Source organism: Lissotriton helveticus, chromosome 1_1, assembly GCF_964261635.1.
Source record: "Lissotriton helveticus chromosome 1_1, aLisHel1.1, whole genome shotgun sequence".
NCBI lineage: Eukaryota > Metazoa > Chordata > Amphibia > Caudata > Salamandridae > Lissotriton > Lissotriton helveticus.
In genome coordinates this window covers 63,870,893-64,015,071 of record NC_136057.1, presented here as the reverse complement: position 1 = coordinate 64,015,071, position 144,179 = coordinate 63,870,893, and the positions used below count along the sequence as shown (strand labels likewise).

Genomic DNA, 144,179 nt, shown 5'->3' with positions numbered 1-144,179 from the left:
TGGCAACAGCTCAGGTTGGAAGGAGGCCACGCACTGTAAATAAGCGCATGGTTCTGAAGTTAATTTCAGGGCAACTGTTATAGTCACAAAAAACATTTCATTAGCGATACTATTAGGCAAAAAGGCAAAACTAGATTAAGAAGGTAAACACCTAAGGGGAGCGTCCAACTAAGAAATTCTATTAGGCCACCTCGCTAGCTGGTCAAAATAACCAAGTCATAACACAAGGGAACCAAAACGCTTTTCCATTAGTGCTTGGGTAAATAATTAGTACTCAATGAAAAGTACCACAACTCCAGTACTCTGTCAAAGTCAGAGAACCACCGCATAGTGAAGCGCCAAGACTCACCTCTCCGTCGTTGCCTCGGATTGAAAACTGAGCAGAGGGGGAGGTGAAATCCTGAGTTGTAAGCGGTGTTTTATCAGTAGGTAGCGGACCTTAGATGGAACTCTCTATGTAAGCGTTCCTATTGGCTTACTATCTGCACATACCATGAGCCAATGGTGGCAGTCCAGGCCTCCGTGCTGAGCTATAGGAAGCGCTGAACTGTAGACCAATCATTCGTCAGAGAGCTACATTCCTGTGGTTGTCCGCAGTGTGTGACATTATAGCCAAATAGTCAGGAGCATCAATAATTCTATGCCAGATGTGTACAGACATATGAATATCAATAATGTCATATTGATTGATACAGCGTATTAGCTAAGTAATACTAAGTTGAAGATCACAGCTGCATCCACGGGATGTCGTCGTTCAAACCTTCTGTGACACTGCGTAATTTATAGACCCATCTTTGTTCTTTCCTGAGGAGAAACAGTGGAATGTCTGTGACGTGACTAGGTATATGCGGTTGCTCAAGGATTAACCACTTCAAATCATCAGGATTATGTTTTTTATCTAAAAAGTGCGAGGTGAGGCGGGTAGCCTGCTTATTGCGTCTAATTGTGCTCTTGTGCTCTTGTATGCGCAATTTGATTTTTCTCGTCGTCATCCCTATATACCTCAGACCACAAGGACAGGTGATTTGATAGATGACTTTGTCACTGTTGCAATTCGTGCGGACAACCACAGGAATGTAGCTCTCTGACGAATGAAAAGGCGGCATCATGCTATTTTCCCATCTATTTTCCCAATTGGTCCGCGTAATACCGCAGACGTTACCGTTGGTTCGCATGGTTTGGATTTTTAACCATATTTCTGGGTCTGTGCGCTGGCGACAGTCCCACATCTATAAGCGAACGTATGATATACACTCCTTAAACCAGTCTTTTACATAGTCCGCTACCTTCTTGGACAGAACTACGGGAGTTGAGCTCTTTCGTGATTGGTTTACATCTATCCAATCACGTCATCCGATTTGCATTCTGCTCTGACACCTCTCATGCAGTCAACAGCTATTGGCCTGGACAGCCAACCTATGAGAATACTCCGCTTAGGAGCTTCCAACAAGGTCCGCCACCCTAACGGACTTAACTTTGTCGTAATGTCCCTCCATTGGTCTACAGTTCAGCGCTTCCTATAGCTCAGCACGGAGGCCTGGACTGCCACCATTGGCTCATGGTATGTGCAGATAGTAAGCCAATAGGAACGCTTACATAGAGAGTTCCCTCTAAGGTCCGCTACCTACTGATAAAACACCAATCACGCAATCCGATTTGTATTCTGCTCTGACACTTCCCATGCAGTCAACAGCTATTGGCCTGGACAGCCAACCTATGAGAATACTCCGCTTATGAGCTTCCAACAAGGTCCGCCACCCTAACGGACTTAATTTTGTCGTAATGTCGCTCCATTGGTCGACAGTTCAACGCTTCCTATAGCTCAGCACGGAGGCCTGGACTGCCACCATTGGCTCATGTTATGTGCAGATAGTAAGCCAATAGGAACGCTTACATAGAGAGTTCCCTCTAAGGTCCGCTACCTACTGATAAAACACCGCTTACAACTCAGGATTTCACCTCCCCCTCGGCTCAGTTTTCAATCCGAGGCAACGACGGAGAGGTGAGTCTTGGCGCTTCACTATGCGGTGGTTCTCTGACTTTGACAGAGTACTGGAGTTGTGGTACTTTTCATTGAGTACTAATTATTTACCCAAGCACTAATGGAAAAGCGTTTTGGTTCCCTTGTGTTATGACTTGGTTATTTTGACCAGCTAGCGAGGTGGCCTAATTGAATTTCTTAGTTGGACGCTCCCCTTAGGTGTTTACCTTCTTAATCTAGTTTTGCCTTTTTGCCTAATATTATCGCTAATGAAATGTTTTTTGTGACTATAACAGTTGCCCTGAAATTAACTTCAGATCCATGCGCTTATTTACAGTGCGTGGCCTCCTTCCAACCTGAGCTGTTGCCAGGTGAGGTGAGGTTTTTTCTCCCTACAATTAGGGTGAGTAAGAACTACATCTTTCATGTATTCCACTTGTACAGAGTTGTGAGGTTTATGCTACAGATATGCATATTTCTAATACTGTTTTACTTTTGTCTCCCACATTTGTATACACAGGAGAAGATACACCATCTTCCTCTTAATCAATTGGAGAGTGGTTGTAAATCACGTCTTATATCACGATAAGTAAGTGTTGCAGTAGCAAATCATAGGTCCTGAAGAAATCCGCTCTAGGCTGAAACATGTCGACCAATCAACACACATGATAGATAGCAATTCCTTGCATGCTATCAGCGCACTGCTTTTAATAATACCACTTTGATGGTCAGACCCAATAAAGTTTTTATGTCATCAAAGTAGGTATTTTTAAATCACGAGGATTATTTTCCTTTTCTGTTCTTCTTTTGAGCACTGCAACTTTTCGCCCCTTCCGCTCACATACTGTCTTCTGTTGGTTGGATGCTTGATCCCAGGGTCCATCATTAGGCAACCTCAGACTCTCCCTGAGGAGGAGCCTACAGGACACCTCTTTCCAACATTGAACCACCCAGATGACGAGATTCCACTTTTGAGTGGGCTGATGGGTACTTTTTCTAGTCTTTCAGACTCTGTATCTTCTCTGTCTCACTTCTCTGACATGACACTGTCATTTGTTTATATTAACGGTGTGGTCTGAACATGAATACGGGACACAATTAGGTTCCAGTAGACTTCTCATTTCTAGACTCTTAGTACCTCTCGTGTTTTTTGCGTGTGTGTTTTTTGCTGTCAAGTTGGGGGACAAGGTACTTTTTCAGTCTATAAACAAATTCCCCTAGGACCCTCCACCACTCCGTTTGTCTTTTAGTTACTCATGGTACACCATAAACTGGCTCAAGTCAGTTCTATATGTCCTCAAGGGACCCCTCATATGCTTAGCCAGGGGCTGCCCAATACAAATCACCACTCAAGGCTTCAAATACCTTAGCATCTATATCACCGCCAACCCTGCGGAAAGATTCACGAGGAATCTGCTCCCACCTCTGCTGCGACTTAAAAGAGACTCTGAGCGCTGGCTACAACTCCCACTCTCACTGCTAGGTAGAGCAGCCCTGTTCAAAATGATTTCCCTTCCCCGATTCCTATATGTCCTACAAAACTCGCTAGATTTGGTTCCCACCAGCTATTTCAAGGAGATCGAATCCCTACAACGCCGTCTGCTATTGAATGGGAAACCGCGCATTGCGCTATCCAAACTCAATCTCACCTGATACGACGGAGGGATCACTCTCCCTGATCTCAAAAAGTATTATTGGGCTGCCCATCTGGCAGCTATCAACCATGGCACATATAGGCAAGTCGGCGACCCGGGCTATTCAATGGATCGCTGGATACTACCGGGAGGGAACTATAACCGGGCGCTTTATTCAAAGACCGGGGGCACCTTCTAACCTGGCCGACTAAACAATCAGTACAGGTGTGGAGGGAAGCCTCCAGGAGAATGGGATGGGACAATAAAGTAACCTTTGCAACGCCACTGTGGGACTCCGAAAGACTGGGGAACTTATGGTCCACTAAAGGTTTTGACAAATGAGACCTCATAGGCATATCGAAAGTAGGCGACCTATGTGTGAAAGGAGAGGTCAAGTCATTTTCCACGTTACAACGAGAGTACGAGCTTGCCTCCACAGAACATTTTAGGTACATGCAAGTCCGCCATGCCCTGTACTCCTGTCTTCAGAGGGGAGATGCCCCTCCTGACGCGACACCCCTCGAAGATAGGCTCCTTGATGGATACTTACTGACAAAGGCAATCTCGCTCACATACAAAAAGCTTGTGAATCACACAGAAGACCCCTTAGTGAAATTGAAAGAGAAATGGGAAGGGAACGGCATGATTCTAGATGATGAGGACTGGGTGGCGGCAGTGTCTTCGCCACGAGAGGTAGCCATCACAGCAAAGTTGAGGCTAGTACAACTTAAAATATTGCCCCGCATCTATATCACGGGACCTGGGCTGGTGCTCATGGGTAGGGCAGCTGATGGTAAATGCAGAAGGGGTTGTGGAGGCGAAGGTACGTTCCTTCATATACTATGGGGCTGCCTGTACGTCCAGAGGTACTGGAAGTCATTACAGGAGACTCTGAGAGAAGTGTTAGATCAGACAGTGGAGGCCAAGAGATGTCTCCTGAACGTGTGGGAACCGACAGACCTGAACAACAATCGTGTCACCTGGGTTAGATTGGGGCTTAGGATCGCTAAACGCATCATAGCCCAGAAGTGGGGGGCAGTGCGGACACCGGCTGTGGGTGATTGGAAAAAGGATATGGACTGGTGCATGTTTCCTGAGAAATATGTCTATGTGGCCAGGGGATGTCCCAGGAAGTAGTCCAGAATCTGGGAGGGCTGGAATGAATATAGGGGGAATCTCTGTACCCCGCCGCTGGTGCCAACTCAAGATGAACCGTTGTAGATATGACATGTATCACCAATAACTACATTGGGTATTTGTATACTGCCTTGTGATTGATTCCTATGGTTAATAAAAAGAATAAAAAATAAATTACGTCTACGTATGTTATGTACCTTGCTTATTTATTGGGGTGCGGGATAATAACTTGCAATAGTAATATAGGACCCTGTATGCTTTTATGATTTATAATCTAAATCGAAATAAAGCTCAATTTGATTGAGTGACCTTGGGGCCTTGAGTTTAGGCCCTGGTGGATGCTTGTATGTATTATCATTTTTATGCACTTGCGTTTTTATGGTCTAATGACCGCAATAAAGTATTTGAATGGAATTGAATATTAAGTTTCTACTAATTTGCCAAATGTTTCACTAACATTCTGTTTTTCTTGCCTGAAAATATATTGCTCATAATAAAAAATGTGGCATTGGATTGAATTTTATATTGAGCCCCTCTTTGATTTGATGGTAAGAAGCCTTGTTCGCTTGTAATATTTTCTTTATCAGTTTCTTCACTCCTTCACCTGCAAGGTTCTTGAGGTATTGGATTATCTTTTTGTTATCTACTTCTTCCAGTGCATTAATGAAATCATCAAACGTTCAATGCAGGCAGTCCACAATGCGCAATATTTTGTTTCTTGGCTGTATGAAATGGAAGCGGTGGTTTTAGGAATGCATTTGCTGTTCAGTGTAACCTGGGACTGCCGGATAAACTAATAATAAACATTGAGGTTGGAGGTAGACGGATATGGAACCAAGATGATGAAAATCACACAAGTACCAGTCAAAATGACAATGTATGGTCGTGGTTACTGTTGTACCTTGATTCATCCTCCCCTTAGCTGCTCAGCCAGAATGAATGTGATGTCTGCGTGGAATGTTGGAATGCTTGATCAACCATGCAGCTCCTGGTGGGACCTTCCATATGATCTTCTTAAGACCTACTAAGACTTCTATGGAACCTGTAACAAATTACCAATAAACCTCTTACATGGATATACCTCCTGGCTACCTGTGATTATCATTACAATTCATCTACAACATTTTGGCGACGTTCTGAGGAAAAGACCCTGTCTGCTGGCTTACTGAGGTACAATATTTGAATTTATTAAGAGACTCTTTATACTGGAAACTGAATTAAGAAAAGAAACAAGTAACAGTGAGATGAACGCCCGTTTAGTCCCACCAATGTCCTCCACCATCAGGACAGTCTGCTCCGGGCGCTTCACACTCCTTAATTTTATTTATTTCAAGTAAAAAGAAAAGTGAAGATGTGGTTGTGGAGCTTGAAGACAACCTGTCATCTGTTTGAAGCTTCCTGCTTTCCATCAAGCGTATGAGAAGATCGTTTGTGATGAGAAGATCATTTGTGTATATTCAGTGAATTAAGAAGAAATCATTTATCCATGTTTAAACAGTGGATTACAACGTGAGAAGTGTTGTACATATTGCCGCCTTTGCCTCGGGCTGTGGAATGTGGAATCTGGAATCATGCATTACATCCACTTGATTCCGGGTTCCGATCATTCCTATGAGGCGGTTGCTGAGGCAGGATGCTTTGAACTTACCTCTTCTTCAATAAATCATACTGCTTCTCACTTACCTTGACTCCCGGAGCTGATTTCACTTACAATATTTTGGCGAAGATCCTGCGAACCCGCTCTACCACCGCCAACCCTCTGCCACCGCGTCTCTTCAACAACCGACGCTGGACCCGACACTGACTCCTCGAGATCCTCCAGCGGTTCAGCAGTACTTTCCACAATTTTGATACTGCTGCCGCGATACTGCCGTGAGTGTGTTCCCCTTCCTGAATTTTCAAGGTAATTTACTTTGTTTGCTCATCTTGAGTTTTCAACCGTCATTTTGTGAGGCTTATACCGCGAGGCGCCACGAGACTCCTTCACGCGCAGACTGAACGCGAGCTGCAGCATTCAGCCTACGCGCGCACAGCCTCGCACGCCTCCATTACGTCATCACGCTCACAGCCAGCACGCACAGCGGCCATTTTCTTCGCTTTTCCTTTTTGCCAACCAGTTTTTGCCAATCACGACGCTATCCTTACACCAAAGCTTCATTTTCAACGAATTCGCTCTGGTATTCAGCCGCAACTGTACAAGCATTACTAGTTTATTACTTATCTTCATTACAAAGGCTGTGATTTACAAGAAATTGGTTTATTATAAAAAAAAAAAAAAAATTTAAGACTTGCTACAAAGACTGTGATTTACAAAGAATTGTTTTATTATTGAAATTTTTACAAAACTTTGCTGTGCCAACTTTTAAGTTTATCCTGCCTCAGCTTAATTCCGCATACGATATCCACAATTATTTATTACAATGGCTACAACAGCAAATTCGACCATTGCACCACCTCCCATATTTTTAGCTGAGGGAGATACACCTATCTTAGAGTGGGAAGAATGGATAGGTGTTTTTGAAAATTATTTGGAAGCCATTGATGGCCTTAGATTTCCTTTGACTCGCAAAAAGGCGATTTTATTGAACTCTCTAGGAAAAGGAGGTCAGCATGTTTTTAAGTTCCTACCTGAACTACGTGGTGCAGATGGTGAACTGGTTGATAATCCATATGTGGAAGCGAAAATGAGGCTTGAGAAGTACTTTGGGAAGAAGGTCAATATCGTCATGCAGAGACACAAGTTTTATACTATGCCTCAAAGAGACAAGGAATCTGTCGATCAAATGGTCACACGGCTAAGGGAACTTTTGTTGAAATGCGACTTTGGTCCCATGACCGATCAAATGATCAGAGATCAGCTAATTGTCCAATGCAAAAATATAAGGATGCAACAAAAACTTTGGGCTGCAAAAAATCCAAGCTTATTGGAAGCTATTGCTATTGCCAAAGTGGTGGAGGAATCCGACAAGCGTATCGAAGAAATGCACAGTCTAGAATTGAAGAAAGATGATTCTGTCAATATCGTGAACAAAGTGGATAAGAACTGTACTTCTACAGATGTCAAGCCGAAAAACTTTGTTTTTAGTGAAGTTAAACCCAAGTTTTCACATTTTAAACAGAGAAACAAAAATGTTGTTTCTTTTGGGAAAAGTAAATTTGAGGGTTGTTTCCGCTGCGGCAGCATGGCTCACGCAGCTGATTTTGCAGGGTGTTTTGCTAGAGACAAAACCTGTATGAAATGTGGTAAGAGAGGCCATATCAGCAAGGCCTGTAGGTCTCCTTTAATCAATAAGGTTGCTTTTGTTGATGATGACTATGTTCCTAATGAAATGTCTTTATGCATTGAGGGTTGTGATGATTTGCGAACATGCCTTTGCGTTGGTCTTCAAAGGTCAAAAGCTATTTTTGTTGTAAATGGAGTTGCCATAACGCTCCTAGTTGATCCGGGATCTATGTACTCTATCATTCCCTTGTGTTTATTTAAGAAACACTGGCCCAATGTAACACTTCAAGTAAGTGACATTATTCCGAAAGGATATACTGGGCAAATCATCAATATTATGGGCGTTATGGATGCTTCATTTGAATTCAAAGGCAGATGTTCTTCTGGTAAAGTATACATTTCAGATGAAGGTCCAGCTATTTTAGGCTGGATACAACAATACGATCTGCACATCATTTTAGACCCGCGGTCAGCAGAGAGTGTCCTTGTCGTTGATGATTTTCCCAATATCAATGTCATTCTAGATAGGTTTTCTGATGTTTTTCGAACAGATTTAGGCAAATTAGATGGTTACATGCATGAAATAAAACTTAAGAAGGATGCTTCTCCCGTGAGACATGCTCTTAGGAGAATTCCTATTGCCATTCGCAAAGAAGTGAAAGATATGTTAGATGACATGCAGAAACAGGATATTATAGAGCCTGTAGAAGTTTCAGAGTGGCTTTCGCCTGTTGTTATCACAAAGAAAAAGGATGGAAAACTGCGTTTTTGTGTGGACCTTAGGTCCCTCAACCAGAATATTATTGTGGATAAATTTCCACTCCCTAACATTTCTGAGATGGTGCTTCTAATGGACAAGGCCAGATTTTTTAGCAAGCTAGATCTCCGTTCAGCCTACCATCAGGTTGTTTTACACCCTAAGTCCAGAGAACTTACTGCTTTTGTCACTGTAGAGGGAGTGTTCCAATTTAAAAGATTACCATTTGGGCTGGCCTCTGCAGCCAGCGTGTTTCAGCGCATGATGCATTCTTTGTTAAGAGACTTAAAACAAGTTCATTATTTTCAAGACGATGTTTTGATCACAGGGATCAATGAATCAGAACACAATGATAATTTAGCCAAAGTTTTACATATATTTTCTGATGCTGGTCTCATTCTTAGAAAAGATAAGTGCCAATTCTTGTTAACAGAAGTAGACTATCTAGGATATACCATATCCCATTCTGGTGTTAAACCCAAAGAAGATCTATTAAAGGCCATTAGATGTGCTCCTCTTCCCTCAAATAAGGACCAATTGAAATCATTTTTGGGGCTAGAGGAGTATTACTCCAAGTTTGTTCCTAATTTTTCTCACAAGACTGAAGCATTAAGACAACTTCTTAAGAAAGGTGTGCAATTTGACTGGGGTCCACAACAACCTGATTCTTTTGAAAAAATTAAACTTGAGATCATCAATGCAGGTATTCTCTCCACATTTGAACCGGGTAGAGATACTTTTGTGACTGTTGATGCCAGTGCCCATGGCATTGGCGCTATCCTATCTCAAAGAAAGAATGACACAGAAAGAACGGTGGCTTTCGCTTCACGCACCCTTACTGCCTCTGAACGCAATTATGCGGTCATAGAGCGTGAGGCGTTAGCTGCTGTTTGGGGAGTGTCTCACTTTCGCACATATGTGTGGGGCACGCATTTTTCATTAGGAACAGACCATAAACCACTTGTTAAAATACTTTCACCTGGTGGTGCCAACAAAGGTTCTCCTCGCCTGATGAGATTTGCTGCAAAATTACAAGAATATGATTTTTCTTTACAGCATATCTCTGGGTGGAAGAATGTTCAAGCGGATTGCTTGTCTCGCCTTCCCATTGATCCTGAAGAGTACTTTGATTTTGATGATGAGACTGTGTGTTTAGTTGCTGGTTTTGATGACGCTTGTTCAAGTTGTTTTAACTCTATTTCTAGAGAGGAGTGGCATCAGGCTGTTGTGGCTGACTCAGACTTTGCGGAATTGATTAATGCTATTCGTCTGGGGTGGAAACGAGAAGGTGACGTTAAACCTTCTTTGCGTAGTTTTGTGAAGGTGCAAGAAGAACTCAGTGTGGGTAGTTCTGATGACTTTGTTTTGAGAGGTGAACGGTTTGTACCTCCACAGTGCTCAAAGAATCTTTTTCTAAAGTGATGTATTAGTTAAAATGTATTGCTTTACTTGATTAACTATAAGTACTTAAATCTTTATATGCTTCAACTCTAGAGTGTATTTCTGCATTTCCTGTTCATACTTGTATTAATTTATTCTGAGCTCTCATGATTACAGCATTCTCATCCAATGTTCTCAGTTGACAATGTTTTATTTGCTGTTATACTCATTTCACTGTTCTGTAGCTTTATATTCTGTTTTGTCCATTAAGAAAAGAAGATATGTTGTACATATTGCCGCCTTTGCCTCGGGCTGTGGAATGTGGAATCTGGAATCATGCATTACATCCACTTGATTCCGGGTTCCGATCATTTCTATGAGGCGGTTGCTGAGGCAGGATGCTTTGAACTTACCTCTTCTTCAATAAATCATACTGCTTCTCACTTACCTTGACTCCCGGAGCTGATTTCACTTACAATAAGAAGCAAGTGCCAATCTTCTCAATGAAACTTCCTGTCTTCTAACAAGCAATAGAAGAGTTTGTTTATCTATATTTGAATTGTGATTTACACTGTTTCACAATGTGAGTGACTAGTGCCATCTACTGAGGCTTCCCGGGTACCTCATCTGTTTTGTCATCCTTTAAAGCTCTTGTGAAGAAACATTTGTGACGCTCGTAAATTTGATTTATGGAGGCATAAACTGGGTCAGTTTAAGACTCTCTTAATGCCATCTGCGCATTTTTAATGTGGATAATTTAAACCTATTTAAAGCCATCACCGGAGGCTATTTAGACTATGTTTGTTCATTTGCGCAGAGTTTTCATCGTTTCTCTTTGGTGAGTCTTTGTCTTTTATTTTATGAACGTTTTTGATGCTGTTACTCTATGTGGCATGTCACGAGCACACTGATTTGAATGAGCGTCTCGAGCACAGATTGAATACAAGTGCATACACATCTCACCTGAGCCTCCAGTATTCGGTGATGTATGAGGTCTGAGGATGCGTCATAGTGATGGCCTGCCTGGCATAATTGAGGAGCACGTATGCTCTGTGAGCCATCCTACCCAGATTATTCTGACGTGCCGCCATCTTGTGTTTCCATTGCAGTTCTGCACTTCAGTGACGCTGTCCTCTGTTGTTCTTCCGAGGATGTGACATTGGTACAATAAAGTTTAACTTCAATGGTGCTCCTACGCAACATCAATGCAACATCAATGCATCATGCCGGTTTCCTGTCAACCTTCGTGGCTTTTCAGAGAAAGTTCTTTGTTTTGAGAAACACTGCAACTTACTCATCATCCCGACTTTAGACATAACTATGGTCACAGCAAGCGCGACGCAGATCCAGCAAGGCTCGGGGGTGCCCATCTTAACAATGCTGCGTCAAGACCTACGCCTGCTTCAAGCAGGCGCAGGCTTTTGACGCAGCATTGGCCTGAAAGTGACTGAGTGAAATCTCATAGATTTCACTCAGCCACTTTTGTGAGGTGCACCTGCCCCGGAACGACCCCCCTGCGCCGGAACGCCCACAAGCGGCACAGGGCTTTGCAACATGACGCATCTGCCTAGATGCGTCACGTTGTAAATTTTCGTAGAGATGCGCCACGTTTACGCCGCCTTGCGTGACGCAACAGCGGCGTAAACGTGGCGCAAGGGCCTCATAAATCTGCCCCTTAGTTTTATCTTTTAGGGTAGGAGTGTATAGGAGCAGATCTCCATACACGTGTTCTTCCCTTCAGTGTAGGTGTGAGCACACCTTTTCACTGTTCCTACCCTACATATTTTTGCTGTGCCTAACATTGCACCACCCTTTAAGCGAGTTTACTTAGCCTTATGCCTTTGGTGATGAGTTATGTATTCACACTTTTGAGCCTTTGTGCCATTATGCTATTATAAGTTGTGATAAGTGTATCCCGTTTCATTCTTGATATTTACACGGGTTAGGGTAACCCTGTAATTTACACATATGAGTGTATCCCGTTCCGTTTGTGTTGTTTTCATGGGTGAGGGTATTCCTGTAATTTACACAGATGAGTCTATTCTGTATTCTTCTTGTTGTTTACATGGGTGAGGACATTCCTGTAATTATCACGAGTCAGTGTATCCCATTACTTGTTATTTACACCGTTTCATTCCTGTTCTTGAGCTATGAGTTATAAGTTATGCATTCATACCTTTGAGCCTTTGTGCAATTATCAATTATATATTATGTTTTTGTGCCTGGTGCGATGGGCGATTTGCCTTACATTGGGTTGTCTATCCCATATAGTTGGGTGTTTTACCATCTCAGCTTTAATCTCTTCCTATTAAAAATAGCCCCTTAAAAAAGAAAGGCTCGATAATTAACCTCCTTTTTAGGAAAGTAAATAAGCTAAGCAGGCTGCAATTTACAAATTTCTCTCCAGCTAGGAAGGCCAAAATTTCCACCCTGAAGGAAAGACAGAAAAGGCTCTGCATGAAAGAAAATAGAAGAAGAATGGACAGATACTGGGTAGACCTGCAAGAAGCCATTTAACGTAACATAACATACGCCTCCCTCTCCGAGTAGGGGTGGTAGTGGAGGTGACTCGGGCATTTGAGGGCAGGTTCACGGCTCTGAGTCTGAGAGGGCTTTCTTCGGTCAGCCAGGTCCAAGCCAATTCCAGGGTGTCAAAGAAATATGTATTATCCTGAAAGACAATGCGTAGCCGAGCTGGGATGAGCCATCTATATTGAAGGTTAAGAGTGCACAACTTTTGCTTGACTTCCATGTACAAACGTCTTTGGGTCTGGACCTCCCTTATGTAGTCTGGGAATATCATAATAGTATGGTTTTGGTAGGATAGGGTTTTCTGAATGCGGGCCTGTCGTATGATTGAGTCACTGGCTCTGAAATTGAGGATCCTCACAATGATGGGCCAGTGCAGGGCACCTGGAGGGGTTTGATGCCAGAGAGCTGTGGGCCCGTTGTACTGCAAACTAAGATGATAAAGCGTCTTTGGGCATCCATGAGGTGATCCATTGCTGAACAAAGGACTCCACAGGGCCTTGCTCTTAGCCCTCTGGAAATCCCACCAGGTGCAGATTGTTGCATCCAGATCTGTTCTCAGCCCGTTTATGTAGTTCCTTGGCTTCGGTTTGTAGTTGGGTCATCTGTTCTTTCAGTCTCTGGGCGTAGTCTTCAACCGAGGAGATGTGGGATTCAGTTTCAGTAATGCGGGCTGTCTCATTGCGGTGATCCAGTCGTGCTGTCGGAGCAGGATTTTATCCACCTGGACCTCCCCGATCTTATTGCCAACCGAGGCCTGGGAGGCGCTAATGGCGTGCAGGATCGTATTAAGGTCGTATCCTACCGGAGCGGGCCTCTCGGCGGTCCCGGACAGGGGACTAGCATCGTTGCCAGTGTATTGGTCGATTTTGGTCTGCGTTGCAGAAGGTTTTGGACCGCAGTCTTTCCCCATGGTTCACGGAAAAGAAGGGCAGGCAATGGATATTGTTGAGGCTGCTTAGAGTCGGGCGGTCTTTACAGTGAGTCCCGTGGTTGGTTTTGTCCAGACATCTTGTGGGTTCATGTGAGTCCTTGCTGGTCTTTCGGGCGGAGGGGGGGATCCCGATATCGCCCAGGTGGGGCCGATTGGCGGTGCTGAGGTAGGTCCCAACGTCAGGCAGAGCGGGTCCCCACCGTCCAGAGCCACAATAAGGATGGGGGTAGGCAAGTCCTTGGGATATGGCCACTTCAGCCCGAAGTTTCACTAGATTCTCCGATACTTGAAGTGCAGGGCTGATTGGGTTGGCTGGGGAAAGACAAGGTCCTGGAAGAGCTCGTGCCAGGGGTTGCCGCCGTCGTCGTAGTGTGCGTTTCTCTTCCGGGCTGAGCCTCCAGTGGCCGGGCCCGATGGGCATCGCCTGGGGTGGTGGTGGGGGGGAATTGGACCAATTTCACTCAATGTCGGGCCTTCCCCACTCAGCCCCCCATGCCTCCCCCTCCGCCGGCAGTCAGAGCAGTCCAGATCAGTCTGGTGACAGCTGCACACCCGGCACAGGATGCTGTTGCTGGAAACCATGTGCTCCCAGGGCCAAGTCAGGGGTTCGCCCCCCAGTCTGCCCTGCTTGGTGACTGCTGCCTGTAGAATGCGGGAGTAAGGGTTAAGGTCCACAGCCTGTAGGGCGCAGAAGGGATGTACTCTGTTCCCCTCGGGCATCCAGAGTTGGGTTGGGGTTTTCCGGTTGGATTAATGGAGGGGATAGTGAGCATTAGCCAGGTGAGGACACCAGAATGAGGAATCTTGGGAGGTTGGGGGGGGTGCAGTCGGGAGGCCCGGGGCAGATCCGACTGCTGCACCTCGCGTTTCTTGGGTCTGCTCCATGCCAACATCCACTCCTGGCTGCGGTTAGATGGGTATCTCCGCTGGAAGGGGAGGACAGCAGCCGATGGTGGCGGATCCTCAGAGCGGATGACATAGGGGTCCGGAGCACTCTCAGAATGCGACTGCCATCTTGACGCTCCGAGCCACACACTTTGAGAAATTTTGATCAAGAATAAATATCTTCAAAAAAAAATAGTACAGTTTAATCTACTTACATTTATTTAGGGAGAGTTTTCTCCCAGTCTATTAGAACTGCCTTACATTGTCAATGAACTGAATTCAAAATAGTATCCATGCAAGTGCTATAAAAAAGTTGTATTCATCTACTGGGAGGCAACATTTTTCAGCCCTCTTGGAAATTTATCGAACAAAGATTATCCCTATTTTAATATATGGTTTAGAATATATTTCTATAAAATCTTTTGTTTTTTTTTAAATCTCAAGGATGGAAAACTCTTACGTATGCTTACTACTACAAGTCAAGCCACTCCTGTTCACGTACTCCGACTGGAATTAGGGGTAGTGAGTGCATATACAAGAGCCTTGGCAAACCTTGTCAGGTGGGCTTATAACATATTGCATGCACCTGAAGATACGTTGAAAGCAATTATATGTCAAGAAACTTTAAGGCTGGGCCAGGAATAAATATGTTTAAAGGACATTTAGAGATTGATTTGGAGCACTCCCAGTGCTCAAAGAATCTTTTTCTAAAGTTTTTTCTGAAAAAATCTACTTGGAGCTTGAGATATGAAATGGATAAACTTTATTGTCAACAGTTATCGCATTATAAGCGATCACTAGCCAAGGTGGAGTATAAAGAGATCCCAAAATATTTGAGTTTTACACTGGACCATAAGGTTAGGCGTTGCATCCTGATGGACATTACCACTAAAAGATATAACAAAAAAAGGGGCAGTAATTTAGATAAAACCAGCCAATGTGATTTGTGTCGAGGAGAAATCCAAGATTTGGTACATGTCCTATTTGTCTGTCCAAATAGCAGCTTGGCCGATGCCCGCAATCAATTCTTAAAACCGATTTGCACAAATTATAATATTTTTAGAACAATGGATCTGCCTGAGCTTATAAGACCCCCACCAGATGAATTTGTATGTCACAAAGTTTAATTATTTGAAAGTGTTTCTCCCGCTATTTTAGAGATGTTTAAATTAAGAAGAAGAATCTCTTTTGTATATAATGTATTTCGTGATATATCGTGGTACTATGGAATTGGAAATATGTATAAACTATTTTAACATATTCTGGATCTCGGAAGAGGTTTATACCAATTAAATTAAATTTCATTTCACTAACACTCCCTAAACTCTCCTGATATTGCCACACCTCTTATACGATCCCACTCCATTCCCCTTCATTATTAGCGCTGGCCGCTCTCATACCACTGCTGGCCTGGACAACCCCATGAGCCTCTGCAGTCTCTTTACACCTTTGACCCACTTGGGCTTTAAAACTTCATGTTTATGCTCTTAACTTCATTTCTCAGAGATGACGTAAAAACCTTAACGTCCCCCAGGTCAGCAGAGCAGTCTCCATTCACATGTCACATGCTTTCATCCATCTTGCGTTTCCTAAGAGAAAATCGTTTTTTCAGATGATGTGTTTCTGTGTCTTTATTGTCGTACAACATATGACTCTAATGTATTACAAATTGTGAGGTCGTCCCCCTGAGGTCTGGGTGAGCTCAGACTGTGGCTGGGTGTTTATGATGGGCACGATTGAGAATCCGGAGACTGAAGGCTCGACAGGTTTCTCACAGTGTCTGCCAATGGCGCATTCAGACTGAATGCAAAGTTTGTGAATGTATAGGGTGGGTGAGATCCATAACGGGATTGGTATTGTCTAATTTGTTTTGTTAGGTAGAAGTGTGTATGTTGACAATTTGGCTACTCGTAACTGCACTTGATCCACACACAAAGCCGCAGATTAGACTCCTTACATGAATGTTAGAGGGTTGAATGACCGTAAGAGAATACGGAAGGCAACAGAATATCTCAAACGCTACAGTGTAGATGGAGCAATATTACAGGAGACGCACCAGGCCCCCAATCGTGATGAATTGACGCAACGTAGATTGCCAGGTCAATCAATCAATCAAAGTACTTTACTCAGCTTTTGTATAAAAAACATAAAAGTCCAAGTTAGATTGTAGCCGACGGATCCCGTCCATGAATATCATTGAAATAGTTTTAATTCATTATAAAGTACATGAAAAAAAAGCATTTACAATGCAATGATTTCGCCTTTGGAAAAGTTAGAGCTATTGGCATTGTAAATGACAAAATTTGTATTTATGTGTTGGTTTCGAAAACAGATAAATAAATGGCATTGTCATTTACATTGCCATTAGCTTAATCTCTGCAGTCACTCTGCAGTCCGTAGCACTCCGGGAATGGGGCAAGGGAGAAAGCCTGGACAGAGAGAGGCAAAGAGATGGAAGGCACAGCGAGGGAGAGCTGCAGAGAGGCACGGAGAGAGGGAGAGGCACAGAGAGGCACGGCGAGGGAGAGAAACAGTGAAGAGGGCCGGGGGGGGGAAGAAACAGACGAGGGGGCAGAGGAAGAAAGGACAGCAAGGAGGGGCGAGAACGGGAAAGGCAGAGAAAGTAGGCATTTATGGGTCATTAAATTCAAAGGGGAGACTGGAGGAAACTCAGACAACACTGGATTTAAAGAAAGAGAGGGACGTGAGGTGGAGTGGAAAGAGAGAAATAGGCAGAGGGTGCACAGGGGACAGTTTGGAGAGGCAGAGAAAAGAGTCAGGGAGAGGCAGAGAACAGGGCAGGGGGAGACCGAGAAAGCGAGAGGCAGTAAACAGGCAGTGAGAGAGGAAAATAAGGGGTGTCTGCGGGGGGGCACAGAGAGTAGAGGGGGAGAGGGCAGTGAAGAGGGTAAGAGTGAGGCATGAGGAGGGAGAGGCACGTTATGGAGGGTGACAGGCAGGGAGACGGGGAGCAGAGAAACGAGCGCGAGGCACAGAAAAGAGAAGCGGGCAAAGCAGGGAGAGAGAGAAAGGGGCAAAGTGAGACAGCAACATCGGGAGGGCAATGGAATGGACGAGGGAAGGAAAGAACCGGCGAAAAAAACACACTGGTGAGAGAAATGTGTAGGGGGTCGAATGATGGAGGAAGAGAGAAGCAAAGAGAAGAATAAGAGAAACACACACCAGCAGTCTATTGAGACTGCGGACACACAGCCTGCTGCAGAGGGCCCCGGGGCCCCTCTCAGAATGCGCGGGAGGTGTCTGCAGTCTCAGCTGAGATGACACCATAAGGGACACACACACACCAGCAGTCTATTGATACTGGGGACACACCGCCTGCTGCAGAGGGCCTGCGAGGGTCCCGGGGCCCCTCTCAGAGTGACCGGGAGGTGCCTGCAGTATCAGCAGATTTTTGACAGCGTAACCCTATTCTGAGAAACTGTTTACAGGCCACTAAATGTTTGGACACACTTGCAGAGAAGGTTTGCCGACATCTGTCCTAATGTGCGTTAGGACCGCATGCAGTGCTTCATGCAGCGCCATTATCTATATTTCAGCCCCGAGTAGAATCCTTCCCGCCTACACAACTTTAATTTCGACAGAAATAGGAAACCAGAGGTGCCGAGCGCCCTCTTTCGCAGGCTGAAGCACGTGCTGTGATCTAATACCACGGAGTACCATATGTTCAAAAGAGCTTTGCGGCAAACAAGCTAATATACGAACGTAAAACCTGCCCCATCATGTGGAGACGGCGGCACTCTCACTCTGTATTTCACACCAAAACACTATCAGTTCCTTTAATCAAATCAGTCACAAACCATTCCATCCGCACAACTCCTGGTGCTTACGGGGTCTGCAGAAGGTTTCTATCCAATTTTATGCAGTTTCAATGACATTCACACATTCTTTTCTACGCAAAACAGGTTAAAATGTACCGGAATCGAAGCAGATATATTTTAAATTAAATACTGTTCCCTGGCACCACTGACGACTTCCGGTCTGCATTTCCCTGCCGATTGGTCAACTTAAAAGAACGACTTTTCCTCTTGCACGAGGCTGCTGCACCCCAAACACCATGTAGTGTAAAACGCTGACCAGTCTCCATAGGAGTGGGTTAAACACCACGTGGTGTAACGCGCTGACCTGTCCGTAGGAGTGGGTTAAACACCATGTGGTGTAATGTGCTGACTAGTTCATAGGAATGTGTTAAAGCAACGAGTAGTGGTGTTTGAAAAGGTGTTTATTTTAGACACCCCAACGGTAGTTCAGAATAAAAACACACACCCCGTTGGTTATGTGCATTAGTCTGGCACTTATTAAAGCATCCCCTGGAACTCTGACTTAGCCGCCCCGCCGACAAGACCGCCATATATGCCCAGCACCCCTTACAGGGGAAAACACAGCAGGCGCTCACCGTGCCATCAGCCCCTGTAGGAAGGTGGCTACCTGACTATGGTTACCCCAGATTTTTTGCCTGTGTTTAGCTGGTTTTTTGACTTAGTTGACCTGGTTCCCTGCTAATCAGGGCCCCAGGCCATCTGCTCTCTCTGTAAAATGGATTCCATGTACCCTAGGTACATACCACAATTGGAAATGGACTCCTTGTCAGCCCCTGTATAATGCACTATAGGTGCCCAGGGCATAGGGTCCACCAAGGCCTACCAGGGGCTGCAGCATATCGTTTGCCACCCCTGGCTGGTTCTTAAATTGACACAACTGGCTGATCACTCAGCTGGGGTAAGGTGGTGTAATCACCCCTTGCTTAGATGTAGTATACCTATATCTAAACCTATATCTGGACACATATTAGCCTGTGAGCCACTCCTATGGAAGGCCTCATCAATCCTGGAGGCAGAGTGCGTGGTTTCATGTGAGATGGAGCTCTAGCATGAGCTGAGCCTGTCTGCAGCTGTCGGGAACAACTCCCTAAGCTGTTTCAGGATAATGCCATACCATATACTCTTAAGTGCCTTATAATCCTCGCGGTTATATAGCAACTTTGGTTTGGCTTTATCAAAACATGTCGTGTAAGGTGTCATACGATTTGGAATACCATCCCCTCGCCAGTTCTGGCGACGGGGATGGCATTCAACCCCTCTAGAGGGGTAAGACATGTTCCTTTACTAAATGCGGTTAATTTCTCCAAAGACCTTAAGATCCACAAAATGGATGCCTCTGCCACAGACAAATGTCTGGACCCCTGCAGTTGACCGAAACTCAGCAGATGGGGCCTGGACAAAGGGTTTCCTGTCACAGGAGGGTGTCACCACCCTCCAGACAGGAGATAGTGGATTGTAGCAGGGAGGTTTGAAAGAAACCAGACACTGCCTGGGGCGCACAAGGCTGCCCCTTGCATAATCCGGCCAAACCGGTTCTGGGGCACTCCAGCCCTCGTGCCAGGGCGGCCTGGATCAAAGGAAAGGGGTGTATCCACCCCCTTCCTGGGTCTCACCCATAGGGAGGGACCTAGCAGGTAATCACGCCCCCCAGATTGGAATAAGAGTGGGAGCAGTGCCAATGCACATCAGATTTCCTGGAAGAAACATTAGAAACGAAACTCTGGACCCTTGGACCTCCATCTCAACGTGGAAGCCCGAAGAATCTCCCTTGTGGTCAAGGAGTGACCACCCTGCAGCAGCAGGCACCATCCAGCCCTCGACGTCTACTTAGTTGCAGTTCCCGCCGGAACTCGAGCGACTGAGATTGACGAGATCAAGCTTGCCTGCCTTCCAACAGCCCGATCCACAGTCCCTGCAGAGCTGAGACCCGTGGAGGCGACCGGAAGCGTGGGGCACGCCATCTTGAATTGACCACGAGACGCTGACCGTGCAGCCCACGAGTGACCCTCGAAGCTGTGCACCGGGGTTTGAGAAGCCCCCACCCTGAGCTGCTCCTGAGCCGAAGTTCAGCCCTCCACACTCGACGAGTGCTGCGTGGGGCCCTTTGGCTCTATTTGGCTCAACGCGTTGGCCCGGTCACTTGCCAGCTGGCTAGTGGTCCCTGTGCCGACGAAACTACAAAGAAGACTCGTGAATCTGGTTGCTCCAGATCCACACCAGCTCCCCTGAAGAGGAGCCCCGACTCTGACCTTCCTGGTCCGAGTGAGAAGCAATCTTCCGATCCCGCGTGGATTGCTCTTACCAAGGCTTGTTTGCTCCAAACTTGAAGCCGACTGCACCGACGGTGAGAGCCTGCGTGGGACAGATCGTGACCTGCTCCTGGACGTCGCAGATGCCCCAGAGCCCACGTGACAGCGGAGAGAAGCTCCTCGACGACCACCTGATTGCGCCCGACATTGCCTGGTTCCGTCCTGGTTCCACCCTGGTCACTGCTGAGTGACCCAGACTCTGTCCCCTCTGCTTTCAGGTACTCTACAACTTGAGTCCACCCTTGGACTCCACCGGACACTTCATCTTTAACCCGCCTGCAGCCCTTTCAGCTTCAAGCACCAAGAGCCTGCGTGTCAAAACCCGACGTCACTCGACCCTGTGCACCCACTTCCTGTGGGTGAGGTAACTTTGCTCCGCCGGTGTTCCCACACTGGTGCACACCTCTAGGGTCTGTGTGTTAAGTTTTGTTCCTCTAGGTTCAGCGGAAGTGTCCTTAAACTTTAACTCTATGACTTTTACGCACCATTGGTTAACATTGGTGCATGCGTGCGCTTTCCGCACATCTCCCGAATCCCGAGGGCCATTCCCGACTTCAGCATTGCTTGTCCTGACTGCTCCCAGCGATTCCCTAGGCCCTAGGCCTAACCACTGTTCGAGTGGCCTCTCTTATACCACTTGTTTAGTATATGGTTTGAGTGGTCACCCGCCCTCATCCATAATTGTGCAACTTGTATGTTTAAACAGTGCTTTTGATTTAACGCTTGTGCCCCTTTATTCATAAAGAATACTGGGGATTGTTTTTAGTAATAAACACATATATTTTTATAATATATACTTGTGTGGTGTCCTTTCATTTGGTATTACAGGATTGTATGTGGTAAAACAGCTCGCTTAACACGACCTCTTAAGTTAAGCCTTTAGGCTGCTTAGTCCATGCTACCCCTAGGATAGCTTGTCTAATAAGGTTGACTTACAACCAGACACCATAAGGGATTGTTTGGTCAGGTAGTAGGTGGTTCCAGAATTGGAAACATCCCCTACCAGGCCAACTTCTCACTGCCCCCCTCCTGGAGGAGTCCACCTTCGAGGGCCTGGCGTTCAAGTTCCTATCCGAGCTCCTTGCAAACACTTCTGCTGCTCCTGATCGCGGGCTCCATTCCTTCCAGGACATGCCCGCTGATCGCCTCATCTGCAGCCTGTAGCTCCGGCATCCATCGTATACCCTGCAGAGGAGAGAAAAAAAATTATTCTGCCCCTTGCCGGGGAGCCCGGGGGGAGCGGGGTGCGGCGGGGGGGTGGGTGTGCAGGACAGCAAGCACTCACCCGAGGACTTCTTCCGGCGGCAGTCGGGGGACATGGAAACCAAAAGCGCAGGCCACCAAAAAAAAAAAAGTAAACGCCCACCGCCGCATGACGCACGAAAATGGGCGGGATGAGTAAAAATCTCGGGAACGCCCACAAATCTGCTCCGGCTATGACGGACAGATCTGTCTTCCAATGGCTAGCCTCCATTTATGGAGCTAGCCAATGGAAGACAGAGGCGGGAGAAAGCTCCATACTTGTTTACAAAAGTTTTCGCCAGCGCGAATCGCTGCTTGCGCAGCTTTTCGCCAGGTCGAAACCTAAAAAGGACATAAAAATGTATCTACATCATATATAAAATCAAGAATGCTCCCACTTTCACGACTACATCATACATGAAATTTAATCGCAGCTAGATCTAAGCCTAACTGTAACCTTTAATAAGCTAAGAACGTGCCATAAAGTGGACCCCGAAAGCATGGCTAAAAAGGTAAAAGCAGGGCAACACTTGGGTAAAGTTTGCTAGTTTTAAAATGGGGATTACAAACATCTCCCTCTGCACCTCATAATAACTACAAAACATTAAAAAATGAGTCATATCCTGAGGGGATTTGCCATCGCAACCACATGGCAACAGAGTCTTGCCTTTTCTACTCCCCCGCGGGTGGGCGAAGAGAAGGTGAAATAAATCAAAACGTAATCTTGTTAACCCCTTTGCTGCTGGCATCGGCCAACGACCGTCGAGCGCACTATCTTCGTAGTGCTGCGCATGTCCGTTGGCCGACGTTGCACCACCCACTGTGCTACACCGCCGCACCACGGCTGAATTACAGCCGCGGTTAATAAAAAACGGTCATGCATTTTGAGAAGCCCTAGGAGGTACGGTTCTATTGTGGGTACGTCTTAAGAATAATATATTTACGTACACTGGACTTCATTAACTCACGCTCTTCCCTGTTCACCAGCCGCTGTCTAAAAAAAGTCTCCTTGGCCCAAAGAAGATCTTTTCTTTCTTTGAATTCGGATTACTATAGAGATCCACCCTACCAAGAGTCCTATATCCATCCTGGATGTATTTTAACCAAGGAATGTAGTGGCCATGGTCCAGAGCCATACAATCCCTTAGGATCTCTCTATTTAGGGTGATACCCTTGCTCAACCAGACTTTGAGCCAATGAGAAAGGGGGCGAAACGACAACATATCAATTTGTTGCATCAGTATTTACCTCACATCCTAGAGGGATCCTTATCTGGGATGACAAACAGGCAGGTGTGAGGATAAAAAATGTACACATTGACCCAATCGGTAGATTTGTGGTGGACCGTTGTTATAAGGAAGATGTAGTAGTCCTGTTGGTTGGACTCTACGGTCCTAACTATGATGACCTACCTACCTGCACCAGGACGATGGCTTGCCTCAGATTTGGAGGAGCGACTTTAATTGCTTCCTGGACTCTGCTAAGGATAGATCAATGGACCCGGCCCGCAGACAAGCAGCGGCTGCAAAAGCCTTCACAGATATAATGGACTGTTTGGGAATGGTGGATATATGGAGACATTGCTCAAATACGGGGGCGGGTATATGCACTATTCCACCGTACATGGCATACCCACTGGGATAGATTATTGGTTAATCTTTAAGAGCCTAGTGCCTAGGGTTACCCAACGTGAACCTCCCCCCGTACATATTCGGATCACTCGCCAGTGATATTGACCATGGAGCTCTGACAATGCCAGACCTCTGCCTTTACTTGGCGATTCCCACCGTACTCTCTCCTAGACTCCGCCTTTAAAGTGGAATTGAGCCAGCTAATAAGTGAGTTTTTCTCAGGCAATGTAGGCTCAGTGAATATATTTGCTACGGTCTGGGAAACATTCAAAGTCTATATCGGGGGAATGGTTATATCAAAGCACTCAGGGGTACTGAAATCCCTCCGGAGTAGGTGAACACTCCTAGAAAAAGAAATATCAGAGCTAGAAACGAAACATCAATGGTTGGGAGATAAACAAATGTTAAGGTACATCCAGGTCAGTCTAGAAGAGTACAATGAAATAGCAGCCCTGAAGTTTCAGCATATGGGACAGTATGCGGTAGCCAGAGCATACGGAGAAGGGGAACACCCAGGGACCGTGCTAGGAGCATTGGTGCACCCTAGGAGAGAGGTAGAGACTCTGTTGTAAGAGTTAGATGAAGGTGACAAACCTCTACCTGAGCAGCACCATATAGCCGAGAGATTTCGCAAATACTATGCTGAGTTATATAGGTCTTGAATAACCCCGGATGAAGCAGCCATAAATGACTATTTGGAGCACATTAAAATGATGTGAGAGCATCTGGACTCGGAGGAGATCCGTGCAGCACTGGAGGGTATGCAATCAGGGAAAGTGTCGGGGATGGATGGCATAACTGTGGCTTTTTATAAAGCATATCAAGATATACTGATACCACACTTAGTCACACTCTATGAATAAATGGTACAGACCGGAATAATGCCACCTTTGATGCGCGAGGCCCTCATATTTGGAATACCTAAACCTGGTAAATGTGTGCTTCTCCTGTGGGCCTTTATCATTATTAAATGGTGACGTGAAAATATACGCTACGGTACTTGCCAATAGGCTGGCATTGATATTTTACCAGGGGTGGTGGGGCCAGAGCAGTCAGGATTTGTCCCGGGTCGGAGTCTGCATACTAATCTTAGGACGCTGCTGGATGCACTACAGCTCCTGGATCCCAAAACAGAAGCGGCCGCAGTCTTTTTGGATGCTGAAAAGGCGTTTGACTCGAGTGGGTATTCATGAGAGCACATCTTTTTATTGGATTTCAATCTAATACATGTCATACAGGAGACACACCGTTTCATGAGAACAAACTTGAGACGAATTGGAGTGGGAGGAGTATTTCAACAATTGGTTAGGACCCTGCACAACAATCTGGTGGCACGTATTCGTATTGGTGCAATAACCACATCCCAAAGTTCGATTACAAGAGGCAATCGTTAGGGCCGCCCCCTATCGCCCCTGCTATACGCTCTCATAGTGGAGCTCCTGACGTACGCACTCCGAGAATATCATGGTCACAGAGGGCCGCGATCCCCGAGCTACAGACTAGTCATATCAGCATACGCTGACAACATGTTGCTGTATGTTCGGGAACCAGGGGAGAATCTTACGCTTATGTTAAGAGAAGTGGTACGATTTGGGGGTCTTTCAGGGCTAAAGGTTAACTGGGATAAGTCCATCATTTTTCCATTTACCCCATCCACAACGCCACCAGTATTGGAATTCCCCTTGCGATAGACGACAGAAGCAGTATGATATTTGGGAATACAGATTCATACAGATCCAGCAATAGTCATACTTGAGAACTACGGTAAGGCAATACAAATGTTAGGAGAAGATGTGAACCGCTGGGTCCAATGACCACTCTCTCTCATTGGGCGCATAGCTCTTATGGAAATGGTAGTCCTCCCTAGGTTTCTGTTTCTGAACATACCTATTCTCCTGCCTAAAGCAATTTTTGCCACATTATGCAGTTTTCTGACAAAATTAGCATGGGCGGGAAAGCAGCCAAAGGTTCGGTGGGAGGTCCTCACTCTACCTTATGACATGGGGGTCTTAATGCGCCAGACCTAGAATTGTACTATAAAGTGGTGCAAAGTGCCTTCACCTACTACTGGATTCACGGCCCACACGATCTGCCTAATCAGTGCTTGGAGAGAGACGATGCACACGCCCCCACACTCCCACAGTAACCTTTGTGGCTCCAACCCGCCAAATTGGAGTCTTTGATCTACTGAACACTACATCACATGCACGGTGGAGCTTGTGAGATAAACAAGGGGCACACGCTTGTATTCCCGCATGTTAAACTAGAGCGGTACACCTGGCTCTCGTTAGTACTGGTAACAAATATGAGACCTGCCCTGTAAACGCAAGGGGTAACAAAGATGGGAGATCTTTTTCACAAAGTAAAGGTTGGGAATTGGAGGAATATCCCTGAGCAAATCACCCGCCATCAGCTCTGACTCGATATCACTGCCATGAATTGAGAGAACTATTAGGACAAGACTTGCAAGAGCCACCAGATATGCCGGCACGTTCTGCCCTGAAACAGAAGAAGCCCCAGACAAGTTAGTAAGAGTGCTCTATGCTTACACACAGGCAGGCGCAGACCCAGTGCGATTGAAGCAAGATCGGACTAGCCGAGAGACTTGGGTCGGCCCATAGAAGATAAGGTATGGCAGTTCTGCTGTGCTAGAATGAAGGAGGGATCTGTAAATGGGGACACCAGTTGATACACTTTAAGTACATAAACCGTGTGTATTATACGCTGGAAAGATTGTACCGATATGGCCTACGGGAATCTGCAAACTGCCTGCGATGCAGTGAGCAGGAAGAAGGGTTTATACATGCTGCTTGGTACTCTCCGGCGATACTTCAATTCTGGTAGGGAGTTTTCCAGGCATTGACGGCTAGAACAGCCTCACTATACAGATGGAACCAATGCTTTATTGGGATACGATAAGGACCTAGAAAAATCGGTCAGAGAGCTAGTAGCTATTGGACTACTTTTAGCTAAGCACAGAGTAGCGATGCGCTGGGCAAGGGTCCCAGCTCCAAAATTGGGGGATCGGCACTCGGACATGGCATACTGTAATGAGTAGTTGGACACTTCTAATGAGCTTCAGTCTGTGCAGAACCACCCTAGGGACTACTGGGCCGTTTATAAGGCATACTTAGTGGACAAAGGCGAAAATGCCGAGGAGGAAGGGCACGCAGCGGGGCGATGCTGGACACAGGATACTAAAAGAGGATTGCAGGGTGCAGCATGGTGGGCTATGGAATGGGGCTGCGGCAACACCAGACCCCTGCAAAGGACGAACAAATGTATGCAGTTGAAGAATGTACGGACAACAGGTCCTCTGGGGCAGATGTGTGGGGAGAGGTCTATCGAATGACTGTCAGCAGCAGAAAGGTATACTGAAGAGCGCCACTTTCCACTGAATGCTTTGTACTACTTTCAGTATCATACAAGAACTATGTTGTGCAGTGGGACTACGAGGTGTTCAAATGTGCATGTGTGATCTTTAAAATGTTAATAAAAAAAGAATAAAAAAAAAAAACAGCAGAGAGGAGTTGGACAAGAAAAGAAAGGAATCCCCTGAGAGTGTGAAACATTTTTCTGGACTATACAGCTATTTCTGATATTTCAGGAATTGCCTTAAATAAATGGAAGATCCAAACTACTTGCTTGTGGAACGGTGGAGGATGAGTGGAGCCTGAAACCTGCAACCTGCAACCAATTCTCAATTGCATTTTGTATTTGTTGGACTGGTAATGGTGAGCCGCAGCACAGTGAACATGAAATGCAAAGTGCCACAGAAAGAAAGTGCTTGTGTTACTAAAGAAAAAGGTTTAGGCGATCCTCTAAACCAGTGGTTCCCAAACTTTTTGGACCTGTGGCTCCCTTGACCTAATTGGCAGATGGCTGTGGCACCCCACTGACTTTTTACTTGTGGGCAGGTTATTGGCCCTTATCTGACTTGCGGCCTGAATGCCAGGCATGAGTACATAAAAACGGTAAAAGACGTTTACTTGTCAATAGAGTTATTAGCCATACCTATTGTCAGTTGTAATATTGGCACACAGAAGCATCTGGGTTGACTTCTAGACATTGTCCCTTACACTTTCTGTAAGGAAACAGCCTCTGTTGATGGCATTTATTAGGTTGTTATGGACTGAATTTCAAGGAACGTAATTAAACGGACAGCATCCTCATACTGCACAGGACGTGAGGGAGCACAGCTGGTATCGAGAGGCACAAGGTTCAGGATTGAAGAAAAGATTACAAATTTGCTCATTTGAAATGACACTGAGACACGAATTTAGAAAGACTTTGTGCCAGTGATTGTGTGAAGGGACGCTTTACAAATCAGCATATGCGTTTTATTATCCTAGCAAAATACCATGAAGCATGATAAAATAGGCAACATGAATCAAGTGACCTCATCACATTCACCACAGCAAAGACGCACAGACAAATGACAATACTGAACCAAACACACACAAATGCTAACACCGGGCACTGTGCAAGATGCCCTCCATCTCTAAATTACATACTTGGGGCCGCAAGAGCAAAAAGTATGGATGTTTTTTGTCAAAACGAAGCATATTACAAATGAACATCAACTGCCCTTTTAACTTACCTTAAGTGGGAAGACTGCAAGCTGTAGAGAATGGCGGGCACAGAAGACGGCGGGCTGCAGAGGACGGCGGGCACAGAAGACGGCACAAGTAACTTCCCCTGCAAAGGCCAGAGCTATATATGGCAATCATATACTAGTAATGGAGACTACCTCCGACGCCTGTAAAAAGCACGTACGCATATAAGTACGCACATATGGTGGCAATGGCAGCAGTGCGTCCTTGGGACAAACCATGTCCCCGGTTTTTGCAGGTGCGACGTGTTTTGGCGGAGGCTGCTTCACTTTTCCCTATTGTGGTCGCGGCGCCCCTGGCTCCTCGTTACGGGGCACCGGGGCGCCACGGCGCACAGTTTGGGAACCGCGGCTCTAAACCAAAACGTTTGTTGATCCTCAGTTACAATAGACACACATACAGCATTGTTCCTGTGTCTTAGAAGCATGTAAGGTAGCGCAGATGGTTAAGGCATCCACTGCGGACATCTGCAGCATGCAGAGCACAGACTTGAAGCCTTTTAAGATGCAACACGTCCTCGACCCTTCTTTTATGAAGGCGTCCCCTCCCTATGATGCGGAATGCTATACAACCCCTGGAGTGGAGTATAATGGACATAAGTTGTGGATATTCTTAAAATGATTGATGCATGTGTGTGTCTGTTTATATTTCCAAAACGCTTGCAGGTATAATCCTATGTGCTGTTCATCCCACTAAAATCTAACTTTGCCGCTGCATTTAGGAAGCAAACTGTGTTGTTAAATGAAACATATGGGAACCTTATTTTAGGCAGAATGAAGCCCCGCATGAACCAAGCAGAGGTAGATGAAGGGTTCCTGCCGCTCAGGCGTCGGCACCGCAGTCACTCGTAGTAATGATCATTTTATCTGAGCATGGTCCTGTGAGATCGACTCTCCTTCCAAAGCGTACAGCCCTCCATCAGCGCTAGCAGTGATGCCCAGCTCGGGTCTATGCATGTTTGTGGAAAGTTCAGGATGCCATGAGCTCAGGTGCAAGCAAAGGAAATCACCAATTTGACTGTTGTTGGGCTGCTAATATGTGGTAATTTACAGGGTCAACGGGCCCCTCATAGCCCTGGGCCCCATGCCACTGCACCTGCTGCACCAATGGTAAAGTGCACAGAAGGATAAAGAGTCAGAGGCTGTTTACAACGCTAGTTTTTGTGCCCATTTGGATTCTTTGCTGCCTGCCTGCCCACTCTCACGCGGCCCCCGCTTCGCGGGAGCCGCTCGAGGTAATTACCTTCCGGACTCCCTGACCTTGGAGAGGAGCCGTCGAGGGACGCCAACACCTTCTCGGGACTGCGAGGACCAGCGGGCGCTGCGTTCTGAGACTCGCCGCAGCTGGTCCTCTTCCCGCCCCCTCCCGCCTGGATCATAAGAACAGAGGGCTGGCTCTGCCTTGTGCTGTTGACAACGCTAGTTTTTGTGCCCATTTGGATTCTTTGCTGCCTGCCTGCCCACTCCTCGCGGCCCCCGCTTCGCGGGAGGCTGCTCGAGGTAATTACCTTCCGGACTCCCTGACCTTGGAGAGGAGCCGTCGAGGGACGCCAACACCTTCTCGGGACTGCGAGGACCAGCGGGCGCTGCGTTCTGAGACTCGCCGCAGCTGGTCCTCTTCCCGCCCCCTCCCGCCTGGATCATAAGAACAGAGGGCTGGCTCTGCCTTGTGCTGTTGACAACGCTAGTTTTTGTGCCCATTTGGATTCTTTGCTGCCTGCCTGCCCACTCCTCGCGGCCCCCGCTTCGCGGGAGGCTGCTCGAGGTAATTACCTTCCGGACTCCCTGACCTTGGAGAGGAGCCGTCGAGGGACGCCAACACCTTCTCGGGACTGCGAGGACCAGCGGGCGCTGAGTTCTGAGATGCGCCGCAGCTGGTCCTCTTCCCGCCCCCTCCCGCCTGGATCATAAGAACAGAGGGCTGGCTCTGCCTTGTGCCTGAGGAGACTGGACTGGGCACTAGATGCTGCTGCCCTTGGGACTTGGGACATTTTATAGCCAGGTACATTCTATGAAAACTACTGGTATACATATTTAGGACAAGGATTTGGGTGCTGAGTGCTGTAGCTCTGTTGTTTTGTTTTGTTATTATTATTCATTGTAACTATTTGTAATATTTTTTCGGAATCTGTACGATTTTAAGCCAGTAAAATGTCTAAGGAGAAATTAGATAAAGGGCCTATGGATAATTACTTAATTCAGAAAATTACCCAGATTAACTCTAATAGACGTGCCTCTCTAGGCCAGGGGAATCTTTCTCTGACCCAGGAGGAGGCGCTCCTAATTGACATATCTTCGCCTAAAAAACCTCCTATTTCCTGTGAAAAAGTAGTCACTGCGTTAGCACAGGTCCATGCTGTTAAACTTGCCGATCACCTAGATATCGTGGAAAAACAAAAACATGCATCACCAGTAAGAATATTCAAAAAGGCAAAAACACGAAAGAGAAGGGGGAAGCAAACTCACAAAGTACAAATAGCTAAAAAAAAGCACACAAGCGCTTAATATGATATCTAAAAGTACTTGTGCGGGCTATATAGGGTCAGCCCCATCGGTACCTCATATACATAGCAGTGTGGAAGAAAATAGGTCATCCAACTTAGGAGACAGGGGGGATAAAGACAAAGTATCAGATTATTCTACCACTGAGATCTCCATCCAAACAACCCCTGCTAGTTTGAAACCACCCCACATGAGTCTATGTAGTACCTATGTTGATGAAGGGCTATCAAACTCACCCAGATTTTCTCCGGCATCACTTACAAATACAACCCAGATGTCACCGCTGAAAACTACTACTAATATTACTAAAAAAAGAGGGGGTTGTCCCATGAAGACTAGGGAAGCTAAACTACAGAAGAGGAGTTTGACTCCAGTAGTGACTGATGCAGCTACCTTACCATCCCTTCCAATTTTACCTCAAACGATAACTCACCCTTGTTCTTTGGGTGAGACTGGTTCACTAGTAAAATTAGAAAGTCTGTTAAAAGCGTTAATTCAGCCCCTGTTAGAAAAAATTAATTTGTGTAATACCAGATTAGATCAGCTAGATAAAAAAGTAGGGAAAAATATGTTACTACTAGCTGACCTGGTACAGGAGATGAATCTCATGAAATCTAGTGGTTCATCCATTCCAATGACGACTGCTCCCAAACCAGCCCCACCTTGCCCAGTCCCCCCTACAAAAATTGCTCAAGATGGGATAAAATTGACTGGGCCAATACCAAAAAACGTTCCGTCTATATCTTCGTTAAAAAAGAAGCCTGACATTAAATCTGTGAGTACAGTAGGCGGCCAAGGCGGGGAAAAAATGATGGTAGAAGAAAGGCCACAGATACTCCAACCTAAGGCCACTAAGGAGAATGGTATAGCAAATTCTCATAACAAAAAATGGCATCAACAGAGAACTGTTGACCTACCGCCTGAAGCTGCACCTTACACAATAGTCATGGCGGGTGTCCCCGAGTTACTCACGAACGCTAGGGAAGATCACCGTGCATTAAGAAACAAAGTGACACACTGGCTACATAATAATAGACCCTTGCCAGCGCATATTAATGGAGAAATCCTGACTGCGAGGCGATCAGTTTGGGTGGGTTCTAGACCCAAAGACAAGAAAGGGGATGTTATCATTGTAAATTTTAAAGACCACAGAGCGGTCCGGCATATAGGAGATTGGTATGAGTCAAGAAGCAGCGACTCTATCACTACCCACTATCTTAGTTACTTTTATCCTTATTGTCCAGGGCAAAACCCTGGAGATAGGGATAGAGTAAGGCATCCTGTAGATTGGTCTTCCTCAAATCAACGTGGATATGGTATGATTTAATTATCCCAAACTCGGAGACAGTTTGGTTTCAATCAGAGGCAATTTTTCCAACAACCCCATGATTAGATTATAGGAATAATAACCTTCTTTGGGAGAATAGAGATTTTTCCCTTCCAGCCTATAATCTACCAACCTATAATAGATTTGATGTCTTTTCGGACCTTGATTATGTCGATTGACAAAAAAAGATAGCCGATCGGACAAACACTCAGAGTTTAGGAGAAGCGGCTGTTCTTAAAAAGAACCGCATAAAGTTCACCTTAGGGGAGGGATGTCAAACAACCCTATCTTCAGAATCGACCCTAAATATAAATTACGGTGATGTTGAAGAGCCTCCTTCTAACATTGTCATTACTCAGAAGGTAGAGGTTGGGGATAACAGTGGAAGAGTTAGCCCTCAATGTAAGGAGATAGACTGTGATACCTCCACGGTAGAAGTGGAAGTAAGTAACAAAAAAGGGAATTCCTGTACATTCCTATCCTGGAATGTAGCAGGTTTAAAGAATAAGATAAATAACCCATCCTGGGAGATAATCCTAAATGAGCGGGATGTCGTGGTCCTTCAAGAAACTTGGACCACGGAACCGGTGTATTTAAGTGGGTATAGAACCTTCTTCACTTCAGCTGAGGGGGGGTCAACATGGACGTGCGAAGGGAGGCCTAATAACACTTCTTTCTAATAAGCTTAAATATGAGAAAGTACGTTTTAAGTCTAATTCTAGTTATTATCAACTAATAACCCTAAGCATAAAGGGAATTATTGTAATCCTGATAAATTTCTACAATAATATCCCGAAAGACGAGATACTGAATCCCTTAAGAATACTTAGGGAAAATATACAACATGAAATAGATAAATCAAATAAGGAAATGGTAATTTTATGGGGGGGAGATTTTAATTGTCCACTCTGTACAAAGGGAAAAAAAGGGGATTTGTGGCCTAATGTTAGAATAAGATATAAATCTAACACATTTTGATCATTCCTTGATCGGGGATCTACTTAATGAACTAGTATTTATGTATGATTTGGGTTTTGCAAATGAAATAGCTCAGAACCCTACTCCTTTTCAACCTACATTTATTGGCAGAGGAGCCATGTCCACTATTGATTTTATTCTTGTATCAAATAGTTATAGCTATAGGATCAATAGCTTAGAGATTTTGGAGTAACCCCACAAGTGATCATTTGCCCCTATCATTAGAGGTTGAGAACCCTTTTTATGGACATCTTGAACACACTCTTATTCCATATATCGCCTCTGATGTGAGTCTGGGAAGGCAAAATGGGTATACACTAAAATGGGGCAAGGTCATGCCAGAAATGTTTCTTGCAAAGCTGTTAAATACCTGTTCAGATAGCTTCTCTATTTGCCTAGGGGAGACGTCTCACTCTAATCAGATTTTAGAGCATTTTGATAGAATAGCTATCGAAATTAAGAAAAGTCTGTGGGTGGAGTTAAAAAATAATACTAGGCGTACTAAAAGCTGGTTTGATACCGCTTGTACCAGGGCACTAAGTGATCTGAAACATGCTATCCACAGGTCTCCCCGGGATCACTTCGCAATAAGAGGGTTAAGGAAAACCTATAACAAGGCCCTGAAAAATAGGAAAAATGCCATAAAAAAGGAGGCCCTTGAAGCACTCTGCGAGGCTGCACAGTCAAAGGATGCATCTGCTTTTTGGAGGGCAGTTAACACTCCCTTCCTCTTTGACAGTCATAAGGCTCGTATAGAGACAGCGATTACCGAAGAAGAATGGGTGGAACACTTTTCAACTTTATATAGCTCGCAGGATGCTCCTTACACTACAAATGTTTTTAAATCTGTGAACGGTGCAATGGGTGAGGAAAAGTTGGTGATATTCCTGGAGGAAGTTTTAATCGGGTTGAAGGCAATGAAGGGTGGCAAGGCTGCCGGCCCTGACGGGATTCCTGCAGATTTATATAAAGCAAATATAGAGATTTGGGGTCCCATGTTGGTACAGCTTTTTAATGCCGCTCTTGCTAATGGCTTGCATTCATCCTGGTTTACCTCGATAATTGTGCCGATTTATAAGAAGGGTGAGAGACAAAATTGTGCTTGTTATAGGCCAATCTCCCTTCTTGATTCATCTGTAAAAATTCTCGGTAGAATAATCTTGGCAAGACTCCAGAATTGGGCGGAGGAAAATGAAATAATGAGCGACCTACAGTACGGTTTCCAGAAAGGTATGGGTACCGTTGAACAATGTTTAAACTTAATGATTATCCAACAAAAATATATAAGGGTTAAAGGTGAACGGTTATATCTTATGTTCGTTGATTTGTCTTCGGCATTTGATTGTGTATCACACACTAAATTGTGGGATATTTTGAAAGGGCTAGGCGTCGATGACGCCATAATTCGCTTTCTGAGAGACTTATACTCAGGAGCCACAGCCTCAGTTCGATATGGCCGTGGGGGAGAATGTACTAGAAGATTTGGGGTGGGACGCGGAGTACGCCAGGGGTGTGTTCTGGCCCCCTTCCTATTTCTTCTTTACATTAATGGACTTGAACATCGTCTCCTACAGGAGTGCAGGGATGTGCCTAGGGTGGGGAAGAGGTTGATCCCTGCGCTCATGTACGCGGACGATGCCGTCCTAATGGCTCGTACCCCCTTGGCCTTACAGAAATTGTCATTATCCTTCGAAAAGTTCATGTTGAGCTTAGATCTGAAAATTAACTGTGGTAAAACATACTCCATGAACTGTGGTACAAAATCTGGAAAAAAGTTGAAAAGTATGTTTTTAAACAACGTTCCCTTGGAAAATATGTCTTTTTTCCCCTATTTGGGTATTTTATTTCATTTCATTTCAGGGATGATTAAGTGCTATAAAGGCTAGAACTCTTTTGTTCCAAAAAACTATAATGGCCCTTAAGACTTTTTTGAAAAAGTTGGGAAATAAACCAATAAAAGAAATCTTGACCATATACAACGCCACATGTACATCCGTAGCCCTCTATGGTGCGGGACTTTGGGGCTTTTCTAATATTGACCCATTACAAACTGTTGAAAACAAATTCCTGCGGGATGTTTTAGCTGTACCGCAGAGTGTTCCAACTTATATTTGTCATATGGAGCTGGGTCAACCCCACGTATCAGACTTAATTAGAATACAGCCCATTCTCTTGTGGCACAGAGTATGGACTACTAATGAATGTGTAGTTAATCGGGCTGTGATACAGGATATATTGAATATGGAAAATACGGGCACTGTCAAATGGCTAGCATATATTAAGCAATTTATGTTGGATATTGGACACTGCGAATATTATGAGGACCCATCCTCTATGGGAACTGTACCCAGAAGATTTTTGAAAAAACTGAGTTTGGATTACCTCGAGGATAAAAGAAGAAGAGCAGAAGCCAGTAAAAAGACAGTTGCCTCGCATAATTTAATATTGACTGGTGTAAAAGTACAGCCCTATTTGACCCTGTTGATGTCAAATTATGATTGATTTCTTTTAACCCGCTTCAGATTGAATCTTGTTTTTAGACTCCTGTCCTTCCCAAAAATGAACTTATGGTCGCGAAATTTACCAACCTGCCCCTGTGATGATTCCTCGTCCCAATCCGATATTCACATTTTATTCTTTTGTAAATTTTATACTATGCCTCGCCGAAAAGTCTTAATCCCCTTTCTTAAAGACATGAATTTAAACAGATGTCGTTTAGCTTTCCTAGAATGTCAGAGAATGGATACAGTTTTTACTGTTGTGGTACTTTTAAGCTATTTTAAATATGTTTTGAAATTACGGAAAACTATTACTGTAAATGATATATAATGATACTGTGTGTTTTAAGCTAGATTTGTATATAGTGTATTTTTCATGTTGTTACTTTCATGGTTAATGATTTTAACCGAATAAAGTACTTTCTGATTCTGATTCTGAGTCAGCAAGCACCAGCAGGAGTGTGTGATGAATGGACCAAGAACAGCAGTAGCATCTGCCGTCCGCTGGGAAAACACGAACATGGACTTCAAACAAAATATTATCTCCAAGCCTAAGGCTGAAAGAGATATCTTCAATCATGAGGGGCACAAATAAATGAATGCTTGTTGTGATTATTTAGGTTTTTTTATAACCTAAAGTGCCGGTGCTCATGCCACCACTGTTGCTGCACTCGTGCAAAGCTGGCGCGGCACCATTAGTTTAGTGCCCTATTGGCTAGTTCTCCTGCTGGGGGAGTAAATCATTAGGGGCCCCTTGTACAAAGCATTTTTGCAGTCGGAAACGTCGAACCGCAAAAATGCTTTCATAAATGTACCAAATACAAATTGTGATTCAGTAAAACGCTACCTACTTGCAATTAGTGTTTGCGATTTGGTATTTAAAAGGGGCGTATTTATGGCATTTCTTCCAATTACTGAATCTGAATGGGCTGTATGAAAGTTTTGCGACTGAATTAAGGTCAAGTTTTACTGACTCCCTGCAGGAGGTGGTAACCCATTTGCAAATAGGTACGGGACCTTTAAAGAATGGAAAACAAATATTTTTAAGAGCAGGCGGCTGTCCCTCGGACCCCACTGCCTACTCTTAAAAAATTAAACGAAAAAGCTTATTTTTTTTCTTTTTAAATGCATCCCATTATCCTTTAAGGAAAACGGACTGTATTTAAAAAAAAATAAACAGACTGCTTTATTTAAAACCAATCATAGACATTGTGGTCTGCTGACCTCAGCAGGCTGCCATCTCTGTGATGGCTGTGATTCCTAATGGGTCTCAAATTGCGACCTACCACACTAATATGCACAAGGTAGGTCTATTTGTCACTCGCTAGCAATCGCTAATGAAACTCAAAAGAGTTTCATACATTAGGATTTCCAATTTCTAAATTGCGACTCAGAGAGAATCACAATTAGGAAAAAGGGTATTCTGTGATGTCCTGATGCTAGTACATCCTGCCCTACGTCATGTTGTATTTTGCATTCTTTGAATGAGGAAAGCAAAAAAGGGCTGGGATGAAAAAAAGAAATTAAAAATCTGTCTGGACACAGTACTTACTCCTTACAAGAGGTAAATCAAGTTATAGCTGGCGGCACTCATAGCTACGGGGCTGCTTGGTGGGTTAGCTGCTTTGCAGTTGGTTGCGGCAGCACTCTTCACTACCGAAGCCTGAGTGCTGTAGAGCTTACAGAGCGACACAAAAATAAATGTGCGCCCTGTAGGAGGGGATCTTAAATGCAAAGAATGCTGACTCGAACCCATTGCAATGCAAGATACAGCAGGATTTATTTAGGAAATGATGTCTACATACATCTGCAATAAACACAGTTCAACTACTAACTCTTAAACATATGTGATAAAAGGTATGATGGGAAGGGAAAAGAGCCCACATTTTTTTCTGCAGCTCCAACGTTAATCACACACCACAAAGAGCGAGCAGCACCTGGGCTGAAGATGGAAGCAAGTCCGTTCCGAGAGGCGAGTACCTCTGCGCTGCAGAGGGGCATCGGGCTTCGATTTCTTAGGACTTTGGCATCTGCGAATAGGGGGCAGTGCTGAGAGCCCTCGCTGTGAGCTCAAAGTTGTGGTGACGTGTAAGTAGTAGTTTAGTGTGTGTTTTGTAAGGCGGTGTGAGAGCGTTGAGGCTGTGCCCTCATGTAATGCATGAGAGAGGTGGTAAATGAATCCTATATTCCGTTGGTACAATAGAATCAACTAGCAGTGAGAAACGCTCAGCACATTTATAAAGAAATTAGATTAGTTGTTGCGTTTGTAGATTTGCGTTTTGATTGAAGCTCTTCTCGCACACAGTGCAGCGAAAAGGTTTTTCTCCTGTGTGTGTTCTTTGATGCAGTACAAGGTGTGCCTTCTGAGAAAATGTTTTGGAACACTCTGTGCAGTGATAAGGTCTCTCTCCGGTGTGTATTAGTTCGTGCTGTAGTAGATGCCGCTTTTGATTGAAGCTCTTCTCGCACACAGTGCAGCGAAAAGGCTTTTCTCCTATGTGTGTTTCCTTATAAGCAAAGCGCTGGGAACACTCAGTGCAGTGCTAAAGCTTCTTTCCTGTGTGTACGATTTGATGCCGTACAAGGGATCCCTTATCAGCAAAGCGCTTGGAACACAGAGAGCATTATTAAGGCCTCTCTCCTGTGTGTACACTTTGATGCAGAACAAGGGTCGCCTTACGAGAAAAGCGCTTTGAACACACAGTGCAATGATGAAGTGTCTCTCGTGTGTGTACAATTTGATGCCGTACGAGGCCTACCTTTTGAGAAAAGCGCTTTGAACACACAGTGCAATGATAAGGTCTCTCTCCGGTGTGTATTAGTTGGTGCGTGTGTAGATTTGACTTTTGATTGAAGCTCTTCTCACACATGGTGCAGCGATAAGGTCTCTCTCCGGTGTGTACACTTTGATGCTGTACAAGGATTTTCTTATGAGCAAAGCGCTTTGAACACACAGTGCAGTGATAAGGTCTCTCTCCGGTGTGTATTAGTTGGTGCGTTCGTAGATTTGGCTTTTGATTGAAGCTCTTCTCACACATGGTGCAGTGAAAAGGCTTTTCTCCTGTGTGTATGCGTTGATGCTCATGGAGAATTTGCTTTTGAGTGAAGCTCTTTGCACATACAGTACAGTGATAAGGCCTCTCTCCTGTGTGTACGCTTTGATGAGGCCTCTCTCCTGTGTGTAAGCTTTGATGAGGCCTCTCTCCTGTGTGTACACTTTGATGAGGCCTCTCTCCTGTGTGTACGCTTTGATGAGGCCTCTCTTCTGTGTGTACGCTTTGATGAGGCCTCTCTCCAGTGTGTACGCTTTGATGAGGCCTCTCTCCTGTGTGTAAACTTTGATGAGGCCTCTTTCCTGTGTGTACGCTTTGATGAGGCCTCTCTCCTGTGTGTACGCTTTGATGAGGCCTCTCTCCTGTGTGTACGCTTTGATGAGTCCTCTCTCCTGTGTGTACGCTTTGATGCCGTACAAGGCCTTTCTTATTAGCAAAGCGCTTGGAACACTCTGTGCAGTGATAAGGCCTCTCTCCAGTGTGTGTTCTTTGATGCTGTAAAAAAGTTGCCTTTTGAGTGAAACACTTTTTACACGTTTCGCAGGGATATGCCCTGAGGCTGCTGTGTCCTTTTTTGTGCCTCACAAGAAGTGTCTCATTGATAAATCCTTTGTCACACACATTACAAGCAAAGCTTCTCTCCCTCATGTGCATTCTGCGCTGTTTTTTTAAGTAGATATTTTGAGTAAAATTCATCTTTCCTCCGGAACCTTTATGGCTTTCTTTCCCATTCATACTTTCTAGATGTGATTGTTGTGCTGCAAAATAGAAAAAACATTGAAAATTACATGAAGAAAATATTATTGAAAAAGCTGCATTGTTATAATATGGAGAAGTGAACAGTTACAATTCAGGGGAAAAAGTGTATGTTCTAGGAAAAAGAGTCACACTTCCCTTTGAGACACAAATGGTGGCTAGTCCTCCTCCACAAAGTGTGGTGACCTGGTTCTCCAACAGGAGCATGCTGGGAAATCAAGTGATTCACAAGAACCACTGTTGGACATGGAGTTTCTGGTTGGCCAGGGTAGGCACCTAAGCCAGGCAGTATCCACCACTCTAGTCAGGGTAAGCCAGATACACACCTGAGATAATCTGCGCTCACCATCTGGTAGCTTGGCGCAGAGCAGTCAGGCTAGTTTAAAGAGGCAATGTGCAGAGCATTTGTGCAACACACTCGCGCAGCAACACAGTGAGTAAACCACAAAAGGGAATCCACGCAGGATTATGTAAAAATAGATTCTATATTGTACATCAAACGAGACCAAAATGACTTAAATCACAGTTAGTGCAAATAATGCATGTTTGACAGAGAAAAACACAAATTACTATGAAAACAGGTCACAGCGAACCTGTGCTCCTATTACACTTCATACGGTAACTGTAGTGAACGTGGTTGAAGTGATTGCATTTAGAAACCAAACGTACGGCGCAGGAGCACCTACTAAACGCTGAACAGTAATTGAGCTTGAGTCTTACACCAGTTCTCCTCTTTGGACGGCCCTGCGCCATTCTTGAGGTCATCTCCAGGGCAGAGACAATGCTGAACAAGAAATGCCCCTCACGCTCTTGCGAATTTGGAATCTGCCGGGGCCGCTTGAACCGCGTCTCTTTGCCCAAGGGAAACTAAGCCACCCGTGAAGGAGAGCAGGGCGGCTTTACCCTTCTTCTGGACCCAACCCGCCTCACAGTACCTTTGTGGGTGCAGGGTCACTGTCCTCAGGGCACCTGTAACTTGCTAACAATGTTGTCATGTCTCAGGAGTGGGACAAGACGTTGGAAGCCTCATGTAGTATACGCTTAAAAACCAGAGGGCAAGGCTGGCTGGAATGAGCCTCAGAATGCTGGCCGCCGCATGTTACAGAACAACGCTGTTCACAAACCATTGGAGAGCACTTCGGGGCGCAAAAGGAGGTGGCAGACAGCACATACAGTTAGGTTGCAAATTGGTAGTCCCTCCTGCAGCCCAGCAGCAGTAGGTCAACACAAAAAGGCAGTTAGTTGAAATGATGGTTGCTCCTGGCAGCACAGCAGTCCTCATGGCAATGAGCAGTTTGTAAAGCCAACAGTGTCTGGTTACAAGTCCAAAGGCAAGCCCGTCTGCGCCCGTCCGCGCCTGGGCGTCGCCTCTCGCCAAACCCGCTGGGCCAAAGTCGGGCGACCTTTGTTGCTACGGGAGAGATACTCTTATATCTTTAAATCCAGGTACTGGGGAGTGCAGTAAGCTCACGTCACATATGGGGGGTACAGATCTGAAATGTTCTATCTGCAATTTTTGCACACCTACCCCTGAGTTTGCTAGTGTAGCAGGGAATAGAACCCACCTAGTTCAGCTCAAAATATATCAACTTAACGTGAGGTCGCTGGTCTAACATCACATGGAAATCCATGATTTTATCTCTGAGGAGCTCCCGGATATTCTTTTTATATGCGAAACCTGGCTTAAGGATGACATGATAGCCATGCCTAACCTTACCTCCCTGCGGGATATTCGATCACTACTATAAACCGGGACTCTAGGGGAGGTGGCATTGCGATAATATATAAATCGCAGTACCCCTGCTCTTTTATTAAGGAGAATATCAGAGATTGTGAATGCGCCCGTTTTAGGGTGGACATTAACGCGCATTTCACTTTCTCTGGATTGTATATTTACCGCCCACCAGGACCGGCTGCCAAGTTCATAGAGGCATTTTTGGATGTGACGTGTGAATTAGTAGGGGGTTCAGCCAACTTTACGATTCTGGGGGATCTTAACCTCCATTTTGATATGCCACAGGACAGTGCTATTGGTACTTTATTAGCGGATCTAGGGGCGCTGCAGATGGAGCAACGAGTGTCTGATGCCACACACATAGCTGGTCATACACTAGATCCAATATTCTCTAACATCTCAGCCTTGAACATAGCTGTCCCTAAACCCATGGGATGGACTGACCATTTCCTGATAAAATAGGGTTATCTATCCCAGACGCTTATAGACTGGACACTGATAACAGGGTCCTGAAACGCCCATGGCACAAACTAAGATTAGAAGAGTTTCATGCTTACCTTTTGCCTAATCCTCCAGGAGTTATGACTCATCCTGAGGTGGCGTATACAGAGTTTTGCGATTGGATACTAAAGGCCTTAGATTCCCTTATCCCTGCAAAATGGACCAAGGGGCGTATGTCCAAATCGAGCCCTTGGTACAATGAGTCTTTGAGAACCCTAAGGAAAGCTTGCAAGAAAGCGGAACGGGTTTGGAGAAGGGAATACCTAGATGGAGAGAAAATTATCTATTTGTCAAAAGTCAAGCTTTAACATAAAGCAATTTGTGCTGTACGTGCGGCTTTTTATGCGAAGGAGATCAAGTTGAGCCCCAATCCAACTAAATGTATATTTAAAATCTTTAATGAGCTAAGGAGCATTAGAGCGGCCCGTTTGAGTGTTACATCTACACAACACTGTGAGGAACTTGCAACTTTCTTTGTGGAGAAAGTGCAAAAGATCTACCAATCCTTTCCACAAGGAGTCCCAGATACCATCCGCACTTCTGTTAGGGAGGAGATCCGTCCTACGTTATCAGTTATACCAGAGATTTCGGAGATGGAACTCACCAGACTGGGGGGTAGAATTAAATCGGGCTCCCCGTCTGATCCAATCAGGCCGCCCCATTTTATAGAGTCATTGTCAATGCTTCGGCAGCCGCTATGTCAAATATTGAATCGGTTCTTTTCCATTGCTATAGTTCCAGCTGCTTGGAAAGAGGCCTATGTGTCCCCTATTATTAAGAAGCCTATGCTAGACGCTTCAAAACCTGAGAATTTCAGACCAATTTCTCTGCTTCCTTGGGCGTCCAAGATAGCTGAAGCCCACGTTAATAACACCTTGTCACAATTCTTGAGTACCCATAACATTCTTGACCGGTCACAGAACGGTTTTCGTCCGGGACATAGCACGGAATCGGCCCTGCTAGCCACCACGGAACACCTTCGGAATGTTTTGGATGCCGGTCAAAGTGCAGCGCTGATACTGTTAGACCTGAGCGCTGCCTTTGACACGGATTCACACCGCATCCTACTCCATCGTTTGGAGGCAGCAGGGGTCATCGGTACGGCCTTGGAATGGTTCAGGTCCTTCCTTATGGAGAGATCCTTCCGTGTGTCGGCCCCACCGTTCCTTTCTCAATCCCACTCTATCGGCCAGGGGGTACCACAGGGCTCAGCATTGAGCCCGTCACTGTTCAACCTTTATGTACAGCCTTAGGCTGCTGTTGCGGAAGGTTGGGACCTGACGATGGTGTCCTACGCGGATGACACCCAGCTTGTTATCACCTTAGCTGAGGGATCATCAGTAGCGGCTACCAGATTCAGAGAAGGGATGACAGCAGTGGCTCAATGGATGACAGAAAACTATTTACAACTGAACGCTAGCAAAACTGAAGTTCTGCTGGTGGGTAAGAAGGCTGCTCTATGAAATGAACACTGGTGGCCGGCGCCCCTTGGTCCTATGCCCAGGCCTAAGGCAGAGGTAAAGAACCTTGGAGTCTGGATGGATGCTACGCTTAGTTTTCAGACCCATACTAAGAGAGTTGCGGCCACCTGTATAGGACTACTAAGAGCTCTTAAACCCCTCTTGAAATTTTTTGACTCAGGAGTAAGTCAGCTCATCGTACAAGCTACCGTTCTGACTCGCTTAGGTTATGCCAGCTCTCTGCTTTTGGGGGCCAATAAAGCAGAGATACGGCGACTACAACGAGCTCAGAATTCGGCAGCCAGGATCTTGGTAGGTCTCCCTCGCCATTGCCCAGCTGGGGCTACAATTCAAGGGCTGCACTGGCTTCCGATTTATAAACGGATCCAGTTTAAAGCCCTCTGCCTATCTTTCAGGATCTTAAAGACGAGTAGCCCAGCGCTTCTGTGTGACTTTTTGATCCCGTATGTCCCTCACCGCCAGTTGCGCTCCTTGGGTCAGCAACTGGTGACTGTCCCGCGGTTCAAACGTAGCAGGGCTGGAGGGCGTTCATTTCGCCATCTGGCTGCCAAGCTATGGAATTCTCTACCGTTATCTATCCGCGGTATGGAGAACTTGCTGGCATTTCGAAAAGCTATTAAAACCTTCCTGTTTGCATCAGTATAGACTATAGGTTTGGGTTTGTCAGCGCTGTGCTGGGTGTTTTTTTTTTTCTTTCTCTTTGGTGTATGTAAATCTGATAGCGCCGGGGCGCCCCTTTGCTGGGGCAGCTGCACGCTTTAGTAAATGTCTAACATAACATAACATAACATAACATAACATAACATAACATCTAAAAACATGGGATCAGAACTCCAGTACATATACTCAAAAATGTCTTTGATGAACAGGTTACTTCAAATGAACCCTCAGAAGTGTTCAACAATCCCTTGCAGCCCATTCCTGGCTCCAGACGATCAGTAGGGGGTCAATCAGCCCTTTGAGGGATGGCAGGACACAACCTATTCAAATGAAAGTGTGAATCACCTCTCTCCCAACCAAAGAAGCCTATCAGCGTGCAGATGTATCCCCGGTCACACCCAGCCTCTTCCATTGGGAAAGCTTGGTTGTCATGACTCTTCCAAACATGATAGTTGCAGGGGTTTCCACTGTGGTGAGTGAGGGGGTCAAATGCTAACCTCAAAGAATAGTGTTCAAAACACCTTCGAGGTCGAGCTTCCCCAATGCAGAATGCTGAACAACTTTCTTTAGAGTACTCATGAGGCCTGGGGTCAAAGGGGAGTGCTTTTTTGATGCTTTTTATTGAGGTGTTTTAAAACATTTTTGAATTCTTGACTATTAAAAGGCGGGTCATTGTCAGATTTTAAGATTGCAGGTACAAGTCATGACACAAAGATGCCATCTAGTTTTTGAATAACCCTGCTCATGTGTAGTGGATGAAAGGTCTTCTACCAATGGAAAATGGGAGTATTGATCAACAATAACTAGAAGATAATGTCCATTATCCAGAGGGCCATAAAAAAAATCAATAGCAATTCTCTCCCAAGCATGATGTGGCAATTCTGACATAATCAAAGGTTGCTGACAAACTTGAGATGAAAGACAGTTGCATATGTGACAAGTCTTCAATTCTTTTTTGACCCTTTTGTCAAGATACAGAAACCAGACTCGATCACGGAGAGATCTCTTAGTGGCAACTATTCCTCGATCTCCTTCTTGGTCAAATTCGACTACTTGTTGTCAGAGACTTTGGTGAATAACAATCCATGTACCTTGCAGAATGAGGCCTTCCTGCGTTACTGAAAGTTTATCTCTTACATTTCTGAACTTCATATACTCGCTGTCATTAGTGCGAGGTCTAGAATACTGGTTCCACAACTTTCAATCTTGACATGCCACTACCTTGGCTTGTGGCAGTGACAATTTGCTCTAAAGACATGGCAGTTGGTGTCCTCGATTTCACAATAAATTTGATGTAATCCTCCACTGTCTTAGATGGGGTACCAGGGCATAATCAGCCAGTTTCTGATCTTTCCCTGGACGATGAAGAATCGTTTAGTTGTAATTCTTGTGACCTCAATCCCCAATGCTCAATTCGAGGAGGCATTTTTGCTGTGGGATTGCCAAATACCATCAACAATGCTTGGGGATCAGCCACTAATGTGACGGGCTTTCCATACACAAACACATGGAAATTATTCACAAGCCCAAACCAGTGCCACACTTTCTTTCTCAGGGTGCGAGTAAGCACATTCAGTTTGTGACTGGCTCTTACGGGCATGTACCATGATATGTCGCGGGGAATTTGGCGGTCCCTTGTGCTGTGCAAGGATTGCGTCTAACCTTGAAGGGCTATCATCAACTACAACCTCTGTATGGAGTTTGGGATCAAAGTCGGGCATTTCAATGGCACTCTCAAAGGCTTGCTTGATTTTTTGGACGCTCTGTTGGCCTTCCGCAAGCTCCTGAAAACCCCTCTCTTCAAGGCATCGCTCTAACATTGCTGTTCCTCTGCCGCTCGGTCCGTAAACACTAGGAGGCCTCAGGGTAGCTACGCGCCATATCAAATTAAATGCATTCATTCATTCTTCTCACACTCATGTGACCAATGAAAAGACATATACTTTTTGGTTAGTTCTGGTGCAATGACCATAGCAAAGTATTGTATAATAATAAAGAAGCTTGTAGAGCGCCTGGTAACGCCATCCCGGCGTGTCCCCGCGCTGTGGAGAGCATCGGCCTACCCATAGAATGAGGAAAGCCCCCGATTTCTGCTTGGCATTACATAGTAAACAGGTGTGTTTTTAGTCGGCTCCTAAATCTGAACTCCGAGGGCTCCAGCCTGAGAAAAAGCGGGAGATTGTTCCAGTATTGAGCCGCCAGGACCCTGAAGGAGCGTCCGTCCATCCTGGCTTTATGAAACCTGGGGACAGCCAGCTGTCCTGACCCCACCGATCTCAGGGCGCTACCTGGTACATATCTGGAAACCAAATCTCCTAAATAGGAGGGAGCCTTATAACAAATGATACGATGGCATATAAGAAGGGATTTAAATAGAATTCGCTTCTTAACAGGGAGCCAATGTAGAGCCGTCAGCGTGGGCTTAGAAGGCACTCTTCTAGGTAGTCTCAACACTAGCCTTGCTGCCGCGTTTTGTAAGACTTGCAGGTGGCCTAAGATCTTTTCCGACGCTCCCAAGTATAAAACGTTCCTGTAATCTAAACAGGACGTAATGAGCGCCTGAGTCATCGTCTGCCTAGCCTCTAGAGGGAGCAGGTCCAGTATTTTGTTTAATGTCTTTAACACACCAAAGCATTTCCCTACCAGCTGCCTTATCTGGCCCTCATAGGAAAGGGCAGAATCCACCCAGATCCCCAGGTTCTTTGCCTCCTTACAGGGGATAGGGGTGGGGCCCAGGCAAGGCGGCCACCAGGCATCCGTCCAGCTAAAAGTGTTGCTCCCCACCACCAGCACCTCGGTTTTGCCTCCATTTAACTTTAGGCAGTTCTTACTCATCCAGGAGGCCAGCTCCTGCATGCATGCCCTAAAGTTGGCGGCCTCAACCGAGGGAGACTGGGATAGGGATATCAGCAGCTGAGTGTCGTCAGCATAAGATACTAACTCCACTCCAAATGCCTGCACCACCTCAGCCAGAGGGGCCATGTACAGGTTGAACAGGGTGGGACTCAGGGCAGAGCCCTGAGGCACCCCCTGTTCTAGCGCGATCTCAATAGATTGAAAGGAGCCCCGCTGGACCTGGAAGCTCCGTCCTGTCAGGAAGGATTTCAGCCATCCCAGAGCGCCACCCGACACACCTCCCTTGTTCAGACACTGCAGCAAGGTTTGTATGTATGTATCTAGAACAGTAATTGACCGTTCCAATAAATAATCATAAGATAGTAATGCCTTGTGGGGGATTTGCAGTAGACAATGCTTGTACTCTAGATGGATCAGGTTTCATACCCCCATCACAAAAGACATGGCTGTAGAATTTCAAGTTTTTCTTGTGGAATTCACATTTGTCAGCATTCAGAGTTAAGGCTGCATCATTCAGCAAACGACATACCTGCATGAGAGTTTTGTAATGCTCTTCTGTGCAGCCCCACAATACCAATATATCACTACAGTTAAATGCATTTACTAAAGGCTATAAGATAAGTCAAATGACGTCTTGGAAAATTCTGCAGCAGAGGATATACCAAAACTCAATCGCTTTTAGCAAAACAAACCAATATGTGTAGAAAAGGTTGCAACGTGTCTGGATTTTTCTTTGAGTTCCAATTGGTGAGATCCTTTATTTAGGTTGAGTCGAGAGAAGAACTCTGCGCCATTCAATTGAGTTATTATATCAGCAATGTGCGGACTGTGAGGTTTCTGTCGCTCAGTTGCCTGGTTGGCCTGACGCATGTCAACACTTATGCGCACAGGTCCTTCACTTTCTCTTTTAGGTACTGTTACAATGGGAGAAAGCCATGGTGTCGGACCACTGGAGCGTTCAATGATGCCATGTATAAGTAACAAGCATTTGCAATGCAATAGGTCTCGCATTAGGAAAGTTTGAGCTATTGGTATTGTAAATGACAAATTTTGTATTTATGTGTTTGTTTTGAAAATAACAAAATTAATACCTTTGTCATTTACAATGCCAATACGTTTAACTTTCGCAAATGTGACACCTATAGCATTTGTAATGTAATATGTGTTGTATTTACGTGACTTAGATGTATTGATATCACAAATAACAATGCCTTCTTTTCTTTTTTTTAAATAATTAATACTTAAATTAAAGTTATTGTAATTTATAATGACAATAGCTTAAACTTTTGTAAATAACTTTTATGAAGATTATGTTCAGTGTATTTTATTGTGATGATAATCCAAGAACAGAAGTGAAATATTAACATCTTTTTGTGACATTTGTAATAAAGCTTGAAACATTGAGAGAACATATTTGAACCAGTTGTTGTTGAATGGTTGCACAGACTGATGCTGTGGTGGCGCGGAGTGATGTTGTGGTGGCGGCGAGTGATTCTGTGGTGTTCAGTGATGCTGTGGTAGCGCATAGTGATGTTGTGGTGCCCCTGCGTGATGCTGTGGTGGTGCCGAGTGATACTGTGGTGATGCGATAGATAGAGTGAGTGCGATAGATAGATAAAGTAAGGGCGATAGATAGAGGGAGGGCGATAGATAGATAGAGTGATGGTGATAGATAGATAGATAGCTAGATAGAGTGAGGGCAATTGATAAACAGATAGATAGAGTGAGGGCGATCGATAGATAGATAGATAGATAGATAGATAGATAGATAGATAGATAGATAGATAGATAGATAGATAGATAGATAGATAGATAGATAGATAGATAGATAGGTTTAGATAGATAGAGTGATGGCGATAGATGTTAGGGATCCATAAGTAATATGCAATAACACAGCACGGCACAAAGTTATGTTTTCTCGTTCTCTCTCCCGCTTACCTTTCCGGTTCCATCCTTCCACCTTTTCACTTTTTATTCCATCACAGCTGCCAACAATATCCATGAAGTAGCTTTTTGTGCTCTTTAAGAAACTGGCACCAGTTGGATGAGAAGCAGCACAAAGGCAACATTATACCCATACATTATTTGCATTGCGACTGCCAAAATTAGAACAGCACTGAAAAATAGTACCATAACCTCTCTGGCACGCACCAAAAACCTTAAGTGGTAGGGACAACATGTTACCCTACTAGTCACTAAGCTGGCAGACAGTTCTTTAGATAGCACAGCAGAACTCTTACATTTCCAATGACCATGTGTGGGTAGCTCATGAAAGCTTGCTTTTTCCTTTGTATACTGAGAATCATATTTCTATCTGTATAATGTGATAAAACAGGACTTGTCTCATAAAGCATAGTAAAAAAAAACGTGAAGTGAATAACCAACTCATGCATGAACCTGGAAAACTTGGGAGCTCTGTGGAAGGTGGAGGTGGGGTGGGGTGGGAGAGGGTGCTGCTTTAAGAAAGTGGCTTCACTTGTGTACTCGCTGGTAAGTGATGAACTGCACTTTGAAATGGTTTCCCAGCAGTATACGCACATTGACAAAAACTGTGCTCAAACAAACGCACTGTGAAACCACACACTCAGACATATATATTTTGGAACCTTGTTTCATCAAACGGAGTCTGTAGAATGCCCTCAACGTAAATCAGTGCCATTTAACGCAGTTTCTCGCAGCGATGGCGATTTCCAGGTGTGAACGAGACTCTTGTCAAGGAGCTCCAAAGAAAATGGTCAAAGTTGCGGGCTTTGCAGACAAAATGTGAGACTTGTAGGTGTGATGGACTATACAAAAAAGTAGCACACAAAAATATAAAGTTCACGTTTTACTTGGTAAAGACCGTTTTTAAAGTCCTGCAAGATTGGGACGGAGGTAAGGGAGATTATGGCTCAGAGGCCACAGATGGCGAACGGCACTCTGGTAGCAGTGCAGCAGGCAGTGTACAAACACACCCTGCGTATGTGTGGTGGACGTCCGTTTTCGATATCGCCCAAGTCACACATGTGCAGAGTGTGTCTGTGAAGCTGTAGTGAGGGCAAGCAGACGCTACCTGAAGCAGCTGGTTTTCCAGGACTTCGGTCGGATTTTCGGCTCGCCCGGATCTCTGACGTTGCTAAATTCAGAACAGTCTTCTAGTTCTAGGATCCCGCCTCCTCCTCTGACTGGATGACTGTTGATACAGTCACCCTATGACAATCGGAGGCGGGATTTCAAATACTGCTTCCTGCGCCCTCCTTCCTTGAACCAGCTTCAACCCGGTCCAAAATAGAAACCGCGTGATGAAGCTGATAGCTGGAAACAGTGAGTACTTTAATGTGCTTTTCATTTTTTTGCTGATTTATATAGCGCGATCTCGACCTGTAGGTATTGGAGAGCTTTACACAAACGCCAGTTATGTAGCACAAGGACACATTCATTTTTGGTATGCACGGGGAGATAAGTGAATTGCCCAGACTCAGGATGCTGAGCCCACGCGAGGATCGAACCCGGCTCCCCAGCGCACTAAGCTCACAACACCACAAACCTCTGTAGATGATGGTAATTGTCTGTGCAAAAGAGTGCCCCACAGGTAGTAACGTGCAGATAACAGGCACAACCCCACCTGCACATGTTATTCCCCAGTTGTTTGAATGCATGCACCTTCGGTGTTTGTGTGGCCTTTTGTATCCGTACCTGTATCTTCCGACTCTTCTCCCTAGCACTTGTCCTGGTTTTACTCCAGCCCATTTCCTGCATCTGCCACTCCCTCCTTGTTCCTGCTTCAGTGTCTCTGCTCTCAGTGAAGAAGAACTTTTAGTTATAAAAAAAAGAGCCAGGCCTATTGGCATCGGCAGCGCTTGTTCCTCGGGTTGTCATGAAAACGGCAATTAGAGTGTTAAAAGCCGGTCACTGACAGCGTTACATCTCACTGCTTCCCATTTTAAAGTACTGCCTCGGCCTGGACAGCATCGGATCGCTGTGTGAGAGACTAGAAATCAATTCTTTCAGCAGCCAACCGGGCATCGGAGCGCTTTACACGAAAGCCAGTTACGTAGCACAAGGACACATTCATGTTTGGTATGCACGGGGAGATAAGTGAATTGCCCAGAATCAGGATGCTGAGCCCTCACGAGGATCGAACTCGGCTCCCCGGCGCTCTAAGCTCACAACACCACAAACCTCTGTCCCGGACCTTAAGCGGACTTCGACTGCCTCCGCCTGGACCACTGACAGGTATGCCAGCGCACGCAGTGGACTGCTCCTCGGCCCCCCACCCTCCTTGCATCGGGCTGCTCTTTGGCGGTGAAGTGCAGGGTGCATGACGCGCGAGGGTGGGGTGGGTCACTTGTAAGTGCTGCACCCGGCTCACCACTTTAAAAAGTTGCCAACCGCTACTGGTGGGTATCATGCCCCCACAGTCGTCTCCCTGGCAGTGCATGCACGCGGGATGTCAGTCAGCGGTACCTGAGCACGCGCCGCCTGGTTGATAGCATTGTTGATTGGCGCCAATCCGCGGCAGACAGGGCAGGAAGCATGGCGAGGCACCACCCACCGGCAGTAGAAGTCTAGCCGGGCAGAGGCGGCCGGATAGTGACGGGTGCTGCACGAGGACACCAGGGCTGGCGCGCGTGGGACTCCAGGACACCCCGCACCACTGACTGACAGCGGGACTCTGCGGGGCTCATTACAATGCGTCCCCGTCTTCGAACAGGCGGGAGTCACGACGAAAGAGCCAGGTGAGTGGGGGGGGCTGTGTGCGTGCGTGTGTGTGTGCGTGTGTGTGTGTGCGTGTGTGTGTGTGTGTGTGTGTACGTGTGCATGTGCGTGTGCATGCGTGAGTGTTTGCGCACTTCAGGGAATCGGAGGCTGGGGAAGTGCAAGGCGCCGGCCTGGGCATGCGCGTCCACAGAAACCAATCGCCGCTCGTGCCCGACCCCTGTCTCAGATTCCCAGGAGACGGGCAACATTAGTTGTCGAGCTGGACGCAATGCTTCGCATTGCTTTTCTCCAGCTCGACCTAAAAAATGAAGTTCCTTTTCAACAGCTTCTTGTAAGTGAAACACAACTCGTCTGTGTCTTTGATGAAAATTCTCATTTATGTGTAACCTTACTTTCATTGTTTGACTTTTCCCGACCCATGAAATAATGAAGGAAATCGACTTACAATTTCATGATGAGCATTCATAGTGTAGTTCACTGATATCAGTCCCATATCAGCAGCACTATGGAAACTCAGCAAACGCTTGAAGCTGTTCCTTGAAATACATGAATAGGCGCATTCACCACAGTTTTCTTATGTTTCAACGTGGCTACAAATTTTTAATTTGACTTTTGAAGGGAGTTACGGCAGCCCAGGAGTATACTTTAGTCTTTGAATTCGTAAGTTGTGGTACCGGAGATAATTCGTGATACATCTCCAGCGGCATAATATTTATCGACGCACAGCTGTCTTCATGTTGATTTGCCTACACTTTGGATTTTTTCTCACATTTGACTAGCTCCATATGTACATGCCTTTTTGTAGTAAACTTCAATATTGCACAATTGTCCTTGTCCCTTTCATTGTAAACAGACACAAAGGAATTCTTTCTTGACGATTTAGACGATTATCAACTTCATTTTGAGTCGATTTGCCTCAATTGGTGTGACAGCTAAGCCTTGTGGCAGTACGTTGAATGTCACTGATGTAGCGTTTGGTCGGCCATTTTGTCTTCACGCTGCAATGCACCTACTTTTATCTTCGCGTTGCAAGTCATCACAAAATGATTCCCTTTACCACAGTCTATGCATATCTGTCCAAAGGCGGGATATTTACCTTTTGTGTGGAAATAACAGTCCATATCTGTAACACATTTTCTTTTTCTGTGAAGACAGATACGTGTGACCCTCGGCCTTGTACCTTGGCTTACTTTTCATGTTTATGACCAACGCACTTTGGGTGCCTACGGCCTCCATGTCAGTCAGACGATAAGCACGCTTGTCAGCGCAAGCAGCCTTGAGGACTTGATACAAGCTCAGTTTCCATCAGCATTCGTCATTGAAATGCATATGACAGACATCCATTGATTACTCCGAGGAGGGTAGCCTCCTCATCATAAATTAATTGAATTTACAGTGCTTTACCATACATCAAGTCTTTCAACAAACTCATCAATGGTCTTACCTGGTCTCTGGCATTCTTAGCTGAATATGTATTGTTTATAATTCACATTTGTCACTGGCTTAAACTTGACATTAAAGGCCTTTGTGATTTGATAATATGTCTTTTTACCTTCTTGTAAATGCTTTTTCATGGCTTCTTTCACTCCTTCACTGGCCATGTTTCTCAAGACACTTTATATTCTTTTTCATCTATTGCATCTATGAAGTCTTCAAAAGTCTCTATCCATCCATCTATCGCCAATATTCTGTTTTTTTGCACTATCAAATGCAGTTGGCGGTTTTAAGAATGCAGCAGCCGTGTATACATTGGAGGACAGTAGTGGTCTCTCAGGCACTCCCTGTGGAACTTGATCAGACAGAGCTTCTCTAGCGCCTCGCAATGTGCTGGCTTCGGGGTCAGCCTCAATGGCTTTTGGAGCTTGGATCTCGTCCTGGCTCTCCATCAGAGCTCTGTATGTTATGGCTGTCTAAGGAGTTGATCTGGGCACCTTATGCAGCAGCTTTGGTGGTGGGCCGCTTCGTCTGGGGAAACTTGACAAACCCAACCCCGACCCTCTTTCCGGGACTGCTCTCCAGCATGTTGTGAGACGATGATTTGTTGATGGTTTAGAGAAGGAGATACATCTTTGTACACTACAAGTACATGAAAGCAGATAACACTGGTCGATTTTGTGCTTAAATGTTTCTTCACAAACACCTGGTTAATCTCTGCTTCATAGCATGTGAATTTCAGTGTAATGTGTACTGAATTATTTCTGTGTGCTTTCCTTGTCCACCTTTAGTTTTCTTACTCCGCATAGCGTAATGGTATTAATTTGCATAAGGGCGCCATATATTCTATTAGAAGCTGTTTCGTTCAGTTCCTGTCCAGCGACAGGTAGACTTTCAGTGTCGCTTTCTTTATCTTTAAGAATTTTTTGCAGGCTGGCATTACGCTGAGACTCCACCAGTGCCAGCATCGATTCTGCACTCAACTGAGGCACATGTAGCACGCACGAGCAGTGTGCTGGACCACGGCAAACTCTCTGGAAGAGCGCTTTCAGTGTACGGGCTTCGTATCCCCTATCTTGTCACCAGTTATAGCTTCCTTCCAGCCCAAATACTCGCCAAAAACCAAGCCACACACGGAGAGTAGTTGAACACATCTTGATTACACTGCATGTACGTCAGAACTCAACATTCTACGCCGGCCTTTAACTCGTCTCTCCAGCGCTAACGTCCTTACCGATGATATACCTTGGAAGTCACTTATGAAGGATCGATGCTACTACTGCAAGAATAAGCTTGTTAGTTGCACTTGAAGAAAACAGCTATTGAATTTGTTAGACATGGCCCTCTCTAGAGGGTCACCCCCAAACTGGTGCCTTCACCCTTCCAATTTTTGCTGAATCGGTTTCTGTTGATCTTATGACACCCTCCCGTTCTACGCCACTGAGAACCCATGTGGTACCCTTTGTAAAAGCTCTCAGGACCAACTAGGCTACCCCACTGGTACTCCCCAGCTGTCCGCGGCCAAGACCAGGCCCAGTGCCACCCAGATGCCACTGGTCCTTGCCCATGCACAGACTACCCTGGCAGATAGTAGCCATTCTCCACTCTTCCCCTCATCAGGGCAGTTCTAGACTGCCACTGATCCTCCAGCCTAGGGTCTGCACCCTCAGGCTGACCAGAAGTCACGGCCGAGGCTCTCCTCCCCCTACCTCTCCTCCTAGGGTTCCGCACTCTGCTCCTTTAAGAGGTACCCTTAGAGCACAACTCTCCCACAAGTTCAGGACCTCTCTCCAGCAACTGGCCTCCCAACCTACGGTCTAAACCCTCAGGTTGCACCGGGATCAGAGGCGTGTGATTCCTCCCTCTGCTCACCCCCCCAGAGTTCTGCACCCTCCCAACTGGAGCGGTACCCCTGAAAGCCAAACCTGTCACGACACTGGTTACAGATGTCCCTCCATCCAGGTCAGGCAGATCCTGAACCTGTCCTCCCAACCCAGGGACCTACCCCTGCGGTAGAACACTTGCCTGGTACGCCAGGACTTCTGGGGGCGCACACAGCCTCAACCCCATGAGGGTAACACATGACTCATGTGTCGTGTGAAAGTCAGCCTGGCGCAGATCTCCCGACCCCTGTTCATCTGACAGCACGCGAAGATCCCCCAGGACAGAAGTGGTGTCACCATTGCCATTCATCGGTGACTCAGCCCTTCTGGCTGGCCCCTGGTTCTTCCACTGGGGAACCCATCCACCTCTCACCCCTCAATCCGGACTTCTGCACCCTCCCATCTGGAGCGATACTGCCAGACACCAGAACCACTGGAGCTCCGTTTACAGATGCTCCAGGGTCTCCTAACATTAGGAGATCCCCCTCAAATGGCTTCCTAGTAAAGCCTAGGCCCTCAACCTGGTGTTCCCTTAGGGATCCCTCCAGGCCCCGAGACTGGGTTTCAGGCACCTGGGGACACACAGTCCCACACTAACTCCTACTCCACTGAGACAGGATGTGAGCCCCTACACCACTCCCACTACACTGGGACCTAGCTGGGCTACACTGAACCTCTTCCCCCACACAGGAAGGGAAGATACCAAAGCCACTACTTTTGGAATCACTCTCAAATGCCTTGGCAGAACTTCGGGCACTTAGCCAGAAGTCTGCCTCCTGTGCAAGTTCCCAAGGATTAAAGGACCCACACTCCAACAGGTGTTGGCACAAGCCCGGCAAACAACGACTGAGCATGTGCTCTTTGATAACCATCTTGATCAGTCCCTCAAAATCATGCTGCGGGTTAAAAGTCACCCAATCAACCAGTGCATCATAACATTCATCCGCAAACTCCCCCCAAGACTGGTGAGACAGTTTCTTACTGCCACTGAACTTCAACTGTACTCCTCTTCTTGGGAACAAGGTACCATACTTTGGGAACTGGGAATGGGACTTGCTGCACTGGACTCCATCTTGCTGCCACCACTGGACCCCACCCTCACGGGTGAATCCAGAAAACTACACCTGCAATCAGGGGATAATCTACCCTCCAGAGCTAATTTCTCCCTGGCGAAGGCCCTCTCACCCTCTGCCATCTTCTCCTGCGCTAAGACCCTTTCGGTCTCTAGCTTTTTCTCCTCCACCCTCAGCTGCGTTATCTCCTTGGCATGCTCTAACCTGAGCTTCTCCAAAGCCAGCTGATGCTCCCTTTCTTCCCTCCTATCTACCCACTCCTCTGGGGATAGGGAAAGGGATGGGGCACTGCACCCAGCTGGGGACTCCCTATCTCAGACCCTCCAGGATTTCGCGATTTCGCAATTTGAAAAAAAAATAGCGAAATCAGCAGTTTTGTAAAAAAGCCGCGATTTTTACAAAACTGCCCGCGAAATTTCTTTAATTTCCCAACTTTTGGGAAACTAGGACCTCTTGTGGCCATATCGTTATAGCGCTCACATTGATTGTCAGTCACAGACAATCAAAAATTTCTCAGCAGCCCCCTGACTCATGGAGTGAACCAGGACTTGCAAACCCGAAGGAAACAAAGTTCTCACCCGCGTAGCTAGGGGGGGGGGCGGTCCGCCCCAGGCGGCACATTTGTGGGGTGGCCGAGCTGCACTCGAGGTCCGTTGCGGCGGCATTTATAATTTATTTGGGGACACTCAGTGACAGTAGTGTCAGTGTCCCCAATAAATTATAAATGCCGCCGCAACCAGTGTTGCCAGATTGGGTTTGTTTTTCCCCGCACAAATGGGAATAATGTCACCTATTTGTGCTGGGGAAAAACCCAAATTGTGGGTGGCTACTCTTTGGGCATTTATTGGCCCGTTATCATGTTGTGCTCATTTTTTGAAGCTGGGGCGGCGCCTCAGCAGTGTCTAAATCATCCTTGGCAGCCAGCCCTGATTAGTGGTTGGACACGAAGTGTGCTGCGCAACATAACTAAAGCCTCGAGTAGCCAGTTTGTGTAGCTACTGCATTGCGTGCACTGCCTGAACTTATTTTAAACGTTTTCTATACCTTCCTGTTTGGTTGGATCTCGGGCGTCTGGCTGGGGGCAGGTCGTGTGCGAGTAATACTTTCCCTTTCGATTTCCCTTGTGGTTCGTGCAGATTGCTAAGTGATTCAAGTAACAGCAGGTAAGTTTCCCCCCTAGTTTATACACTATTTGTGGAGGTGGCGGCACTTCTAAAAAGATAAAATGCGCATCACTCTGAGGGTGAGGTTAGGGAAAGAAGGACACAGCCCAGAATAGAAGTGTTTTTGGTGTCATGTGTAGAGAGACAGGGTGTTGCAAGGACAGGGGGACAAACCTTCACAGCTACAGGGGAAGTGTTTTAAATGGGCCTGTACATATTAATATTCTTCTCTTCGGTAGGTAATGGAACGTTATTTTACAGTTTTGTAGCAGTGTAGTTCGCCACTCAGCCGGTTCTTGGATTCCCTGTGAACAATGCGAGGGAGACCAGAGGCGGGCTGTAGACAGTTGGTGAGTGTAAAGTGCCCCTGGGTGTATGGGCGCCCTTCCATAACAGGCCACAGGCGCAGGAGCATGGACAGACACTGGACACCGCGTCCGGTTACGTGCAGTTGACCACGAGCCTTGGTCGTGTTAAAAAGAGAAACATTTGCAAACCTACCTGAAGAAAGAAAGATTAATTGCTCGTTTACTTAAAATCATTACAAAGGTTGAAAATTGGGCAAACGCACAATTACAATTAGTCGTGTATTTTGCTTACTAAAGTGGAATTGCAAACACCATCTAAAATCTTTAACAATTTATCTACAACAAATACCTCCTGCGCCACAGGATAGTGGCACCATGCGTACAAGTAACATTTATGGGAGCAGGGGAAAAAAGAAAAATAGGAGACAAAAAGGTAAACAAGAAAATAAAAGCTTGTGGGCAGCCGCAGCATTGGTCGGGTCTTCAATAGCTGATCCTAGACTACTTTGGATGAAGCCATGGAAACAAGACTCCACTCAGAGGTTTACTTAAAAAATTACATTTTAGAGGCTATGTTTGCTCAAGTCGTCCTATGAGGACTGGACCAAGTAAGCAGGAGGTGACCTCCCTTTGCAGTCTCTCTCACTTATTGGGATCAGTCACTACGATCCTGCATCCTCGGGAGCCTGAGGAAGAGGTGTCCTGCCTCACGGATCCAGGAGGAAGCGGTGCCCCGGCAGGGGTGCATTCATGGGCGCTAGAAAATCCCAAGGAGCTCCCTCCTATGAGGTTAGAACTGGAGATGTACTTCTGCAGAGATACAGACACTTTAAACATGCCTAATTCAAAGTAGAATACTCTGCTAAATAGTTTCCATTGATTTCAGGCTGAAAATCAATGATTATGAGTAACATAAAGTGACGCAAAATTGCAGCTAAATTTCCATATTTGTGCCGCTAAATTTCCATATTTGTGCCGCTAAATTTGCTAATCCATGCCGCAATATCCTGGGGGGTCTGCTATCTATGGGGTCCTCACTATCTACTTGCGTCCCGGTCCTGTCATTTTCTTTCTCCACTTCAAACTCCACAGGGCCCCCCTCAGACCCACCACCCTCTTGGCGGGCGTCCAGGGTCCTCATCTCCTCATTGCGCAAACGTTCCCATTCATCCTTCTGCCATTCGATCAGGTTTCCCCGAAGTTTTGACATGGTGCCTAACCCACTCACTGCTATGTCTCTCTCCTCACATAACCCCACCAATTCCCACATACTGTATCCAAACAGACCATAGAAATTAAAGGCAGAATCCATTTTGGCAGGACGCTCAGGGACACGAGCAACACAAGAGACCTAGGTGCAAGAGCTGCAACAGGGGTACGTAATTAAAAATGACACTTTTAGGAGAAAAAATCAAATAAAACTCAGAAACAATAATCCCGAAACACGTGATTATCTAAATGCAGGGTTGTAGAGCAACCAGTTGTCGCTGTGGTACTGTACAAACGCAAGTCCTATCCTCATCGCTGACCACCAATGTTAGAAATGGGATCTCTGGTTGGCTAAGGCTTGTGCCAAAGCCAGGCAGAGACCACCACTCTAGTCAGGGCAAGGGAGTTACACGCCAAAGATAACCCCTGCTCACCCCCTTGGTAGCTTGGCACGAGCAGTCAGGCTGATCCCGGAGGCAATGTGTAAAGCGTTTGCGCAACACACACATACACAGGAGCAACACCCTAGGCACACCACAAAAGGAACTCCAAACAAGGTTATATAAAAAATAGCCTTTGTGTGGTCATAAACACATCAGAAACATAATCACATAATATGTATGTATTGCGACTTATATAGCGCATGTATCACCCGAAGGCATCAAGGCGCTTGCCTTGGGAACCCGTCCTGGCTTTTCCCTGTGAGATAACCCCTACTGGGTATCCCCAGGGTGAAAGCCAGGCATCCCGCAGCGGGTGGGCCACCGTAGTAGAGATTAAGCAACTATTGCCCAGAGTTGCAGCGTGGGACCCCATGGTCAGAGAGGCACCGAGGCGAGATTTATCGAGCCCGCTGACATTGTTTCCGTACCCTACCGCGTCGGGAATCGAACCCTGGTCCCGGGCCGACCTCTGCTTCTGGGTCTGCCGCCTCTAACCGGTGAGCCACACTTCTCCACACTTCTCCACTAGATTCTCCATGGATTCTCACTCCATTGCCTAGTGCCAACTGGCACTAGGCAATATTCACAGGGGATTATATAGAGGACCAGGCCGATCGGGCCCTGTTCATAACCATCAGAACAGGTAAGTAAAACACAAGTAATGAAACAACCAGTAACTACTGGTACCATAATGACCTCAGCATTATCACCTGTAATAAACACATTATGTCTGCATCACTTTGGGCATACACACATTACACTATCTCCTTAGGCATAAACACATTAGGATATTTATTTATTTATTTATTTTTCACATTTGTAAACCGCACTGTTACCAAACTGTGTCCTGGCGCTGAATGACCACTGGTGTGCATGACAGAAGGATTAGTGTGTGAATAGCCATGTCTTCAGGGCCCTCCTAAAGGGCAGCAGGTCTGAAGTCTGCCTGAGGGCCAATGGCAGAGCGTTCCAGGCCTTAGCTGCTCCAAGAGAGAAACTCCTTCCCCCCCAGCGAGCCTTCCTGACTCTAGGGACTACGATCAGTCCTTGATCGGCAGACCTTAGTGATCTTGTCGGTTTGTACCACTGGAAGAGCGGGGTTATGCAGTGAGGGCCCAGCCCTTTTATAGCTTTGAAAACTACACAAGGTGTGTTAAAAGCTATTCTTTTGCGTACTGGCAGCCAGTGTAGCTTTACCAGATCTTGTGCTACCGAAGAAAATTTAGGTGTGCCCGTAATCAGGCGGGCAGCCGCGTTCTGTAAAATTTGAAGTTTGTTTAGCAGCCACTGTTGGGCATTTAAGAGCAGGCTATTACAGTAGTCTAGACGAGATATTACTAATCCCGTTACCACTGTCTTTCTATGTTCGTCGGGGAGAAAAGGCAAAACTTTTCGTATTGTTTTTAGGACATAGTGGATGGATGAGGACAGGGCGTTAACTTGAGGTCTAAAGGAGAGGGTATCGTCCATCAGAACCCCCAGGTTTTTTACCTTAGTGACTGGAGAGGGGACTATCCCCATTTCCTCAGGCCACCATCTTGGGGACCAGAAATTGTCTTTGGCCCCGAACAGCAGGACTTCAGTCTTTGTTGAATTCAATTTAAGACAGTTTTCTGCCATCCAGTTGCTGACCTCGCGCATGCAGTCCTTAAACCTGTCAGCAGTGTCTTCCACTCCACCCGACACGCGACACTACAATCTGCGTGTCGTCTGCGTATGATGTTAAGTTAAAGCCGAAAGATCTAATACCTGCGCCAGGGTGGAGACGTACACATTAAAAAGAGTCGGACTCAAGGATGAACCCTGAGGGACTCCACAGGGGAGTGCAAAAGGGGCCTATTCAAAGTCTCCCAGTGCTACCACCTGAGTCCTGCTGGAAAGAAAGGCCTGCAAGATCTTGAGGGCCTTACCTTGAATTCCGCAGGACCCCAACCGGTCCACCAACAACCTGTGGTGGACTGTATCGAAGGCCGCGGACAGGTCTAGCAGGATGAGGGCGGCTCTGCCTCCTGCATCCATCACTTGTCTTATATTTTCGGCTGATTATATCAGGGTCGATTCTGTACTGTGCCCTGCCCGGAATCCATGCTGAGACGGATCCAGACATTGTTCTGCCCCCAGAAACGCGCTCAGCTGGGTATTCATTATACCTTCTATAATTTTAGCTGGTAATGGTAATCTGGCGATGGGCCGATAGTTGTTCAAATCGGCCGCATCTAGGTTAGATTTTTTTAGAAGGGGTAGAATCGATGCTTGTTTCAGCATGTTATTGAAGAGTGGGGTGAGTCCCGCTGCTATGATAGATGGGACTGTTTTTACAATGGTGGCTGGGCAGGGATCACCCGAAGAACCTGATTTAATCCTCTGTATCCGGTTCTTAACCTCCTCCTCGGTAATGGGGGAGAAGTTAAGTAACCTTTCCATGTACCTATCAGTCTCTGAGACCTCTGGGTTAGTAACTGGAGGATTGACCTTAACTAGGTGATCCAGAGAATAAAAAATCTTCTCGACCTTACCCTGGAAGACTTTGGCCAGATCTTCACATAGTTCCCGACTAGGGGGGGGGCTTCCACTGGTTTGGGGGCTGCTAGAGATGACACTGTGCGGAATAGTTCTTTGGAGGAATTACTAGCTTCCTGAATGCGATTGGTAAAAAAGGCCCTTGTGGCCGATCTGATCATCTCTTTGTAGACTCCCAACTCTGCATTTAGTAGCTTTTTTTCTTTCCAATTTTTTACATTTCACTTTATGATCCCTGATTTGTTCAGAGAACCATGGGGCTGATGGGCTAGAGCGCGTAGAGTGGTAAGTTTTTGGGGGTGCTAATAGCAGACATGCCGAGTCTAGCCAGTTTGTGTAAGTCGTTGCTGCTTCCTCAACAGTTCCTAAGGAGTGCGTCATCGAGGAATCCAGTAGGGTCCCGAGGGCCTCGCCGTCTATACTTTTCCATTTCCTAATCGTTCTGGGTGGGTTCATGACCTTACTGGACCTGGGGAGAGGGACTAGGGTAATGCTAAAATGGATAGCGGCATGGTCCGACCAGGGGACAGGATCAACTGCCGTAACCACCAGGTTGGGATGGTTAGAATAAATGCCATCTAGGGTGTGTCCAGCCTAATACTCATAATCATAAATCACCCTAGGGCCTGGTGCCCTACAAACCTATTAGTCCCCCTTGCCAACTGGCCTTCTCAGGGGCTCTAATGCCCTATGTTCCAAATGTCAGGGCTGCTGCCAATGCAGCGGAATTCGCAGTGCGCTCTTGCGCTGGTCAGAGGAGTGCATCTCACTCCTACCTCATTCAGAGATTCCCCCAAAGGAGTGCTGGCCTAAACGTGGCAGCTTCCCTCTACTTGCTGGTCAGCTGTGAAATCCAAAAAGATGGGCACTGGCACCCTCGGTCCCCCACTGGGACTCTAACAAAATAAATGGGCCCAAAAGTTGCAGCTGCCTGCGCTTCGCAGGGCAGCTGTGGGAATGCACTGGCAGTCCTGCCACTCACTGTGCCTCTGGTGCCCAAAACAATGCCCCACAAGCAATGAGGACTGGCACAGTGCACATGGGAGTCCCGCCCTGGGACTCTGAAAATAAACTCTGCCCCAAATGTTGCAGTTGCCCACTGTCATGCGGGGCAACTGTAACGAAATCTTGCCAACAAGGGGAAGAGCACGGTCCTCTCGTTGAAGATTAGACTGGAGAAGGGCCCAAAATGTTGCAGCTGCCCACTTCTTTATTTTTTTCATTTTAAAGGTTTTATATAGCACTGGCTAGACCCGGAGGTATCAGAGCACTTTACATGAGCATCAGATCATAGTTACAGGTTACATCGTTACAAAGGTTACACAGTTTATTAGAGCATGGCAACATAGTTACTTGTAAGGTCAAGATAAACAATAAGCACAAATACGTAAGGGGAAAAGTAGGTGGGGAAAGATTCAGGGAAGGGGAAGGAGCTGGGGAAGTAGACAGGTAACAACATGTAGGGGGCCACTATGGAAGCCAGGGAGGGGACTGGACTGTACACTGGGACACTGGTGGCTATCCTAAGGTCACGAGTACAATAAAGGGGTTAGCCCTTGTGAACTCCAGACCTGGGTCAGTGAATCATTACAAAAATGGGGTTGGTCAGAGTTTAAGACTTTCAAATTGGGCTTACAGACGGCCAATTCTTCAAATGTCCAATATTCACACAATCAACAACTTCATTTTAAGCTTAAAGAGATTCAATGTAAACAGTTCAATTCAAAATCTTTTTTTGGCATTTATTCGCGCAAAGTTCAAATCAAATTGCGGCCAAAAGTTCATTGTAACAATAAAGTAAACATGTAGTTGTAAATTCATTACATTCGAACATTCAAAACAGTGCTCTCAGTGAAAACGGGGAAGGGGTGAGTGAAGTGAGTGGGACACGGTAAAGGTGTGGTGACATTTTTGTGGCATCATTTCGCAATTAAGAAGCCTTTACACCTAAATCAATTGGCAAAGGTTCCAAACAATCATCACACATAGAGGGCGAGACACAGTCTCTTATTTCAGTCCTATGGTGTGAGGTAAGCAAAGCGTAGTTCTACGTTTCGACCCCTGGAATACGCTAATCATAAGTTAGTATCTCATGGGCGACTGAAGCCATCGAGGGCATAAAAGTGGACGGTGGTCGCAGATTGGTGAAGGCAGTCATCGCTGGAGTTGGTTTGTTTTTGAAAAAGAATTTCAGCCTCAGTTTCCGGAAGAACCTGGTCAGTTCAGTTTGTATATTGAAACGTACTTGCTTGGGGGTGTTGCCCTGTTGTCTCCCGCTGTCCCAATTCTGCTGTTGGTTGCACATAGACAGAAAACGTCCAAGAACACAAGCACACATAAAATCCTGTGCTCTAATACAAAAACACCCAAATACATGCACACGCAAACATTGTCACATGCACAGACATGCACAAGTACACACAAATATGCTTGCACTCTCATACACGTAGACACGCACACATACACAAGCACACATACAGAAACTATCAAAAACACAAGCACACATACAATCACATGCTCCAGAACAAAAATACCCAAGGATGTACACAAATACATGCACACATCATCACACGCACAGACATGTACAAGCACACAGAAATGTGAACATAGTCTTTCATACCTGCACAGGCGCACACACACACACGTGCGTCCGCACACACCCCCTCATACACGCACAGACGCACACACAAAAGCACTCCCATGATACATTTCTCCAGGACTACCGCAGCATTGACGGCAAACATTGTCACATGCACAGACATGCACAAGTACACACAAATATGCTTGCACTCTCATACACGTAGACACGCACACATACACAAGCACACATACAGAAACTATCAAAAACACAAGCACACATACAATCACATGCTCCAGAACAAAAATACCCAAGGATGTACACAAATACATGCACACATCATCACACGCACAGACATGTACAAGCACACAGAAATGTGAACATAGTCTTTCATACCTGCACAGGCGCACACACACACACGTGCGTCCGCACACACCCCCTCATACACGCACAGACGCACACACAAAAGCACTCCCATGATACATTTCTCCAGGACTACCGCAGCATTGACGGCAAACAATGGCAGGTTTGGACAGACTAATGAAAGAAGGCTAGTTGTACACGCAGGAATCGGTCGAGGCCAACAAGATGGTGGGCCCAATGACTATGTTATTTAGCACCTGACGGAGCGTTGGAGATTATTGCTGATCTATGCTCCTGACTCTATTGTGTCCAGCAACACAAGCCCTCTCCATGGCGAGCTTCTGGGGCACTGAGGTGGCATTGTCAGTAGGGCGTCATTTTATGCAGGAACCCAGCGCCCAGTTCAAAAGAGCCATGTCTGAACTGGGGTGGCTGAGTGAGCTAAAGAATGGTGATGGATTAAACCCAGATCAGTTGACTGGGGGTGAGTGTTTGATTTGCTCAAACACTCCGTCCATCTTTCCCTTTTGTATCGCTTTGTTCGCCCTTAGTTGGCATGGTATCCTCAGACGTGAGTCCCTTGCTCACTTGGCCACTGGATTCAAGATAGCCTGGCTGATGAGGATTATGAATCCAAAACCAGTCCCAGGATGCTTGTTTCCGGTCCAGGGAAGACATGGCTTGGCAGTTCGGGCTGGACTGTTCCCATGAGGCACAGGGTCAGACTGATTTGCATATGGCCATGTCTGAACTGGGGTGGCTGAGTGAGCTAAAGAATGGTGATGGATTAAACCCAGATCAGTTTACTGGGGGTGAGTGTTTGATTTGCTCAAACGCTCCATCCATCATTCCCTTTTGTATCGCTTTGTTCGCCCTAAGTTGGCAGGGTATGCTCAGACGTGAGTCCCTTGCTCACTTGGCCACTGGATTCAAGATAGCCTGGCTGATGAGGATTATGAATCCGAAACTGGTCCCAGGATGCTTGTTTCCGGTCCAGGGAAGACATGGCTAGGCAGTTCGGGCTGGACTGTTCCCATGAGGCACAGGGTCAGATTGATTTGCATATGGCCATGTCTGAACTGGGGTGGCTGAGTGAGCTAAAGAATGGTGATGGATTAAACCCAGATCAGTTGACTGGAGGTGAGTGTTTGATTTGCTCAAACACTCAGTCCATCATTCCCTTTTGTATCGCTCAGTTCAAAAGAGCAGCAGGCCACCAGACATCCACACCGCCGCTGGATAAGGGAGCGCTCATCCAGTCTGTAGCACCAGCGGGGGTGGTAGCTTCACGGCTGAGTTCCCTGTTATCCAGCCATATCATCAAGATTCAGGGCAGCAGTCACAGCGGATTCAGATCTGCACCCCATCCTGACCGAGGGGTCCTCTCACCATCAGGTCAGAGGCACTTCGCCTCCAAGCGCCGTCGTCCGCAGGGCACTGAAGACCGGGATCACGTTTCAGGCGATTCTCACCGCAGGAGCGCAGCAGTCGTCCCCGTTTCACTCTCACTGTAGTCTGTAACCTTCGTTGTGGCTTGCGGGGTCACAGCGCTGCTCGTACCTTGGACACAAGATGCATCACACCGCACTCCGGCCCGCTCAGGACTCTAGCTTTCAGCAGTTCCCCATGGCCGCCATGTTTCCACCTCTTTTCTCCTTTTGTTTATTTGCTCCCCAGGCTGCTGTGCAGAGACTCTTCTCTGCAGCCGCACGGGGTTCCAATGCGACGCCCTGCAGGGGCTCCCTCAGCATACGGGAGCCCTGCAGAAACACACCCTGCCTCTCCACTTCACCTGGGTCCCCTCCTGGCACCCGGGACTTCCATTGATACAGTGGGGCTCTCCCTTCTTCATGGGAGCCCTTTAATACCACAAATTACCACGAACACACATGTCCCCCATGCATTCCTGTGGGAGGGCAGGCCAATCTCACCACAGCACTCAGAGAGCGCAGGCACTCTACACTGGGCCACAGCGCTAAAGTGCCCAGAGTTCTAAAATCAATGCCACCATGTCAGAGCTTAAGGCAAAAAGTTCAGGGGTGAACCTGCCAAAAGGGCCCAGTCCAACACCAGTGAAAAGTGGGTGGAGTCTAGGGAAGAGCGAGCACCGCACTCAGCTTTAAAGTTACACAATAAACCTTAAACGGCACGGCTGAAGCGGTGAAAGGAGAGGGGGTTGTTTGTAGTGTTGCTTCTGGTATATGCAGCAGAAGGGGGGTAGGGTTGATGTAGCAATAAGATAAAAATGTAAGTAGACTGACAGCAACATACTGGTTACCTTGGACTTCTGTGCATTATATACTAGTATCCCCAAATCTGGGGAGATTGCCGCCAAACAGCATTTTTTAAAAATCGGAGACGCCACTCTACTTGAGCATTCTGGAATGCTAATAGATTTGATTACTGTTGTTTTGGCTAACAATGACTTTATCGGGAGTAGTATGATTTTACAGCAAGTTGCAATAACTTAGCATGGCCAGATTATCAGGCACAATCTGTTTTAGGATCTCACCCGATGCACTTGGCTCTTCACAGGGTATCCTTCAGGACCACAACGGTGTTCTTCTTGTTCTATCTGGTGGTGGTGACTTAACAGCTGCATTTCTTATCCCTATGTCATTGTTACAATTGTGTATGATACTTTGTATATCCTCTTGCAGCCTTGAAAAAGTCTCTATGACGAAACACTTGACGGCTGCCTGTCTGTAATGGACGCAAGAAAGTGAATAATTGTGGAAACAATAAATCACAACAAACATCTTTGATCTTCCAGTACTTCTTTACGAGCCACAAGGCATGGCCATTGGACTACGCTGAGTGCTTCAGTATTCCTCTGCTCATTTGAAAGTGAGGTGCTGGCAGGATAGGTCTCTTTGACTTAACGAGGGGGAGCAGCTGTCACTTATCACAGTTGCACATCACAAAGGCTCTGCATGAGCACTCTCACAAAGGAGTTATCACTGGTCTTATGTGACTCCAGGCAAGCTGGACCCAGGGCAAGGAGGAACCAGATGCCTGGCACGTCATGGTGGTGGAAGCCTCTAGAAACTCCTACTAGTGGGCGCCAGGTATAAATATTGGACTCCAGACCGCAAAAGAATAAACGAGGTCCCAGTGCCACCCACTGTCCCTTCTAATACTTCATGCCAGTAAAAACAACTCTCAACAAAGTCCCACAAAATTATAGTGTCAGAGACAATTTACATCAATGACACCTAGTGACCCCTCCCAACATATCTCCCCATTAAAATGAATTTTCAACTAAGTTCCACAATGCTAAAGTGCAAGATGTTCTCTTGCGAGTATAATGTGTCTTTATATCTACACTGTTATTCTAAGCCTACATGGGGATTGTTTTGCCCATCTTATTCCAATATTATCTCGTGCATATACTGTTATCTCAAGTTTATGCTGCTTCCTATCCTACCATGTGCCTATAGCAGTGACCCATCCTTTGTGATGTCTACTAGTCTATGCTGATATTGATATACTACCTATGATGTGGGTGTATAACTTGTATATATGCCCTCGAATATAAAGGACGTTTCTGCAGACTGACCAATAAACTCCATCACAACCTCCAGCTCCAAGATACCATGGCCACTAAGAACCCAGTGACATCAACAGGCCCTAGGCGCTTTTCGGCATTCAAGGCCCCCTTTTCCTCAAAGGGATCCTACTAGATCGCTTTGGTGCCCTTTTTCACATGCCTCTGACACTCGCATCCCACTCTTCCAAAGAAGTGCCCACCAACCATTGAAAGGGCCCAATCTCAGCTGTTGGAGGCTGCCTCTTGACCACTATGCACAGCTCTGAATGCTTCTCCTGAAGTCTAACTTTGGTTATCCCCAGAAACAACTTCTGAGTATCACTTCAACTTCGGCAGCGTGGAAAGATACGCCCCCAACTCATTTCTGCAAAACCTCTCCAAACACGCTGCTAAAAAGTACAAACACAAAATCCTTACAGAACACCCAGAGACACTAATAACAGACATCTTGTACAATCCAACACACGGAAGTCTTAAAATGGACTTCATCTTCTACACTACGAAACCCGCCAAAAGGAGAGAAAACGTCATTCAACACCTTCATGTAACTAATGCTACCAATGTCCCTTATGGATCTAAATAAACTATATCCCTATTCCAGAACTTTAGCGGAGATCGGTCCATAACTATATACAGAAATGGGAACATCCTAATCCAAGCCACTGAACAAAATTATCTATTTTCCACTTTCCGGCTCTCTGTGCCGCATTGCCATTCGCTCCCACCACCACCCCTCCACCCTCTCCCATGCACGCCCTCATCTACTAGCTGAACCTTCTACTTCCAAACCCACTTGCACTGCCCCCACCTCTACCTCCCCTACAGCCTCTCTGATCCCCAGACGCACTGAAGCTTTTGTTTCGATACCAAAACTACTTGCCCCCTCTGCATGGCACACCTCCACTGCCCAGCTTGACTTATCTATCCCACCGGAATCCTCTCAGTCCTCCAACCACAGCAGGCTGGATACTACATTAGCCCAGGAGCGGCCTGTGCAGGTAAGAGCAGTGGGGGGCCGGGGGAATGCGAGAGATGACGACAAGGGAAAATTAAATAAATCAATCCCCCCATCCGGCCCCACCGATCTCTCTCATCGAGTGAGAGAGAAAGAAAGAAAGAGAAACAGAGAAACAGAGAAAGAGTGACAGAGAGAGAAAAGGAGAGAGAGAGAGAGAGACAAAGATAGAGAGAAAGAGAGAAGGATAGAAAGAAAGAGAAACAGAGAAAGAGAGGGGGAGAGAGAGAGAGAGACACCATGGTTTAAGTGAGTTGCAAATCATTTTTAAAAATAAATTAAGATGTTGAAAGCAATCCTAATAATAAACTTCAACGTGACCTTTGTGCTTTTGATCCAAGACTACCAGACAGCGCTAAAGACATCTTGGGGATATTCAGGAAGCGTGATAAGCGCTGTTTCCCTCGGGAGCAGCGTCCCTTCAGTGCACTTGGAAGAACGCGTTCTTTAATTGCTTTAATAAAAATTTCTTGAAATCAATTCTTGTGTAATCTTTTTATTCTTTTTCTTTGTTTTTCATATTCCACATTATTCATTCATAATGTAATCTCTCTTGTCAGCCTAATGCATTTCGGGCGTTCGCCCTTCGTCAGGGGACTTAATTCTGAAAGCAACCAAGCGAGGCACACATTTAATATGTACAAGTACATATGCTTATAATTGCAAATTAACATCATGCATTAAATCATGTTTATCGATTTTATCATGCATAAAACGAATATCGGGTTGGATTTTAGTTAACAAATGAATCTCAGTGGAAAGAAACAAAAGAGGAAATGTTAGAATGAAGGAAATTGAAGGAGGGAAAAGGTAGCCAGTTCACTGAAAGAGTGCAGAATGAGAACATAGTTATCCCGGCTAGATACACCTAGGTGTATGTGAACGTTATACGCTGTGATTGTCAAAAACATGTGACTCATGCGTATGCATATGGAGTAGACCAAGTGAATCCCTTGGGTCTGACCTGTTGCTGTTGCGTAAGGATAAGTTCAATGCTGTATGTGGTTCGTAGATGGAGTCTATAAAAGATGTAAAATTGTGATAAGACTAATACAATGAAATAAGCTGATCGCAGGGGTCGGGTGTTTTAACGCGTGGAGCGGCTTTGGTGCTTACCGCGGGTTCTTGACGATGTGGCGTTTAATCCTCTCCGCACGAATGTGTGAAGACGGAGTGTTAAACGGCTGACGCTGTAATGTAAGTGACTCCGACATGTGTGTTGGATTCTGATTGGGTCAGCGCTCGGTCATGTGACAAGAGAAATGCGTAATCCTTTCCGATAGGCGGAAAAGCGGTCAGAAGGGCTGTTGCTATGGTGATTGCGTTTTTTTGAGCGTGAAACTTTATTATTCAGAAATGAAGATGTGGGATCACATGTTAGAACAGGATGTGTGCAGGAATACTGTAGAAGAGTAGGGTCTGCTATCCTATGGTCACCCCAAATTTTTGCTTTTTGCTTCACTGGTTTTCGACTACTGAGGCTGTGGGCCTGCTGATCAGACCCCCAGCCTGCTGTTCTCTCACTAAATTAATGATACATGTGCTATAGGCACATATCACAATTGGAAATGGACTCCTTGTCAGCCCCTGTATAATGCACTATAGGTGCCCAGGGCATAGGGGCCACCAAGGCCTACCAGGGGCTGCAGCATATCTTTTGCCACCCCTGGCTGGTTCTTAAATTGACACAACTGGCTGATCACTCAGCTGGGGTAAGGGGGTGTAATCACCCCTTACTTAGATATAGTATACCTATATCTAAACCTATATCTGGACACATATTAACCTGTGAGCCACTCCTATGGAAGGCCTCATCAATCCTGGGGGCAGAGTGCGTGGTTTAATGTGAGATGGAGCTCTAGCATGAGCTGAGCCTGTCTGCAGCTGTCGGGAACAACTCCCTAAGCTGTTTCAGGATAATGCCATACCATATACTCTTAAGTGCATTATAATCCTCGCGGTTATATAGCAACTTTGGTTTGGCTTTATCAAAACATGTCGTGTAAGGTGTCATACGATTTGGAATACTATCCCCTCACCAGTTCTGGCGACGGGGATAGCATTCCACCCCTCTAGAGGGGTAAGACATGTTACTTTACTTAAATGCGGTTAATTTCTAAAAGGACCTTGGATCCACAAAATGGATGCCTCTGCCACAGACACGAGTCTGACCCCCTGAAGCTGACCGAAACTCAGCCAAATGGGGCCTGGACAAAGGCTTTCCTGTCGCAGGGAGGTGCTACACCCCCTCAGACAGGAGATAGTGGATTGTAGCGGGGAGGTTTGAAAGAAACCAGACACTGCCTGGGGAGCACAAGGCTGCCCCTTGCATAATCCGGCCAAACCGGTTCTGGGGCACTCCAGCCCTCGTGCCAGGGCGGCCTGGATCAAAGGAAAGGGGTGTATCCACCCCCTTCCTGGGTCCCACCCATAGGAGGGGACCTAGCAGGTAATCCAGCCCCCCAGATTCGAATAAGAGTGGGAGCAGTGCCAATGCACTTCAGATTATCCTGATGAAACATAAGAAACGAAACTCTGGACCCTTCGACATCCTACTCGACGTAGAAGCCCGAAGAATCTCCCTTGTGGTCAAGGAGTGACCACCCTGTGCAAACAGGCACCATCCAGCCATCGCCGTCTGCTTTGTCGCAGTTCCCGCCGGAACTCGAGCGACAGAGATCGACGAGATCAAGCTTGCCTGCCTTCCAACAGCCCGATCCACAGTCCATGCAGAGCTGAGACCCGTGGAGGTGACCGGAAGCGTGGGGCACGCCATCTTGGAAAGACCACGAGACGCTGACCGTGCAGCCCACGAGTGACCCTCAAAGCTGTACACCGGGGTTTGAGAAGCCCCAACCCTGAGCCACACTTGCACCAAAGTTCAGCCCTCCACACTCGACGAGTGCTGCGTGGGGCCCTTCTGCTTCTTTTGGCTCAACGCGTTGGCCCGGTCACCTGCCAGCCGGCTAGTGGCCCCTGTGCCGACGAGACTTGAAATTCGACCTGCGAATCTGGTTGCTCCAGATCTGCACCAGCTCCCCTGAAAAGGAGCCCCCACTCTGACCCTCCTGTTTCGAGTGAGAAGCAATCTCCCGGTTCCGCGTGGATTGCTTTTGCCAAGTGTTGTTTGCTCCAATCTTGAAGCCGACAGCGCCGACGGCGAGAGCCTGCGTGGGACAGATCATGACCTGCTCCTGGACGTCGTAGATGCCCCAGAGCCCACGTGACAGCGGAGAGAAGCTCCTCGACGACGACCTGATTGCGCCCGACATTGCCTGGTTCCGTCCTGGTTCCACCCTGGTCACTGCTGAGTGACCCAGACTCTGTCCCCTCTGCTTTCAGGTACTTTTCGACTTGAGTCCACCCTTGGACTCCACCGGACACTTCTCTTTCACCCCGCCTGCAGCCCCTTTCAGCTTCAAGCACCAAGAGCCTGCGTGACGAAACCCGACTCAACTTCGACCCTGTGCACCCGCTTCCTGTGGGTGAGGTAACTTTGCTCCGCCGGTGTTCCCACACTGGTACACATCTCTAGGGTCTGTGTCTTAAGTTTTGTTCCTCTAGGTTCAGCGGAAGTGTCCTTAAACTTTAACTTTACAACTTTTACGCACCATTGGTTAACCTTGGTGCATGCGTGCGCTTTCCGCACTGCACCCGAATCCCGTGGGCCTCTCCCGACTTCAGCATTGCTTGTCCCGACTGCTCCCAGCGATTCCCTAGGCCCTAGGCCTAACCACTGTTCGATTGGTATCTCTTATACCACTTGTTTAGTATATGGTTTGAGTGGCCCCCCGCCCTCATCCATAATTGTGCAACTTTGTATGTTTAAACTGTGCTTTTGATTTAACGCTTGTGCCCCTTTATTCATAAAGAATACTGGGGATTGTTTTTAGTAATAAATACATATATTTTTATAATATATACTTGTGTGGTGTCCTTTCATTTGATATTACAGGATTGTATGTGGTAAAACAGCTCGCTTAACACGACCTCTTAAGTTAAGCCTTTAGGCTGCTTAGTCCATGCTACCCCTAGGATAGCTTGTCTAACAAGGTTGACTTCCAACCAGACACCATGAGGGATTGTTTGGTCTGATAACCGGTGGTTCCAGAATTGGAAACATCACCTATCAGGCCAACTTCTCACATTGGTGGCAGCGGTGGGATTTGAGCTTGCTATTATTTTACCATTGCAATCTTTTATCAAATTGAAAGATCACATCAAGTACCTCTAGGTACATATAAAATCAAAAGCTTAGCATACTTAAGTTCTACTGAACTTAGTAGTTATAGATTAAAGGGATTAGCACACCCTGACTACAACTCACTAGCAAGGTACAGTAGGGAAACACTTAGTGTAGGTAGGTGCATCACTTACACCACACTAGAGTCATGTCTGACACAGGAAAAGCCTCAGGGTCTGCTCCTGTGACAGTTGACCTTACAGAGGCAACTTCCAGCTATGACAAATTAACCCGAAAGGACTTGATTGCCTTGTGCATCTCAAGAGGGTTAAAAAGGGGCAGAAGTCCCACCAGTCCTATCCCGATAGCCATTCTAGAACAGGATGACTTAGAGAAGGCGAATGCAGTTCCCTTAAAGTCAGGAGAAGGAGTGAACCCCCCTGTAACTGATACCCCTCCAGAGGGAGAAGAAGAAGAGGAGGAAGAGGAGGAGGAGGAGGTCTCAGATGTTGAGGACCCAGAGAATCAGGATCAGAGGGGAAGCCAGGTCCTAGTTGCCAGGCTTAACCAGGCCAACTTAGACCTACTGGGAAATGGAGAGGGCCAGCACCTCCCCAGATCCCACCATATCATTCTCCCAGGCAACAGAAGAGTGAGATCTCCCTCAGGGGACTCTCATATTTCTAGTGCCTCAAGAGAATCTCAGAGAGGTATGACTGCCTCTCAGAAGATAGAGCATAGGGCCAGAATGAGGGCTGTCAAACTCCAAATAGAGAGGGAGGAGATAGCCTTGGCTCAAGCTAGACTTGCCTTGGCAAGAGAGCAGAAATTGTGTGGCTTAGATGCCACTGGTGGCAGCAATATTCCTAGAGAAAACGACAGGAGCTATGATAATAGAAACCTGACAAAAATTGTGGCCCCCTACAAGGAAGGGGATGACATCCACAAATGGATGACTGCTCTTGAGAGAGCCTGCATGGTACAGCAGGTTCCTCAGGATCAGTGGGCTGCAATTTTATGGTACTCCTTTTCAGAGAAAGGGAGGGACAGGCTCCTCACAGTTAGACCTGAGGATGCCAAAAACTACTCTGTCTTGAAGAGTGCTCTTATTGAAGGGTTTGGCCTAACCACTGAGCAATACAGGTGTTGTTCAGAGACACCCAAAAAGAACAGACTCAAGACTGATTTTGTAGATTGTGCCACTGAGGCTCTGGAGGGTTGGTTGCAGGGAAGTAAAGTTTCAGAGTATACAGGATTGTACAATCTTATCATGAGAGAACAGATCCTTAATAACTGTACAAACCAGCTGTTGCATCAATACCTTATTGACTCTGATCTGACCTCTCCCCAAGAATTGGGAAAGAAGGCAGACAAATGGGTCAGAACAAGGATTAAGCAGAAACCCCAGAACCAAGGTGGTGACCAGAAGAAAACAGACCAGAAGGGTGGAAATCAGAAAGATAAAGAAAAAGACCAGAAGTCTTCAGGCCCCCAAACTAATAGTAAGGAGGGTGGTTCCCAAAATGGAAACAAAAAGAAGAAGAATAATGGCCCAAAGAAGCCTTGGTGTAATAACTGCAAATCAGTTTCACACTGGGGCAGTGAATGCACCAAGACAAATCCAGTCCCCACCACTGCAGCTCCTAAAGCAACTGCACCCCTGTTGGACAGGCCTCGTGGCTGGGCCGTCCCCCCTCCGCCCAACGGGGCCCGGACCCCGGCTCTCCCTGAATCCCCAGCAAGAGCCACCCCGGCAACCCCCCGAGGCAACCCACAACCCGTCCACAACGGGACGCCAGCTCCTGAACCCTCCCGTACCGGCTGGCCCTGGTCCCAGTCAGCACCGTGGCCCCGGCCCAGCCGCCATCTTTGGACACTACAGCACGAGGCCGCGTGGCCTCGACTCGACCCCGACCCTGGGCCTGGCCAGGCCCCGACATCGAGGCACCGACCTCCACACAGGGGGTAAAGAGACCACTTGGCAGGTCAATGGAAGAAGGAGTCGTCAACGGCTCTCCTCCGCCAGGTGTCGATCACCCCCTGCCTCCCTGGCCGCTGGCTCCACCCCCCTGCTGGGTGTCTGGACTCCCTCATTCCGGACCTCCCGACCTCCAGGCATGAGGGTCCGGACATCAAAGGGGACCAGACCTATAACTGGGGCAGCTCCAGACCAGGAAGGCAGTTGTATCCTGGAGTCGAGAGACACCGAGAAGAACTCATCCTTGACGGACTGCCCGCGCTGCCGCAGCCTTGCCCTGTGAACCCTTCGTCTTGGCCTGCTGGCGCTGCCGCGGCCTACCCTCGTGAAACCACCGCCTTGGCCTGCTGGCGCTGCCGCGGCCCTCCACCTCGTGCAACCATCATCTTGGCCTGCCGGCGCTGCCGCGGCCTTCTGCCACGTGAACTATCACCTTGGCCTGCTGGCGCTGCCGCGGCCCTCTGCAACGGGAACCATCGCCTTGGCCTGCTGGCGCTGCCGCGGCCCCTTCATTGTAGACCTCCATCCTAGCCGGCTGGCGCTGCCGCGGCCCGACCTTTCAGACTCCTAAGCTCGAAGATTGTGAGCTTCCCTCTTGCCACCCCCGGTGCCGATCCGGTACCCAGACTGTCCCGCTACCCCCTTTTCCTACAGAGACTAGAATTGAGGGGACCCTCGAGTCCTGAATCTCCTGTATCGCTGATAACCTTGCCGCAAGAACCCTATATAAAGAGTGTTGATCTCATCCTGGTGTGGTGTCTATCCTTGGGGGGAGAAGTGACTTGTCTGTATGATCGCCGGAGACGGCCCTCATCGGAGGCCTCTCCCCCAGTACTCGGCCGACCCTCCGGGTCCCCGTCTAACATTGGTGGCCAGCGGCGCGATCCGAACCAATGCATAATCGTACAGAGGGTAACTCGCCCCACGACACACAACCACCATGACAACAAAAGAGAGCGGAACAACGGAAAAATTCCAGATGGAAAAGCTAGAAGAATACAACCACAGAGAACTGAAGCAATTCTGCATAGAACTAGGCATTTCAACCAAAGGACTGAGCACGAAAGAGGACTTCAAACAAGCCCTGGAATCGTGGGCGGAGATGGGTACGACCGTACCCCAAACACGAAGCCACGAGACACCCGAAACAAGCCCCACGCCGACGGAAGAAAGAAGATCGGGTCTCTCCCCAGAGGAGGACCGAGAACGGGAAAAAAGCAGGCTCCATGAATTAGAACTGGCGCGACTTCGCTTAGATGGAGAGCTCAAATTGGCGGAACAAAAAATAACATTGGAACACTTACGGCTCCGAGAGGAGCGAGAAGAGAAACAAAGGCAGAGAGAGCTAGAAGAGAAGAAGCTAGCCTACGAACATGAGCGCAACCTCAAAGAACTAGAGATTCGGAAGCAGAACAAGGAGCTCGGGACCCCCGAGCGCACGAACACCCCTGCCACTACAGACCCCAAGGTCCACATCCCCAAAGATGTCGTCAGAGAGTACTACAAGAACGATGATATCCAGCAATGGTTCAAAGCGTACGAGGTAGCCATGACCTCCCACCGGATTCCCCGGAGCGACTGGGGAGCCGGGTTATGGGGGAGGTTTGTCAACGAAGGGCGAGACGCCCTGCTGCAACTCCCGGACCATCTGATGACATCCTACGACCACATGAAAGCCGCCCTCCTCACTCGATACGGACTCACACCCGAGATGTACCGCCAGCGGTTCCGCGACTGCAAACGGATCCCGGGTACAACTTGGGTGGAGTACGTGAACTTCTTTAGCCGGGCCTTCGAGGGGTGGATCAAGGGCAGCAAAGTGACCACCTACGAGCAACTCTTTGACCTTATTGTGTGGGAGCACCTTTCTAACAACTGCTTCATCGAACTCAGGCAGCACCTCCTGGACAGTAAACTAACGGAACCTCGGCAACTTGCCGCCGAAGCTGACCGATGGGAAAGCACCCGAGTTGGCCGAAACGGGCCCAGCAAACCGAACAGAACTGCCCAAGGGCTCCATCGCCCCCGTGGGGGAGGAGGAGGCCAGGGTCGGGGTAGAGACACCGGCCCGGTGACTCCCGCAAGCAACCCCCCGCCCCCGGCCAGCAGGGGAAACCCCCCGATGCGACCAGGCTTCCGAGCCAACATTACTTGCCACCGATGCCAGCGACCCGGCCACTACGCCAATGATCCCCACTGCCCAAAGAACCCGAACACTATACCCCGCCAGGTCGCTGCTGCCGCCCTGGGGGAAGAGCAAACCCCGGAAGACCAAGAAGAGTACGAGACCGACCAGCCGGAATGGGAACCGGCCGCCATGTCCCTGGTTTGCTTAGGGGAACGGGACCTGATCCCTCGGGCCCCCCTTCCCGCCAACACGCAGAAGTACAGCCAGTGGGTCAACATTAATGGCCACCGGGCTGAGGCCCTCCGCGACACAGGGGCCAGTGTGACTGCAGTCCGCTGTCATCTGGTGGCCCCGGACCAGATCTTGCCGAACATTCTTTGCCCTGTCCGGTCGGCCGACAACTCAGAAAGTCTATGTCAAATGGCCTACGTCCCCTTCGAATGGGGAGGAGTATCCGGGATGCTGAAAGTGACTGTCCGCGATGATGCCCCTGTGGATTGCCTCCTGGGGAACGATCTCGAAAGTTCTCCCTGGGCAGCAGTCGAACGGAGAGAGCACCTGGGGATGCTGGGCCTCCCCGAATGGGTCTGTGTCACGACCCGGTCCCTGACCGCCCGTGCCGTCCCCCGTCCAGAGGAACCCGAGTGGCCGGAGCCTCCTCCCGCGATTGCCCCAGAGGAGGCCACCCCAGAAGCAAGTCCTCCGGCCCGGACCGAAGAAGGACTCGGTCGGCTCCAGGACCTCCCCGACCTGGCCCAGTGGCGTCAAGAGGGGGGTCCCACCCAGGAACAGTTCCGACAAGAACAAAGAACCTGTCCCTCCCTGGAGGGACTCCGGCAGCAAGCCCTTACCCAGAGCGCAGGGGACACCTCGGGACCCACTGGATCTACTGGGACAATGACCTGCTCTACAGTGAGCAAAGGATTGCAGAACTGGGGGCCAGTCGGGTGCTGGTGGTGCCCCTTCGCTTCTGAGATTTCCTCTTGAACTTAGCCCACGATGTACCCCTTGCCGGACACCTGGGACAGGACAAAACGTACGACCGCCTGGTGACCCACTTTTACTGGCCCCGAATGCGAAAAGACGTCACCGACCACTGCAGGGCCTGCCCCACCTGCCAGGCCAGCGGAAAAAGTGGCCGAAAAACCAAAGCACCCTTACAGCCCTTTCCCGTCGTCACCACCCCGTTCGAACGGGTGGGAATAGACATTGTGGGGCCCCTGGACCCCCGGACAGCCCAAGGACACCGGTTCATCCTGGTCCTGGTGGACCACGCCACCCGCTATCCCGAGGCCATCCCTCTTCGGACCGTGACGGCACCCGTGGTAGGCCGAGCCCTGATGGGGATCTTCTCCCGGGTGGGCTTCCCCCGGGAGGTCGTCAGCGACAGGGGCACGAACTTCATCTCGAAATACATGAAGTCTCTCTGGCAACAGTGCGGGGTCACCTACAAATTCACGACCCCCTATCACCCGCAGGGAAATGGATTGGTCGAGCGGTTTAACCGCACTCTCAAAGGAATGATCATGGGCCTAGAAGAACCCCTCCGTCGCCAGTGGGACGTGCTACTCCCGTGCCTCCTGTTCGCCTACCGAGAAGTCCCTCAAAAATCCCTAGGCTTCAGCCCATTTGAACTCCTGTACGGACACCCCGTCCGGGGTCCCCTCAGCCTAGTCAAAGAAGGTTGGGAGAGGCCCCCCCAGAAAACTCCCCCTGATATATACAAGTATCTCTTGGCCCTTCGCAACCAGACCCGGCGATTCAGGGAGATCACCCCCTGGTGCCTGCACGATGTGGACACCGGGGACAGCCCCCCTATTGGACACAGGGCGTACCGCGTACCAGATCGGGTGCGCGCCTGCATCCAGACCGAGGTATCCAAGATGCTGGCCCTGGGAGTGATCGAACCCTCTGACAGCCCCTGGGCCAGCCCAGTCGTCCTGGTCCCTAAGGCTGCCGCCCCGGGCGTTGCCCCTGAGCTCCGGTTCTGTGTGGACTACCGGGGACTGAATGCCGTTACCAGGACCGACGCTCACCCTATCCCCCGGGCAGATGAGCTAATTGACCGTATGGGGGCCGCCCGCTACCTGAGCATCTTCGATTTAACAGCGGGCTACTGGCAAATCGGCCTCACCCCCAGGGCCCAAGAGCGATCCGCCTTCTCTACCCCGGATGGTCACTACCACTTCAAGGTGATGCCATTCGGCATGAAAAACGCTCCGGCAACATTTCAACGACTCGTGAACCAGGTACTGGCGGGCCTCGAAGAATTCAGCGCCGCCTACCTGGATGACATCGCTGTGTACAGTCACCATTGGACCGACCACCTCCGCCACCTGCGGGAAGTTCTACACGCCCTCCGGCAGGCCGGGCTCACCGTCAAGGCCAGCAAATGTCAGGTTGGCCAAGGGTCCGTGACCTACCTAGGACACCAAGTGGGAAGCGGTCTGGTGGCCCCCCTCCAGCTCAAGATCGCTGCCATCCAGGCCTGGCAACCCCCTACGACCCAAACCGAGGTCCGGGCCTTCCTGGGACTCACCGGGTACTACCGGCGGTTTGTGAAGGACTATGGCAGCATCGTGGGGCCCCTCACGGAGCTCACCTCCAAGAAGAACCCCAAAACAGTCAACTGGACTCCGGACTGCCAATCGGCCTTCGAGAAGCTGAAGGCCGCCATGTGCACTGCCCCCGTGCTCCAGGCTCCCGACTACGGCCGGGAATTCATTGTACAGACGGACGCCTCCGATCAGGGCGTGGGGGCCGTCCTCTCCCAACTCAACACCGAGGGAGTCGATCAGCCAGTGGCATTCATCAGCTGACGCCTGCTGGCCCGGGAACAGCGCTGGAGCACCATCGAGAGGGAGGCCTTCGCCGTAGTATGGGCCCTCAAGAAGCTCCGGCCCTACCTCTTCGGCACCCCCTTTAGGGTACAGACAGACCACCGACCCCTGCAATGGCTGATGCAGATGCGGGGGGAAAACCCGAAACTGTTGCGCTGGTCCATCTCCCTGCAGGGGATGGACTTCACTGTGGAGCATCGTCCAGGCCAGGACCACGCCAACGCAGACGGCCTGTCACGCTTCTTCCGCCTCGGCGGGGAGAGTCCCCAAGAGGATGGCTGACTCTCCCTGCCTTCAGCTGGGGGGGACGCATGTTGGACAGGCCTCGTGGCTGGGCCGTCCCCCCTCCGCCCAACGGGGCCCGGACCCCGGCTCTCCCTGAATCCCCAGCAAGAGCCACCCCGGCAACCCCCCGAGGCAACCCACAACCCGTCCACAACGGGACGCCAGCTCCTGAACCCTCCCGTACCGGCTGGCCCTGGTCCCCGTCAGCACCGTGGCCCCGGCCCAGCCGCCATCTTTGGACACTACAGCACGAGGCCGCGTGGCCTCGACTCGACCCCGACCCTGGGCCTGGCCAGGCCCCGACATCGAGGCACCGACCTCCACACAGGGGGTAAAGAGACCACTTGGCAGGTCAATGGAAGAAGGAGTCGTCAACGGCTCTCCTCCGCCAGGTGTCGATCACCCCCGGCCTCCCTGGCCGCTGGCTCCACCCCCCTGCTGGGTGTCTGGACTCCCTCATTCCGGACCTCCCGACCTCCAGGCGCGAGGGTCCGGACATCAAAGGGGACCAGACCTATAACTGGGGCAGCTCCAGACCAGGAAGGCAGTTGTATCCTGGAGTCGAGAGACACCGAGAAGAACTCATCCTTGACGGACTGCCGGCGCTGCCGCAGCCTTGCCCTGTGAACCATTCGTCTTGGCCTGCTGGCGCTGCCGCGGCCTACCCTCGTGAAACCACCGCCTTGGCCTGCTGGCGCTGCCGCGGCCCTCCACCTCGTGCAACCATTATCTTGGCCTGCCGGCGCTGCCGCGGCCTTCTGCCACGTGAACTATCGCCTTGGCCTGCTGGCGCTGCCGCGGCCCTCTGCAACGGGAACCATCGCCTTGGCCTGCTGGCGCTGCCGCGGCCCCTTCGTTGTAGACCTCCATCCTAGCCGGCTGGCGCTGCTGCGGCCCGACCTTGCAGAATCCTAAGCTCGAGGATTGTGAGCTTCCCTCTTGCCACCCCCGGTGCCGATCCGGTACCCAGACTGTCCCACTACCCCCTTTTCCTACAGAGACTAGAATTGAGGGGACCCTCGAGTCCTGAATCTCCTGTATCGCTGATAACCTTGCCGCAAGAACCCTATATAAAGAGTGTTGATCTCATCCTGGTGTGGTGTCTATCCTTGGGGGGAGAAGTGACTTGTCTGTACGATCGCCGGAGACGGCCCTCATCGGAGGCCTCTCCCCCAGTACTCAGCCGACCCTCCGGGTCCCCGTCTAACAACCCCCTAGTACAGTCAGCAGTGGTGGAACACAGCCAAAGGGTGTAGTAGGGTTGACCCTGGGTACTGAAGTAGGATCTGGCCTAGTCAGAATCCCTACTCAGGCAGTTCTCCTATATGATGTGGACCTAGCTTTTTCCACTACAGTGAGTCCCAGTAACCTGGGCAAATATAGGCAGACGCCTTTAATTAATGAGAAACTGGCTCAGGCCTACAGGGACACATGTGCCAGTGTCACAATGGTGACACCTGACTTTGTGGACCCTGGACAGATTGTACTAGGTGAAAGTTACCTAGTGACCAATGCAAACAACTCCACTACTTCCCATAGTGTGGCAGTTGTGAACTTCTCCTGGGGAGGGGTAGATGGCCTAAAGAAAGTTGTTGTGAGTGCAGACCTCCCAGTAGACTGTCTGTTAGGCAATGATCTTGAAAGCTCAGTTTGGTCAGAAGTGGAGTACAGGACTCATGCAGAAATGCTAGGGATTTCAGCTCATGTCCTTGCAGTGACAAGGTCTCAGGCTAAGAAATGCCTTCCTGAACCAGTGGTGGATCTTGGAACAATAGACCAACCACAACCCAAGAGAAGGAGCAAGAGAGGAAAGGCTGAGACTTCCACCTTGCCCCAGGTTGAGGATCAAGTTTCAGAGGAAACTGATTCTGCAGTCCAAGAGGAGACTGTCTCTGAGGAACTTGAACCTGACCAGGTTGAGTTTCTGGGGACAGGGGGACCCTCAAGGGCAGACCTGAGGCAGGCTCAATTAGATTGCCCTTCCCTTGAACCCCTCAGACAGCAGGCTGCTGCTGAGGCTGCTGGGGATGCCCAAGGTACCCATACTGTGTATTGGGATGATGGACTCCTTTACTCAGAGGCTAGAGACCCCAAGCCTGGTACAGCCAGGAGGTTGGTTATACCTCTGAAGTTTAGGGGCTTCCTCCTTACCTTGGCCCATGATATTCCCCTTGCAGGACACTTAGGCCAGAACAAGACGTGGGACAGGCTTGTTTCACACTTTCACTGGCCTCATATGTCAGAAAATGTCAAGGAGTTTTGTCGCTCCTGTGTCACTTGCCAAGCCAGTGGTAAGTCAGGTGGCACAACAAAGGCCCCCCTCATACCACTACCTGTGGTGGGGGTACCCTTTGAAAGAGTTGGAATAGATATTGTGGGTCCCATGGATCCTCAAACAGCATCTGGAAACAGATTTATACTGGTGGTAGTGGATCATGCCACCAGGTATCCAGAGGCTATTCCCCTGAGGACCACCACAGCACCTGTGGTGGCAAAAGCCCTCATTGCAGTTTTCTCAAGAGTGGGCTTTCCAAAGGAGGTACTCTCAGATAGAGGCACAAACTTTATGTCTAGCTATCTGAAGGCAATGTGGAAGGAGTGTGGAGTAAACTACAAGTTTACCACACCCTATCACCCACAGTGCAATGGGCTTGTGGAGAGATTCAACAAGACCCTGAAGGGAATGATAAAAGGATTACCAGAGAAGCTTAGGCGGAAATGGGACATTCTTTTACCCTGCTTGCTCTTTGCTTACAGAGAGGTCCCACAGAAGGGGGTTGGCTACAGCCCTTTTGAACTTTTGTTTGGCCACCCTGTGAGGGGTCCATTGTGTTTGGTGAAGGAAGGATGGGAGTTACCTCTCAAAAAGCCCAAACTAGACATTGTGGACTATGTACTTGGTCTCCGCTCCAGGATGGCTGAATACATGGAGAGAGCATCCAAAAACCTGGAGGCCAGCCAAGAATTACAAAAAGCTTGGCATAACCAAAAGGCTGTACTGGTAGAGTTCCAACCAGGACAGAAGGTGTGGGTACTGGAGCCAGTGGCCCCAGCAGCACTCCAGGACAAATGGAGTGGACCCTATCCTATCATTGAGAAAAAGGGAGAAGTCACCTATCTGGTTGACTTGGGAACCCCTAGGAGCCCTCACAGGGTAATCCATGTGAATCGTTTGAAAGCATTTGTGGACAGGGAGGACATGAGCTTGCTCATGGCCACAGATGGGGATCAGGAGGTAGAGAGTGACCCTCTCCCAGACCTGCTTTCTCAGAACCCTGATGATGGTTCAGTTGATGGAGTAGCCTTGGCAGGCAGCCTCACTGACCAGCAACAGATGGACTGCAGACAAGTTTTGCAGGCCCACAGGCATTTGTTTTCACTCACACCCAGCCAGACTGACTGGTGCAACCATGTGGTGGACACTGGTGACAGTCTGCCTGTGAAGAATAAGATCTACAGGCAACCTGACCATGTCAGGGATTGCATCAAGGCTGAGGTGCAAAAGATGTTGGAGCTTGGAGTGATTGAGCCATCAGAGAGCCCATGGGCCAGCCCAGTAGTCCTTGTGCCAAAACCTCATACCCAAGATGGAAAGAGAGAAATTAGATTTTGCGTGGACTACAGGGGTCTCAATGCTGTCACTAGGACAGATGCTCACCCCATTCCAAGAGCAGATGAGCTCATTGACAGATTGGCTTCTGCCAAGTTTCTGAGCACATTTGATCTGACAGCTGGCTACTGGCAAATCAGACTAGCTGAGGAGTCAAAAGCCAAAACAGCATTCTCTACCCCTAGTGGACATTATCAGTTTGTGGTAATGCCCTTTGGTTTGAAGAATGCACCTGCCACTTTCCAAAGGTTGGTGAACCAAGTCCTTGTTGGGTTGGATGACTTTTGTGCAGCATATCTAGATGATATTGCTGTCTTTAGCTCCACCTGGGAGGATCACCTGATCCACCTGAAGAAGGTTTTGGGGGCTCTGCAAAAGGCAGGCCTAACTATCAAGGCTACTAATTGCCAGATAGGGCAGAGTAAGGTTGTGTACCTGGGCCACCTAGTAGGTGGGGGTCAGGTTCAACCACAGGAGAGCAAAATCCAGACCATACAGGACTGGGCTCCTCCAGTTACCCAGACACAAGTCAGAGCCTTCTTGGGCCTGACTGGGTATTACAGAAAGCTTGTGAAAAACTATGGGTCTATAGTGACACCATTAAATGACTTGACATCCAAGAAGATGCCAAAAAAGGTTCAGTGGACAGTTAGCTGTCAAAAGGCATTTGATGACCTGAAGAAGGCCATGTGCTCTGCACCTATCCTGAAGAGTCCTGACTACTCCAAACAGTTCATTGTACAGACAGATGCTTCTGAGTTGGGGGTGGGAGCTGTGCTCTCACAACTTAATCAAGATGGTCAAGACCAGCCCATTGCTTTTATTAGCAGAAGGCTGACCCCCAGAGAGAAACGTTGGTCAGCCATTGAGAGGGAGGCCTTTGCTGTGGTTTGGGCCCTGAAGAAGTTGAGGTCCTACTTGTTTGGAACTCACTTCCTAGTTCAGACAGACCATAAGCCCCTCTTGTGGCTCAATCAGATGAAGGGTGAAAATCCCAAACTGCTCAGGTGGTCCATTTCCCTACAGGGGATGGACTTTACAGTGGAGCACCGCCCAGGGACTGACCATGGTAATGCAGATGGTCTCTCCAGGTGCTTCCACTTAGAACATGAAGACTTATCTGGTCAAGGTTAGTTTAATGTCCCTGCGTTTGGGGGGGGGTTGTGTAGGAGAGTAGGGTCTGCTATCCTATGGTCACCCCAAATTTTTGCTTTTTGCTTCACTGGTTTTCGACTACTGAGGCTGTGGGCCTGCTGATCAGACCCCCAGCCTGCTGTTCTCTCACTAAATTAATGATACATGTGCTATAGGCACATACCACAATTGGAAATGGACTCCTTGTCAGCCCCTGTATAATGCACTATAGGTGCCCAGGGCATAGGGGCCACCAAGGCCTACCAGGGGCTGCAGCATATCTTTTGCCACCCCTGGCTGGTTCTTAAATTGACACAACTGGCTGATCACTCAGCTGGGGTAAGGGGGTGTAATCACCCCTTACTTAGATATAGTATACCTATATCTAAACCTATATCTGGACACATATTAACCTGTGAGCCACTCCTATGGAAGGCCTCATCAATCCTGGGGGCAGAGTGAGTGGTTTAATGTGAGATGGAGCTCTAGCATGAGCTGAGCCGGTCTGCAGCTGTCGGGAACAACTCCCTAAGCTGTTTCAGGATAATGCCATACCATATACTCTTAAGTGCATTATAATCCTCGCGGTTATATAGCAACTTTGGTTTGGCTTTATCAAAACATGTCGTGTAAGGTGTCATACGATTTGGAATACTATCCCCTCGCCAGTTCTGGCGACGGGGATAGCATTCCACCCCTCTAGAGGGGTAAGACATGTTACTTTACTTAAATGCAGTTAATTTCTAAAAGGACCTTGGATCCACAAAATGGATGCCTCTGCCACAGACACGAGTCTGACCCCCTGAAGCTGACCGAAACTCAGCCAAATGGGGCCTGGACAAAGGGTTTCCTGTCGCAGGGAGGTGCTACACCCCCTCAGACAGGAGATAGTGGATTGTAGCGGGGAGGTTTGAAAGAAACCAGACACTGCCTGGGGAGCACAAGGCTGCCCCTTGCATAATCCGGCCAAACCGGTTCTGGGGCACTCCAGCCCTCGTGCCAGGGCGGCCTGGATCAAAGGAAAGGGGTGTATCCACCCCCTTCCTGGGTCCCACCCATAGGAGGGGACCTAGCAGGTAATCCAGCCCCCCAGATTCGAATAAGAGTGGGAGCAGTGCCAATGCACTTCAGATTATCCTGATGAAACATAAGAAACGAAACTCTGGACCCTTCGACATCCTACTCGACGTAGAAGCCCGAAGAATCTCCCTTGTGGTCAAGGAGTGACCACCCTGTGCAAACAGGCACCATCCAGCCATCGACGTCTGCTTTGTCGCAGTTCCCGCCGGAACTCGAGCGACAGAGATCGACGAGATTAAGCTTGCCTGCCTTCCAACAGCCCGATCCACAGTCCCTGCAGAGCTGAGACCCGTGGAGGCGACCGGAAGCGTGGGGCACGCCATCTTGGAAAGACCACGAGACGCTGACCGTGCAGCCCACGAGTGACCCTCGAAGCTGTACACCGGGGTTTGAGAAGCCCCAACCCTGAGCCACACTTGCACCGAAGTTCAGCCCTCCACACTCGACGAGTGCTGCGTGGGGCCCTTCTGCTTCTTTTGGCTCAACGCGTTGGCCCCGTCACTTGCCAGCCAGCTAGTGGCCCCTGTGCCAACGAGACTTGAAATTCGACCTGCGAATCTGGTTGCTCCAGATCTGCACCAGCTCCCCTGAAAAGGAGCCCCCACTCTGACCCTACTGGTTCGAGTGAGAAGCAATCTCCCGGTTCCGCGTGGATTGCTTTTGCCAAGTGTTGTTTGCTCCAATCTTGAAGCCGACAGCGCCGCCGGCGAGAGCCTGCGTGGGACAGATCGTGCCCTGCTCCTGGACATCGTAGATGCCCCAGAGCCCAAGTGACAGCGGAGAGAAGCTCCTCGACGACGACCTGATTGCGCCCGACATTGCCTGGTTCCGTCCTGGTTCCACCCTGGTCACTGCTGAGTGACCCAGACTCTGTCCCCTCTGCTTTCAGGTACTTTTCGACTTGAGTCCACCCTTGGACTCCACCGGACACTTCTCTTTCACCCCGCCTGCAGCCCCTTTCAGCTTCAAGCACCAAGAGCCTGCGTGACGAAACCCGACTCAACTTCGACCCTGTGCACCCGCTTCCTGTGGGTGAGGTAACTTTGCTCCGCCGTTGTTCCCACACTGGTACACATCTCTAGGGTCTGTGTCTTAAGTTTTGTTCCTCTAGGTTCAGCGGAAGTGTCCTTAAACTTTAACTTTACAACTTTTACGCACCATTGGTTAACCTTGGTGCATGCGTGCGCTTTCCGCACTGCACCCGAATCCCGTGGGCCTCTCCCGACTTCAGCATTGCTTGTCCCGACTGCTCCCAGCGATTCCCTAGGCCCTAGGCCTAACCACTGTTCGATTGGTATCTCTTATACCACTTGTTTAGTATATGGTTTGAGTGGCCCCCCGCCCTCATCCATAATTGTGCAACTTTGTATGTTTAAACTGTGCTTTTGATTTAACGCTTGTGCCCCTTTATTCATAAAGAATACTGGGGATGTTTTTAGTAATAAATACATATATTTTTATAATATATACTTGTGTGGTGTCCTTTCATTTGATATTACAGGATTGTATGTGGTAAAACAGCTCGCTTAACACGACCTCTTAAGTTAAGCCTTTAGGCTGCTTAGTCCAAGCTACCCCTAGGATAGCTTGTCTAACAAGGTTGACTTCCAACCAGACACCATAAGGGATTGTTTGGTCTGATAACCGGTGGTTCCAGAATTGGAAACATCACCTATCAGGCCAACTTCTCACAAATACAAAGAGGGAAAAAGTGGTAGTCGAATGTAATGGGAACGGTAAAGGCAAAAGACTTAAAAGTGAACACCAAGGGCAATAAACATGGTTGTAAACACAATTGGATGAAAACAAATTAAATAAAGACAAGTTTGATGAAAACACTATAGTTCAATAACTGCTAACTCCGGAGTTCATTTATAAATGGCAACTAAATTCCAAACGTTCATTGAGTCCTTTAGGCTGTACTGAAGACAACCGGTGTATCCAGTACAGTTCTCTTCTGAGTAGGTACTGGCTATTGTCACTTCCAGGTAATATTAGTACCATTTCTAGGATGCAATAACGTAGTTGACTGGGGTTGTGATTGTATTCATTAAAATGGGCGGCCACTGTGGATTTTGTTGATTTTAAACGAATGTTACTTTTATGTTCCACTATTCGTGTTTTTATTTTTCTTGCGGTTTTTCCCACGTTATGAGGCCACACGGGCATTTTAACATATACACCAAGTTGGTGCTATCACATGTTCCATTCGTATTGAGTTTGATTTTGGTCCCATGTAGTGGGTGAGTAATTTCATTGCCTTTAATGATGGAATTGCAATTACCACAGTTATGACACGGTAATGTTCCTTTAAATTCTTTCGCGGGAACATTAATCGTATAGTTTGATAGTTCCTTGATGTTTTTAGTTCTTTCATAGGCAAATCTTGGGTTTAATGAAAATATGCCATTGAAGTCTTCCTCCGATGCTAGTAATGGCCAATGTTTTAGAATTGCTTTTTTGATGTATTGGCTTCTGGTGGAGTATTTGGATACAAATACAGCCCTCTGTTCGTCCTTTGCATGGGATGGTCGTAGCAGTTGATCTCTATGTATTCCCTGTGTTCTGTCAATGGCCTGATGCAACGTGGTTTCAGGATACCCTCTGTCTTTGAATTTTTGAATGGTGGTAATTTTCTGTTGTTCATAGATTTCTTGAGAGGAGGCGATTCGCTAGATTCGAAGTAATTGGGAAAACGGTAAATGTTTTTTGAGTGATGGAGGATGGAAACTGTGAAAATGAAGGAGGTTATTTCTGTCGGTTGGTTTCTGGTATACGCTGGTTTGTAATAGGCCCTGGTTGTTGGTGACCAGGACATCCAAGAAAGATAGCTGTGGGTCACTGATGTTGGATGTAAATTGAATTCGGTCATTGACATTGTTGAGATTTTGAATTGCTGTTTGTAACTCGACGGTTGATCCCTTCCATAAGATGAAAATGTTGTCGATTTAACGTTTATATAGGATGAGGTTGTCTTACCACTCCGTGTGCTTAGTATATGTTCAGTTTCGAATTGGTGCATGAAAATATTGGCTGACGATGGGGCCGCACAATTTCCCATGGATGTACCTGAACATTGAGCGTAGAATTGATTTTCCCATTGGAGGTAGCTGTGAAACAGCGTGAAGTGCATCAGTTCCATCAGTAATAATTTCAGGTTTTCCTCCTTGTCGCTGTTAAGCAGTGCATTCTCAATCGCTGTTAGACCCAGATTGTGAGGGATGGAGGTGTATAATGCCTTGACATCAATGGTGCTTAAGATCATATTGGTGGTGAATGATGTTTTATGTTCTTCCAGAATGTTAAAAAACTGGGCGGTATCTTTAATGTAGGTGGGTATCTTTTGGACTAATGGTTGTAAGTGCTTATAGATGAATTTGCCCACCGGTTCATGGATGGAATTGATGGTAGACACGATTGGATGGAATGGAGGAGTGGTTGGATTTTTGTGGATTTTAGGGATCATCTAAATATATGGAATGGATGGGTTTTGTTTCACCAAGAATTCTTTGTCCTTGCTGGTAATGACGCCTGTGTCGATGGCGGTGTCGATGATTTTGGTTAGGCTTTTAACTAATTCCTTGGTCGGATCGTTCTCCAATCGCATGTAAGAATCCTTGTCATTGATGTGTTCCATTACATTTTTCTCGTAAAACTCGGTGTCCATGATTATTAGGGCGCCGCCCTTGTCTGCTTGGCGTATCGTGATGTCTTTATTGTTCGCTAGGGTTTGAATTACCTGTCTCTCTTTTTGTATCATGTTGGTGTTTTTGTTTCTTGTAGATTTGAAGATCTTGATGATATCCTGGCCTACTACTGTTTCAAATGCATCAAGTACTTTATGACTGACGGGGGGTTGAAATCTGCTCGGATTTCTGAGTCCCATAAGTATATCCGGTTTCTTTGTTTCCTCTTGGTTCGGTCTCTCAATGATGTTAGTAAAAAAAAGTCTGAGGCGCAAACTCCTTAAGAATTTGTAAACGCAAACTTGTATCTCTAGGATGTTGGAATGATTCGTGGGGACAAAAGATGTTCCTTTTTGTAATGATTGTGTGTTTGGAATCTTGTTATTTCGTGTTTGGATATATTGATTTTTAAGTTCTGTGACTCCTCGTGTTTTTGGAGACTGGTTCTGTTGAGAGTCCTGTTTTTGCTCCTGTTCCTGCCCCTCCTGGTTCTTCCTGGGGTCCTCGGCCTCTCTCTAAAAAAGGTATCGTTGGTTGTTGTCTTCGATTCTCTTCCGTGAGTGTGCCACCCTGGGCCTGTGTTTCTTTTCTTTGAAATATGGGACCTTTTCTGTGATGCTATGAGTCATCGGAGGAAGTATCATCTGATGACCTGTCATGAGTTGGTCTCTGTTGTCGTCGGCGGGCATAAATGTCAGCCCAACTTTATACTTCTCCAGTGCGATAATCAGTGGTATCTCTCTTAAATTTCCTTAGTTTGCTCTCAAAGACATTAATACCCAATTGGACGCATACACTAAAGAAATCAACGAACGCAAACTAAGGAAATTTAAGAGAGATACCACTGATTATCGCACCGGAGAAGTATACAATTGGGCTGACATTTATGCCCGCCGACGACAACAGAGACCAAGCTTTATTTAATTTGTTTTCATCCAATTGTGTTTACAACCATGTTTATTACCCTTGGTGTTCACTTTTAAGTCTTTTGCCTCTACCGTTCCCATTACATTCGATTACCACTTTTTCCCTCTTTGTATTCCTGCACACATTAGGTTCTAACATGTGATCCCACATCTTCATTTCTGAATGATTTATTTATTTATTTACTTATTTATGCATTTTTATATAGCGCGGACTTTACCCGAAGGTGTCAGAGTGCTTCACAATAGGAACAGAACTGATACATGAGAACATTACAAGTGAACAAATTACAAAAGCAAAAGTTACATTACATGAGGCAAAAGAGACAATCGTGAGCCAACAAAATACAAGAGGTAGCAAACGGTGCAATCACAGGAGGAAAAAGTGACATGTGTGCAGGTTACAAAAGCGTCAATAAATGGAGGACACTCAAACAAAAAACAAACATTCAGTAGGCAATGGTGGCACTTGTGCAAGAATCGAAAGCAAACAAAATGTAAGAGGTAGCAAACAGTGTGATACAAGAGAAAAGTGATGTGTGCATGTTATAAACGAGTACCAAACATAGGTAGAAGGATAAAGTTTCACGCTCAAAAAACGCGGTCACCGTAGCAACAGCCCTTATGACCGCTTTTCCGCCTAGCGGAAAGGATTACGCATTTCTCTGGTCACATGACTGAGCGCTGCCCTAATCAGAATCCAACACACATGTCAGAGTCACTTACATTACAGCGTCGGCCGTTCAACACTCCGTCTTCACACATTCGTGCGGAGAGGATTAAACGCCACATCGTCAAGAACCCGCGGTAAGCACCAAAGCCGTTCCACGCGTTAAAACACCCGACCCCTGCGATCAGGTTATTTCATTGTATTATTCTTATCACGATTTTACATCTTTTATAGACTCCATCTACGCTCTACATACGGCATTGAACGTATCCTTACGCAACAGCAACAGGTCAGACCCAAGGGATTCACTTGGTCTACTCCATATGCATACGCATGAGTCACATTGTTTTGACAATCACAAGCGTATAACGTTCATATACACCTGGGTGTATCTAGCCGGGATAACTATGTTCTCATTCTGCACTCTTTCAGTGAACTGGCTACCTTATCCCTCCTTCAATTTCCTTCATTCTAACATTTCCTCTTTTGTTTCTTTCCACCGAGATTCATTTGTTAACTAAAATCCAACCTGATATTCGTTTTTTGCATGATAAAATCGATAAACATGATTTAATGCATGATGTTAATTTGCAATTATAAGCATATGTACTTGTACATATTAAATGTGTGCCTCACTTGGTTGCTTTCAGAATTAAGTCCCCTGACGAAGGGTAAACGCCCGAAATGCATTGGGCTGACAAGAGAGAATACATTATGAATGAATAATGTGGAATATGAAAAATATTGAAAATCTAAGAAAAAGAATAAAAAGATTACACAAGAATTGATTTCAAGAAATTTTTATTAAAGCAATTAAAGAACGCGTTCTTCCAAGTGCACTGAAGGGACGCTGCTCCCGAGGGAAACATCGCTTATCACGCAATTCTCCAACCCTCAGCACAGGGGGTTTTACTTCTATGCACCACCCAACTTATGAACTGATTCCATCTTCATTTAACTCGTGTGCGATTTCCACACCCCATTTCTTGGATATGATATTCAGGAAGCATCAGTGGGAATACATTCCACCCATTCCTTACCATGGGATTTGTGGTTTGTAATTCACATCCGTCCCACAAACACGCTTTCTTTAAAAAGGCCGTTAAATCTTGTTTTTATCTGGTCACATTTGCTGTGCATTCAAAGACAGAGGTCAAATGTCAAGCTCTCTCTTTGAGAAAGCTTGGTGTTTACTTTTGTTCCAATGACTTCAAAATGAGAGAATGTATGTGACAATTCTGCTGAGTATCCACACAAGAGGAGAAGGTGTAAGATGGTTTTCCTAGCACACAACCAAAAAACAAGCACTGGCAAAGCCAATTGGTCTTGCCTTGCAAACCTACTGACTTTGCAAATGACTTTTAGCAGTGTCCCACACCATCAGTTGAAAAAGAAATATCCTACTGCATTTTGCCGGGTTACAAAGAGTTCAAATGTGGTGGATATGATTAATGAAAATAGAATGCCGGGAACAGAGAGTTATTACTGTGCCATCAATAAGCTCCTTAGGTGCTGCACCTAAAAATGCTGATATTACATTTTTTTCAGAACGCCGGGAAAGGGGACTAGTAGTCTGATAAGAAGCTACAAATGGTTGCTCTCTGTTTCAGGGAATCCCAGCCCACAATCAGAGCCTGAGAAGTCTCTCCCCAATGTGAGTAGGTTATTTTTGAAAAGTAGTTTGGCCTCGTCGCCGGTATTTGATTATTTTCCTGAAGATACCACTAGCAAAGTGCCCAATAATTTCCAAATCAGCCTACGGGCTTGCTGTCTTTCACAGTATTGGGTGTAAATGCCTGAGATGTCCTCTGGTTTTCTGCTTCAATATGGCCACCACGCAGGCAGCATCGAGGGTGCTGGCATTGCAGGGCATGAATGTAAATTTTCAGCCCTCACACACCTTCTTCACAGCAGGCACCAGGTGCGTGTGGGGGGGATCTCCCCGCACTCAGGTGTGTTATTTATTTATTAATTCAGTGTTTTATATAGCGCAAACGTGACCCAACTGGGTATCAGAGTGCTTCACAATTCTATAGCACTGTACTTCTGACATTTGGTTTGATTAGTCCATTAAACAAACTACCAAGTATATATATTCAATTTTAAGTGGAAAGCATTTCTACTTTACAAATAATACATGTCCTAAACATTACTAGAGATCAACTTGCATTACAATAGTATGTGTCCTAAATATTACAACAATTGACATTTTAGAAATACATGTACTAAGAATACCTCATATCATTTAGTACAGTGGATTGTACGCAGCAAGCAACTGGTTACAGAATATATAGCTATTATCCTATACTGCTTTCGGCCCGGACACGTTGTACAGATGGGGCAGGGTCGCGTCATGATGCTGCTGGTGAAAGCTGCCAGAAGATGCTTCAATGGCATGGCCCTCTGTACATGCCAATGTCCCCTCCACCACAAGCCGTCCTTCCAGTACCTTAGGTGCCAACTTTACAGCCGACAGTGAAGTTTCTGGTCGGCAGCAGTAGACATGAGCACTTTAGTTGAAAAGGCTGCTACCATTATGCGAAGGGGAGGTGGGGAAGACAAGAAAATGAAGTAATTTGCTTTTGTTAATAACAAGCAAGAAGAGGCAAGCAGCGATGAGTGAGATGGTGAGGAACTGGCTCTCTTACTTTGAAGTCAGAGAAAGAACAGGCATTTGAACTCGGTCTGTGAATGAACAGCAAATGTGACGAGATATGAACAAGAATTACAGCCGTTTACAAAAAAGCTTGGAGCGGGTAAAAAAAGTGCTCATATGAAGTGCTCTTAGACAAAGAAAAAAGAAAAAGTTCTAAAGCAGTTGATAATATGGGACCATTGCAAAGACACAAGTAACGGGACGGTGCTCCGTGGGAGGGAACAATCTACAAAAAGGAGGGACAAGTAGGAAAGATTAGCCATTGGGAAGCAAGGCTGTTTAAAGGAGATTCAAAGAAACAAATAAAAAGCAATGAGTGGGCAGTAAGCCCACAAAGTTAAGCGCTGTTGCGGCAAGACCTAAAGAAAAGAACTGTGCTGATGTTTCAGAATATATCAGAATTAGTACAAATGAAGCACATTATTTGAATAAGATTGAAACACATTAATACACTAGGGGATGACATTTGCAAACATTATCATTGATGTGCAGTAAAACCATATTTCGGTGTAAATGTAATGACCATTTCAATTGAAAATGTGTTGTCTGTAATGGCAGTGTGCTACCACACCAAGTATACTCCACACTACGCCACTCATCTCCACACCACTCCACTCCAATCTATGCCACTCACTCCATGAAACAACACTCCACTCCATGCTCCTCTATTCTATTAAATTCTATTAAAATTATTTGTACCGCGCGCTATCACCATAGGTTTCTTGGCGCTCAAAACAGTAACCAGTGACCTAGGGAGGGGAGTTAGTCGAAAGCAGCTTGAAAAAGCAGAGTTTTTAAAGATTTTTGAAACAGCTCATATTTAGGGCAGAAACGAAGAAAAGGCGGCAAGGAATTCCAGGTCGATGGGGCCAAGACCGAAAAACTCAGACCACCATGTTTTTTCCTTTTAAATCGGGGGACATCCAGACATCCAGAAGGTTGAGTGACGCAGAGCGGAGAGCTCGAGAAGGGATGTGACGAGACAGAGTTGAGGATATGAACAGAGGGGCTGCGTTCGAAAGTGCCTTAAAGGTGGTGCATGCTAGTTTGAAAGTGCAGCGCTTCGAAACGGGGAGCCAGTGAAGGGAACGGAGAAGGGGGGTGACATGTTCATATTTGGGCAGACGGAAGATCAGCCGGGCAGCCTGATTCTGCACCAGCTGAAGTCAGTGGAGGTGACAGGCGGGAATTCCAGCATACAGACTATTAGCATAGTCAAGCCTGGAAGTTATGAGCGCGATGACAACTTGAATTAATGCTTCTTTAGTAAGGAAACTGCTGATCTTGCGAATTCGCCTGAGGTGAAAAAAACAGGCAGATGTCACCGCGTTAATGTGCGGCTTCATGGAGAGATCATTGGAGATGATCACCCCCAGGCTTTTGACAGAGCTCACCGGAGTGGGTGCTGACCCCAAAGTGGTGGGCCAGAAGGTGGCATTCCAAGGATGCGAGGGTCCTCCTACCAGGACAAGCTCTGTTTTTGTAGGATTTAACTTTAAATGACTATGATACATCCACTCCGCAATGGACAGCATAGTGGACTGAAAATCGATGCGGGAAGACGGATGAGAAGTGATGGGGAAAATTAACTGAAGGTCATCAGCATAATTAAGGATTGTGACTGGGGCGTTTCGAAGGGAGGCTAAAAGTGGCTGGAGATACAAATTAAACAAGAGAGGGGAAAGAGCAGAACCCTGGGGTACACCACAGGGAAGGGAAGTGTAAGGAGCGGAAAAAGTGGAAAGATGAACAGATTGAGAACGCTGATGAAGGAAAGATCTGAGCCAGTCAAGGGCCACTCCCTGAATGCCAGCGTTATGGACACGGTCGATCAAAATAGTATGATCGACCGTGTCGAATGCCGCTGAGAGATCCAGTAGGACAAGGGCTTGAGAGATGTTGTTATCAGCACCCTTCCTGAGAGTGTCCATGACTGCTACTATGACCGCCTCGGTGGAGTGGAGGGGTCTAAAACCTGCTTGTTGAGGATCCAAGAAAGAGGATGTCTCTACAAACGAGCTCAAGCAGCGGGTGACATAAGTCTCCAAGATCTTTCCTAAATATGGAAGGAGGGAGATGGGTCTGTAATTACTAAGTAGGGTAGGGTCAGCATTTGGTTTTTTTAGAATCGGTAGGACTGCAGCTTGCTTGAAGGAAGATGGAACCTCCCCAGAGGCAAGAGAGTTGTTTAACAATGCTAGTGGGGGACCTGGGCATGCTAGAAAAGCCTCTTTCAAGACTTGCGGAGGACAGCAGTCACTGGGGGCGCCAGAGCTGACTTTGTGGAGGAGAGAGACAAACTCTTGATGCGAAATGGGTGGAAACTCCGTCAAGGTACTAGTGTTGGTAGGGGGGAGAGGGGGAGAAATGGAAGAGGCCGGAATCGGTATGTTGTTTTTGATTATTGTTATTTTCTCTGAAAAATAGGTGTTGAGCGAATCACAGAGTGTTTGGGTAGGTAAAGGTTGGGGGGTGACTCTGTCTGGGCGGGACAGCTCATTCACGATTGAAAAAATATCCTTGGATTTATTATTAGACTTTAAAAAATTTTGAGAGAAAAATGCCGTCTTGGCTGCTAGGATGGATACTTTATAGGTTTTTAGAGTCTCCATGTAAACGAGCTTAAGCTGAGGATCGTAATGGCGCCGCCATCGGCGCTCCGATTGCCTGAGCGCAAGTTTGGCTGCTTTAAGTTGGTCAGAAAACCAACATTGAGCATCATGGGGGCGCTTGGTTTTTATTTTCTTAAAAGGGGCTACTTTATCGCTGGCCTGGTGTAGCCAATCATTGAGATTATCAGCCTGATTCTCAAGTGAAGTATACAACTCCGGAGCAGTAGAGACCAGCGACTCGTGAAAGTCCAGCAGATTGGCCCTTTTCCAGTTGCGAGCTGACAGATTTTTAATGCGAAGTGGAGGGCACAAAGTGTGAAGGGGTAGCTGAAACGAAATGAAATAATGGTCTGACCAGGAGCAAGGAACAACTGAAGGAGGGGAGATGTCTAAGTTAGAGGTCCAGACTTGGTCAAGGATATGACCCAACCGATGAGTGGGGATATTGATGTGTTGAGAGAGGTTCATGGTTTTTAGAAGTTCGGAGAATTCAACTGACGTGTTGCTTTCATGGGCATCGGAAGGCCAATAATTAAAATCACCGATTACCAAAATGTTGGCATGGTTAATTACAAGCGGAGCGATGGCGTCGCTAAAGAGTTGGGGAAACAGAGGCATATGATGGGGGGGCCTATAAACAAGAACACAAATGAAGGACGATTTAGGGGAAATAAATTTTATTGCCAAATAGTCAATTTTAGGGATGGGAATTACCGTAATCTCGGAAAAGGTATATTCAGAGCGGATTATTGCCGCTACCCCGCCACCTGACTTCCCAGCAGGTCGGTTAGCGTGAATGATGTAATATCCCGTGGGGATAGCTGCCAAGATGTCGGGGGCGGAATCTTCGTTAATCCAAGTTTCAGTTAACAGAAGGACATCAATTGAACTCTGATGCAACAATTGAAAGAGCTCAAGCTGATGACGAATAAGGGAGCGGGTGTTGAGGTAATAAATCGATAGGGACGAGGATGTCTGGGGAGCCAGGGGGGAAGGGTCAAGGGAGCAGACCTGTAGCAGAGAATCTGATGGAGCCAGGATATCGCATGCCAGAGCCGCTTTAACGGCACGGGCAGGAATGGGTCCAAAAGATTTGAGTCTCATGAGATCGTCCGAGGAATAAGAATAAAAATGGGCATTACGACGAGGCCCTAGGCCCGGTCGGCCGCGGACGGGCGCAGACGGGCTTGACTTAAGCGCGACTTCGGCGCGAAGTCGGCGCTCCCGCTGCGCTCGTCCGCTGCGCTTCCTCCATGCCGTCATTAAGTACTGAAGGGGGAGGGAGTACTAGACCGCTAACCTGCGGGGCTTCTGTGCAGGGCGGAAGTGGTGTCACGAACACAAAGTGACTGCTCCTCGGACTGACCCTCCGCGCAAACGGCACAAGCCGGGGCGGAACGGGGCCACGAGGGGAGAAGGAAACAGGTAAGAGTGACTGTGGCAGGCTACAAATGCAATGTGCAAAATACAATCTTTAAAATGAACTCTGCGTGCTATTAAAATCAGCAACAGAGTCAAAGTGCAAATATACAATTTTAAAAATGCAATAAAGTGCGTGCTATTTGGTCAGCAGCAAGATTTCCGACAGCCTGCTACCACAGCCTAGGTCGCCGTGTATGTAACTGAGGCCGGGAGCAAAGAGGAAGTTAAATAACAAAAGGGCTCGGCAGCACTAGACCGCTAACCTGCGGGGCTTCTGTGCAGGGCGGAAGTGGTGTCACGAACACAAAGTGACTGCTCCTCGGACTGACCCTCCGCGCAAACGGCACAAGCCGGGGCGGAACGGGGCCACGAGGGGAGAAGGAAACAGGTAAGAGTGACTGTGGCAGGCTACAAATGCAATGTGCAAAATACAATTTTTAAAATGAACTCTGCGTGCTATTAAAATCAGCAACAGAGTCAAAGTGCAAATATACAATTTTAAAAATGCAATAAAGTACGTGCTATTTGGTCAGCAGCAAGATTTCCGACAGCCTGCTACCACAGCCTAGGTCGCCGTGTATGTAACTGAGGCCGGGAGCAAAGAGGAAGTTAAATAACAAAAGGGTTCGGCAGCACTAGACCGCTAACCTGCGGGGCTTCTGTGCAGGGCGGAAGTGGTGTCACGAACACAAAGTGACTGCTCCTCGGACTGACCCTCCGCGCAAACGGCACAAGCCGGGGCGGAACTGGGCCACGAGGGGAGAAGGAAACAGGTAAGAGTGACTGTGGCAGGCTACAAATGCAATGTGCAAAATACAATTTTTAAAATGAACTCTGCGTGCTATTAAAATCAGCAACAGAGTCAAAGTGCAAATATACAATTTTAAAAATGCAATAAAGTGCGTGCTATTTGGTCAGCAGCAAGATTTCCGACAGCCTGCTACCACAGCCTAAGTCGCCGTGTATGTAACTGAGGCCGGGAGCAAAGAGGAAGTTAAATAACAAAAGGGCTCGGCAGCACTAGACCGCTAACCTGCGGGGCTTCTGTGCAGGGCGGAAGTGGTGTCACGAACACAAAGTGACTGCTCCTCGGACTGACCCTCCGCGCAAACGGCACAAGCCGGGGCGGAACGGGGCCACGAGGGGAGAAGGAAACAGGTAAGAGTGACTGTGGCAGGCTACAAATGCAATGTGCAAAATACAATTTTTAAAATGAACTCTGCGTGCTATTAAAATCAGCAACAGAGTCAAAGTGCAAATATACAATTTTAAAAATGCAATAAAGGCTCCTCTACTCCACACCACTTACCCCACTCCAATCCACCCCACTCCACTCCAATCCACCCCACTCCACTCAAAAGTACCCCAATCCATCCCACTCCAATTCACCCCATTCCAATCTATCCATTCCCAATTTACCCACCGCAATCTACCCCACTCTAACTCAATCTACCCTATTCCACTCCAATCTACCCTAATACACTCAATTTAACCCAATCTACCCGACTCCACCCCAATCTACCGCACTCCACTCTGATTTACACCACTCTGCTCCAATATACCCCACTCTACACCACTCCACTCAAATTTATCCCACTCTACTCCAAAGTACCCCAATCCATCCACCTCCAATTCAACCCATTCCAATCTATCCATTACCAATTTACCCACCGCAATCTACCCCACTCTAACTCAATCTACCCCATCCAGCTCAAAACTACCCCACTCCACTCAGATTTACCCCACTCTGCTCCAATATACCCCAGTCTACCCCACTCCACTTCAATCTACCCCAACTCTAATCTACTCCAATCTAACTGACTTCACCCCAATCTACCTCACTCTACTTCAGTCCAATTTACCCAACTCCATTTCAATTTATCCAACTGCAATCTATCCAACTCATCTACACTCCTACCACAATCTACCCACTCCAAACTACCACAATCTATCCAACTCCAATCTACCATAATCTACTGCACTCCACTGTAATCTACCCCACTCCACCCAATCTATCCCTCTCCACTTCATCCAATCTACCCCATTCCACTCCATCCTAATCTACCCCACAAAACTCCACTCCAATCTAACCAATTCTACTCCACCCAACTCTACCCAAACCTACCTCATTCCAGTCGAATCTAATCCACTCCACCCTACTCCAATCTACCCTACACCACTCCATCCTAAACTTACCTATCCCAATCTACCCCATCCAACATACCCCACTCAATTCTACTCCCATCAATTCCACCACACTCTACCCCACCCCAACCCAATCTACCCTAAACCATTCTATATAACTCCACTCCATTCTACTCCAGTCAAATGTACCGCAATCCAAACTACCCCAATATACTGCAGTCTAATCTACTCCACTCCAGTCTTCTCCACTCTACTCCAATCTACCTCATTCCACCCCACTCTTTCCCAATCTACCCCACTCCAATCCACCCCGATCCATCCTACTCCACCTCAATCTACTCCACTCCACCCAAATCTACCTCAATTCAATCTACCCCACTTGACTCCAATCTACCCCATTCCACTCTACCCCAATCTATCCCCCTTCTAACTACCCCACCAACCTCATGCCACTAACTTTTAGCCATGTCGAACAGCAGTCACACTGGTGTACATAATGGCTAAAACTCGTTGCCAAAGCCAATAGCTTTCGGATAGGAAACACCTATTTGTTTTGACAGTGCTTGTTTTCAGTGGGTGTTTTTTTCATCATATTCACATGCAACAGTTCCCTACAGCCAACTCCAAGCAGGCACAGGTGTTCAACTGTGCCTGGGCACAGCAGGGGATTCCCTAAAGGGCCTGGCTTATGTTTCTATATTTTTTATTTTTAAGGGTTCCCAGACACTTTCTTGGGGTTCTCGGACCCTTGCAAACGTGTGTATCCTTATTGGATATCGATAGGGTTTCAGACCGAGCAGCAGGTCTCCGAACATCACAAATGTCCACCAGGGTACAAGGACAATTACTGTGCCTGCTCAGACACCTGCCTAAGGTTTGCGGACCTCAAGGGTCATGATGTGGAATCCAACCTCTGTTCAAAATCAGCAATTTCTTTCTACATTTTAACATTAGGCAGCCCCTGTGCCAGGGAGAGACAGGACGGCACCACGGCTCTTTATGGCTTCTTTAGTATTTTTACAGAATCCGGGGAACAAGTCTCTTCATCATGTAATGGTTCAAGATGTAGCCAGCCAATCAGGGAGCTTCAGTTCCACAGACCCAACTTTGGGTTTACGTATCCGAAACGGATGGGTGAAAAAGCTCCCTCATCCAATCGGATCCAATATATTTTTACATTTGGGTCCACGAGTCCAGATGCACGGACCATTCATGGGCTAAAGGTCCAGCTAGCTCCATCTTAAATGACTAGTGGCTTAATTTGAAGACCACAAAAAAACACTGCATGAAACTAGCCATGCAAATCCCAAATAGTTTTGTGCAGATTCATTGAACTGTACCAAAGTTATTATATGTGTATATATATAATTATATTACATGGGATTCTGTAATCCCTGTATAAATGGCGGCCTCTAATTTCTTTACAATCAGGAATTTGTGATGCACCAAGTTAGTGATTATGAAGAAAAGACGTCAGAACTCAGCTTTTCTAAGTTATTACAGTCGAGTTCTGTGGGCACAATGCCTGCTGCCAGCGCCAGCAGCTGATGTGAAAAGAAGGTCAAGTCACGAAGCATAATTAAAGCAGCTGTTTAAAGCAACAAACAGAACTTTGCTTTTATTACTTCTGCTGTATGTTACTAGCTTACTACGAGAAGCAGAGGGAATATGTTTATTAGTTTCCTTAGATAAAGAAAGGGTGGAATCTTTCTGCATGTTTCTACACATTCCGAGCTACTGCAGCTTTTTTTTTTCAATGGACATTTATTGAACTGTTTCTAACATCTTTTTGCAACAAATATCTAACATTTTTTATTTTTACTTTTGCACAAGAGGTTTTAAGTTCATTCTTCATGTTTGCTGCATATATAGGAGCTACGCACCAAGGTTTGAGGGAAAGGTGATGGTGTGACCATGTATTATACGGGATAAAGTACCACCTGGTGCATATAATACGATTATTGCAAGTCACCTCAGAGTTCCAAAACCTTTGTGTATCTGTCTATCATGAGGTGGTGTGCACTCCTGGAGAACTCTGCAGTGACAACAACATCCCTGGTCAGCCCTGCTGTTGAGGCTGGGGGTCAGTATCGTTCAGTGGGTTCATTCCAAACCATAATCCTCCCTTCAGAGACTTTCTCAAATCTGCCCTCACGCATTTTGAAGAGGTTACATGTGTTAGTATGCACTCCGAGAGACCATTTATAGTGAAACACATACCTGGGGTAGCTTCGAACAGCAATAAATGTGATTTTGTATTTCCTCTCTCCATTGAGTCTTCATCTGCAGTATTTGTATCCAGTCCTAGGAATGATGGAGGCACACACTGACCCCGCTCATCAGGAAAGAGCAGTTCTGCCTTGCAGTTCTGATGTTGATGCTGTGATTCAGGGTGCAGTGGTTCGAGTATGTAGTTCTGATCTGAATCCTCTGCATCAGTACAGGGAGGTTCTAGCTTGTACTTTTGATCTGAACCATGTGCATCTGCACAGGTCTGTTCGGGCTCGTCGTTCTGATCTTGTTCCTGTGCTTCAGGAAGCACTGACTCTAGCTCTCGGTCCTGTGCCGCAGTGTGCATTGGTTCTAGCTTGTAATTCTGATCTGAACCATGTGCATCAGTATAGGCCGGGTCTAGATTGTCATGTTTGTCTGGTTCCTGTGCTTCAGGGCGCATAGATTCCAGCTCATAGTTCACAATTGGATCCTGCACATAAGGAAGTTCCTGCTTCAAGCATAGGTGTTGCTGTAGGCACTGGGTTTGTTGTGACCCCAAATCATCAAAGGACAATAGCCCAGACTCTAATTGTTCGTCTGATGACATCCCATCAGGTGACAGGGGTTGTAGGCACTGGTTCTCCTGGCGATCTTGGAAATCAGAACACATCAATTCTTCCTCCAAGGGATCATCAGGTACATTCCCATCTGGTAGCGTGGGTTGTATACAGTGGTTTTGCTGTGGTTTGTGTCCTTCAGGAAATAGTGGGTGTGGGCAGAGGTTCTGTTGTTGGTCCCAGCTATTATCACATAATGGAGATGGTTCTTGCTTCAGGGGCTCATCTGGCTCCAACTCTTCTGGGAACGCCATCTGTACGCTCTGTTCTTGCTCTGGTCTCTGCCCATCAACAAATTCCGAGTGAAGACACAGCTTTGCCTCCTGTGATCTGCATGGAGGATCTGTCTGAGGGCACCGGGATAGAGGACAATCCTGCTGTACTCCATTTCTATCTGGAAACCCAGGCTGCAAGCACTGGTCCTCCCGTGGGTCACGTTGATCTGGAAACACTGGCTGTAGACAAAGGTTTGGCTCCTCTGGACGCACTTGAACCTCAGTTGGCGAGGAGAGCGTACACTCCTGCTTTGGTGCATGCCCATCAGAGAACACCGGCTGAAGACACAAGCTCTGTTCCTCTGACCTGTCCAGTTGAGGTGTCGCAGGAGACCGGCTAACAGCACAATCTCTAATGCTCGCCGGACAGACCATCTCCAAAGACACTGCACCATTATCTAGATAACCTTGATACTTTTCTATCCAGATTTTCTTAATCAGCCCAGCGACTCTAGAAGGTACGTCCTCCACAGTATTCATCAAGTTATCCAGTTTTGCTTCCAACTCCTCCAGCATGGATAGAAGGATAATGTGGGGCAGGTCCTCCAAAAGCGGGTCCAACTCATTGTCCCTCTGAGTATCTTTTCGAGATCTTGAAGCTGAGACATCATGAAGACGTAAAGATGGGACTGTGGCTCTTACGGATTCACGTGAACACTGCGCTGTCACTTTCTTTCCTGGAGCCCGTCTTCTCCCCATTCCGGTTAATTGAAGTTCAAGTCTCAAGTGTCTGCAGAGGAGAGGAAAAGAGAAAAGACAACACATTATCACAGGACAGTTGGGTCAAAATACTCCTTCCTGTCTCACCAACCCCAGTGTGATCAGAGAACATCGCTCATTTCTAAAACCAGAAAAAAATGAATCATTAAAATGTCACAATACCCAACTTAGTTCATATATTATGAAAGGCAAGGATTTGAAATGTGTTGTCAACACTATGTCTGTTCCTTGGTCTGCTCAAATTGTGCACTGTGCAACCACAAAAAAGAGAATATTCTAACTGCCTTGCAGCAATGAAAGGTTTATAGCACCCTAGCAGACCAGAGTGCACTATCATTCTCACTTGCACTGTACAGTTCTCTTTTGCAATATTCACTTCAGTAACTGAAGCACGCGCCGACATACCAAACCACTACAGTATCTACAAAACGCTTGTTATGTCATTGCATATATAGAGAGCATGTTCAACCTGTGGTTTCTTGGAACTGAATCAGAAATACATTAAAGAGGAGATAACAAATCAGACCAGGGAAGAATCTAGTCTGAATAGGCTTGTGGGTTGTCAGCTTTCTGGATGAAAGGAGCATGTACCAAAGCTGCGTCCACCTGATCTGATCCTCTGTAATTTTGGAATAGAAAGTAAATTCAAGCGAGGAGATCTCTGCTTTTGTTCGGGTGTATGCATTTCCACCTGGTTTGCAATGAAGTGAGGGGCTTGACCTCTCACCCCTTTAGAGCTGAGGCAGAGGGTCTTAGAGGGGATTTGTTATTTCAATATAGGTGTGGCGCGTGCCCACCTCTGAAGATGATGTAGTACACAAGCTGCGTCGCAGTGAATTACTTGTAGTCCATGAATGGTGATATTGGGTATTCTTACATACACGGTTGGCATTATGCGATCTAAATAGGACTACAGCCCCTGCTATTGACAAATACTAAATCTGGAGTGTTTAAGGATTACTCTATGTATAGGTTTTATACTGGAATGGTGTGTTTCCAGTACGAATCCTATGCTTGACAGCACACACACCTCTGGCTTATGGTGTAAAGGTTATGTGTGGCACTAGGTAGACTGTGTACTAGTGCAGGGGTAGTGAGCAGCAGCGTGCTGTATTTCATAAATCTGGCTCAGCGCGTCTTTCCCCCCCTCGCACATCACAGTGCTGCACCTAACTGCTGAACTATGCTGCACTAAAAAATAATAAATCTGCCCCGTAGTGTGCATGCGTGGTCTGTCCAGGCTCAACCCTCACATTCTCTTGTGCATGCGTGGTCTGCCCGGATTTAACCCTCACATTCTCCTGTGCATGCTTGGTCTGCCCAGCCTCAACCCTCACATTCAACTGTGTATGCGTGGTCTGCCCAGCCTCAACCCTCACATTCTCTTGTGCATGCTTGATCTGTGCAGCCTCAACCCTCACATTCTCCTGTGTATGCGTTGTCTACCCAGCCTCAACTCAGAGTTGAGTTCTGTGTAATTATAAGATAAACCATGTCATCTGTAATTCTACGCGCTTGGTCACCAGCACTAATGATTGAATGTGTTTTACACCAAGCGCGTAGAATTACAGATGACGTGGTTTATCTTATAATCACAGTGAACTTTCGCCAGCACTTATTTGGTTGGAAATAACAAGGTGCCGCACATGACGATGCAGAATTAATGCTTTTCGCAAAAGCACGTAAAAAACTCAAGAAAAATGTTTAGGTTAACAGCAATGACGTAATGTTTCATTTACATACTGCATGATGATTTTAATGCAATGTCTCACGATGTATCTCCCAACATTGACTAAACAAGTCTGTTTTTCCAGCTCCGAGGACAGTCAAACACCTTGAATCTGTTGTCACTGTCTATTACGTAGAGGTGTGTCACATGATATTGTATAAACACTGTGATTTGCATTGCACTCGTACTCGTGAACCAGGAGGTTTCCTCCGAAATGAGCAGAGTGACTTGGCTTAAATAAAAACATGCTGAAAAGGAACACTTGTGGCCCTGGCATAGTTTGTGGGATACCAGCAAAACGATTGTTGAGATTTGGGGTTCGCGACCCCGCCAAGGCCCGCCACTGAAAGCGGCTGGGGTTTCTGCGCGAACATTTAGCTGTAGGTTTACACATATATAGAAGTTGAGATGGACAAGGCAGGGGAAGAGAAATAAAGAGAAAGCTATTCTATTTTCACAAATGCGATGGCGAAAATCCTCAGAGCAGCGCTTTGATTTTTGGTTGCTGCAGCAGGAATGCCAATGGTGAAAGGGGATTTATTTGTAATTACAAATATTCAGCAACTAAAGCTACACTTTCAAGTGCTATATGTATGTCTTTTTATTGTAATGTTATGCACTAGTCCACTAAACTTAGAACACATAACGCATAACAGGATTTCCTGCAATGGGAGTAACAAGCTGACTGGACAGCCACAAGGAAAAAATCTAGACTCAAACGCAAAAAGAATATTTATCAATGTCTGTTCAAGCTGCTTTGATTGTACTTGGCTGGTGGACTATAGCAAGCTTGGGCTTTTAGATGCTTTTGCCGGCCCCGGTTTCTGAAGGTTTAACACGATTAAATATTTTTTGGGCATCACACGGCCTTCAATGACCCTAAACGCTGTAATAAATTCAAATGTATTCCAAATAGGGAGCCCCAAATATGTGTTGCCCGGGCCCCACAAATCATTAGGTATATCAATGAACTAGAAGTCAGCTTCATATGCTAGTTATGAATAAAACAACCACCTTACTTTAGGGAACAAATTCCGGATATCAAAGGGTTCAATGTACAGAACTGTGGACCAAGGCGCTTAATAAAGACATGTATTCTGAGAGAAGAAACTAATATTATTCTGTAAAAATATGCTTTTGTTTCCTCCTAGCATACCTCTTAATCCATTGCAGAGATAACCTCCCACTGAATACAAACATCAAAAAACAAGGTCTGAGCAGGTGTTCATGAAAATGAGTAACAACTCCAAACGGACCCATTCTGGACGAATGTATGACGTTACAACGCATTCATTTACAACGCATGCACTTACAACGCAGTGTTTACATCACAAAATCAACTACAACGCATTGCATTACATCGCATGACACTACATCGCATTTAAAAAAACTACCTTTATAACACATTTCATTACATCGCATACTACCTTTACAACGCATATCATTACAACGCTTATCATTACATTGCATTTAAGGTAAGTATTGGATAGTATGGGTGTTAGACCCGTCTGCTTCTGAGAGTCCCCTCACCACTATGATTTCTTTTGTTCCCCTGTACCTCCCAAAATTTGTCGCTTTTTATTTGTCTACCAGGACTTTTTATGTGTTGTTTCATGGGGTTAGATGTTCCTTGACGCCCAGTTGCTCACAAGGTTTGTGGCACCTATTTACAAGGCGCCTGGCCCAAACCTGTGGCATTACAAGCTGGGGTAGACAACCTGTGTAAATTAACTTAAAATGGTGGACACCCTTTTTCCTCATGTGAAGTGACTCCCATTGGAGCCTTCACGAACCCTGGCCTTTTGAGGTTTTGGCGCCCTTTGGTTGGCACGCATTTCTGACAGGAATTCCTTTATTTTCCTCAGGTACACAAAATGGCTGCTCTAGAACCCCAGTACGGTGGCTGTGAGTGTCCTAAATACCCCTCAAGAGTGCCATGTCATTGTCACAGCCAGAGAAGGTTCTAGAACCTTCTGGCTCGTGCCAGTACCCCAGGGCACTGGCTATATAAGGCCCAGTCCCTGGCGGCCATTTTAGAGAAGATGATGAAGATGATGAAGTTCAGATTAGAGAAGAGATTCTAGACTTGACACCAGATTGACACCTGCCCTGTTGACCCCTAAGGTGGCTGGTAGCGCAGGCAGTAGAGCAGCAAAGGGTTGCTGGTGTTGTGTCTGACTGGCGTTCCAGTCAGCCACGTGAGAAGTGATCTAGCGCCTACAGCGCCTGCCCAGCGAGTACCTCATTGCCCCCAAAGACTGTGGCCAGATTCGTGTGCCTCTCCGCCCCCCCGGTGGTGAACTGTGATCGACTTATCGAGTCGCGAGGCGAGAGCAAGTTCGCCGCGACCGCGATCGTCAGCTGTGCCCCCTTCGCGTCAGGTGCCTCTAGAGGGGAGCTCGGACGTCTCCGAGCCCCACCAGCGTAGAGCGCTTCCTGCGCAGATAGAAGGTGAGGTGGTGCGCCGGGGCGGGGAAAGGCCGGCCTTCGTTGGGCGGGACTAGCGTCTCTGCCACTTCCCAGTGACCCGGGAGCTGTAGCTGTGGGCGGGAACCCCCCTGTATGCGGAAGTCGGAGGGAGGTCCGTGGAGCCCCTGAGAGCCCCGTCGCTAACGAGAGGAGTGCTGTGCCCGACTGAATCGTATCTTGACTGCAGCCGATGTGAGGTGGGCCCGTTTCCTCATAGTGAATGCAGCGTTGTGAAGGAACTGTGAACCGGCATTTATTTGACTGTGCGCGAAGGTTGTGTGACCTCTCCGGCAGCCCGTTCGTCAGTCTAATGACTTTGAACTGGTGCCGCCTGTGCTCAAGTGGTGCTAAAGCCCGTAGGCACGCATAGACTTCACCGGCAAAGCAGAGATCCTATCCCGGTGACCGCTGAGTGCAAATGATGTATTTACTGTGTTTCCTTGCCTTCTAGATATACGCGCATACGCCTTGAGTGATTATTAAAGAGTCCCAAACCTTATTTTGTGCTCAGAGAAGCCGTATACCTGGTCATTGAAAACAGCATAAACTGTAAGAGTTATCTTTCCCATTTGAAACGTATTGCAGATGTAATGATTCGAAAGTATTTAATTGGTGGCAGCGATACCAGAAGAAAAATGTGGTTGTTTATTTAAATGAACCAATATTTATTCTGATATTTATTCTGATATTTATTGTGATATTTATTGTGATACTCATTCCTGAAGTTATTCTATTTATTAATACTATTTATTACCAGAACTGTATGGAATGGAATGGAATGGAATGAGGATTTGTAGAGCGCGATGGCTACCCAGGGGCGTCCCAGCGCTGTAGGGAACTTGAGCTAATCCGGAGGGGTAGGAAGAGGGAGGCTAGGTTTGGTTTTAAACAGAGGTTTTGCTGAATAACCAGGTTTTGAGAGTTTTTCGGAAGGTGAGGAGGTTGGGTTCGGATCTGAGATTGAGAGGGAGGGAGTTCCAGATCGTGGCCAGGTTGTAGGAGAGCGAACGACCCCCACATCTGGCCTTCCTGATGCGTGGTACTGAGGCGAGGTAGGAGGTCGCAGATCTGAGAGAACGAGTGGGCTGGTAGGTTTTCACAAGGGGAGAGTTAATGGGGGGGCCTGTTCCCCAGTAAGAGCGGTGTGCAATGCACATGCTCTTAAACTCGATTCTAGATCTCACCGGGAGCCAGTGAAGATCTCTCAGTCTGGCTCTTACTGACGTTCGGCGGGGAATATCCAGAAGAATTCTTGCTGCGCAATTTTGAATAACCTGGAGTCTGTTGATTGTGGATTTGGGTGCTCCAAGATATAAGGCATTTCCACAGTCGAGGCGGGAGAGGATCAGTCCTTGAACCACGATTCGTCTTGAGTGGAATGGAAGCAAAGGGAGAATTTTGCGGAGCAGTCTCATCAGGCCAAAACAGGTCGCAGCTAGCTTAGTGGCCTGATGGTTGAAGGACAGAGTGTGGTCAAGCCAGATGCCCAGGCTCTTGATTTGCTCCTTGGGTTGCGGGGGGTTGCCTAAGCAGGAGGGCCAGATGGGGTCGATGGTTTTGGCGATGTTATTACCCAGGAGCATTATCTCAGTTTTTTCCCCATTAAGCCAAAGACAAGAGCTGGACATCCAGGTGGCGACTGCTTCCAGAAATCTGTGCAGGCTGTGTTGAGAGTTTTGGGGGGGGGTCCAGAGATACCACTAGCTGCGTGTCGTCCGCATAGGAGACGATCTTTACACCAAATGGGCGGACGACATCAGCTAGGGGGCGCAGGTAGACATTAAAAAGGGGTGGGACTCAGGGACGAGCCCTGAGGCACTCCACAATTAAGTGACCAAAAGAAATGTATATGTGCTGTCTGGCTTTTATTAGAAGAACAGGAATGGGATATCCTCTTTTTAACAGAAACATGGATCAAGGAGGACAACCTGACCTCCATTGCACTTGCAGTTCCTCCGGGATTTAAAATATGCCTCGCCAACCGCCCTGGGGAAAAAAGAGGCAGTGGTGTAGCCATTATTTTTAAAGAGCATTTAGTATTAACATCCTCAGCCCCCACTGCTATTCAAGGAATTGAAGGCCTTCACTTTTGCTTTCAAGTGAGCCCTCAGCTATCACTAGCAGGACTAGTGATATATCGCCCTCCGGTCGGCTCAGACCCCTCCCTAACCACCTTATTAGACACGATCGTCCAGAGTTCGCTTCTTCACCCCCTTTTTATTGTGGTAGGTGATTTTAATATCCACATAGATAAACCTGACTGTGCCATGGCAGAACTGCTAAAAACCACGTTAAATATGGCCAGTCTCAGACTGATCAATGAGGGCCCTACACACACGGGGGGCCACACTATTGATCTCATTTTCTCTAATATCAAGAATGTGTTCTCTGAGACTCCTCTCCCTCTGACATGGTCAGACCACTTACTCGTCCCTTTTTCACTAAACATTGTGAATAACATTCCTGCTGCGAGTAAAAGCTACTACTTAAAGAGGCAATGGAAAAAACTGACCCCCGATACTATGTGCCCTGTCCTAGCGCAAACCTCCCCATCCTTGACAAATAATGCCAACACGGATGCTCAACTACTTAATGAATGGATCGGAAAGATGGTTTCCTCCATTGCCCCAGCCTCTCGGGCTCTATCAAAAAGAGACTCCCCCTCAGCTCCCTGGTTCTCACAGGAACTCAGGAATGAGAAAGCAGCCTGTAAAAAACTGGAGAGACTCTGGAGAGCAAGCTACGGTCTGGAAGAAAAAGCTAGGTATAAAGAAGCTTCCAAACAATTCCGGAAAGCTATCAGAAAAAGTAAAAAGTGTTTCTATGCGGACTCGATTCTTCAGGCAGAACAGTCTAGCAAACAGGTCTTCAAAGTGGTACAATCTTTCTTCAAACCAAAATGCATTGAAAGAGAGGTTGTACCCACAGCTACGCTATGTGAGCAAATTTCAGTTTTTGACCCAAAAATTAAGAAAGTATATGACTCCTTTGGTCCAATAATAAAAACGGTGAAGCAGGACCGAGCGAATAATGGTGGGCCAGACGAGACCCTCACCCAGTTTATGCACATCCCCCTGATTGAGGTAAGGCAGGAACTCATCCGCTGCAAATCCGGCTCCCCTGACGACCCCTGTCCAGCTAAACTATGGAGTGCCATAGCGGACTCGGTCGCCCCCACACTTCTAGGTATCTGGAACTCCTCCATCATGTCGGGCATATTCCCGGACATCTGGAAGCACGCTACTCTCCTACCCCTAAAGAAAAAACCTAATGGGGACCCAGATGACCTTACGAATCTCCGCCCTATATCTCTACTAGCTGCCCCGGGAAAAATGCTGGAAAAAGTTATACAGCGCCAACTGAGCAAATTTGTAGAAACCAACAACATTTTGCATGAAACTCAATCTGGCTTCCGCCCCGGCTTTAGCACAGAGACAGCGCTCATTGAAGTCGCCGAGTCTGTGAGGTGGTCGATGGATGCAGGAAACTCAGCAATGCTGGTACTCCTGGATCTGTCGGCCGCCTTCGATACGGTGGACCACGCCAGACTACTCAGCCGGCTGGCTGAGATAGGTATTCAGGACAGAGCGCTGGGGTGGATAAACTCCTACCTATCTCAGAGAACGCAGAAGGTGGCACTTGGAACAATTTCTTCTACACCTAAAACCCTCAGCTGTGGAGTCCCGCAGGGGTCGGCCCTCAGCCCCCTTTTGTTCAACATCTACCTGGCTCCTCTCTTTACACTAATTGCCAACTGGGGCGTCAAGGCAATCTCATATGCCGACGACACCCAGTTGGTATTTCCTTACTCTGAGATGACGCAGGAGTCGTTCTCTAATTTTAAAGGGTGTCTCCAGGATATAGCATACTGGATGAACACTAATAAATTAAAACTTAATGCCAATAAAACCGAAGTCATCTTCTTCGGCAAGGGTCCCTCCCCCCCCCCCCAGAATTCTGGTGGCCAACGGAGATGGGCCCGCCCCCTCCACCCAGTCACTCGGCAAAAAATCTTGGTGTGAGATGGGATGATAACATGTCCTTTTCATCCCATATCCAACAAGTCGCCGGATGCTGCCTGAGCAACCAGTGAGCTGCAGAAAAACGGTTGTCCACGCGACTGTCACCTCCCGACTGGATTATGCCAATGGTTTATACCTTGGCCTTCCAAAATACCTGACTCACAAGCTTCAGGTAGTTCAAAATGCGGCTGCGAGACTACTACTGCGAATCCCGTTCAAGCAGTCAGTCTCTCCGCATCTCCGAACCCTGCACTGGCTGCCAGTAGCCAACAGAATAAAATTCAAAGCTCTGACGCTGGCGTTCAGATCTCTGCATGGCTCCTGCCCACAATACCTGAAAAATCGCCTCCCAAGATACCTTCAAAGTCGCGTACTACGGTCCAACGACCGTGTCCAGCTGGCCGTCCCGCGCGCAAAAAAGGCCCGACTAGGCGGTCGGACCTTTTCAGCAAACGTCCCCGCTCTGTGGAACTCACTGCCTCAAGCAATCCAACAGGCCCCGTCTGAACCCTGTTTTAAGAAATTACTTAAGTCCTGGCTATTCACCCAGCCACGCTAGCTTCCCTATTCTTTAGCCCAGGTCATTTGTGTTCTACTAGCGCCGGGACACCTCCTTGTGAGGTAGCTGTTCGCGCTGTATAAAATCCAGTATTATTCCCAGACAACCCTATTTACAACAAAGAACTTTTATATAAAGGAATCGTATTTTTCTACAGCAGTGGTGTGGTGTCCTTCTTTTTGGTGTGGATGTACAAGGAGTTATTATTGGGTCAGAGCCGGCTTAACACTACAGCCTTCACTTGCCTTGTCACTTGAGCCAAGCTACCCCCTTTGTGCTGGGCTTGCCCATCGCAGGTCCAACATAAAATTGGTGCTCAGCGGGTGGGATTGTGAGCCGTGCTTGTTTTGAACCCCATAATAATTCAGTGTGCACCACAGGTACACACCCGGAGTTTTCTCCTAGCGGCCCTCAAATTCAACGTTTTGCTTTTTCCAAATTCTTTCCTGGAGGTGGGTGGAAGTGACCCTCAAAGTTCTTATCCTGGTCACCTACTTCGGGGTGGTGGTCCACACTTTTCACTGACAAGATGGAATTCGAAATGTCAGAGCTGGAGACCTATACGGTGGCACAGCTCAAGGATTTCTGTCAGGAGAGGGGTGTGTTTGTCAGGCGAGGGGCCAAAAGAGAGGAGCTCCGTACTAGTCTGCGAGCATGGGTGGAAGCACACACGGAGGGAACGGTGGAGGAGGAGGAATCGGACAGAGGTACTGTCATTGATAGGACTGCGGAATGTCCCCCGGGGGTGGGTGAGATGTCAATCAGCCCCAAGGCAACCTCACAGGAGGGCAGCAGTGTGTCATCGAGAGGGTTGTCAGAAACCGAGTTAGCTGACAGGAGAGAGGAAAGACTGTTAAGGTGGGAAATAGCAAAAATGGAGTTGGAAGAAAGAAGGGAGGGGAGGAGGCTGGAACACGAGTTCAAGCTACGAGAGCTCGAATTCCAGGCCCCTAACATCACTCCGAAGGGTGTCGAGTCAAAGGAATTTGCCAGGGAGCCCAGGCCCCATTTACCCAAGGACGTAGTCGCCAGTTATACCGATGGAGATGACATAGCCAAGTGGCTGGCAGCCTATGAGGTCTCCTTAAGAGCCCATGGGATCCATGAGAAGCATTGGGGTGGTGGATTATACCGGTACATGCCTCCGACAGGTAGGGATGCCCTATTGGCCCTAGACTGGGAGGAACAGGTTAATTACCCCGCCATGAAGATGGCGCTCATCAGGAAGTTTGGGTTGACCCCCGAGAAATACCCGCAAAGGTTTAGGGGCAGCCACAAGCTGAGCTCCCAGAATTGGGTTGACTTCCTGGATTTTGCCAAGAAAGCGCTGGATGGGTGGGTCCAAGGTAATGAGGTGGAGGACTATCGAGGGTTGTACGACCTGATACTCAAGGAACATCTACTTGAGAAATGTCTTCCCGAGCTGAGGCAACACCTGGTAGACAGCAAACTTACTTGCCCCCGTAAGCTTGCTGAGGAGGCGGACATTTGGGCAAGTACCAGAGTGTCCACGAAGGGGACGGGAGGAGATTCTCAGAAGTCCGGACAGGGCGCTCCCCAGAAGAAAGAGGGGGGAGATAACAAGAAGCAGGAGTTCTCCAAAGGCCCCCAAAATACCTTTAAGGGGAAAAGTTTCTTCTCCACTTCTAAGGCTAACCCGCAGAAGAACCCTAATCCTGGCCAGAGTCAGCAGCCAAGGGTTATCCATTGCTATGAGTGCGTTGGTATTGGACATTATAAGGGAGACATGAAATGCCCAAAGAGACCACCCCCTCCCACTGGAGGAAAGGCCCCGGGAGTCGCTAGTGTAGCGCTCGGGGAGGAGATGCCCTTAGTTAAGGGGGGGGAGTGGGCGGGTGTCACCTTTGTGTCCCTGGGTGATCGGGAGGTGGTTCCAAAGATCAAGGTGCCCTCAAATACTACCAAGTATGGGCAATGGGTCACCATCAATGGCCATAGAGGGGAAGCTCTGAGAGATACAGGAGCCAGTATGACTATGGTAAGGAGTCATCTGGTGTCCTCAGAGCAGGTGATTCCAGGCGTACTTCATCCAGCCGCGATGGCTGATGGCAGAATGGGCCACTATCCTGTGGCCGAGGTTCCCTTTGAGTGGGGAGGGGTTGCAGGTTCACTTCGAGTTGCCGTAAGCCCCGCCGTGCCAGTCGATTGTCTGCTGGGCAATGATATGGAGCACAATGCTTGGAAGGAGGTGGAATACCGGACTCATACTGAGATGCTGGGTACACCTGATTGGGCCTGTGTGAGTACCAGGTCTGCGGCTGCTCGGGAGGAGAAGTCGCGTGGGTTGGAGCCTGGAACAATGGCCCACCCAGCTGCTGATGAGGGAACATTTCGAGGACAGGAGGAGCCTGCCTCGATGTCCATGCCCCGTGAGACGGATAGGCCACCTGTAGAGGTGGACCCGGAGTCCGCGGAGGAGGACATGGTTCCGTTGGAGGACTTGCCTATCCCCGCTGAGTGGCGAGTGGAAGGAGGACCATCCAGGGAGGAACTGAGCAAGGGACAAAGGGAATGTCCCACCCTCGAGGGTCTGAGGCAACAGGCTGAAGCCCAGGCAGCAGGTAACGAGTCTGGGAACTATCGTGTTTACTGGGAGGATGGTCTCCTCTACAGTGAACCCAGGGCGCCAGTGCACGGATTGTCACGGGCCCTGGTAGTCCCACAGTGTTACCGAGCCTTCCTATTAGAGTTGGCTCATGAGATTCCCTTGGCAGGACACTTGGGTCAGGACAAGACCTTTGCCCGGCTTGTCCCCCACTTTTATTGGCCTCGAATGAGGGTGACATCCGACACATACTGTCGGTCGTGCGTGTCATGCCAAGCCAGTGGGAAAACAGGGACGAAGCTGAAGGCTCCTCTGGAACCACTTCCCGTCGTTGGCACCCCCTTTGAAAGGGTGGGCATCGACATTGCTGGGCCCCTAGATCCACCTACATCATCCGGTCACAGGTTTATCCTGGTCCTGGTGGATCACGCCACAAGGTATCCAGAGGCAATTCCTCTGAGAACCATTACTGCACCAGTAGTGGCCAAGGCCCTGATGGGGATCTTTACCCGAGTGGGATTCCCCAAGGAAGTTGTGTCCGACAGGGGGACCAACTTCCTGTCAGCATATATGCGGGCCATGTGAAAGGAGTGTGGAGTGACCTACAGGTTCACCACTCCTTATCACCCACAGACCAATGGTCTTGTGGAAAGGTTCAACCAAACCTTGAAGGGTATGATCAGAAGTCTACCCGAAAGCCTGCGGAGGAAATGGGACGTCCTCCTACCCTGTTTGCTCTTTTCCTACAGGGAAGTGCCGCAAAAGGGAGTGGGCTTCAGCCCCTTCGAGCTTTTGTACGGGCACCCTGTACGTGGACCTCTCAGCCTGGTGAGGGACTCCTGGGAAAGGTCTCCCCGGAAAGTTCCCCAGGATGTGGTGAGCTACATGCTGGCCTTCCGAAGCCAAATGGCTAAGTTGTGGAAGCAAGCTTCTGACAACTTGGAAGCCAGTCAGGCAGTTATGAAAGCGTGGTATGACCACAACGCTCACCCAGTGGAGTTGGAGCCTGGCCAGAAGGTGTGGGGGATGGAGCCTGGAGAGCTGAGTGCCCTCCAGGATCGTTGGGCAGGCCCCTACGAGGTATTGGAGAAGAAGGGCAAGTCTACCTATCTGGTGGACGTAAAGACCCCTCGGCATCCGCATCGGGTGTTACATGCCAATCGCCTCAAGCCCCACTACGAGAGGCCCGAAGTCATGTTGGTTATGGTGACTGACGGATCGGAGGAAGAGGACACGGAGCCTCTCCCCGACCTTTTTGCATCTCAAGAAAAGGATGGGTCAGTGGACGGAGTGAAACTCTCGCCAACCCTGACTCCTGAGCAGCAGGAGGAATGTCGCCAGGTCTTGGGGTCATTCGCTCCTCTGTTCTCCCTTGTCCCGGGTAAGACCCACTTGTGTACCCATGACGTGGACACAGGGGACAGCCCACCTGTGAAGTCAAAGTCTTACCGGCTGTCTGACAAGGTGAAGGCCAGTATCCAAAGCGAAGTAGCTAAGATGCTGGAGCTAGGAGTCATCGAACCTTCAAGTAGCCCTTGGTCTAGCCCGGTGGTGTTAGTTCCTAAAGCTGCCCCACCTGGCACCACCCCAGAATTGAGATTCTGTGTGGACTACCGAGGACTAAATTCGGTAACCAAAACGGATGCTCATCCGATCCCTCGGGCGGATGAATTGATTGACCGGTTGGGAGCTGCCCAATATCTCAGTACCATTGACCTCACTGCAGGGTACTGGCAGATTCCCATGTCTAATGGAGCCAAGGAAAGGTCAGCCTTCTCCACACCTGATGGACACTACCAGTTTTGCGTCATGCCCTTTGGGCTCAAGAACGCTCCTGCCACTTTTCAGCGGCTGGTGAACACGATCCTCACCGGGATGGAGTCATTCTCTGCTGCTTACTTGGATGACATAGCTGTCTTCAGTAGCAGCTGGGAGGATCACTTGCAGCACTTGCAAGCCGTTCTCCAAACCTTGGAACGGGCTGACTTGACGATCAAGGCCAGCAAATGTCAGATTGGACAGGGGTCGGTAGTGAACTTAGGACACTTGGTGGGCCGGGGAACGGTGCAGCCCCTTCAGGCGAAGATTGAGGCAATCATGGCCTGGAAACCCCCCAAGACCCAGACTGAGGTCCGAGCCTTCCTGGGCCTCACAGGTTACTACAGACGATTCGTGAAGGGGTATGGCACTATCGTGGCACCCCTTACAGAACTCACGGCCAAAAAGCAACCCAGGGGAGTCATTTGGACGGAGGCTTGCCAGCGAGCCTTCGACACTCTGAAACAAGCATTGTGTAAAGCTCCAGTCCTGAAGGCTCCAGATTTTTCAAAAGAGTTCATTGTCCAGACAGATGCATCCGACATTGGCATTGGGGCGGTGCTATCGCAACTCAATGAAGAGGGTCTGGATCAGCCTGTGGTCTTTCTGTCACGAAGACTGCTTCCCCGGGAACAGAGGTGGAGTACCATCGAGCGGGAAGCCTTTGCGGTGGTCTGGGCACTGAAGAAGCTGCGACCATATTTGTTTGGTTCATACTTCCTTGTTCAGACAGACCACCGACCCCTTCGTTGGCTCATGCAAATGAAGGGGGAAAATCCCAAACTGTTGAGGTGGTCTATCTCCCTACAGGGAATGGACTTTCGGGTGGAACACCGGCCCGGAGTTGACCACGCCAATGCAGACGGTCTCTCCAGGTATTTCCGCCTTAGTGTTGAGGACTCCCAAGGGGTTGGGTAGCTCTCCCCACTTTCAGCTGGGGGGGACGCGTGTTAGACCCGTCTGCTTCTGAGAGTCCCCTCACCACTATGATTTCTTTTGTTCCCCTGTACCTCCCAAAATTTTTCGCTTTTTATTTGTCTACCAGGACTTTTTATGTGTTGTTTCATGGGGTTAGATGTTCCTTGACGCCCAGTTGCTCACAAGGTTTGTGGCACCTATTTACAAGGCGCCTGGCCCAAACCTGTGGCATTACAAGCTGGGGTTGTCAACCTGTGTAAATGAACTTAAAATGGTGGACACCCTTTTTCCTCATGTGCAGTGACTCCCATTGGAGCCTTCATGAACCCTGGCCTTTTGAGGTTTTGGCGCCCTTTGGTTGGCGCGCATTTCTGACAGGAATTCCTTTATTTTCCTCAGGTACACAAAATGGCTGCTCTAGAACCCCAGTACGGTGGCTGTGAGTGTCCTAAATACCCCTCAAGAGTGCCATGTCATTGTCACAGCCAGAGAAGGTTCTAGAACCTTCTGGCTCGTGCCAGTACCCCAGGGCACTGGCTATATAAGGCCCAGTCCCTGGCGGCCAATTGAGAGAAGATGATGAAGATTAGAGAAGAGATTCCAGACTTGACACCAGATTGACACCTGCCCTGTTGACCCCTGAGGTGGCTGGTAGTGCAGGCAGTAGAGCAGCAAAGGGTTGCTGGCGTTGTGTCTAACTGGCGTTCCAGTCAGCCACGTGAGAAGTGATCTAGCGCCTACAGCGCCTGCCCAGCGAGTACCTCATTGCCCCCAAAGACTGTGGCCAGATTCGTGTGCCTCTCCGCCCACCCCGGGGGTGAACTGTGATCGACTTATCGAGTCGCGAGGCGAGAGCAAGTTCGCCGCGACCGCGATCGTCAGCTGTGCCCCCTTCGCGTCAGGTGCCTCTAGAGGAGAGCTCGGACATCTCCGAGCCCCACCAGCGTAGAGCGCTTCCTGCGTAGATAGAAGGTGAGGTGGTGCGCCGGGGCGGGGAAAGGCCGGCCTTCGTTGGGCGGGACTAGCGTCTCTGCCACTTCCTTGTGACCCGGGAGCTGTAGCTGTGGGCAGGAACCCCCTTGTATGCGGAAGTCGGAGGGAGGTCCGTGGAGCCCCTGAGAGCCCCATCGCTAACGAGAGGAGAGGAGTGCTGTGCCCGACTGAATCGTATCTTGACTGCAGCCGATGTGAGGTGGGCCCGTTTCCTCATAGTGAATGCAGCGTTGTGAAGGAACTGTGAACCGGCATTTATTTGACTGTGCGCGAAGGTTGTGTGACCTTTCCGGCAGCCCGTTCGTCAGTCTAATGACTTTGAACTGGTGCCGCCTGTGCTCAAGTGGTGCTAAAGCCCGTAGGCGCGCATAGACTTCACCGGCAAAGCAGAGATCCTATCCCGGTGACCGCCGAGTGCAAATGATGTATTTACTGTGTTTCCTTGCCTTCTAGATATACGCACATACGCCTTGAGTGATTATTAAAGAGTCCCAAACCTTATTTTGTGCTCAGAGAAGCCGTATACCTGGTCATTGAAAACAGCATTAACTGTAGGAGTTATCTTTCCCATTTGAAACGTATTGCAGATGTAATGATTCGAAAGTATTTAATTGGTGGCAGCGATACCAGAAGAAACATGTGGTTGTTTATTTAAATGAACCAATATTTATTCTGATATTTATTGTGATATTTATTGTGATACTCATTCCTGAAGTTATTCTATTTATTAATACTATTTATTACCAGAACTGTATGACCAAAAGAAATGTATATGTGCTTTCCAAGACAACCCTATTTACAACAAAGAACTTTTATATAAAGGAATCGTATTTTTCTACAGCAGTGGTGTGGTGTCCTTCTTTTTGGTGTGGATGTACAAGGAGTTATTATTGGGTCAGAGCCGGCTTAACACTACAGCCTTCACTTGCCTTGTCACTTGAGCCAAGCTACCCCCTTTGTGCTGGGCTTGCCCATCGCAGGTCCAACAATGGGGACACAAATTACTAATCTAACTACAGGGGGTGCAACAGTAGGGTAAGTTTTGGATAGTGTAGGGGTAAAAATTACTATTCCAACTCCAGAGGGTGTAACAGTAGGGTAAGTGTTGGATAGTGTAGGGGTAAAAATTACTATTCTAACTCCTATGGTATCGTTTGTAATGGTATGCGTTGTAATGCCTGTGAAGTAGTGAATTGCGATGTAGTATCATGCGTTGTAATGCCTGTGTTGTAGTGTCATGCCTTGTAAAGGATGTTGCGATGTAATGCCTGCGTTGTAAGTGTATACAGGAGTTAAGACCACACACTGAGGCCACACTAAATCTTTGATGTATTATAACAAGGTGACAAAGTGACCCCCTTGCACAGTACGCCTCAAGTCCTAAATTTTAGCACGGATACATAGCATTCGGGGACATGTAGCTTGGATCTAAACACTGTTAATATGGGTGTTTACATTTCATAATGCAATGTTCTTTAAAGAGCCGTGGCTAAATGAAGGGATTCATATATAACAGTGAGCCATGTAGTCTCACAATTATTAAACATTACACATACACCTGCCGGCTGCATCCCCTGATGATAGTGTGAGACCTGTACACCTGCCCCCTACACTCCCTGATGATGATGTGAGGTCAGTACACCTGCCCCCTCTCCCCTGATGATGGTGTGAGGTCAGTACACCTGCCCCCAAGATGATGGTGTGAGGTCAGTACACCTGCCCCCTCTCCCCTGATGATGGTGTGAGGTCAGTACACCTGCCCCCTGCCCCCCCTGATGATGGTGTGAGGTCAGTACACCTGCCCCCAAGATGATGGTGTGAGGTCAGTACACCTGCCCCACCAATGATAGTGTGAGGTCAGTATACCTGCACCCCCTGATGATGGTGTGAGGTCAGTACACCTGCACCCCCTGATGATGGTGTGAGGTCAGTACACCTGCCCCCTGCACACCCTGATGATGGTGTGAGGTCAGTACACCTGCCCCCCAATGATGGTGTGAGGCCAGTACACCTGCCCTCTGCACCCCCTGATGATGGTGTGAGATCAGTACATCTGCCCCTTGCATCCCCCGATGGTGGTGTGAGGTCAGTACACCTGCCCCCTGCACCCCCTGATGATTATGTGAGGCCAGTACACCTGCCCCCTGCACCCCCTGATGTTGGTGTGAGGTCAGCACACCTGCCCCCTGCACCCCCTGATGTTGGTGTGTGGTCAGTACACCTGCCCCCTGCAACCCCTGATGAAAGTGTGAGGCCAGCACACCTGTCCCCTGCACCCATTGATGATGGTGTGAGGCCAGTACATCTGCCCCCTGCTCCCCAGATGATGGTGTGAGGTCAGTACACCTCCCCCCCATGATAGTGTGAGGTCAGTACACCTGCAGGCTGCGCCCCCTGATGATGGTGTGAGGTCAGTACACCTGCAGGCTGCGCCCCCTGATGATGGTGTGAGGTCAGTACACCTGCCCCCTGCACCCCCTGATGATTGTGTGAGGCCAGTACACCTGCAGGCTGCGCCCCCTGATGATGGTGTGAGGTCAGTACACCTGCCCCCTGCACCCCTGATGATGGTGTGAGGTCAGCACACCTGCCCCCTGCACCCCTGATGATGGTATGAGGTCAGTACACCTGCCCTCTACACCCCCTGATGATGGTGTGAGGTCAGCACACCTGCCCCCTGCACCCCTGATGATGGTATGAGGTCAGTACACCTGCCCCCTGCACCCCCTGTTGATGGTGTGAGGTCAGTACACCTGCCCTCTACACCCCCTGATGATGGTGTGAGGTCAGCACACCTGCCCCCTGCACCCCTGATGATGGTATGAGGTCAGTACACCTGCCCCTTGCACCCCTGATGATGGTGTGAGGTCAGTACACCTGCCCTCTACACCCCCTGATGATGGTGTGAGGTCAGTACACCTGCACCCCTGATGATGGTGTGAGGTCAGTACACCTGCACCCCCTGATGATGGTGTGAGGTCAGTACACCTGCACCCCTGATGATGGTGTGAGGCCAGTACATCTGCCCCCCTCCCCCCTGATGATGGTGTGAGGCCAGTACATCTGCCCCCTGCTCCCCAGATGATGGTGTGAGGTCAGTACACCTGCCCCCTGCGCCCCCTGATGATGGTGTGAGGTCAGTACACCTGTCCCATGCACCCCCTGATGATGGTGTGAGGCCAGTACACCTGCCCCCTGCATCCCCCGATGATGGTGTGAGGCCAGTACAACTGCCCTCTGCACCTCCTGATGATTGTGTGAGGCCAGTACACCTGCAGGCTGCGCCCCCTGATGATGGTGTGAGGTCAGTACACCTGCCCTCCGATGATGGTGTGAGGTCAGTACACCTGCCCCCTGCACCCCCTGATGATGGTGTGAGGCCAGTACACCTGCCCCCTGCACCCCCTGATGATGGTGTGAGGTCAGTATACCTGCCCCCCACGATGATGGTGTGAGGTCAGTACACCTTCCCCCTGCACCCCCCAATGATGGTGTGAGGCCAGTACATCTGCCCCTTGCATCCCCCGATGATGGTGTGAGGTCAGCACACCTGCCCCCTGCACCCCTGGTGATGGTGTGAGGTCAGTACACCTGCCCCCTGCACCCCCTGATGATGGTGTGAGGCTAGTACACCTGCCCCCTGCACCCCCTGATGATGGTGTATTGTATTGTATTGTATTGTATAGCCCACTTATAAAGCTCAGCTGTCACACATCTTTCATGGCCTGAACACAAGAAACATTACAATCAGCAGTCACTACAATGTCCTTGGAAAAAGATGAGTTTTCAATCCCTTTTCAAAGGAAGAAAGATCTTCCAGGCTTCGGAGAGACAGTGGCAACGCATTCCACAGCCAAGATGCTGCGTAGCCAAAAGAGCGGCCACCCATCCGAGTCCTCCGGATCTTGGGTACTACCACTAAATGAGCCGTCGCCGAGCGAAGAGGTCTGGTAGGGTTATACCGGAAGAACAATTCCCGCAGAGGAATCGGTCCCTGGCCATGAAGAGCCCGAAAGACCAGGCATAGAGCTTTAAATTCAACGCGCTGGGAGATGGGCAGCCAATGGAGATCTTTAAGTGCCGCTGCGGAAGAATCGAGACGTCGGCGAGAGAGCGCCAGTTTTGCGGCAAAATTCCGAACCCGCTGTAGTTTGCCCAGCAGGGTAATAGGGGCCCCCAGAAGCAGTGCGTTGCAGTAGTCAAGTCTGCTCAAGATGATACTCCACACCACTTCTGGTCTGGCATGGGTAGGGAGCAATGGGAGGATTTTCCGCAAAGAGCGCAGCAGCGCCATGCAAATGGACACTGTTTTGTTAACAAAACCCTCCAGTTGTAGATTGGGTTCCATCATCACGCCCAGGTTACGAACCGAGCCAGCTGCTGATGCCGTACCCTGAAAGATACGGGGCCAGAAATCTTGCGGAAGTGGACGCGGAATGCGATCTGCTGAGCAGTGAGGCCAGTACACCTGCCCCCTGGACCCCTGATGATGGTGTGAGGCCAGTACACATGCCCTGCACCTCCTGATGATTGCGTGAGGCCAGTACACCTGCCCCCCCCAATGATGGTGTGTGGTCAGTACACCTGCCCCATGTACTCCCTGATGATGGTGTGAGGTCAGTACACCTGCCCCCCGATGATGGTGTGAGGCCAGTACACCTGTCCCCTGCACCCCCTGATGATGGTGTGAGGTCAGTACACCTGCCCCCCCCCCCAGATGATAGTGTGAAGCCAGTACACCTGCCCCCTGCATCCCCCGATGATTGTGTGAAGTCAGTACACCTGCCCCCTGCTGATGGTGTGACACCTGCAGGCCGCTCCCCCGATGATGGTTCTGAAGCCAGTACACCTGCCCCCTGCACCCTCCTGAAGATGGTATGAGGTCAGTACACCTGCCCCCTGCATCCCCCAATGATGGTGTGAGGTCAGTACACCTGCCCCCTCTGATGATGGTGTGAGGTCAGTACAGCCCCAGGCTGCACCCCCTGATGAGGGTGTGAGGCCAGTACACCTGCCCCCTGCACCCCCGGATGATGGTGTGAGGTCAGTACACCTACCCCCTGCACCTCCTGATGATGGTGTGAGGTCAGTACACCTACCCCCTGCACCTCCTGATGATGGTCTGAGGTCAGTACACCTGCCCCCTCTTACCCCCGATGATGGTGTGAGGCCAGTACACCTGCCCCCTGCACCCCCTGATGATGGTGTGAGGCCAGTACATCTGCCTCCTGCACCCCCTGATGATGGTGTGAGGCCAGTACACCTGCCCCCCTCCCCCTGATGATGGTGTGAGGCCAGTACACCAACCCCCTGCACCCCCTGATGATGTTCTGAGGTCAGTACACCTGCCCCCCTCTTACCCCCGATGATGGTGTGAGGCCAGTACACCTGCCCCCTGCACCCCCTGATGATGGTGTGAGGCCAGTACATCTGCCCCCTGCACTCCCTGATGATGGTGTGAGGTCAGTAAACCTCAGGCTGTATTCACACCTCTTGGTTGTGAGAGGTCTCACTTACCCCTGAAACTGAAGGTAACTGCAGCCAGGGCTCCTCCTTCCACAGGACAGACAGATAGACCCTCAGGGATCCTCTCCTCTGCAGCAGGCTTGGGCTCACTGCTGGTGCTGACTCTGCCCCCGCTGACCCGGATACTATCACACTCACAAGCCTGAGGAGAGCTCAGCAGCATCTGGTACTGCCGCTGACTTTGCCGCCCCTGACCCGGTAGCAGACATTACTGAGAGGGAGGGGGCGGGGCTTATGGTATCCTGAGAGGAGGCTTCTTTCGGCCTCCGCTGCGGGTGCTGACGCTGCCCCTGGTGACCCGGACACTGTTCCCCTCAAAGGCCTGAAGAGAGCTCCATCGGCTCCGTTGCTTCTGCGAAGTGAAACTGTCCATTAGTTTCCTACAGTGCAGGAGAAGAGACTCAGGAAAGAGGAGAGAGAGGGTGAGACTGGGGGGGGGGGGGGGGTGAGGGGACGAGGAGGGGGAGTGGTGGTGAGTCCAGGGGTGTAGAGGGGAGGTGAGTCCAGGGGGTGTAGAGAGGAGGTGAGTCCAGGGGGTGAGAGGGGAGGTGAGTCCGTGGGGGATAGGGGAGGTGAGTCCAGGGGGTGAGAGGGGAGGTGAGTCCAGGGGGTGAGAGGGGAGGTGAGTCCAGTGGTGTAGAGAGGAGGTGAGTCCAGGGGTGTAGAGGGGAGGTGAGTCCAGGGGGTAAAGGGGAGGTGAGTCCAGGGGGTGAGAGGGGAGGTGAGTCCAGTGGTGTAGAGAGGAGGTGAGTCCAGGGGTGTAGAGGGGAGGTGAGTCCAGGGGGGTGAGAGGGGAGGTGAGTCCAGGGGGTGAGAGGGGAGGTGAGTCCGTGGGGGATAGGGGAGGTGAGTCCAGGGGGGGAGGGGAGGTGAGACCAGGGGGGGAGGGGAGGTGAGTCCAAAGGTGTAGAGAGGAGGTGAGTCCAAAGGTGTAGAGAGGAGGTGAGTCCAGGGGGTGAGAGGGGAGGTGAGTCCATGAGAGAGAGGGGAGGTGAGTCCAAAGGTGTAGAGAGGAGGTGAGTCCAGGGTGTGAGAGGGGAGGTGAGTCCATGAGAGAGAGGGGAGGTGAGTCCAGGGGGTGAGAAGGGAGGTGAGTCCAGGGGGTGAGAGGGGAGGTGAGTCCATGAGAGAGAGGGGAGGTGAGTCCAGTGGTGTAGAGAGGAGGTGAGTCCAGGGGTGTAGAGGGGAGGTGAGTCCAGGGGTGTAGAGGGGAGGTGAGTCCAGGGGTGTAGAGAGGAGGTGAGTCCAGGGGGTGAGAGGGGAGGTGAGTCCGTGGGGGATAGGGGAGGTGAGTCCAGGGGGGGAGGGGAGGTGAGACCAGGGGGGGAGGGGAGGTGAGACCAGGGGTGTAGGGGGAGGTGAGTCCAAAGGTGTAGAGAGGAGGTGAGTCCAAAGGTGTAGAGAGGAGGTGAGTCCAGGGGGTGAGAGGGGAGGTGAGTCCATGAGAGAGAGGGGAGGTGAGTCCAAAGGTGTAGAGAGGAGGTGAGTCCAGGGGGTGAGAGGGGAGGTGAGTCCATGAGAGAGAGGGGAGGTGAGTCCAGGGGGTGAGAAGGGAGGTGAGTCCAGGGGGTGAGAGGGGAGGTGAGTCCATGAGAGAGAGGGGAGGTGAGTCCAGTGGTGTAGAGAGGAGGTGAGTCCAGGGGTGTAGAGGGGAGGTGAGTCCATGGGTGTAGAGGGGAGGTGAGTCCAGGGGTGTAGAGGGGAGGTGAGTCCAGGGGTGAGAGGGGAGGTGAGTCCAGGGGTGTAGAGGGGAGGTGAGTCCAGGGGTGTACAGAGAAGGTGAGTCTAGTGGTGTAGAGGGGAGGTGAGTCCAGGGAGGGGGAGGGGAGGGGAGGTGAGTCCAGGGGGGAGAGGGGAGGTGAGTCCATGAGAGAGAGGGGAGGTGAGTCCAGGGGGTGAAAAGGGAGGTGAGTCCAGGGAGGAGGAGGGGAGGTGAGTCCAGGGGGGGAGGGGAGGTGAGTCCAGGGGAGTAGAGGGGAGGTGAGTCCAGGGGTGTACAGAGAAGGTGAGTCCAGGTGGGGAGAGGGGATGTGAGTCCAGGGGGGAGGGGAGGGGAGGTGAGTCCATGGGGGAGGGGAGGTGAGTCCAGGGGAGTAGAGGGGAGGTGAGTCCAGGGGTTTAGAGGGGAGGTGAGTCCAGGGGGGAGAGGGGAGGTGAGTCCAGGGATGTAGAGGGGTGGTGAGTCCAGGGATGTAGAGGGGAGGTGAGTCCAGGGATGTAGAGGGGAGGTGAGTCCAGGGATGTAGAGGGGTGGTGAGTCCAGGGGTTTAGAGGGGAGGTGAGTCCAGGGGTGTAGAGGGGAGGTGAGTCCATGGGTGTAGAGGGGAGGTGAGTCCAGGGGGGAGAGGGGATGTGAGTCCAGGGGAGTAGAGGGGAGTTGAGGCTAGAGGGGAGCTCTATTGACTTAATTAACTAAAAGGCAGACGGGTTGAGAAAAGCCCAGATTGTGAAACAACTGTTGTTCCGACTGACGATGCTTGTATGCTGGATGTCATGTAGCAGATCTTTGGTTATAAGAGCTTAAGATCTAAGAGGTATTTTCGCCTGAAGGGATGTCTTTCCACATTTCTACATAGAATATCACCTTTCCTAAATGTTTCATATTTAGGTTTTCCTAATGAGCCTACATTTTGTGTTGTACAATGTTTGAAAGCGTATGAGCTTTGCTCGATGGGATTCAAGCAAGATGCTGAAGGCCATTTGTTGATTGCCAAAAGCCACATGGTCCTGTCAGATCAGCTGATCTGGTCAGATGGGTTGGGCATTTTATGGCAGAAGACCGGGTTGACATGAGTAAATTTGGGCACACTCAGTCAGGGGCTCAGTGGTGTCCAAAACATTTTTATTATGCGCCAGGTTAGATGATTTAATGATTGTATAGATTGGTCATCTGATTTTACTTTTAAGACATTTTATTATAAACCAATATCCAATGTGCCATCTGTGCTCGTTGACCAGCTTTAAACAAGCATAATCTCAGCCTCCGGTCCGGGCACAGGATGAGGATTATCCCAGTGTTAGTCAACATGTGCATTAGATGTGAATTAGGTCCTGAATATTATGTTGGTGCTGGGTATACTCCATCACAAAAGTGACAGAATATGCATACCGCCAACATTAGGGTCCATCTGCTTGATTTAAATGCAGGTGAGCTTTCAGTGTGTCCCTAATGAGACTACTTTGTCTCCGCCGTGGCATAACTTCTCCAACAGCCCTCAGGAGTAAGAGCCATTGGAGAAATGGATACATGCCCGTCCAGTTTAGATCCTGGACATGTAGTAATTTTATGCTGTTTCTTACTGCCAGAAGGAACAATAAAAGCATTATAATGCTCCACTCGCCATGGGAGAAGACTCTCATGGCGAAAGGAGCATTATATTTTTTGTTTACAAAAAGAAAATCTAGTTTCAGGATTTTCTTTTTGCAAACAATAAACAATTACTCCATGCTACAGGGCTGCGTCCTGCTGGCACAGCCCCGTAGAAGAGAGTAATACACATTGCCAGGAACCGCCGTCATATTTTGATAAATGACTGCCTGCTTGGTGGTCATTTATAAATCAGGTGGACGGCTCTCCACCATGGGTATGAAGTAATATATTCTGTTCCATTGGCAAAACTGCAGGCCATCCTCCAAGTAATAAATCAAGCCCTTAATCTTATATTCCATAATTGTGTCTTGTTTGAATATGTTCATTTGAAGTCCCTCTCTATTCTTTGAATGTTCTGTTTTGGGTTGGACCTTACCTTGTTTGATGTATTGAGCATTAGTGCAGGAAAGGCCTCTTTAGGAAGGGGCCAGGTCTTATAGGTATTGTGCCATTAACAGGTTGGATCTGTGATTCATCTAGAGTTGCTGTCTTTAGTGACAAAAGTTTCACTTCCATGACCTCCTGGAGGGTTCTGCTCTATAGTGGAAATCCGGATCGTTAACATTCTGTTTGATTACAGTGACTTTTTGTTCTTCTGGAAGTGAAGTTCCAAGTTGTTGATCTTTTGGTCAATTGAGCACAGAGAGAAGAATAGTTTTGGTGCCTCTGATTGATAAAGGGACATGTATGCTCTGATTAGTCACTGAATTGATGGTAAATGTAGTTTTTGTGTTTGACTGTCTTAATGGCTGCTGCGAATATTGCAGCAAAGATTGAGAAGCATAATCCTCACCTTTGTATAGTTAAGAGAATTGATAGTTCTTGACACAAAACTTGCTTAACATTTTATCCTTCAAAATCTTCTGTTACGTTGTACACTCCAGTGCACAAGAACAGTTTCAACTCACAGAAAGCCCTTTAAATGTTCAATTATGGCATCCACTCCAGTGAGCGAGAACAGCTTCCGGTTTAAGATGCATGTATGATACCCCTCCATCTCTAGGACTCGCTAAGGCCACATGTCATGTGTTACTATGTACTGCAGGAGAGGGATTAGTTTATAATATTCTTCAGCCAGACAACCGTCATCGCAAATGTACTATAAAAAGTTCCCATGCTTCTCTGTTTTAAAAAAACATATTTTATTGATTTTTATGCTGAACAATCCAGCGAGACAGCGAATCATATGTAACAAAATACATATCAGAGTTTCCTACTGTAATCAGAGGGCGATCATTACAACTTACTTCTATTCTGTAAAGAGGTGTTACCACCGTAGAAGATGCAGTAACTGTGTTGTAACTCGTAGTAGCAGTACTGGTGTCACTGTTGTATTCATTCATTCTACATCAACTCATCATACCCCCGCCTTACTGTAAATTACAACTAAACATTCCCATCCCCTCCCTTCCCTAGACTCTCTCCTGTCCTCCCATGAGCCGATAAATAAATGGTTTAGTCCCTGTTCGTATTTATATTTCCAATTAATTGGTTTACAGCTGTGCGTGTATCTGGTTAGTTCATGTCTGGGGGGATCTGTTTTTGGTTTTCTACGTTTTGTATTGGTGGGTGAGTATCTAAACTACAGCGTCTTAATGTAATGAAGCATCAGAGGATTTTAAAGAGTTCAAGCACTGCGTCCCATTCTAGTGAAATAGGGGTCTTTCATAATCCCCTGGTTTCCTCCCTCCTTATTGCCATGCTTTCGGCCCTTCCCCATCTGACTACTTCTCCATGCCAGGTCAGCATTGCAGGGGGCAATGCGGATTTCCACCTCATAGTAATTGAGGGTTTTTCCAATATTAGGGATAAGTTCGCAAATCAGGTTGCACTGTTTGTTTCTTGCGTTTACGGCGCAGTCCTAGTATACAGTATTCTGCGGTGTGTGTCCCTATTATGTTCGTAACAGTTCCATAGACCTTCATCACATTTGCCCAGAAGGGGATCAATCGAGGACAAGCCCATAACCTATGTAGCAGATCAGCAGTCTGTGCAAAGCATTGGGGACAGTGATCTCCCACCTCCGGGTACATCTTTTTTTAATTGGTGCGATGTAAGGTAGGTCCTTTGTAACACCATGTGTTGAATACGTTTTAATTTGGCATTGCAGGATACTTTTTTGGGGTATTCTAATTTGATATCCCATTCCTTGTCAATTGTTTCTTTACCTATTTCAGTGCTCCACTTTTCTCTGAGCGCCTCCAGTGAAACTGCTGTGTGGGAGCAAATTCCCTTGTTCAGCCATAGAAATTCCTTCCATTGCCCATAAGGTGTAATGTATGCACTAAATTGTGTGTGGGGGGCTCTGCTATCTAGTGCCCAGTTCCGTCTAATGTACCCACTGATGCTCGCATGTAGAATGTAAAGTGAATTTGGTACCCCTTGCTTTCCAACAAAGTTCTCATGGTCTAATGAAACACTGTCAGCGAACAGCATCCCAACAGTGTTCACACCTTCTCCTGTCCATCCGGAGATGCTTCTAGTTTTTATTACTCTTGTTTGTGTGGGGATCCCTAACCATGGAACATTAGGGGCGTAGGGGAGTAACCTCTTAGTGTATTGGATTGTTTTTTTCAATACCTGAGGGCTGTTTTCAGCAAAGGGGGAGCCGCTATTGGGGTCCTTCCTCCAGGGTATGGAGGGTCCTCTGCTCTGGTGTCTGTTGCGTCATCCCTGTCTTATGGAGGGTCCTCTGCTCTGGTGTCTGTTGAATCATCCCTGTCTCATGGAGGGTCCTCTGCTCTGGTGTCTTCTGTTGCGTCGTCCCTTTCTCATGGAGGGTCCTCTGCTCTGGTGTCTGTTACGTCATCCCTGTCTCATGGAGGGTCCTCTGCTCTGGTGTCTGTTGCGTCATCCCTGTCTCATGGAGGGTCCTCTGCTCTGGTGTCTGTTGCGTCATCCCTGTCTCATGGAGGGTCCTCTGCTCTGGTGTCTGTTGCGTCATCCCTGTCTCATGGAGGGTCCTCTGCTCTGGTGTCTTCTGTTGCGTCGTCCCTTTCTCATGGAGGGTCCTCTGCTCTGGTGTCTGTTGCGTCGTCTCTGTCTCATGGAGGGTCCTCTGCTCTGGTTGCTGTTGCGTCATCCCTGTCTCATGGAGGGTCCTCTGCTCTGGTGTCTGTTGCGTCGTCTCTGTCTCATGGAGGGTCCTCTGCTCTGGTTGCTGTTGCGTCATCCCTGTCTCATGGAGGGTCCTCTGCTCTGGTGTCTGGTGCGTCGTCCCTGTCTCATGGAGGGTCCTCTGCTCTGGTGTCTGTTGCATCATCCCTGTCTCATGGAGGGTCCTCTGCTCTGGTTGCTGTTGCGTCATCCCTGTCTCATGGAGGGTCCTCTGCTCTGGTGTCTGTTGCGTCATCCCTGTCTCATGGAGGGTCCTCTGCTCTGGTGTCTGTTGCGTCATCCCTGTCTCATGGAGGGTCCTCTGCTCTGGTGTCTGTTGCGTCATCCCTGTCTCATGGAGGGTCCTCTGCTCTGGTGTCTTCTGTTGCGTCGTCCCTTTCTCATGGAGGGTCCTCTGCTCTGGTGTCTGTTGCGTCATCCCTGTCTCATGGAGGGTCCTCTGCTCTGGTGTCTGTTGCGTCATCCCTGTCTCATGGAGGGTCCTCTGCTCTGGTGTCTGTTGCGTCATCCCTGTCTCATGGAGGGTCCTCTGCTCTGGTGTCTTCTGTTGCGTCGTCCCTGTCTCATGGAGGGTCCTCTGCTCTGGTGTCTGTTGCGTCGTCCCTGTCTCATGGAGGGTCCTCTGCTCTGGTTGCTGTTGCGTCATCCCTGTCTTATGGAGGGTCCTCTGCTCTGGTGTCTGTTGCGTCATCCCTGTCTCATGGAGGTTCCTCTGCTCTGGTGTCTGTTGCGTCGTCCCTGTCTCATGGAGGGTCCTCTGCTCTGGTTGCTGTTGCGTCATCCCTGTCTCATGGAGGGTCCTCTGCTCTGGTTGCTGTTGCGTCATCCCTGTCTTATGGAGGGTCCTCTGGTCTTGTGTCTGTTGCGTCGTCCCTGTCTCATGGAGGGTCCTCTGCTCTGGTGTCTGTTGCGTCGTCCCTGTCTCATGGAGGGTCCTCTGCTCTGGTTGCTGTTGCGTCATCCCTGTCTTATGGAGGGTCCTCTGCTCTGGTGTCTGTTGCGTCATCCCTGTCTCATGGAGGTTCCTCTGCTCTGGTGTCTGTTGCGTCGTCCCTGTCTCATGGAGGGTCCTCTGCTCTGGTTGCTGTTGCGTCATCCCTGTCTCATGGAGGGTCCTCTGCTCTGGTTGCTGTTGCGTCATCCCTGTCTTATGGAGGGTCCTCTGCTCTGGTGTCTGTTGCATCATCCCTGTCTCATGGAGGGCCCTCTGCTCTGGTGTCTGTTGCGTCATCCCTGTCTCATGGAGGGTCCTCTGCTCTGGTGTCTGTTGCATCATTCCTGTCTCATGGAGGGTCCTCTGGTCTTGTGTCTGTTGCGTCGTCCCTTTTTTTTCATGGAGGGTCTGCTGCTCTGGTGTCTGTTGCGTCGTCCCTGTCTCATGGAGGCTATGACCTGCAGTCCAGTATGATTGCCTTTAAAGTTTACCCGCATAGCAGTGTGCCACAAAGTCCGGGACCCCCAAGCCTCCCTGGTCAGTACTCAGCTGAATTTTCAAGAGCCCCACTCTCCTGCGGCCCCACCCCATATTAATTCTAAAAGCAGCATGTTCAAGGTCTTGAAGCTGTTTTTTGGTACTACTACTATGGGCAGATTTGTGAAATAATATAGCAGTGTTGAGAGCTGTTGGACCCGGCCTCGTGGCGTGGTCCTACCCCTCCCGCATGGCGGACCCTGGACGACATCGGCCCTCCTTCGACCCGCTGTCGCCCCTCCGGACACCACCCTCAACGAACTCTCGACGAGAGCCGCCCCTGGCAAACCCCGGCTCTCCCCCTCTGGAACCCGGCGAACCCGGTTCGCCCCAACTCTGCAGGTCCGGTCACCACCCCAGGCCACCCTCTCAGGCCCGACTCCATCTTGGGCCCATCACGTCCCGAGCACGTGGCCTCGGCCCAACCCCGGCCACGGCCCAGCGAAGCCCCGACATCGTGGCACCAAGATCAACCCAGGTGGTAAAGTGGCCACTTGACGGATCCCGGAGGAGAGGAGTTTCGATGGCCCTCCAGTCGTCCCCGGACGCCTGGTATCGATCGCCCCCCGGCCTCCCTGGGCGCTGGCTCCACCCTCCTGCTGGGTGTCTGGACACCTTCATCCCGGCCCCTCTGACCCCCAGGCGAGAGGGTCCGGACATCAAAGGACTCCAGTCCTATATCTGGGCCAGCCCTGGATCAGGAAAGCAGTTGTATCTGGGAGTCGAAGCCCTGCTGACGCTGTGCGGCTCTACCAAGCTGAACCATCCGCCGAGCCCTGCTGACGCTGTCGCGGCTCTACCAAGCTGAACCATCTTCGGAGCCCTGCTGACGCTGTCGCGGCTCTACCAAGCTGAACCATCCGCCGAGCCCTGCTGACGCTGTCGCGGCTCTACCAAGCTGAACCATCCGCCGAGCCCTGCTGACGCTGTCGCGACTCTACCAAGCTGAACCATCTTCGGAGCCCTGCTGACGCTGTCGCGGCTCTACCAAGCTGAACCATCTTCGGAGCCCTGCTGTCGCGGCTCCCGGCACCCCCCCAGCTCGAGGATTGAGAGCTGTGCGCAGGGTTGCCCAGTACCAGCTGGTACCAAGACTGTCCCGCTACCCCCTTCCCCGGACATTGAGACTTTGTTGGGATCCCACGATCCCCCTGTACATATTGCTGCGGAATCTTACCTTTATTCATTATATAAAGACTCTTAAACCTACTCTGGTGTAGTGTCTCTCTGTGGTGGTGTGATTGCTCGGCTGTTACAATAGTAGGAGAGGAGCCTCGCCAAGGAGGCCTCTCGACGGCGCTCGGCCAATTCCATACGGAAAGGTGGGTTTCGGGGCGGCAGTCAGACATCTTCTGTCTCCCCTGGAATCGCCTTTCTAACCTTGGTGGCAGGCAACGGGATCCGAGCCGACGCATATCGTACAGCGAGCAACTCGCCCACTACTAACAGAGACCACAGCAACCATGAGCGATAAAGAAGCCGGAACGACCGCAGAGTTCCAGAAGGAACTACTGGAGGATTACACACATAAAGAACTCAAACAGTTCTGCAAAAACTTAGGTATCGCTACCACCGGACTAAGTACCAAAGAAGACTTTAAGGAAGTGCTGCAAACATGGGTGGAGGCCCGAGAGACACCACCCCCGACCGGAGGTGAACCGGTCCCAGACGTGCACCAGGGGACCTCAGCAGCCCCCGTAGAGGAAAGAAACACCAACCGAGATCCGGGCCTCTCCCACGAAGATGCCCGAGAACGAGAGAGAAGCCGGCTCCACGAGTTGGAGCTCGCCCGACTCCGGCTGGACGGAGAACTCCAGCTAGCGGAAAAGAAAATCGCCCTTGAGCAACTAAGGCTGCAAGGAGACCTAGAGGAAAGACGGAGACAGAGCGAACTAGAAGAAAAGAAACTCACGTTCGAACACGAGCGTGGCCTCAAAGAGCTGGAGATCAAGGCCAAGAGCGAAGAAGCTGGTGCCGCGGTGCTCCGCAACCCCCCGCCTCCTGCCGACCCGAAGGTCCACATTCCCAAGGATGTCGTCAAAGAGTACTACAAAAATGACGACATCCAGCAGTGGTTTAAGGCCTACGAAGTCGCCATGGCCGTGCACCGCATACCCCGAAAAGATTGGGGTGCCGGCCTATGGGGGAGATTCGTCAGCGAAGGAAGAGACACCCTGCTGGACCTGGCCGACAACGTGATGTCCTCCTATGATCACATGAAGGACGCCCTGCTCACCCGGTATGGACTCACCCCTGAGATGTACCGGCAAAGATTCCGAGACTGTAAAAAGATCCCCGGTACTACGTGGGTGGAGTACGTGAACTTTTATAGCAGAGCGCTAGAAGGGTGGATAAAGGGCAGCAAAGTGACCACCTACGAGCAGCTGTTCGACCTCATCGTATGGGAGCACCTCTCCAACAACTGCTTTGTCGAGCTCCGACAGCATCTACTCGACAGCAAGCTAACCGAGCCACGGAAACTAGCCGTCGAGGCCGATCGATGGGTGAGCACCCGGGTCCCCCAGACCCCGATAGGAGAATCCGGACGGAACACGCAAGGGCACCCCCGCCAGCGAGGCGGCGGAGGAGGCCAGAACCGGAGCCGAGACTTCCCGCCGGTGCCGCCCCGGAGTCCCCCCCGGGGGTCGCCCCAGAACAACACTTCACCATCCCTGACCCGAAGGGGGGCATCCCCAGCACGACCGGGGCCCCACCCGAACCTTACCTGCCACAGATGCCAGCGGCCAGGTCACTTCGCCAGTGACCCCCAGTGCCCCATGAACCAGCGCACCGGCGTGGCCGGACCTCCAACCCGCCAAATCGCTGCCACAGCCCTGGGGGAAGGAGGAGAGGAAGAAGAAGAGGTCTACAACGAGGACCAGACCGAGTGGGAGCCAGCCGCCATGGCCCTAGTCTGTCTGGGCGAGAGAGACATGATTCCCCGGGCTCCACTCCCTAGCAACACCCAAAAGTACCGTCAGTGGGTCAACATTAATGGGCGCCGGACCGAAGCACTCCGTGACACTGGAGGCAGTGTGACAGCCATCCGCTGCCACCTGGTGACCCCCGAACAAATCCTACCGAATGTGCTGTGCCCCGTGCTGGCCGCCGACAATTGCGAGACCCTGTGCCAGATGGCCCACATCCCCTTCGAGTGAGGAGGGGTGTCGGGCATGCTAAAGGTGACCGTCCGGGACGACGCCCCTGTGGACTGCCTCCTCGGAAACGATCTCGAGAGTTCTCCCTGGGCCCAAGTCGAGCGGAGAGAGCATCTGGGGATGCTGGGGCTACCCGAGTGGGTTTGTGTGACAACCCGATCCATGGCAGCTCGGGCCCCGGCGCCGGCGGAGGCCGCCCGACCGAAGAACAGGAATGGCCCGCACCTCCGCCACCCGCCATCGATGAAGAAACCGGCCTTGAGCCCGGGCCACCAGGGCCCACCCGCGAAGACCTCGCCAAACTCGGCGACATCCCGGAACTAAGCCAATGGCGCCAGGAAGGTGGTCCCACCCGAGAACAATTCCGGCAGGAACAGAAGACCTGTCCCTCCCTCGAGGGGACCAGGCAGCAAGCCGCCGCTCAAGCCGCCGGGGACACGTCGGGGTCCCACTGGGTCTACTGGGACCACGACCTCCTATACAGTGAACAGAAAAGTGCGGAACTGGGGGCCAGCCGAGTGTTGGTGGTCCCCCTACGATTCAGAGACTTCCTCTTAAACCTGGCACACGACGTGCCCCTCGCCGGGCACCTGGGGCAGGACAAAACTTACAGCCGCCTGGTGACCCACTTCTACTAGCCTAAGATGCGCAGCGATGTCAGCAATCACTGCAGGACCTGTCCGACCTGTCAAGCCAGCGGGAAGAGCGGGGGGAAAAGCCAAGGCCCCGCTCCAACCCTTTCCCGGGGTGACAACCCCCTTCGAGCGAGTAGGGATCGATATCGTGGGGCCCCTGGACCCCCGCACCTCACAAGGACACCGCTTCATCCTCGTCCTAGTGGACCATGCCACCCGCTACCCAGAAGCCATCCCCCTCCGGACCATAACGGCCCCCGTGGTGGGCCGAGCCCTAATGGGAATCTTCTCCCGAGTGGGATTCCCCCAAGAGGTCGTGAGTGATCGGGGCACGAACTTTATATCAAAATATATGCGGTCCCTGTGGCAACAATGCGGGGTCACATATAAGTTCACCACCCCGTATCACCCCCAAGGGAATGGACTTGTGGAGCGGTTTAACAGAACACTCAAGGGGATGATCAAGGGCCTAGAAGAACCCCTCCGCCGCAAATGGGACGTCCTACTACCATGCCTCCTGTTTGCCTATCGGGAGGTACCTCAGAAGTCCCTGGGGTTCAGCCCCTTTGAACTATTGTATCGACACCCTGTCCGAGGTCCCCTCAGCCTGGTCAGAGAAGGCTGGGAGAATACAGTCCGAGATGCCCTGCCAGATGTCTACCGGTACCTCCTGACCCTCCGGAACCAGACTCGGAAGTTCCGGGAACTTGCCGAGGCCAATCTAGAAGCCAGTCAGGAGGAGATGAAACGCTGGTATGACCAGAACGCCTCGTCCATCGAGTTCGAGCCGGGCCAACAAGTCTGGGTCATGTCCCCGGTCGAACCCTGTGCCCTCCAGGACAAATGGATGGGGCCCTTCAAAGTGGTGGAGCGCAAGAGCCCCGTCACCTATCTGGTCAACATGGAGTCCCCCAGGAACCCCCTCCGGATCCTGCACGCCAACCGGCTCAAGCCTCACTTTGCCCGCACGGAGCTGAGCCTGCTGCTAGCTACGGATGACGGGGCCGAAGACGACTCCGAGCCCCTGCCCGACCTCCTGAAGTACTCTGAAAAAGATGGCTCCGTCGAGGGAGTTCCCCTCTCCTCCGCCCTGACCCCCGAACAGCACCAGGACTGGCAAGAGCTGTTGGGGCAGTTTGCGGACCTATTTTCGCTTACTCCTGGGGTCACACAGTGGTGTGTCCACGATGTCGACACCGGGGACAGCCCGCCCGTGCGACACCGGGCCTACCGAGTTCCCGACCGAGTTCGGGCCTGCATCCAGTCCGAAGTTGCCAAGATGCTAGCCCTAGGGGTGGTCGAACCCTCAGACAGTCCCTGGGCCAGTCCAGTTGTCCTGGTCCCTAAAGCCGCTGCCCCCGGCGCCCCCCCGGAACTCAGGTTTTGTGTCGACTACCGGGGGCTGAATGCCGTCACCAGGACCGACGCCCATCCCATCCCCCGGGCCGATGAACTGATCGATCGCCTGGGGGCCGCCAGATACCCCAGCACCTTCGACCTCACGGCCGGGTATTGGCAGATCAGCCTCACTCCTGGTGCCCAAGAGCGATCTGCCTTCTCGACCCCCGATGGCCACTTCCAATTCAAGGTGATGCCCTTCGGCATGAAAAACGCCCCCGCTACCTTCCAGAGACTAGTGAACAGAGTGCTGGCGGGGCTAGAAGAGTTCAGTGCCTGGACAATATTGGGGTTTACAGCCTCCACTGGAGCGAACACTTGAGACACCTCTGGGAGGTCCTGACGGCCCTCCGGTGGGCCGGACTAACAGTGAAAGCAAGCAAGTGCCAGATAGGCCAAGGGTCCGTGACCTATCTGGGGCACCAAGTGGGGAGCGGCCAGGGGGCTCCCCTCCAACCCAAAGTCGACGCCATTGTGGCCTGGGAGCCCCCGGTCACCCAGACAGCAGTCCGAGCCTTCCTGGGGCTCACTGGATATTATCGGCGCTTCATAAAGGACTACGGGAGCATTGTGGGGCTCCTCGCTGAACTGACCTCCAAAAGACTACCACAGAAGGTGCACTGGACCCCCGAGTGCCAAGCAGCCTTCGAGACTCTAAAGACTGCCATGTGCACCGCCCCTGTGCTCCAGGCCCCCGACTACAGCCGAGAGTTTGTGGTCCAAACCGAAGCCTCAGAGCACGGCATCGGGGCGGTCCTGTCCCAAGTCAACCCCGAGGGGGTTGACCAACCTGTGGCCTTCATCAGCCGGCGGCTGCTGGCTCGAGAGCAACGATGGAGCACCATAGAAAGAGAAGCCTTCGCCGTCGTTTGGGCCCTAAAGAAACTCAGGCCCTACCTCTTCGGCACCCACTTCCGGGTCCAGACCGACCGCCGGCCCCTGCGGTGGCTGATGCAGATGCGTGGCGAGAACCCGAAGCTGCTGCAATGGTCCATCTCCCTGCAGGGGATGGACTTCACTGTGGAACATCGGCCTGGCAACGACCACGCCAACGCTGACGGCCTGTCCCGCTTCTTCCGCCTCGACGAGGAGAATCCCCAAGAAGATGGGTGACTCTCCCCGCCTTCAGCTGGAGGGGACGTGTGTTGGACCCGGCCTCGTGGCGTGGTCCTACCCCTCCCGCATGGCGGACCCTGGACGACATCGGCCCTCCTTCGACCCGCTGTCGTCCCTCCGGACACCACCCTCAACGAACTCTCGACGAGAGACGCCCCTGGCAAACCCCGGCTCTCCCCCTCTGGAACCCGGCGAACCCGGTTCGCCCCAACTCTGCAGGTCCGGTCACCACCCCGGGCCACCCTCTCAGGCCCGACTCCGTCTTGGGCCCATCACGAGCCGAGCACGTGGCCTCGGCCCAACCCCGGCCACGGCCCAGCGAAGCCCCGACATCGTGGCACCAAGATCAACCCAGGTGGTAAAGTGGCCACTTGACGGATCCCGGAGGAGAGGAGTTTCGATGGCCCTCCAGTCGTCCCCGGACCCCTGGTATCGATCGCCCCCCGGCCTCCCTGGGCGCTGGCTCCACCCTCCTGCTGGGTGTCTGGACACCTTCATCCCGGCCCCTCTGACCCCCAGGCGAGAGGGTCCGGACATCAAAGGACTCCAGTCCTATATCTGGGCCAGCCCTGGATCAGGAAAGCAGTTGTATCTGGGAGTCGAAGCCCTGCTGACGCTGTCGCGGCTCTACCAAGCTGAACCATCCGCCGAGCCCTGCTGAAGCGGCTCTACCAAGCTGAACCATCTTCGGAGCCCTGCTGACGCTGTCGCGGCTCTACCAAGCTGAACTATCCGCCGAGCCCTGCTGATGCTGTTGCGTCTCTACCAAGCTGAACCATCCGCCGAGCCCTGCTGACGCTGTCGCGGCTCTACCAAGCTGAACCATCTTCGGAGCCCTGCTGACGCTGTCGCGGCTCTACCAAGCTGAACCATCTTCGGAGCCCTGCTGACGCTGTCGCGGCTCCCGGCACCCCCCCAGCTCGAGGATTGAGAGCTGTGCGCAGGGTTGCCCAGTACCAGCTGGTACCAAGACTGTCCCGCTACCCCCTTCCCTGGACATTGAGACTTTGTTGGGATCCCACGATCCCCCTGTACATATTGCTGCGGAATCTTGCCTTTATTCGTTATATAAAGACTCTTAAACCTACTCTGGTGTAGTGTCTCTCTGTGGTGGTGTGATTGCTCGGCTGTTACGATAGTAGGAGAGGAGCCTCGCCAAGGAGGCCTCTCGACGGCGCTCGGCCAATTCCATACGGAAAGGTGGGTTTCGGGGCGGCAGTCAGACATCTTCTGTCTCCCCTGGAATCGCCTTTCTAACAAGAGCATATCCATTTTTGAAATGGCAGCTCTCCCCGCCACTGAAAGTGGTAATAAGGTCCAAAATGCGATCTGATTTTAAGTGCCTTGGTTGCACGTAATAGGTTACCGTCCAGTAGTTCCTGCGTTCCCCTATATATTTGTATGCCGAGTTATTTGAAAGTAGTAGGCTCAACTGGGAATGCCCAGGGGCCAAAGTGGATCGGCTCTACCCGTGCTGTGTCATTGAACTAGTAGGCATACGATTTGGGCTCATTCATGGAAAGGCCTGAAAGACTTTGGAAGGGAACAAATATACTTGAGATGGGCTCAAGATCACCCTGTAGGTTGTTTAAATAAAGAATAATATCATCTGCGTATGATGAGAGAATATGGTTGCTGTTTCCGATCCTAATACCCTTTTCTGTTGCAACGGAGCGTAGTTTGATGGCTAATGGTTCGAGTGCTAATATGAACAAAAGCGGAGACAGCGGGCATCCCTGACGCGTGCCACAGGCTACCGCATAAGCCTGTGAAATGTGGGCACCCGTGCGGGCCCGTGCAGTAGGTGCCGTGTATGATAAGTTAACCCATCTCACAAACTCCCTCTGGATAACAAATTTCAAAAGGGCAGTTAGCATGTATTTCCAGCTTAGTGTGTCAAAAGCTTTCCTCAGGTCTAGGGAGATTTAACCAACTTCAGTGTTATCCGCAGTTGTAGAAGTCAATATGCGGTATAGTCGCCTAATACTGAGGGAGGTGTTTTGGGCAGGCATGAAACAGCATTGATCTATGTTTAGTAGTTTTGGCAAATATTGAAGTAGTCTACGGGATAATATTTTTCTTAATATTTTATATTCGGTGTCTAATAAAGAGAGAGGTCGGTATCCGGACATGTCCCTGGGGTTCCTGCCTAGTTTTGGGAGGAAAGTGACCAGTGCCTGCCGTGAAGTAGGAGGGAGGGACCCTGTGTCTAGTGATTCCTGGTACAGGCGCCCTAATTGGGGGACCAGTACCGTGAGAATATCTCATAAAGCTCCACGGGAGGCCGTCCAGGCCCGGGGTTTTGTTTCTTGGGATGTTCTTTTATAGCTTCTGTAATTTACATTTTTGAAATGGGTTCTTGTTAGAAATGGGATTTTTGGTTGGCTAAGGCTTGCGCCAAAGTCAGGCAGAAACCATCATTCTAAGTCAGGGCAAGGAAGTCACCCGCCAAGATAACCCCTGCTCACCCTCTTGGTAGCTTGGCACGAGCAGTCCGGCTTATCTCAGAGACGATGTGTAAAGCATTTGCGCACGCACCCACCAGCAACAACATCCAAGGCCCCCCACAAAAGGAACTCCACACAAGGTTATATAAAAATAGCCTTTGTATTATCAAAACACATCAGAATCAGAATCACAGGATGTACATTGTGCCAACTGGCACGGGCAAGATTTACAAGGGATTATATGTACACAGGACAGGGCCACACGGACCACTGTCAGGAATAAGCACTTGGTAGAACTAGAACATAGAACAAGCAGAAGCTTCACACATGATGCATAGAAACACATTCAGAGGTATAGGCTAGAAGCTTACACATGAAGCATGGAAACCCATTCAGAGGTATAGGCTAGAAGCTTTGCACATGATGCATAACAACACATTCAGAGGTGTAGGGAAAACACATGATGTATAAAAACACATTCAGCGTTGTCAGTGAAGACACATGACGCATAAAAACACATTCAGCGGTGTAGTGAAAACACATGACTTATAAAAACACATTCAGAAGTGTCAGTGAAGACACATGACGCTTAAAAACACATTCAGATGTACCAGAACACACGGTGCGCAAAACATACAACACACAGTACATTTCCTAGCACCCTAAGAAGCACATAACTCACAACAAAGTCCAGGTTGCGCCACTGCGCCAAACACCTAAACGTAGCAGCTGCCCAGTACTTGCTGGGCAGCTGGGGACAGGGACAGAACACGGCCTAAACGCTGCAGCTGGCACTAAGTGCTGCGCAGCTGGGGAAGGCCAATGTAGGGATGAAGGTGTGCGACTCACTCCTGAGTCAAAGTACATGTCCCTAGAAAGAAAAGAACCTAAATCGAGCAGCTGCCCACAAAGTGCTGGGCAGCTGAGGTCAAAACTGCGTCAGGGGGCTCTCGCTAGCCCTTAGAAACAAATTGCGCCAACATTGGAGCCCTCTAGGCTCTAGAACACTACATGTGCCCTCTGGCTCCTCAAACACAAAGACTGCGCAAAACTGAGCCATCGGGCTCTCTAGATTACCGGGGCCTTGGAGCCACCGGGCTCTTTAAAGAAATACATGCCCCCAAGTTGAAGCGGCCCGCTGCCATTGGGCCGCTCTGAAAACGGGCACTGCGCTGGTATGGGCACGGGGGGGAGCGGGCACCGACAACGTGCCCGACACCACCACCCCCATAAAACAACCAAGTGTGGGCCCCTCTGGGCCCGAGTAGGCACTTGTACCAAATGATGGCGTTCTCAGGCTCTAAAACAAACATGGGGGCGGAGGAACTACCTCGGCTCCTCGAACAATCATGCCCGCAAACGTTGGAGCAGCCCTCTGCCAAGTGGGGCTGCTCTGAGGGAGTCACCGGCATGGTGCCTTCGTTTTGCTTACTCTCCCCCGGCTCTGAACACTCACCGGGCTGCTCTGTCCTTCTCCGGCGGCGGGGGCATCTACGCGCTGGCACTCTGCGGGGCTCTCTCAATCGGGACCCCGCCTCTGCAAGGCACCTGCTTCACTTTCCCTTGGTGGCGGCCCCAGGGCTCTCCATAACTCACCGGAGCCCCGGGCCGCGAGAAGCCCTCCCTCGGCCGGCTGCTTCTTCCTGGTGCCAGCGTCACTTCCATTCGGCGGCCCCGCCCATAACCAGGTGGGCCGCGGCGGCCATCTTAACGCAGCTCGGGCCGCGGCGGGAAGACTCCGAAATGAGGGGTGGGCACCCTCGGTAGGCACATAAAATGTAGAAGCGAGGTGGGCACTCGCTAAGGCACACCTAAACGGGGTGGCACCCGTGTTAATTTAAATAAGCACACGGGCAAGGAGAATAATATCGGCCTGGCGGCCATCATGCAGGGTGGGCACCTGCGAAGGGCACAAAGAGGGGGGGGTCCCCAGACAGGGGGACTCCCTCACACACAACGCAGCCCAGCGCTGCAGGGTTCCCATGGCGTGCTCCCAGAGGGAAAAACCAAGCGCTCAACAGGCCAGCATTCCCAAAGGAAAATACAGCTCTCTCATGCTGCAAAAGGCTTGCAAAAGTCTTGTGGGCAAGAAAGAAAGTCAAAAAGGGGTCCAGGAGTAAGGAAAAGGAGCAGGCAGCTCCCAGCAAAGCAAGTCCCCCAGTTATCCAGCATCCAGGGGCTGGGCAGGGCCCAGGGAGGCAAGCCTTCCTCTGGGCCCATGCAGCAGCATGCCCCTGGTAGATTCATGTAGGAACACAAGAATCTTTTACAAGAGGTCACAGCCTCTTTTTATACACAAAATCCCTTTGTCTCCAGGGTGTAGGATCTTAGCAAAACCAGACGCAGCTGGTTTGGGAGCACTCTGATGGGCTCAGCCCCTCTCACTATTCACTGGCCAGGCTAGGGTCATTAGATGCACCACAGGGGGCGGAGCCAGCATTGTGTGGGGAAAGCCCAGCCCTATTCAGGTCCCAGGTGCAGCCCCTCCCTGCCATCAACATGCAGATCTCCCCATTCACCACCAGGGCAGACCCACCCAGACTCCAGGAGCCTGGCACACCAGCCAGCTCCAGCCAATCACAAGTCAGCACATTCACTGCACAGACAGGCCAACTTCTAGAAGTGGCACTTCCACACTAGACACATGAACACCGCACACATCATCGCGCAGCATTTAATCACACGAGTCCGCACATACCAAACTCGCACCTGCACTCCCCACGCATCAGGAATTACCATGGGCACTCACATTCCCCATGTATTCCTATGGGAGGGCAAGCCATTCTCACACACGCACTCAGAGAGGGCACACACTTTACACTGCGCCACAGTGCTAAAGTGCGCAAAGACCAGAAATCATTCTAATTATGTAACACTAAAAGGCAAAAAGTTCAGGGGTGAACCTGCCAGAAGGGCCAAGTCCAACAGGTCTGCTAACTCTTTTTGGTGCGCTTCTAGTAATTGGGGTAATACGAGACCATATAGGAACGCCTCCAATGCATGTTCCTT

At 48.9% G+C, this 144,179-nt stretch overlaps 1 protein-coding gene across 1 annotated transcript; it reads right to left on the bottom strand.

Annotated features, from left to right (window-relative positions):
• Positions 1-37,240: 37,240 nt before the first annotated feature.
• Positions 37,241-124,508, bottom strand: LOC144767514 (uncharacterized). The gene is made up of 3 exons (XM_078650937.1): positions 124,450-124,508; positions 102,253-103,868; positions 37,241-39,209 (listed from the first exon to the last, which is right to left on the bottom strand). Exons 2-3 carry the CDS (start codon positions 103,835-103,837, stop codon positions 38,026-38,028), a joined length of 2,769 nt encoding a protein of 922 aa, XP_078507063.1. The 5' UTR covers positions 103,838-103,868; positions 124,450-124,508; the 3' UTR covers positions 37,241-38,025.
• Between the last annotated feature and the right edge of the window lie 19,671 nt (positions 124,509-144,179).

Excerpts from the sequence above, each read along its gene's own strand:
- LOC144767514 (XM_078650937.1), bottom strand. The coding sequence starts at position 103,837 with ATGGGGAGAAGACGGGCTCCAGGAAAGAAAGTGACAGCGCAGTGTTCA. Across the intron at positions 39,210-102,252 it reads GCTGTTCGAAGCTACCCCAG|CACAACAATCACATCTAGAA; the intron begins GTATGTGTTTCA and ends TCTATTTTGCAG.